At 40.4% G+C, this 127,684-nt stretch overlaps 5 protein-coding genes and 1 long non-coding RNA gene across 10 annotated transcripts; all 6 read left to right on the plus strand.

The window, feature by feature from the left end:
* Nucleotides 1–14,061: 14,061 nt before the first annotated feature.
* LOC109983733 (uncharacterized) lies at nucleotides 14,062–15,462 on the plus strand. The gene is made up of 3 exons (XR_010666790.1): nucleotides 14,062–14,171; nucleotides 14,265–14,323; nucleotides 14,461–15,462. It is a non-coding gene; the product is annotated as an uncharacterized lncRNA (long non-coding RNA).
* A 9,823-nt stretch (nucleotides 15,463–25,285) lies between these two features.
* On the plus strand, nucleotides 25,286–40,280 carry csf3r (colony stimulating factor 3 receptor). Of its 4 annotated transcripts, none has more exons than XM_065958166.1 (18): nucleotides 25,286–25,438; nucleotides 26,161–26,254; nucleotides 29,716–29,816; nucleotides 30,493–30,567; nucleotides 30,771–31,067; nucleotides 31,705–31,837; nucleotides 31,976–32,142; nucleotides 33,007–33,167; nucleotides 33,318–33,468; nucleotides 34,679–34,761; nucleotides 34,874–35,081; nucleotides 36,131–36,319; nucleotides 36,513–36,614; nucleotides 36,997–37,143; nucleotides 37,226–37,366; nucleotides 37,484–37,578; nucleotides 37,658–37,739; nucleotides 39,070–39,208. In XM_065958166.1, exons 4-17 carry the CDS (start codon nucleotides 30,504–30,506, stop codon nucleotides 37,700–37,702), a joined length of 1,983 nt encoding a protein of 660 aa, XP_065814238.1. In that variant the 5' UTR covers nucleotides 25,286–25,438; nucleotides 26,161–26,254; nucleotides 29,716–29,816; nucleotides 30,493–30,503; the 3' UTR covers nucleotides 37,703–37,739; nucleotides 39,070–39,208. The 4 variants fall into 4 exon arrangements, with proteins under 4 accessions (XP_065814238.1, XP_020489152.1, XP_065814236.1 ...); XM_020633496.3 differs by having other exon boundaries at nucleotides 25,287–25,438; nucleotides 37,484–37,580; nucleotides 37,661–37,739; nucleotides 39,070–40,280; XM_065958164.1 differs by having other exon boundaries at nucleotides 25,287–25,438; nucleotides 30,774–31,067; nucleotides 37,484–37,580; nucleotides 37,661–37,739; nucleotides 39,070–40,280.
* A 104-nt stretch (nucleotides 40,281–40,384) lies between these two features.
* mrps15 (mitochondrial ribosomal protein S15) lies at nucleotides 40,385–46,176 on the plus strand. The gene is made up of 8 exons (XM_020633551.3): nucleotides 40,385–40,622; nucleotides 43,212–43,280; nucleotides 43,506–43,581; nucleotides 44,171–44,219; nucleotides 44,345–44,429; nucleotides 44,530–44,588; nucleotides 45,526–45,717; nucleotides 45,920–46,176. The coding sequence occupies exons 1-8, from the start codon at nucleotides 40,502–40,504 to the stop codon at nucleotides 46,022–46,024; spliced, it is 756 nt and encodes a 251-aa protein (XP_020489207.1). The 5' UTR covers nucleotides 40,385–40,501; the 3' UTR covers nucleotides 46,025–46,176.
* A 5,030-nt stretch (nucleotides 46,177–51,206) lies between these two features.
* On the plus strand, nucleotides 51,207–57,445 carry oscp1b (organic solute carrier partner 1b). The gene is made up of 10 exons (XM_020633543.3): nucleotides 51,207–51,434; nucleotides 52,606–52,760; nucleotides 53,143–53,310; nucleotides 54,112–54,192; nucleotides 54,322–54,425; nucleotides 55,261–55,389; nucleotides 55,569–55,638; nucleotides 55,863–56,002; nucleotides 56,128–56,191; nucleotides 56,908–57,445. Exons 1-10 carry the CDS (start codon nucleotides 51,323–51,325, stop codon nucleotides 57,025–57,027), a joined length of 1,143 nt encoding a protein of 380 aa, XP_020489199.1. The 5' UTR covers nucleotides 51,207–51,322; the 3' UTR covers nucleotides 57,028–57,445.
* Nucleotides 57,446–59,921: 2,476 nt separating this feature from the next.
* stk40 (serine/threonine kinase 40) lies at nucleotides 59,922–77,370 on the plus strand. Of its 2 annotated transcripts, none has more exons than XM_020633548.3 (11): nucleotides 59,922–60,136; nucleotides 63,522–63,648; nucleotides 64,173–64,258; nucleotides 64,893–65,036; nucleotides 66,121–66,345; nucleotides 67,182–67,234; nucleotides 71,129–71,244; nucleotides 72,669–72,813; nucleotides 73,141–73,260; nucleotides 73,513–73,597; nucleotides 73,797–77,370. In XM_020633548.3, exons 2-11 carry the CDS (start codon nucleotides 63,531–63,533, stop codon nucleotides 74,013–74,015), a joined length of 1,311 nt encoding a protein of 436 aa, XP_020489204.1. In that variant the 5' UTR covers nucleotides 59,922–60,136; nucleotides 63,522–63,530; the 3' UTR covers nucleotides 74,016–77,370. The 2 variants fall into 2 exon arrangements, with proteins under 2 accessions (XP_020489204.1, XP_020489206.1); XM_020633550.3 differs by lacking the exon at nucleotides 59,922–60,136 and adding an exon at nucleotides 61,385–61,524.
* A 33,176-nt stretch (nucleotides 77,371–110,546) lies between these two features.
* eva1ba (eva-1 homolog Ba (C. elegans)) lies at nucleotides 110,547–125,018 on the plus strand. Its single transcript, XM_020633545.3, has 4 exons — nucleotides 110,547–110,859; nucleotides 121,468–121,595; nucleotides 123,172–123,263; nucleotides 123,539–125,018. The coding sequence occupies exons 3-4, from the start codon at nucleotides 123,197–123,199 to the stop codon at nucleotides 123,964–123,966; spliced, it is 495 nt and encodes a 164-aa protein (XP_020489201.1). The 5' UTR covers nucleotides 110,547–110,859; nucleotides 121,468–121,595; nucleotides 123,172–123,196; the 3' UTR covers nucleotides 123,967–125,018.
* Nucleotides 125,019–127,684: the final 2,666 nt, after the last annotated feature.

Genomic DNA, 127,684 nt, shown 5'->3' on the forward strand with positions numbered 1-127,684 from the left:
ATTACTAGTTGTTCGGGATTTTATTTCTATAAAAACTGGTAAAAACTAAAAAAGTATACAACTACAAAAATATCTTGTAAAATCAACTGTTAATAAAAAAACATTTTTAAAGCAAACACTCAATATTTAAACTGGTGTTTTACTCATTTTAATCAAGTCTGTCATATTGGAGCAGTTCAGTCACAATTGTCTTGAGCTGGACTTCCTCCTCTGACTTGCTTGCTCTAAATTAAAGCTGAAAAATCTATTGAAACAGTCTTTAAACAAATTCATTTAAAAAATAATTCAAATTGAATAAAAGCGTGTAGTCTGCGTTCTGTTGTAATATCTGTGATGAAACTGTTTTCTCTGAATACTGCATAAAGTGCTGATGCATCAGCTGCCATCTCTATTCACTCTGATCTGTTGTGAGTTCATTAACACAGCATAGCATTAATTACTCCTGATTCCTTTTCATTCACAGAACAACTCGTTTCCTTTCTGATGCTTACTGCTTTGGCTTCAAATCAACATTTTCCTTTGCATTCAGCCGTTTGAAGGAGTTGCTGTTCCTGTGAGCAGAAGGCAAAGTGTAGCAGGTGACTATGAGCTGCATCAATAAATCACAGTTTTGTTCCTCCTTGAGTCCACTATAAAGGTTTTTACTGTCAGTGGACACATCTAAACCCCAACACATAGCGACACAGAGTTTATCATTTAATACTGCGTACACCCGGCTCCACATTATAGTCTTTTTCCAATTTGATTTCAAATGCATGAAACAACTGGATCCCATATATCTCTGAGTTTAATCTCATCAGGTAAGAAATTGCAAATGAGATTCTGGAAAAAATATAGAGGGACAAAATGGGGCTTTCTAACATAAATAAAATACCTTTAAAAAAACAAATAAGACTGTGTTTTTTTCTCCATTGGAGACGCTATGCAGGTCCTTCATTTGCAGCACAGTCTGGAATCACTGAGCAGATGAAAATGTGAGCAGATGAAGTGGTGTGTGTGTTGCTGTTTCCCGAACAAATGAGGTTCAACATCAGCATCTGGATAAGAAGCAGCCCCTGCAGATGTGTAATGGTCATTTAATTCTATCAGACAATATGTATGAGAGTTATTGGGCCTTTAAGTGAGCAGGACCTTATGAATATTTATGCTGTGTGGCATGTTAACTACATTGCAGGTCACATAACATTTGCATATTATTGCTGTTAATGGAGGTTTTAAACCTGCAGATGAGTGGAGTTTACTGAGTCAGAGCAGTCCTTTATTGTCCCTGTATTGTCCGTGAGCATAGAATCATTTGTTTTCAAATGCTGCCACGGCATTGTGAGAGGTAAGTTACTGTTTAGTGTGCAGGCCAGACTCTTCTAGGCTTCTGTCAATTAGGAATGAAATTATATAAAATGTGTCTGTCTTTTTGTTCATTGGATGGAAGCGAGTCTCGATACAATCAGTAAAAACCAGATCTTCAGTTAATCCTGAAGAACATTATGCGACATTAGCGTGACATAAGAACCTGCAGGTGAAGTCATTTGATGTGTACAGACACAATCTTGTTTGCATATTTCATACAAACATGGAACCCAAAGTACTTCACAGAGGAACAGAAATTGTCAACAATAAATACGATTTTAAAGAATTCAGATTACAGCGGTAAAAAAACTTCAAATGTTAGAAATCACTGCATGAAAATTTATATTTTTTAAGTGTATGTAAGACAAATTTTTTTTACATGTGTTATGCCACTTTTAAAACAATTATGACTCTATAATAATTTTGACGCTATACATGAAACTTTCCTTAAAATTGCTCCACATTAAAATCCTGATAGAACCCCTAAAAATAGGTCTTAAAAAATTCACAGTGAGAGCTTTTAGCTTTGATACTGAAAGTCAGTGATTTCCATTTTTTGGGGGGGGGGGCATTTCAACAGAAGGTTTTCATCGCTTCTTATAATGTGCATATTGCCAGTTCAAGGCCCTGATTCCGCCTTGTGAGCTAAACAAGGTTCCATCTAAGAAAACTAGACCTCAGTAAAGGTCATCTTATTGAGACACCTGTTTGATCAGCGGGGTCACCAAGAGAAAAAGGCCACAGCCAATGAAAAATTCAACACGATTTCAGTCAGGGACAGGGGAAGCCCTTTGATAAGCGGATCTACGGTATAGAAAACCAGACTGACAGATGAATTGATGAATAAAACACTAACAGACTTTATAAGTGAGATTGATTCCATTTCAGATCAATGCTACTCATGCTTACCTTGATGTGAGGGAGCAGGTAGAACCATTCTGAATCAGAGCACATCCTCACCAATCTCCAGGGAGCTGCCGCACACTTCAGTGTAAAAAGACTGACTGGAATATTCAACATTAAGTCCACTTGAAGCTAATGTCACCGCTCCTCCATTCTGCAGCTGGCTTAAAACACGCACAAAAACACACACACCAACTCTCCTGGGTTTGAATGCTAATGTCTGTGAGCCACACCTTCTCATCATCTGGTGAAATCTCAAGATGCACATATCCACACTTTTTTTAATTGTTTGTTTGGAGTTTATTTACTTGTTAATGAAACACAAATGCACACTGCATCTTAAAGTGTATCGTGTTTATATGCTTTAAAGTTTAAACTCACTGCCTTATTGATACATTTAATCAACTGTTAACACCTACAGGCCTGGAGCACCTTCATTATAATGTCTGAATTTGCAGCTTTTTTCCGCTTGTGTTTTCCATGTTTTCATTTTTAATTTTATGAATTTGCTGCATGTTTGCTGTAACTCTTTTGTTTTTTGCTTTTTGCTGCAAGTTCTTATTTACACACATTTCTATTGTTGCCTTAACTTTTGACTTTTGGATGTGTTTTTGGATGTACAAAGTCTGAATTTGCTGAATCATTGAACTCTTCAGGGCAGCACTTTTACACCGATGTGTCACCACAATAAATAATCTTGAAAGAAAAACGTGCATTAAAAACCTGCACAGTGGAGAATCCTGCTTAAGTATCTTGAAAGGATATTTGTTTTTAAGCCTCTGTAGCAGTCTGGCTTGGAGGATGTTGGCTGATCATTTGGTTGGTCCCATTCTTTGGTCCAGACTGAAATATCTCCACAGCTTTTGGTCGGATTGCTGTGAGATTTACACTGACCTTTCCTTTAGGCCAGCATGAGCTTGACATTTGTGGTATTAGGTGAAATGTCTCAACAAATACTGGATGGATAAGTTTGACATATTGTGCATACTTTTTTTTAACTCTTCATCTAGCATCATCATAAGGTCCAAAATGTCCAAAACTTGCTTTGTTATCTGCAAAGCTAATGATGTCCTCATCATCCATAAGTTGTTGTGTACTATTACAAACTGGTAAGCGTTACAAACCAAAGAAGTGGCCCAAAATGTGCATTTTTTTTTGCAACAACAAAACACAACCTCCCTAAGGGGGCACAATCTGACAGCACTCACTGTCTTTGCCCTGCTAAAACCAAAGTTTGTCAATGAAAGTCAGCAAAGAAAAATGAAGAGGAATTATCTACCTACAGGAGAGAAAAAGGAAAGAGGGGGGGAAAAAAAGGAAGAGGAGTAACTGTCAGGAAACTGGCAGACGTGATGGTGATGAACGCTGTATGGAGGACCCCTAATTGACTTTTACCTCGGGCCCCAACAGCCTCTAGAATCACCACTGCCCGGTAATATATTTCAACTTTGGTTTGAAGATGTTTTTCTTTCTTAATAACGAATAAGGATGTGGGTACTTTTGTTGAACAGGGTTAGCATTAGGCTTTTATGTGCTAAATTGTGAGCATGTTGCAGGCTGACATTTGCATTACACTTACAGTAACCCACAGCAATACCTGACTGTGCATCTTATGGCCATAGATCTATTTTTTTTTTACATCCAGGGTCTCTTTTTCAGTAGTTGCTGTTTCTATTTATGGTGGTGGGGGGGGGGTTGGGTTGAAATGCCTTATCAGACAGTGACTGCAAAAGTGGCATCTGCGATTAGATTCCACTTTAAGGCTTCATACATAAGGTGTTCACTCTGCAATCAATGTCTGCTCTCTGTCTTTGTCTTCTTTTCCTATGCTAGCTCGTCTCTTTTGTTTGTTTCTAAAATCACAAGCTTGTGCTGAACAGGTTGCCGTGTTGAAGTGTTGATTTGAAATGCTCTTTTTCTGTCAGAGGGTTTTGTGTTTAGTTTTTTTTTAGGATAAAGCAATTTAACACAACAAACACCTGATTACAAACGAGAGGGGCATGTGGGAGCGTAGTAGTAGAGTAACTTGTTTCGGCCATTTAGATTTTAATTGATGTCATTATGTTGTTTTTTTTTTTCCACAGTTGGAGAATTGGAGGACTGTTGACGTGCACATTTCGCATCTGTTGCCTTTGGAATAAGAAGCATGACTGCATGTTTTAGTGCTGTGTTTCTCTCTCTGATATCTATAGCAATGCATCTTTTGCATAAATAATAACATAAGTTAAAAAAAATAAAACAAGTTCAACCAGTATGATGTTTGTGTAATTTCTGCATGCATGTTTTATCAGGGTGAAACCCAAAAAGGCCAGAAAAAGTAAAGTGTATTAAAAAAATTGAGCATCATACCATTAATAGAAAAAGTATTCAAAGACAAGAGGTTAAAGACCAACCACAGGATATGTGTCAGTCTGTTATGATTTACTATACTACAAATACTCAGCATATCTACGGTATAAGTTCACAAGGATGAAAACTAAAGACACGTCTCCAACATTTTATTTTAGTTAGTGAAATTTTCAAGACTATCTTGTTTTGTTATTTTGTTTGTTTTCTATTAACAATATTAACCTTTGAAATATGGTTTTATAATAATGAAAGCTGTATATTTGAATACAGTATGAATGTAAAAGGCCCAAACAAGAGTTGAAAAAGGAAAAGCAATCCACATTTTCAACAGATCAGTGTCATTCTCTGTATTGGAACTAAATAGATGTATCCTATTTATCCTATATAGCATAGGGATGTTATCATATAAGATAAATTCACATCTAGAAATGTCTATTTATTGTCCTGTCCTCTCTCATGGTTACAATACTGTGGCTTCTGTCACAGTACATCCACTGTGGTGGCATCAGGAAGTTAAATTCAGTGTACATGACCTTGTCAGGCTATGCCTCACATGTTTTATTGACCTTAGACCTGCAGCCTTACCCAGAGGGAATCTCCTCGTTCCTCAGCGGGTAGCATCTACCAAGGAGGGGGGTGGACGTGAACTCTGGCATACTGCATGTCAGAAGGTCAAATGTATAATTGTTCATGAACATGAAGTCTATCCTTTTCCACAGCATCGTCCTCTTTGACCTGTTAAACTGACCCAGACATTCACATGGACCCACAGCGTAGATTTATTTACAGACAAACTCCTTTCTGCAAACACTATCATAGTAAGTAGCAGATGTACATTTCTTGATTTGTTGTCAGTATTGTTCATCCTGTTCTTATTGATGTCAGTCCATCAGGGTAACTTTAAGTGCAGCATTGACTTTCCCTGTTAGAACAAATGACACATGGCTCCGTGAAGTCGTGCTTTTGTTCTCCGAGGAGATTTTTCCGCTGTATTCGCATTACTGTCTCCTTTCACTGCAAGCAAGCTGGCCAATTAAAAGCTCAAAAATCTGTGTTATTCAGCAAAACCAAATGACTGTTTACTGCTGTGCTGAAGCTTACAGTGTTAGAGGACTGAACTTCCTCGGAAAAGTTTAGGGGTGAGCTTCCAGATGGTCGACAGAACTGTTTACTGCACCATAGGGGAGGATGTGACTTCTGCAGCAGCACAATTAAGCTAGTCGCATATGACACTTAAAAAAAACATTACTATGCAGCTACTTGCCACGAAAACTTAACTAACTAGGTCATACTCTTTGCAAAACATGATAAAGAGTGGTTTATGTTTTACATAGTTTTTGAATGTATTTTTATTTGCTGAAACTACCCTTGTTTTTGTGTGGCCAAGTTTGTATCATTTTTCCATTTAATACACAAGGTAGCATGAGCACTGTAGGTTATACAGACATAATTACAATATACAAACAAAGGAGTAAATATTCTAAGAACACATTCACACTGCAAGCCTTCATGCTCATTCTGATTTATTGCTCAGATGCTCAGATGAAGACATCACAAACAACAAGTTGTCTGTGCATGCGACTGGGATTAGGAAGTTTTCTCTCAATAACAATCGGGTAAAATACAGTTTATCTGATTTATAATCAGCTGAGAGGAAGCTAGTGAACCTTCTTGTTTCAGAGTCGGTAACATGGTTGCCAGGTGACCTGGGTTCCCTCTCCGGAGTGTCTGGCTCTTATTCTTCTGCATCATCAGAGCTACAGTAACAAGTAGCTCTAGCGGCTGACAGTTACGATTTATCACCCAAATTATGGTTCTGCTCATCCAAAATCGATAAGGTGATATGACCACGACTGCTTGTTGGTTTGAGTCCTTAGCTTCTTTAAACCTGGTTTTAAGGATTTAACTTTTTGTTGACACTGCATGCCACACTCTTCTGTGGCCATGTTCAGCCTTTTCTTTCCATGTGCTTTCAAACAAACGTCGGATGTGGTAGGGCCCCTTCTCTTGCACAGAAGAGTCTCCCCAAATACTTATAACAACTCAATGTCCCTCCACTCAAGAGTGACGTCAAGGTCACATGCATTCCGACCTGGCTGTTCAGACTGACAGATGTCTCATTGCACAAGATTTGACCTGTATCTAATTTAGGAACACATATGCAGGTGGCCTCAATCTGATTTGAAAATAACAGATTTCATTTCTGTGAAAGATTTGACTTCTCAGTTCAAACTGTCATAAAAAAAATATCTGATCTGAGTCACTTTTGGAAAATCAAAAGTGGGTCACTTTTGCCTGCAGTGTTAATGTAGCCTATGACTGGTGTTAGAATGGTGAAGATTAAAGAGGGAACACCCCAATTTTACACATAGACCTCTATAAGGCTTGGGAAGCACTGCAAAATATTATATAAAGGTTGACAAAGCCTTTTTTTTTTTACTACTGATGGAGCAGGGTTGTCTGATGTATTGCCTCAAGTGATGTCACATGAGGCAGTTTCAGTTGGACAAAGTATGTCCTTGTGAGTTAAGGTGGTGTAAGAAAAAAGTCACATTACCAAACCCCCTTAGCCTGCTCTTTATTTTTTTTTTTAGGTAGCATTAGTAATGGAATCTTGGACCGAATTCTTAAGGTATGTGCATTATGGGTAATGTAGGCAGCAGGACTTTGACAAGGCAGATGAACAGATGGAAGAAAAAGACAAGATCTTTGTTCTGCTATATCACTGAAGTATTTTTTTTCCAACTGTTCATTATAATTTGCTAGTACAACAATGTCGCAAAATGCTAAATCTGTGAGGTGTTCTGTAAAGAATTTTTGAATTCAAAGTAAATATATAGTCAACTTACACATCACTTCTACATTATAACATCCTCTTTTTTTTTTTTTTTCAAATTCTGTTGCTAAAGTTCATTTCCCTTCATGGTGTCAAAGCAGTGCGGTTGCCAGGTCTGGAAGCAGAAGGGCAGGTTGGTGCCGACAGAGACGGCTGCACAGACACCATGAACAGAGGGACGGAGCCAAGACCTGCCAAGCATACGCAGACACCAGCAAGCCCCCCAAACGACACAACATATGGAGTACAGCTGAGAAATCTCTCCACCCTCCCACAACCCTGCCATCATCTTTTCCTGCCACACAGCAGCTCTGTGAAGAACAGGCACTGAAGCTGTGATAGCAAGAGGAGAATTTGAATATCTATTTCTGTAACAAAGGAAACTGTGTTAGGCATTCTCAGAAGACATGCTAAACCATATCCTGATTCATGCTGAGAGTCCCTCTGTTGAAAACATCTGATTCTGTATAATAAGTGAATCAGTGAAGCTTGTTGGGGAAAAAAAACATTTCCCCTGCAGTATCAAAGACAGCAAGGTGAAATCTGAATAATGCCTCATTGGAAAGACAGATGATTTATAGAATCAGAAATGTGTGCCGTTATAATTATGAATTCTTTCTGTATGTTTCCCTCTACAACTGCACTCCCCATGTGCGGAAGCTGTAGTCCATGGGCTATATTAGTATACTCCTTTCCTAGCATATCCATGATTCTCAAACGTAAAATTTGACAAGGAGTGGCTAAATGCTAACCCCCAATTCACACATACTCCGTGCACGCCGCATTCCGTCAGCGCCGTGCATTATGTTGTACTTAGCTGCCACTCTAGTCAGTCATTGTGTTCACACAGGGCGCGCTGCGGTCCGTCTCCGGTGCGTGCACTACGTCTCTGCTCCGTTTCAGATACGCAGCGAGTCTATTTTTTCACCGGAGTGTGCTGCAGGCACGCATCAAGCTGGACAGAATATGACAGCCCAGACAGGAAGTCAGACAAGGACACGCACAGAGCATCCGGGCCAATTTCAAAATAAAACACAATATACGGACTCACGATTGTAATTTTTTATCACTTTATCAACATTACGTCAAAACAGGCACCGAATGAACAACAATGCATCCTCAGGAAGACAAAGCAACATGTTGTTTGCATGTTTTTCTCTTTATTCCCGCGGGAATTTGTAGGGTTTTCAGTGAGTTGAGACAATGAAGGGGTTAAACAACATAGGGCTATAATCTCCAGATATCTCTGTCTGTTTTATTTTTCTCTCTTCCTTTCCTGGACCTATCTTTCCATTCGAGCTCTTCTTGCCACAAGGAGCTCCATTGTAAAAGAATCGAGAAATTGACCAAAAACCACACCAGCAGCATGGCTATATCTGCAGGGCATGTCCAGATGTGCAGTGGAGCAGGTCAGTGATACCAGCAGGCCCTACACCCACCGACAGTTTGCCAATTCACAAACAGATAATAATGAACATACTTCCAGCTTCCCAGATTTTTGGCATTCAAAGGTTATTAAATATCAGAGAAACATCAAACCCGTTGTACAAATGATGCACTTCTCCTCTGCAAAATCAAATGGTAATCTTCCCACTTGGACATACATTCTTAGATAAAGATTCATGCAGAAATATATAAATAATTAACTGGATAATGGAAAATACAGTAGCTCATGAAGATAAGTAGTTAAAATGAAAACACAAATGTGAAATGGTATTAAAAGTCAAACAAAAAGAGAACGGAGTAATGAAAAGACCTTGCTGCTGCTACTTCTGCTGCCTTATTTGTTATAATTGTTCTTATCATCATTAATATTGTTGTGAAAATAATGAGGGAGCTGTTATATATTTATGAAACAACACCCGGCTCAGACAGCAGCTGGCTTAGTTGAATTCTGCCTTCAAGGAAAAGCAATTAGAGCCTCCTGATGAAAACCGTACACAGAATGTGTGGTAGCGAACGAGGAAACGGAAAAACAAGCAGTTTGTACAGGTAATAAGGCATGGGAAACAAAACTAATGATTTAAACTGAAGAAAGTACACAGAGAAGACTTTGTAAAAAGTAATCAACTTGCAGAATGTACTTAAACAATACCGTAGATTTGCATGGTAGATTTGACGTGCATTCATTATCTCTTCAAATCAGCTGGTAAGATTCTGCTGCTGAGCATCATGGGACTTATAAGGAGGTGATTTTTGCTTGCATAGCAAAAACACCATGATGACATTTTTTTTTATTAATTATTTCTCTTAACCCGAGTGGCTTGCTTGGGTTTCTCGACCTCTGTAGATTCAGACATCGCTAATTAATCTCCAACACTGAGTCAAGCACAGGGAGATGGATCGGGGGCCGGGGCATCACCATGCAGAAAAAAATGGAACGCAGCCCCATCCAAATGAGGCCTGACAGGTGAATGTGTCCCCTATATGCAAGCTTCTACATGCATGCTGCAACCATCCACACGGGGTATTTGTTGGGGGTATCACAAAAGCAGTATTTGCTGATGGCTACTTTTCCTAATTGGAGTTGAATTTAAAGGAACCATCCCGGTGGTGTCATTGCTAATTATACTTCACACCTTACAGCAGCTTGTTGTCGCTTTTTTCTCTTGTTATAAGAAGCCTGCAGAGAAGGCCAGATCTGGAGCTACAGTTAGTTAAGATATGTGAAGGTGGGCTCTGAAAGTGCCTAAATTAATCGTCTCAGATCGCAGACTCAGCACGCCTGGTGAAGACAAGACTCTATAATAAACGTGTGGTGTTATGATGAGATGAACTGGAGGGCTTTGGAATTTGAAACCATAGAAACAAGTGGTTTGCTACCTCTTGCGCAAAACTAATTCTCTGTCATATTTTACAGGGCTCTCACTCAATGTGTGTTTTTGACCATTTGTTTCTCTCAGAAACGGTTGCACTTTGTATGCATACGTGTATATGTGTATGTGTCTCTGTTCCTCCTCTCCTCTCCCTCGCTCCCTCTGCTGATTGCTATTCTAGCTTTGGAAGCAGCCTGAGCCCTAGAGCTCAAAGAGTTCAGTATCTGTTGTCTACGGTGGTGAGAGGGACGAGTGAGGAAGCAGCAGAAGCAACAGTAAAAAAAAAAAAAAAAAAATGTGAAGGAAGAGAAGCCTGAAATTCACTACAGTCGCTACTAAATGCCAGTGTATTCATCTAATTATCCATCATTTCAACGGGGAGGGGGGAAAGGTTGACAGGATGCTGTGCCCTTTTCTGCCTGAAAGATGAGGCTGATGGAGGAAACAGGAGGGAAGAAATACAAAGACAACGCTTTTTTTGAATGTGCCATTGTCCATGCAAATCTCTTAATAATGTGCAAACCAACCATAGGATTTTTCTCATAAGATATACATAACTGAATCTGTCACTCATGTCACCTTAAATCATGTGCTTCGTCTCTTTATCAGATGTACATCTACAAATGTACATCTTAGCAAAAAACCTGAATTCAGACATTTTTGTAAATATTACTTTTTAGAGACTTTAATTATCCTGGTTCTTTCACTTCTTGTAATTAGACATGACATAAACTATTTAGTGTATGCACTTTGCCTTTGGCGTTTTTCCTCAACAAAAAACAAATATTCTGAGGTTTCGAATAGGAAAATCAAATGTCTGTCATTGTAATTCTCTTCACATCTGCAACAAGGAGTCCTGGAGATAAAGTTCTATTAAAAAACAAATGCAACAAAACATATTAAAGATTGCAAAGCATGTTTGCTCACTCTTTTTCTCACACATAAATAGACTCACATAAATAATCACACTTACACACACACACGCACGCACACACACACACACACACACACACACACACACACACACACACGCCCACACACAACCACTGGAAAAGACACTCCGGCAAATATTGTTTACTGATATGCGGATTGGGTTTAAGACCGGAACGCTGAGCATTTCAATCTAAACAGTAAACACTCTTAATTGGATTGTGTGCTTATGTGCTTTGATGTGAATCCTCTAAGGACTGTATATTATTAGGCCTAATTGATTCTGATACATATTTACACGAGCAGGGAAAATTAGTCCAAAGCAAATGAGAGTGGTTTCATCGTGGATCTAATAGCGTTGCATTACAAGCCACCTTTTTTTTGGTTGCAGCAGCCATTACTGGAACATTGGGTCATTGCTGTGTCAGAGTTCACTGGTCATTTGGCAGCCCGGTGAGACCGCTCCGTCTGTGTCAACATCTTGTGGAAATGACACAGTAGACCCCTCCCCCTCCCGCTCAACACAAATGAGGCCCAGAGGGGCTGATGGGAGCTGAGCGAGTGGGCTCGTCGTCACACTGAGGTTGAGAGGTGGAGCGCTGATCCTCTGTAGCTGACCTCGTATACCTTAACCTGCCTCCAGAGGTGTGTGTGTGTGTGTGTGTGTGTGTGTGTGTGTGTGTCAAACGATTCAACCTCGTCCACATGGGATGCAGGTCTGCTTTGGAGTCCCTGGAAATGTCAGCCAGCACAAAGCAGAGTACAGTCACTTTGCTGACAGACATGCCACCGCCACCAGTGGTGGGTATTGAACAGTTTGAATGTCTCAACTTGTGTGTTTATAAGGAATGTGCAGTGTATAGAAACCAACAAGTTAAATAGCAAGGATCAAGACATTTTGATCCTGCATTCCCAAAGAATGCTACAATTATTTGAGAATAAGATAAAGTGTTATCTATTTTTCTATTTCATTAACAGAAAAAATCAAAGATAATCCATCCACATAGTTGTATAATCTAAAATTATAACTTTCAATTCATTTATTGTTAATAACCTCTTGTAGACCACATGCAGTACCTTATCGGTCCACAGGAGGGCCTCTTTCTGGAATCACTTCCCTAGTCCATTGACTAAATAATACTGACTATTTAAAACTAAACTTTAAGGAAAATCAACAGCTGGAAATAATTAAGCATGATAAGAACTAAAAATAATGACTAATTACTACTTTGATTTAATAGTGTGACCTAAGTCCCATCTGTTTACATAGAGAAGGCAGGTGTAAAACTATCCACAGTCACCAGGGGGCAATCAAGTCATTGAGGCCATGATTTTTGGGTCGCTTTCATGTACTCCATCATCACACTCATTCCCTACTCCCTACATTAGGACCTCTCTGTATTGGACTATGTAGTGCACTCAATGGCTAAATTAAATAACAGTTTTGGACACAGCTTGATGCCTTGCCCACCAGTGATAATGACGTCACTGTTGTCGCACAACTAAAACGCGCAGCAAAGCCAGCCAGAGCTCAGTGATAAATAACGGCGGAATTAAAATGACAGCTAATATTACACTGAGCGTATTAAAAACAATTAAATGCAATGAATAAATGTGTAGTTCTGTGTTTTTTTTTAAGAAAATAAGGGAACTTCACACCACAACTGTCAGTTGATTTATCTGTCAGTCATCATCGTTAGGAAAAACCAACATTATTCTCTCTTAGAATCTTTACACTTTATTCACGCTGTTCACACTCCTCTCGTCCATCTGTCATATGAGAGCAGTCAAATGTCCATGTCTGCTCGTTTACAGCTTAGCTCCGTAATGCATGATAGTAGATTGCTGTGTTTGTGACCATTGGTTGAAGTCTACTTTTCACAATTGCTCAGAATATGGACAGCACTACAAAATGCTGTATTCCCTTTAAAGTGCACTATAGTAAGTAGTGTGTGATTTCAGAGAGAGCCTATGATCCAGACTATCCGTAATAACAGACAGATTGTGTTGGGAGCAGAGGATAAGGTCTGTAGGTTGGTGCCACTTTTTGGCTCCACTCTCCCTTGGGGCGACACCGTGGCAGGAAAATAACACGAGTTCCTCGGCCGAGCAGACATTCACATCTTTGGTCGCACATCACCTGCAATTTAAATTCCATTACTTGCCGTGCCACACTTCAAATAAAGCTGGGGCCTATTAATTACGAAAGTGTGGGTTCAGGGTAAAAGGTGAACGTGCAATTACAGAATTAAATCAAGCCCTCGTTTTAGCGCGTCAGTCCTGACAGAAATAATTTGAGTGAATTATTAAATGCTTCCCATGCTCTCAGCTGCTACATTGTTGGCTCAGACAGACCCAGCAGCATACCCAGAAACCAAGCTCTGCTGCTTTTGCCTTGCGAGTGAATCGTTGTCTCTTCTCCAGGTAGTCTGGAACTGAACATGTTTGTGATCAAAGACAAATTACCTACCATACGTAGGCATCTACAATTTTCTTGTGTTCTTTGAATTATATCTAAAAAGTAAAGAAATGATTTTTAGGTTAGGAAATGTGAAACGATTCTGCTTACACATGTATTTTTTTCCACTGGCTGCATAAACCATTCTTTTCCAAAACATAAATGAATAACACAGTTTTCACCCCTGCTGCCCGCACCCCCAGCTTTAAATACGCTTCATTTCACTGGAATTAAAAATGATAACAAAAATACATTTTTTGGGGTAATTCTCTGCTGCTATAGCAAGCAGTTTAACTAATTGCCTGTAATGAACTAATTTGCCAGTGGCTGACTGGATACAGTGGTTGAGTTTTGGTCTCTATGACAGCCAGCTGTCTGTAATTAGTAAATCAGAGCCAGCTATAGGGTGAGGTTTGGGGCAGTCAGAATGGCTGCAAAGGAAGTCAAGAGAGGCGAGTGCTTTCTGTAATAGTATTGCCATTTGTGCTGATATAGCTGCAGGGATGAGTGTACCTCTGCTGGTTTGTCTTAGGTATTGTAAATCTGTTTCCTGGGGTTAAAAAAACACAATCATGGCTGCTCAGTGCAGTGCTGTTTGGCTTACAGTGTTTGCTGTCTTTTGCAGCGCTGTCGTGCTTCAGTGTGTGTCAGCTGGAGGTGTGTATTGTGCTAAAACAGCGAGAGGTATGTGGTGCACTTTGATTTATGTCAGTACTTTGTTTTGATTACCAATCAGTGGATTATTTTACACTAATGAAATGGCACACCGAGAATAAATACAGCTTTTATTTTCATTACTTCTGCTTTTGTGTATGCTGTAGCCCGTGCAGCCGCCTTGGGATTGGATTATCCTGGAGTCCATGGGGCCCCTGGTCTCTATGTACCAGCTTATGAAGAGATGCAACCTCGCACAATGACTCAAACTTCCAAAAATAATGGACATGAAGTGGCTGAAACTGGGCCTAACATGGCCTCCTTTGTACAATATCAACCAGGAGTGAGATCCCTCGATGACAGTTTACAGAAAAAAGCTCCCCCCAGGAGTCTTGAATCTACATTTCTACTGAGCCATGGCATTTATGATCCAGAATACCCCAAACTCCAAGGGCTTACCTTCCCCAGAGGACGGTCAGCTATTAACCACAGGCCCAATTTTGAGCAGGTCAAGCATGTTGCCCCTGAAGCCCCAAGCCGGCCTGACCTTTTAAATTTGAATTCTCAAGGTCGCAGCGAGCCACCCTCATTTGTCAACAATGGGTATGACCTTGTTGTTGATGAGTCCGTCCCAAATAGACGTGGCATGTATCTGAGTGGGCCACCCCTGCCTCGAAGCAAGGGTCGTGCCACTTACCAGAGGGGTGATGGCCCTGGAGGAGAACTCCCTGTCCTTGGGTCAGCCGGATTTCCCAACAAAAAGCCTGTCAGAGTGAAAACTATCCAAAGTCCTGCTGTGGGTAAACAGAAGGGGAAGAGGTTTCCTGTCCGTTTTGTTCAACCTCTGCACAGAAGCATTAATTTCAAAATGTTAAATCAAGGTATACCAATTCTTAGACGCTCATTAAAACCGAAATCAAGTTATTCAATAAAAAGTAATTGAGTTAAAGGGTCTGACACAGAGCAAGGCTGCCTTGTCAGATATGGTCTATTTGAGGGGTTCTTTTAGTTAACGGGCAACCAGTTTGTGCACAGTGTTCATCATCTATTTGTCTGTCTTTCTTTTACCTTTACCAAAAGAAGAATTGTCCAACTGATCCGTGTACGAGCTCCTGGATGTCTCAACAAAGTTATATTATACAATAAACATAAAACTAAATTCCTTCTAACTCTCAGTGCCTCTCCTTCTTTACTCCCCTCTTATCAGAGTGTCTCTCTGAGGTCTGGATGTTACCAGAGTGCCATCTGTTGGTACTTGTGGGTATATCTCTTTTGGCTCACATTGTTGTACACAGGTGCTGCTTAACGGAAGGTCAGCCTTTTAACAAATCCTATAATCTGTTAACAATCTGCCGTGTGCGAGTAGTACCAGTAGATATGCTAATTTCTGCACATAACCTTGGTCTTTTAGTAATGGCATGTTTCACTGGTGGTCTGGCATTTCTGAAAGAGAAAATGAGGTGTTAAAATGCAGCCTATGAAAAGAAATTTGGGCTATCGTTTGCAAATATTCAATATTGACACCCACATTTTTTTGTAAGAGCAGAAACTTCAAGCACAGGGTTTTTTGTCGACGAGCTCAATTAAAAGAAAATGATTCCCTTACTTTGATTGTTCACTGAGACATTTAAGTCAGTGTAATGGTAGGTGTGTAAGGTGGTCCTGTGATTGACCCATAAATCAATCAATAAGGAGCCAGTTATGAGCGTTTGTCCAGAATACGAATAAGGAAATGACCAACAGAACAAAGTGAAGCAATCAACTGTTTATGGGCAGCGGGAGGGGAGGGAGGGGAAGCAGTGAAGAGCGGCAGTACATCATACTGGAAATCAGGTTGGGTCAAAAAAGGACGTTGTATATCAGCAGGAGCCAATTGGGAGCCCACATACTTGGTCATGTTATAGGCTTAATTTAAAACCTAGAAGTTTAATTATCTTGATCCGAGAGTATCACATGAAAAAGACAACAGGAAAAATGTTAACCCTTTTAGCACACGCATGTTCAGCCAGTTGTTACGGTTACTTTTGCTTTAAACGGTCTTTGTGTCCAGAAAAAAAAAAAATTAAATGTGCATGTGTCACAAATCCCTTTCCATCCAATATTGCTATATTCATAAAATCTAAAGCTCTGTTTCCACCAAGCGGCCCTGTTAAGTTTGGTTTGGTACAGCACGCATTTACTGGCATTTTCACTGTCAAAAATAACTGCAATGTCCTACTTTCTGGCTGCCCTTCTGTTTGGGTGCCAAGCATACCAACCAGACCCTAAAGGGTGGAGCTAGACACACTGCAGTCCATTGATTGGTCGAAAAAAAAAAACAGTAATAAAGAAGCTCCACAAAATGTGCCATGTTACATCCCGCCATTTACATTTACAAGTAAAGGAATGATTGGCCTGCTGAAATTTATTGCATCTTCAGTACCGTCATTCATTAAAAAAAGTTACATTCCTTGTGCGGTCTTGGTACTTGGCATGTGAGATGTGATTCTGCTGCAACACCCCACAGTTGTTTTTGCCTCCTTACCCTCAATCAATAACTTAATGACCCCATGTACAGTTGGAAGACGGAGGGCAAAAGTCAGTACAGGTCACAGAATCAACAACATGTGGGCTGTAGCTACCTTTATGGAACAAGGATTATCTGTCAAGCCAAGACAGGAGTGAATCGATTGACAGCTCGAACATGTTAGTATTATATTCGGATGAAGAAAAAAAACGTAGAGGCAGCAATCTGAAGTGATTTCACAGAACGAAATGAATGCCAATAAAATATAATGCACTTGAACCTCTAGTGTTGCTATGACGTTAAAAGGATGACATTGATCTGCATTAGTTTTACCTCATGGTCATTTTAAGGCTGCTGTTTTTGTTTTTATATTTTCTGTTACTAATTATAAATCACCACCACAAACTGTTGAGTCCGCTGGTAGGACAAGAAAATAAAATTGTTTTACTTCAATGAGCTTTGAATGCCCAAAGACTTAAATCAACAGTAGCTTGACAATTTACAAAAACATACAGGTTTTGTGTTGTTAAAATACTGTTTTGAATCAATTAACATATTTAGTATTGTGAACTTTCTTATTATGGCCTCATTTAATAAATGTACTTGTACTCCAGGCCATGATCTGTTGTAGCTGCCTGCAAACCATAGCTTTGGAAGTATGAGAGTAAGAAAACATCTATGCCTTTCAAGATAACCCTGAATGTTGGCACATTTTTCTGCATTCAAAAAAAAAAAAGTCAAATGAAATAGTGAACGACTTTGGCTATTTTAGCAGCCTTACAGAGGACATTAAGATATGTGCCGCTGACAGAAACTTATTCTGCAGAGAATATAACTACTGGACAACATGCAATCATAAATCTGTACATTTCGGGGAGGGGGGGGTTCAACAAGGTCCAAGCAGCATTTAATTATGTATGTCCATCATATCACTGTCCACATACAGACACACAGTTAAAGTTTATAGAGCCTACAGACAAAGTCCTTCCTCTCAACCTGGTAGTCAGTGCAGCTTCTATCATTGATGATGTTTGCTTGAGGGCTGCAAAGTTCATCTTCTGTTTGGTTGTTTTTCTTAAACAACAGTCTTTATTAAAGGACCATATGAACATTATGAAGTTCATCCATGAGCAAATTGTACATTCTTTATGGAAAATACAACAAGTTATTTTAAACTGTTTTTTTTATATATATATATATATATATATATATATATATATATATATAGTCAACATATATATGTTGTAGTGGTGCTTTTGGGTATATATTTAAAGTACCTTTTTATCATGCCATGATGAGAAGAAAGATTACCAAACCTGAGTTTGCACAGCAGGAACCTTACAAAGGACTAGGGACTCATGTACCTGGTTCCTGTGTAACAGAGTTAGAATGAACCTCTTTTGAATTTCTACAAAATTAATGTGTCTGTCATATTTATGTTACTTTGTTGCCGCCTGGTGGTCTAATAGCGCAACTGTAGGGCTCCTAGCTGGCCACCGTACATACCTCAGCAAGGGAATCTCTCCTGAGCTGAAGGTGGGTGTGTTTAGTGCTGCGACCAACATATCTCTGTTTACTGTTTTAAAACTGTTCCAAAAACTTTAGGTAACATGTATTTTGTCCATGAACCCGTTTAGAATGTACTGTTAGAGTTTCGGACATTTGTGTGTAGAAATGTTTATTTAATTTTACGAGTTTCAGTTTGTTTACATGCCGAGCTAGTTACCTTACCAGTTAGCTGCTTGCTCTTGTGTGCGTGTTTTTTGTGTTATACAGATGTGAGTCCTTGCAGTTGCATATCAATGCTGATTGTGTGCTTTTGTATTATACACCAGGTGGGCATGGTGAATTAGTTTTACATAAAAAGTGAACTGTAAATTCATGTTGTTTGTGTTAATTGTGAAAAGCTATAAAATGCACTTCATTGATGGTTACGTGTTAAAATGATTTTGGTATGTTTATATACAGATACAAATTGAAAATGCTCTTATTTGGTACTCAAAGACAAAGTAAAATTCCACTATACGATCACTTGTGCTAAAAATGTATTTAATTGATATGATTTCATGATGTTATGTAAAAATACTCTTGAAAAGAAAAAGGAATCTCTCCTGAGCTGAAGATGTGAGTCCTTGCATTTGCATATCAATGCTGATTGCGTGCTTTTTTATTAAATAAAAGGGTAATAAAAATAAAAAGGAAAGAGATCCAGAGTGAGAGCAGCTCCGGCTGTTGTGGCGTTCTTCCTGCACCATAAACATCTGAGACAGACACACACCCTCCATAGTCCAGCAGAGAAACACAACCGGTTACACCTGGCACCACTGCAAGAACCAGGATCTCTATAAAAGCCCAGAGGTTGTTATTTTACCCTAAAAGTCCCCACAGAGTGGGTAGTACTTTTACAGGACTCTGGGGTACAGGACCTTGGTGATAGCACTGATAACAATGTCTTTGGGAAACCTTTAAAGCCCCTGAAAAAGTAGCTTCTTAAGACCTAAATGTTGAAAAAACTAAAATTCCTGGGCAATTTTGGTAGAGAACGAGCTAAATAATTCACATTTTTTAAGGACAACACAATAAAGTCTATATTGTTTTTCTAAATGTAAAAATTCCTTGAAATAAACATGTAAGCGTCCAGGAGAGATTACTTCATAATACCAGCAATTCACAATGGCCCGATCCAAATCCCCACCCTAAAGCCTATAGGCACTGAACCTCAGAGACTTTAATGGTGTCAGGTCTGGAGTGCGTGAGTCCCTGAGGGCTTGAGATGGTACAAAACATTTTAATTAATATGGCACACCAATTGCCGAGTGGTTAGTCGAGCACCCCATGTATAGATGCTGTAATCCTCAAAGCGGGCAGCCTGGGGTCAAATCCAACCTGCTTATTGTTTACTTTCAAAAATCATAATATAACACACTATCATGACATAACCTGTTGCCCTTCATGAATATTTTGTAACTGAAAAAACACAAACGACATCTTCAAATGTGCTTTAAATCACCAGCAAGGTAATAAACTATGCTACAAATTGTCTCACAGGAGAGTCCGAAGATATGACTCACGGAAAGTGTGTAATCCGCGGTTGAGAAGTCTTCATCAGAGCCCTCATGCACTTGATGATTGATGGTTGGAAAGCACTAAGAACTCAAACACTTACTGGGAATGAGCCTCAAAGTCTGTGAGTGTGAAGTTTGGGATTTAGCCAATATACACCTCTGTAAAAATAAATATCTTGTGAATTATAACCTGCCAACCTGCAAGAACATGTCTGTTTTATCAGCAAGTACATGTCAGCACTGAACACAAATGTTGTCCTTTTAGGTGTGGCTGTTATGTACGACTGAATCTGTAGTTGACCATTTTTTTTCTTCAAGTATAACCACCTGAGCCTCGAAATAGCTCTTTGCCAGCTTGTCCCTTTGGGTTCAAGCCCACAGCGACCCTTTGTAGCATGTTGTAGGAGGTAGTAAAGTGCTTTCGTCATTTAAAAATCTATACAAGACACTTTGACGAATATCAAGAGGAATTTTCACACACTGCTGATGTCAAAGTATATCAGTGTCTGTGTTAAAAGGAAACTAAGCTCCCACAGTGTGGTTAAGCCTCCTCCTTTATGTTTTATGACTTTAAAAAAAACATCCCCAAAAAACTTCCCCGCAAGCAACAAAGAAGAGGCTTAATAAAAAATTAACAAAATTGCTTAGTTTGCTGTCTTCTATTTTAGTGGCTCCCGCCTGGGGGTTTCGACCCTCCTAGGGGTCTAGAAATAAATTGAATTAAAATATTTGTGCTGTTGGTTCATTTCTCTTACATTTTTGTTATCTAATTGTTGCTTGCTTGTTTAAATCACTGCACTTTTTCAGGCCACTGAAAATCATTCAAATGAATCCTTCTAAGAAAGTAAAACACTGCCAAATTCACCACAGTCTCAATTTTATTTTATGAAAGGTCATTTTAACGAATACCGCTTCATTTTCAAGAGTCACGTGTGCCCAAATAATTTTGAATCACTGCTTTATTTCAGTGCAACAAAATCTAGTCCTGCAAATCTGGTATACTTTACAACATTGCATATTCTTTTTAAACTTTTTTTTCTACCTCGACAAACAAATCCCATCACAGTATTATCAGAGCTCCGCCAGGCCCTGAGTGTGTGCACATGTTGCACACCGTTTCTCACGCAACCTATGCTATCTTCTTTTACACAATCCTAGAGAATGGTGGTTAAAAGGAGTGTGTATCTGTGCTGGTGTGTTTGTGTGTGTGTTTCCTCGTCGTGTTCCTCTCTCCTCTCCTCTTGTTGTCCCACATGGAGGCTCTCAGTGAACCCACTCTCGCCTGCCAGCACAGCTGACCTGTGGTAAGGGGGAAATCAATAGTCAATTCCATTTTGCAGCCAGAGTGTGACAGGTACTAGATAGGAGTGGATTGGGTCCATGTAAGGAGCAGGAGCGTGAGTCCAAACTTCTCTTTCTCTCTCTCTCTCTTTCTCAATTCTGTCTCGCTCGACCAAGCCTCGTAGTGGAAACAGCATAGAAGTTCAGGAGGCTACACTTCTTGGTGTACCAACAAGTCAGGGATATACAATCACATTACGCATAATCTAATTTGACTTCTCGATGTAACATAAAATGTTGCTAATAACTGAATGAGGCTAAAACATATACAACAGTACAAGGAGTGTAAAAGTAATCTGACTAAATGATTGATGTAAACATGCTAGAAAACAGGCAACACATTAGCGCGTCTTAAATGCAAAGGGCAGGACAGTTTTTTTTTTCATATGCAAACAGCATCTTTGCATGTGCAGTGATTATAGCAGTGATGATAGGAAAAGAAAGAAAAGCACATGCACCTTCCACATTGCCACTTTTCAGGACATATGGTCCCTCCATCTGGAAGTTCTGATAATGTGGGCAGCTAGTGCAGCGCATATCCGAACTGTCACTGCAGATTAAGTTCCAGTTTCAACATTCTGAATAAAATCTGTCAGTAAGTCGTTCAGCTACTCTGGTCTACACTGATATAGCTCAACAACTATTGAATAGATTGCTATATTTATACACTGCATTTCTGCTCTTGCTTAACATCTTATTTGGAAAATACATTAACAATTGGTGCCGACTGAAACAGCTTCTGGACACAGCTGGACTCTCAAATGAGAATTAAGATCTATTACCCTGTAGGTGTATTTTTACACGAGGACCACAGTAGAAAAGCTCAGTCTGCTTTATGCTCGAATAACTGACATTGTTCAAGAGATGGGATGTCAAGTAAGGCTTCACACTTTCGACCATCTATGAATAGGCAAGAATGTACTAAATGTTAGTATTAAAAGATTAAGAACTATGCAACCAATGGATGATGTCATTTTGTTATACTCAATTTTCAAGACCAAGGAAATAGAGGGGAAAAAACATGGAAGAAAAAATCAGAATACCTTGTAAAAAGAAACATTTTGAAATATGATCCCTTACTACCCTTGCTCACCAACATGCCAGTTCCCATTGAGGCAAAATGTTTAATTTGTTTGTGTAATCTGGTCTGAAAATTTCCATTGTAATTCTTTAAAAACAAATATGGCACAAGAAAAACATCCTCTACAGTTACCACAAATAAGTTAGTGAGATTTAATATAATTAACAGACATTTGGAAAGACAGGGTTCAGAAGCAACACTTACTATTTGTGTCATTTCAAGCTGTCTTTCTGTTTGTCTTATACTGACTTGACAACAGGGATGGGATTTTTAACAGATCCTGGTACCTTTGTTACAATTTTAACAATTTCTAATTCCAGAATAAGCGAACAGGTGCAATGCTTTGGTGTACTGCTACCACAATGGATTCACTTTCATAATCAATTTTGAGTTGATTCAGAAAATATAGTAATTGTTCATTCATGCATATACTTTGACTCCATCTGCCATTTTTTAATTGGCTTGTACAACACACCTTCAATGATGATTTTAACTTTGTCAAACTGGATTGATTAATGATACAAATTAACCACATGAAGTGTATAATTTGCCTTCCTGTTTAAGCCTGTGTAAAATATGTTGATTTTGTTTTATATGATTGAGTGAATTTGTTATAATTCTATCAACAAATTGCACTTGGCCTTAAATATGTTTGATTTAAATGTAAGAATCCATGATTAGCAGAAGATAAGATTACAACACTTTTGATTGCACTTAACTACAGTAATTCTATGTATTGTATTAGATAGATATGAGAGGACATTTCCAGCAGAGACTAATTTGTGGTTGGCCACATCTCTAATGTGAATAAGGATCTAACTAGGAGACGGCATTCTATTAAATACAGTACAAGAACTGTAATCAAACCTAGCAAAGCTTCATCAGTTCGACTTAGCTTCAGGGCCCTCAGCTAATTTCACTGCTCACTGAAACGTAGCATGTAATACCCAGTGGATGGAGAACACTTGGTTCATTACTGCTGATTAGGAAAAAAAGGATCAAGCTAAATATGTCAACGCATGATAACCAGTTAATGTATTTTTAATTAGTGCCTGCTTTTCTTTTCTCCTGTTGATTCCTATTCAAAACCGCAGCACTGCATGCGTTTAATTCCTCCTCCAGCGGCCTCTTGATTAGCCGTTAGCTTCCATTATGTTTTTGAGGGCGGCAGAGTGACCGAGCAGGGGTACAGCTGTTAGATTAAAAGTTGAGTGGGTGAGCTCAGTGGCTCGCCTTGTGCATGATTTGAAATGAGGCCCGAGCCACAGAATCATTTTACAATTTAATAAGCTAATAAACCTGATATGGCAAGTAGTTTCAAGTGCCCTTGGGGGGTCAAGGCACAGTTTACAATCCCATTTAAAAGCTTGTTCTATTACTGTGCTGACAAAGGCTTGAATGGGCTCAGAGAGGGAGATGACTGCGTCTTTTTTGCGGCAGCCTCGGCGATACAGCAGAGATCTGCTGCTTCAAAGGGCACACTCGACACAAAGGGGTCAGTCTGAAGCAGACTTATTGCATTTCTCCCCCTGGAGTCATGTTGTTGGGGGTTTTACAGCTAACATTTTGGTGTAAAAAATACCATCAAATAAATATGATATATCTTCTGTATTCTCCTGTAAAGACAGGTGAGACAACTCACTCGTTTACGTTTATATTAACTAGTATTCTGATCCTGCTGTTGTTCACATCACTTGCTAGCATGCATGGTGTCTCCATCATCGAGTGTGGGGTCCGGAAACTTTTCATCATTAGCTTACAATTTTGTTGTTCTTCATTTGTCCTTTTCCTACTTTGACATATTTGGTTTTTCAGCAACACAAGAGTTTAAAAAAAAAACGTTGGAAGGGATAAATGGAAAACTTTGCAGAAGTTCTTTCGGAGTTTCTTATTCAACAGCTTCAGATTAAAGGGGTAGTTTTGATTTTTGGAAGCTGGCTTGTATGAGGTATTTATCAAGAGTGAAAGTATTAAAAGTATATTGCTACAGGTGTATGCTTTGTTCAACATTTACAGTGCTACACTTGCCGTCTTATAACCCTTTCCTTTGGTACCATGATTTTACAAACCAAGTATTCCCACATTCACAGAACATTTAGTAACCTCTTCTATTCAGGTCAGCAGGTCAAATAAACCAATATCACAGTTTTTCTCTAAAGTAGAGTACCCCAAAGGAATTACTTTGGCCGAGTTGTTTGGTAAATTGTTTTATGAAATTAGACTTACAACATCTTTTCAGACGTTTGGGGTTAAACAGTATTTACATGGTCCTCGTTAAAAATTAAAATGTCTCTGTAAACACAAATGTCAGTTAGCGTGGCCCTCGTCACGTATCAGTTTAAAAAGGACAGACATACTCCAGACTAGTTCGTCTGGTTGTGTCAAAGTGTGGGGGCATAGCTCACCGATGTCGGGTGTTTGTGTATTTCAAAAAAGAGTGTTCTTTCAACATATACATTTCAAGGACGTATTTCAAGACAGAACAAGGAAGGGGGGGGCTGAAGGAAGTAGGAGGTGTGTCAGAGGAGATCATTGTTTTGATCTGAAAAACTGCTCTGAAAGGAGGTTGAAGATCAGTTGAAGATTCATATGTGTACGGCCTCTCAGATTCTCCAGCATGATCTGTAAAAAAACCTTTAAGAAATTTGAACCTCATTAGGAGTGACGGGGATCACGCTGCTGCTTGTGCTGAATTCAGAGATGGAATGTTACAATGTTACAATTCACTTAGCAGACGCTTTTATCCAAAGCGACGTACATCATAGAGTAGGTACAACACTAATCCATTCATACACCACCATAGAGTGAAGTAAATAAAATCCTGGGCTATAAAATGTAGTTTAACAGTATTCAATTCTTTATTTCTTTCTTGAACAGCTCTGGATTATAACACCCAACTTTTCAGCCCTTAAAGGGGCCCCATGCATCAGTCATGTGTTTCTTCCTGGAAAATTGTGAAGTTTCAGTGCTTCAAAACAAGGATGTTGCTGCTGCTGCTGCTGCTGCTGCTTGGTTAACACACATATCATCATCACGTCACATCACATATGTCCTCTAATCTGAGTGGCTGTGAGACACACTGTTTCATCTGGGTGATATCAGGGCTGATGAGAGCTTCTCGTCTGTTCTGAGTCTGCAGCAGCTTCCGTGCGGTGAGTGAAAAAGCCTCTCTGATGGCTTTCCTTTATCTTCACATCAAGCGATTTGTTGGTCCTTTCATTTTGATACTTGTGCCAGATTGAAAAAAGGAAAACTTCACGGAAACTTGCGTCTGGATGACACAGGTTCAGGCTGGAGATTTGCATCCTGATCCAAGTCACGGACAGCTCTGTTTAATTCCCTTTTATGCTGTTCTGTATTGTACGTGTGCCATTTATCATCCTTTGTAGATTTCTCTGCAAATAAGGCCAATTTTTTTTTTAAAAACCCAACATGAAATATTCCAGATGTAGAAGATTGAAGGTGTTGGATCTTCAAATATTTCAGGATTTAAAGAGTTATTTTAAGATAAGATAATCCTTTTAAAGTAAAAACAGCCACTTTTTTTTTTTTTTGCTCTATGTGTGTGCAGAATTCAAACTTGTTAATAAATGTTGAGAAAGAAAACATCAAGTTTTATAATTTACGTTCAGAATCAGAATCTCATAATTGTCCCAAATTTGATTAGGAGCATACACATGACACAAAGGAAAACATAAACCTGTTAAATATATGTGACCAATAATCCAAATAGTAACAGTGTCACTATGGAAGTAACTTAGTAACAAAAATAAGGCAAGTCTGCAAACATAGTAACAGCTATGGCAAACATGTTTATGTTCTTTTCATCCTTGAAAAATGAGGATGTGAAACAGATTGCTTTTCTGCTTTTTAGCTTTTTGGACTTTTACAAGTGCTGACACAGAAGGTCACTGTGTCCGAGCTAGAAGTCGACTCAACGCAGAGTGAAGGATCTACAGACACGACAAGTAAGTTTCTTTAAGACCTTTTTTAAAAAGTACTTCTCTGTGTTGTGTGAGAAATAAGACAAGAAAAGGGGAAACAGTGACAGGTTGGTCGTTGCACTCTCTGTCGAGGATATTGCCAAATCCCGAGCGTGGGCATTTTGTAACCCCCTCCAACAGCAACAGGAAAGGAAACACACGGCAGCTGTGGCAAAATGTTCCTCTCTATACGCTGAAACATGACTCACTGAGGCACCCAGCTCCATCCATATAACAAATGTGCATCAATCCATTAAGAACAAAATTGTCTGGAACGCTTAAAATAGCCAGTTTTATTTTACTTAAGCATATCAAATTGTCTGTTGTCAAAATACACTCCAGATTTTCTCTCTCCCCGTCCGACTCTCTCGGCTGCCTTTTGTCTGAGCCACAAGCAATTACGTTTCAGTAGTAAGCACGGAAAGCGAGGGAAAATGAAGGCCTTTATGCATGCAGCCGATAAGGAACGGGGAGAAATTCCATTTCCCTCACGTCGCTTTTAACGCAGACTTCAACAAACAGTCGGTTACTGTGGTCTAAGGGCAGCAAGCTCAAGTAACAAATTCAACTAAGTAGTAACTCCACATTGTGTGAAATTCAGAGATGCTAAGAAGCAGGGAAGATGTATGACATCGTAATGTATCTGAATTTGTTTCTTGGGCTTGTAAATAGTAAGCTGAAGCATGCTGACATCAAAATATAGATGTCTCAAACAGACAGGGCTCCAGATTTTTCCATTCCTCACCAGAATCAGTCATCGAGACTAAAAACATCAGGTGTCACACGACCACAGGAAGTGTCTCAATGATGTGGTTTCAGCTACTGGCTCAGGCTACATGCGTTTGGGAAACCAGCCTATAGGGAAACCAGCCGTAGCATTAAAGTGACCCTCTCCTTCCTCGCTCCAAAAGATGAGCCACAAACAAAAGAATTTGCAGTCCACGCTATGATATTTGTTAACAATTAACACAAAATAAATCAACTTCAGGGAGAGCACAAAATAATGAACACAACATCCAAGTCAAAACCCAAACCACTTTACCTCAAATAAAATAAAGAAAAGAAAATATCATGCCTCACTCCCTAACAGGAAAACAGGAGAAAAAGTTTAATCAAATGAAAACGCTTCTCTTCCCTACAACATAACCAGGACTGCATAACGTAATTAAAATTCTCACAATTTTAACAAAAACACACAATTTTAAAAGACAAAACACCCAATTTCTGGGTGAAACAAGTCTCTCTTTGGAGGTGATGAAGAAGACGGGAAGCGTTCCAGCTTTTTAAAACTGGCACCCCCAGGTATATGGCACACGCACGCAGCACCAGCTTCCTTCGAATCAGTGGTCGGTGCACACCATTAGTATTTTCCTAATCGAGGGATTAGGCAGACAGACGGACAGACGCACAAACAAGAAAGGAGAACAAAGCCACACAAAGAAAGATCTAATAATAACAAAACACTTGATGTATGAAGGCTGTCGTCCTCAAGGCGGGCAGCCCGGGTTCAGATCCGACCTGTGTCCTTTCCCACTCTCTCTCCCTGATTTCTGACTCTATCCATTGTCCTATCTCTACAATAAAGGCACAAAACGCCCAAAAATGAATCTAAAAAATATATATATATATACACACAAAGTCATAACAAACACGTAATAAAGAAGTGCAAATTTAAATTAAACATTAAATTAACAGGTTCAAAATAAAATTCCTATTTCCCTTATTGCATCTCATTTAATACATGAACTAGCACTTAAAGGGATACTTCACCCGTTGAAACATGAATCTGTATTGACATTGGGTCATATATGTAGTAGAAATGTGAAATATATTTTGAAGTTGGTGCCTCCTTGGCCGAGAAAAGGCAGAAAGTGTCTTTTTGGCTCATCTGGATCAAATCCCAGAATGCACAGCACCGCAGGCCACTCCCACTAAAGTCCTTTATTTCAGAATCAGAAATACTTTATTAATCCCAGAGGGAAATTTGATCGATACAGTTTCTCCAAAATATACAGTATAGCAGTAGAAATATAGTAATAAAAACATTTACAGACATATTTACTTCAACACATAAGGCCGTTTCCTCAACTGATTCTGAGATTTCTAACAGAATTGATCTTGGAAATTCCTTGCAGAAAACCGACTCTATGTCTGTGTCCATAGGCAAACAGTGAGAGCACCGACACTACCAGTCCGCCCCAGCTTGAGCCGGCCCGGACTCCTCGTCCTCACCGCCGCTGACGGGCAGGCCTTATGCCTCGGCTGCTGAGCTGGCAGCGGCCAGTAATATAGCAATATAGCCGCGAGACGGTTTCTGCCGACAGGCCAGTCTGGTGTCGTGGCTGCCCAGGCGGCTAGCTGTGGCTGCAGCAGACAAAACACAAGACAAAACAAAAGCTTTCTCCATAGAGCCTGTTAGCATAGCTTCCAAGCAATATGGCGGACGTTAAGTTTCGATTCTGGGAGTGAGTTCCCACCCACTGATCTGTGATTGGTCTGTAGCTTCAGTGGTCAAAAATATGAGGAACTAGCATTGTAGTTTCACCCCGCTAACCGCAACAGCTTCCAGTGATGCAAAAATCCTCATTCTGCGTCACTGGAAGCTCCTTTTCAGACTTAGAAATACAAAGATTTACCATCTCAGGGGAAAATGAGGACGGGATGCACGACCATTCAAAAATACTACCAGGTTTCTAATGATACAAAGCTTAATGCAAATGGATGAAGTATCCCTTTAATATGTTATTGTACTTCTAACATATTTTTAATTACAGCAACTTTTTTTCAATGTTCGAAATAAAGAAATCAATAAATTAATTTTTTTATCATTAATAGAATTTCCACAGTCAAATATTGTGATGATTATTTCTTATTAACCTTTTGTCTGTAAAAAGAAAAAAGTATTGAAGTTGTCCAGGGCATAAATAAGTGGCATCAATGATGTCCACCTTTAGCTTGCTGTTCATCATGATATCCACATGGGTGTCTGTCAGATGTGCTTGATAATCAAAAATAAGTCTGCAAAGTTCAGAAGCTGGAACAAGATATAGTGATTATTTTGTTTTTGCTTGATGAATCACTGAAATAAATCTTACAAAACGTCTTGTTTTCATAAGTGAAATATATTGAGAAATAAATTGTGAAATAACTAAAAGAAAAAACATGTCTGGTTTGTGAAATGCTGTTTCATAATTGAAAAAAGAAACACACACATGCATGCACTTGTGAATATATGAACTCCACAAGACTTACTGTTTCACTCTTTGGTTTGGGATGTTTTTTTCATAAGAAATACTTGATAATGACCTTTGTCTATATGTTAGTTTTTCAAATGGATGTCACTTTAGATGTTACATATAGGATACTTTTTGAAGTCCTTCATTGGCTGACATTATTTTTTGTTATTTAACCCATTAATGACTGTTTTTGATGTTTCACTTTTACAGCTGAGAGAGCCACAGAGATGCTGTGAAGGCATGTCTGTGCCTTGTTGGAGTTTCATTGTGAGTTGGCATTCACAGTCCACAGAGACCCTGGTCGTGTAATGGTGAGTACAAATCCCCAAAACTCACACGATAACACCTGTGCTTGTTATGTGAGGTCCATGAACAAATACAGAATGCATGCCTATCAGGACTGGTTACCTTCTAACACTAGAAATAACAAGCTTCCTGTCTTATTTAAGACAGTACCTCCTGGTAACAGATTGAGGTACAGTAGCCTATACACTGTCAGCATACACTTATTCCATCTGCAGGACAAATTCAATTTCATGCCAGCGTCTAGAGCTTTAAATGTCACATCCTTTGTGTAATCATGTTGTGTAAATGTGGATCCTAGCTGTCACGAATGTTGAATTTTATATTCTCAAGTGTGTCATGTGTCTGTGTTTGGGTTTGTTCTGAGAATGCTCTGCAAACACTTTGCCCACGCTGCAGATTGCCTTATTGTAATGTGAACAGCGGGTGCATTCTCGAGCCGTCTGCTTATGTTGAAACATTATGCATTATGGAGATCACACCCACCGCTCACATCAGACACTCGAAAACACCGTGCTGATGATGTCTTTTTTGAAGCGACTCACGTTATCGCATTCAATACCTCACCTCGCACATCGCGTCATGCCGCTCGGAAGCGATGGCAATTCAAATATATAGTTTTGATATAGGGCATGAAAAATTGTAATTTAAGGAAAATGCATTTCATTTTGGCTTCCCTAACAGGTTTTATCATCATGATATCCACATGGGTGTCAGTGATTGTCATGCTGTTGGCTTTGGTGAATGGAGCGAGAAATGGTGAGTGTTGCATTTAGAATGAAATTGCAAATCTAAATGGAAATACCTAACGGGTAGTTGCAAAGATTGTTATGAAGCCTTTCTTCTCTTTTCCTCAGAGATCATATCCATACCAAATAAAAGGCTTTACTTTTTATCACAATTTTCTCTACTTAGGATTATTTTAATGCAAAGTTAAAAAAAACTACATTTCCCTTTCTTAGAAGATGACGTAGAGCCGTGTGCAACGGTTCAATCGTCCAGCTCCGTGGTGCCTTTGGGGTCCAATGTCACAGCCACCTGTGTCATCAGAGAAGACTGCCCTCTGGCCATTGGACAAGCTGTTCACATAGAGTGGCACCTCGGCAGTCGCTTTTTACCCAGCAGCCCCGGGGCCAATGATAGCAGCAGAGTGTCTCAGGTTGTTGTACCGAGTTTCAATCACACCAGGGCGTTCCTAACCTGCTCTGTCCGAGGCTCTCCGGCTCAAGTGGTGGGAGGAGTGCAGATCCGAGCTGGATGTGAGAAGGATTTTTTTATTCTTGTGCGTGTTTGTGCATCACTGATCAAATAAGATTGTCTATATGCTGCTAGTTCAAGACACATCAGAGCAAGATTTATCAGGAAATATGGAAATGTTTGGCAAACCAAGGAACTGTTGACGTAAAGCGATAAAATGTCCCACCATGTCCACAGCGTGGTGCCAAAATTAACAAATCCTGAGAGTTATTCACAAGAGCTTGAAGTTTTATCACATATGTCATAAAGGGATTTTTACAACTAGATTAATGAAGGGATACTTTTTCAACAGTTTCATTCTTAACTTTCCATCTGCACTATAGCCATTACTGCTATGAATACGATTAATGAAAATTCAAAGAAAATGTAAAATACTAAATCTGTGAAAATATCTTTATACAATTATATCATGTACCCTACCCTATATATACTCAATCTCATTGTTTTCAATATAACTCATAGATTATGGTTAAACATAACTTCCTTGTATACATGTTCACCTCCTGTCCCACAAGTCCTCATGCAGTCAGATCATAAGAACATTCCTGCTTTAAAAATGTGGGAGCAAACAGTGAATACTGAGTCCTCATCAATTCCATGAATAAAAAAACTCCAGTTCTCTTGTAATTATATCTAAAGATCCACCAGAAGCACCACAAAGCCTCACCTGTCAGACCAACCTCACCAAACCAAACACCCTGACCTGTAGCTGGGACCCGGGGCAGCTGGAGACCCACCTGCTCACAAAGTATACCCTCCACACAGAGGTTTGGTAAGTTTCTGTAATAATGGTCTACTCTGAAACAGTTACCAGAAAGCGAACATCATGTCGGTGTCAGGAATGCCGTTTACAAAATCGGTCTGTGAGATTGCTCAATGTGTTTTTCAAAAGATCATTTCCTCTTTTCAGGGATTTAAATCAGAACTACACATATGAGATACTACCAGGGGTCCACCAATACACCATCCCTCGCTCTGACTTTGTCCTGTTCTCAGACATGGAAGTTTATGTGAAGGCCCGTAATGACCTCGGGGAAGCAACCACTGAACACATCATTTTAGAGCCAGTCAGTGCAGGTGAGAAATACAGGAAGTATTCTTCTGTTGAATGATTGAATTGATTGATTGTATTTTAAGTATTAAAGTGTAATTTTTCAAAATTATATTTACCTGAACAGTTCCTAGAGGGAGCTTTGAAAAATATGTTAAATATCCTCATGTGATGTCACTTGCTGGCAGTGTGGATAATGAAGGCTCCATGCTTTGACAGGCATAAAGAATGAACGGATACAAAACACAATATTCGACAATTAATAGGCATTGTAATCTGAATGCATTCTTGATTGGTTAATTGCTCTTTAAATTAAACTCTACCTTGTCTACTTAAAAAGAGAACCTTTCTGAGGGCACCATAGATAGCCTATCGGTTATGTTGCGCACCCCATGTACAGAGGCTATAGTCCTCGTCGGAGCGGCCATGTGTTCAAATCCAACCTCAGACCTTTGCTGCATGTCACACCCCCACTCTCTCCTCCCAACATTTCCTCTTTCTCTTCAGCTGTCCTATCCAATAAAGGCAAACATGCCCCCAAAATATATGTCTTTAAAAGAGAACCTTTCAGCTGTTCACAAGGCATTGACTATATAATAGTAATCATAGACGATACAAATGTTACATAAACTGTATCACAAAAGAGGTTTGTAACTCGTTCCAAGAGTTGTTACATCAGTTTTCTCCTAAATAAAATACTGACAATACTGACACAAAACAAACAGCAAAAGAGAACCAAAAACATTTTATGTTTTTGTTTCCAGAGTGATGTTACTACATGACTGACACTAACTTGTTCTAATTTGATATTTTCTTCAAATATTAAAAACAATAGATACATCTGAAAAAAATAAAGAATGACATTTTAATGACATCCTGTCTTATTTCAGCTAAATTTGATCCACCAATAATTCTGCAAGCTGTGTCTACAAAATATGGCTGCTTAAAGCTGAGCTGGAGATTATCTCATCACCAGGACTGGATGTTGGAAGCCCTGAACCTAGAAGTGCGACTTAAGACTGCTGACAGCAGCCAATGGACTGAACAACCAGTGAGTGGAATTCACACTCGTGACAAGTAAAACTATTTCAGTCACTTTTGTATTCATCAGCAACAAGCAACCACAGTGATGTTGTATTGTGTGTGTGTGTCTATAGTCATATCTGTTTTCTGTGTTTTTGTGATCTTGGCCACATGATAGATCCCAGTGGGTCGGTTCAGAACATCCAGACCTGTGAGCCTGTGTCGTCTCCTCCATGGGACTCGGTATGCCGCCCAGATTCGGGTCCGATACAAGCAGAGCCCCTGGAGTGACTGGAGCAGCAGCCACTCTGGTGTCACCTTGGAGAGCGGTGAGACTGCGATCAATTCAGAGTGACACAATCAGTCATTCTTATTTCCAATCTTTTGCCTTCTCTTCCATTTCCTGCTCCTTTCAATATATGCTAATGTAATGTTCTACATCTCCCATTGCTCTGCTTTAAAGCACTAGCTCGATGGAAGTATTGAGCTCTGCCGCCCACTCTGGCAGTGAATCCATACATGTCCTGTGTTTCACACACAAAGGTGATACCTGGGCGGGCCAAATATGTTTCCCGAGCCTTTAAATAAAATAATTCATCCATAAAATCAGAGCCAAAAAATGGACACACACGAGAGCGAGATGGAGAGGAAAAGAGAAAGTGAGGAGTCAGCGGAGAATTCTCCCTTCTGTAAATGCACCGATTGAGGAACTACGTCTCATATGAAAACTCTAGCTTCCTGCAGTAGTTTTAATATTTCTCTGCAGCTGCAGTGATGGGTCATCATGAAGAATAATAATAATAATAATAATACTTCATTAATCTCGGTTTTACACTCTGTCTAATGAACATGCTACACAAACATAGGCCAAAATACACACACACGCACAAACAGGACATTAATGGAGAGGTCTCAGAGTGAGGGGCCTATCCACAGCGAGCACTCCAGAGCAGTTTTGGGGTTCGGTGCCTTGCTCAAGGGCGCCTCTGCAGTGCTCAGGAAGTGGACTGGCACCTCTCCAGCTACCAGACCAATTTCCGTACTGGGGTCGTGCCGGGACTTGAACCAGCGACCCTCCGATTCCCAACCCAAGTCCCTACAGACTGAGATACTGCTGCCGTTATAATAAGTGATAAGTGCAGATCCCCTGATTTGATAAAGGAATATCAAGTGAAACAGTTTTAAAAACACGAGTAATGTAATTGAACCGCTCTATACCATGAGTTTTGTAAATAACCCACAATAAACAAAGCTACAAAATAAAGGAAGGAGGGGACTTTCCGAACGCTGTGTGTAAGACAGGTAGGAGGAAGGATAGAAGAGAGGAGCATGAGTGCTTGGGAGATAAGCAGATTAGATAATTAAGCACATTTAATATAGCCTGCACACATAAACGTTATAAAAATCTAACCTTCCCCCCCCCCCCATGGGAAGCACTGATATCACTTATAAGGAAAAGTTTAGTTTTTTGAAAGACAGAGATGAGAAGTGCAGACCTTTGAAGAGACGCTTAAATGACCGCCATCTTTTTCTTTTCAGCTCCCACTGGACGCTTAGATTCATGGACGAAGGTATCAGGGAATCACATGAACGAAACGCTCAACATACACCTGTTTTGGAAGGTAGGTACACACATCTTACGACTAGCTTGACAGCTGTCACAAACGAGATGTATTTTTCTGTTGTATGTGTGAGGTCTGCTTATAAAATAACTTCTCACTTTTTTTTCCTCAGCCATCGAAACAATTCCATGCCAACAGCCAAAACGTGTCATACACTGTGTCGGTGCAAAGGCTGCCAGGTGAAAGGGGAAAGGTGTGCTCTACTACCAGGAATCACTGTACTTTTCGGATTCCCAGGAAAGTAAGGAAGGTGTTTCTGAGGGCTGTTAATGCAGTGGGGAAATCTCCACCTACGGAAGTTCGGATTTACTTACCTAAAGGTAAAACTGAATTCTAATTGACATTGGCTTTTATACATTAATAGTGAATCTATTTAAAGCTCCTGTGAGGATTTATTTTATCTGGGTACGAAACAGACTGAAATGAATACTGATGCTTCATTATGTCCTACAGACAGGAAAATCAGAAAGAAGATATATCATTTCTATATGCTGTTTTTGTAACCATAACAGCAGAGTAGGTGTCAGTTGTAGTGAGTAACTGCACATCACAAAAAACATACTTACACATTGACTGTTATTTGAAGGCAGGATTTCGGTTTTCATCAGAAATCACAACATGTACAGGACAAAATCAGCGAAGAGATAAGGGGTTCTTCTTTGTTCACATGGGGTGACAAAATCGGCACGAACCGAAAGTTCATCACAGGAGCTTTAATGTTGTCAGGTGGTACAAACAAAGAGAGATCTTATGTCAAATCCAACATCCATGTATATCTGAAATGTTCTCACGACTTAAGATTTCCCATTTTAAAGCAAACAGAATATATTTTGAGTGTTCACAAGAGCCTTTGACCTTAGTCCTGTGAAGAAAAGCGCTCATGTATGATTACCATAAAACTTCAAAGGCCCATCCCAATTTAAGGCTGAGTCTCTTTCACTAGCCTGGTGTTGCTGCGTGTTTTGACGAATATAAACAGGTCCCAATAAGAGGCCCCGATGCATTAAGTGTTGAAATAATAACTTCAACATCTGTCCAAGAAAGGTGTGAAAATGCTAGAATGCGCACCAGCCTTGCTCTCTTAGACAGCAAGATAAAACTACAGTTTCATTATTACATTGGTTTTATGGATATCCTACATTTTTAACACAATTAAACATTATTTTTGGTGTAAATCTACAATGTATAGTCTTCTCTATCTTTGCTGTGCACAAGTTTCGTATAAAAAATAATTAACAGCAGGTCCATCGACGCCTGTCCTATTTAAAGGCAGGGTCATTTTATAGATCGACGTATATAAAAGCCTGGGCTGTTAATGGAAGTTTTTACGGTATACACATTGTGTGTATAATGTGTAATTTGTTTGTAGCTGTTGCAGGGATATCAGATGCTACAGTCGTTCCTCGTGATGATAGATCCTTCCTAGTCCAGTGGAGAAGCCTGGTTTCTTTTGGCCTCACTGGTTTCGTGGTGGAATGGAGACCTCTGTTAAAATCAGACCTCTCCCTCACCCAGTTTGAAATGACTGACAGAAACCAGACAAGCCTTGTTATAACAGGTATGGTGTTTGTACTGCAGCTTTTATGATCCATGTCCTCTTTATTTCACCTTTTGTTTAGTTTCGTAATCTGTTTTTCATCCTTTACCACAAGGTGCACACATCTTTTTTTCCCCGTGCACTTCCAGCCTTCAAACACACTTTTCAGCTTATGGGTTCTGATTCACTCCAACCTCTTCACTCTCATCAATAGGCAGCTTTGAGCCCTACAAGCCCTATGGGATCTCTGTGTATCCAAGGTTTAAGGATGGGATAGGCCTTCCTCAGACTGTTAATGCCTACTCGAGGCAAAAGGGTAAGTCACCAAAGACACATAGAGGATCACACAAAGAGCAGGCGGAGGTGTGAGAGTCGGGGTTTCTTTAACTTTGAAGAAGTGAGAAAAGAGTTTGCCAATCGAGTTTTACAAATATATGTTGAGCAATAATTCAGGAACAGCTGATACATGATGGACTAATGCCCTCTTGTGGATGGAGATGAATTCTTGTTTTCTCACTGGCCTGAAGGTTTCAAATTAGTCAGGTCAGTTTTGTTTATAAAGCTCTTATCATAAATATGCCTCACAGAGCTGTACAGTCAGGACAGCATGGAAAACCCTCTGTCCATAGACCTTCTTTTCTGACTCTTCAGCTCACCATAGTTACAATATTCACCCATGATGATGTTTCTTTTTAAAGCTCCATCAATGGTTCCAAAAATAACAATCAAAAAGACCTGGCAGTCACAAATCGAGCTGATCTGGGATGAAATACCGTTAGACCAAAGGAACGGCATAATCAAGAACTACAAAGTCTTCTTCTGGAATGCAAAAGGACCCATAAATGGTGGGTTAAAGACTTTAATGTGACTGTTTTAAAAACATTGTTGGGTTGTTGGTCGCTATCTGATGACGGACTTTTCTTTCAGTTGCACATGCGGACCCAACCGAAAGGAGGGTGGTCCTGACAGACCTCGACTCCGTGTCTCTGTATGAGGCTTTCATGATGGTTAGCACGTTTGGTGGAAGCCGTAACGGGTCGACAATTAATTTTGAAACTGAGCCACTGGGTTGGTATTATCAATTGGCAAATTGGCAAATCCTGGAAACATGACAGAAAATCAAGAGAGTTTGTTTCCCACAGCAGATATTTCATTCAGAGTATGTGTATGTTTTTCTCCTCCCAGATTCACTTTCTATTCTGATCATCGTAATTGGCTCACTGGTTGGACTGTTACTTTTTATTTTTGTCATACTCATGACATGTTTCTCCTACCAAAAAAGGTGAGATCATCGCTACTTCTTCTTAAGCTGTGGAGCTATTGTCTAATTTCTTCTAATTACACTTTTCTTCCTTTTTTAAGGCTGAAGGGACATTTCTGGCCAGCGGTTCCCGATCCGGCTAACAGCAGCATCAAGAGATGGACATCAGAATCAACACAGGTGTGAAAAGATGAACTAGTTCAAGATTAAATGCTTAATCCTTAACCCACTTTATGGTTTAGCCAAGCAAAAACCTCTGGGGCAGAAAAGTTAAGCATACTGGAAAGTGACAAAAACTGTAGTACCACAAATTGCCACATGAGGCTGGCTCCAAAAGCGAGTCAATCCTCATTAGGCCCTTTTTAAAACTCACCACATGTATACAGTCTGGTATAAAAACAGACTCCTAAGCTATATTTCTATTCATGAGAACTCTACAACCGTTACTTTTTTTATACAACTCAGTTACTTGAAATAAATTAAGTTGTGAATAATGGCGGCCATTGCTGCTTTGAGTGACCAGAGTGTGCCACTGGCTTTCCCACAAAGTGTCAAATTAGCTAACATGCTACAACATAAGGTCCAGTCCCCAAACTGGCATAAATGTTGATGTTCAAAACCAGTGGGTTACTTTTCAATTCAATTCAATTCAATTCAATTTATTTTGTATAGCGTCAACTCATAACAAGTGTTATCTCGAGACACAAAAAGCAGGTAAAATACCTTACTCATTGTTATGTTACAAAAAGCAGGTAAAAGACTTTACTTATTGCTATATTACAAAGACCCGGCCTATCCATCATGAGCACTTTAGCAAAGCAGCAAAAGTTACAATGGTAAGAAAAAACTGCCTTATTAAAAGGCAGAAATCTTCGGCTGGATCCCCAGCTCATGACGAAACAGCCTTCACAGGCCTAGACTGTGCCTAGGGTTGGAAAGGGATAGGGGGAGAGATGGGATAAGATGCAGGAAGAGGGATAGGGAGCAAGGGGGTGGGGGGAGGCAGACCGTCCATCAACAATCCGGTGGGGGGGGGTTGTTGTTCTGGCAGGCCATACTTTTCACCATATTGTCCACAGGTTTGCATGATTAAAACTGTATCAATCAATACTGTCACATAAAGTCACAGCCACAGATAATTACCTTCAACTCTGCAATCAACCTCTACTCCTTCCCCTTTTTTTTTGCATCTCTCTGCTCATTGTTTAGGTTTTTCTGAACTGAACATTTAGACTTATGGTACAGATTCAGAGTTCTCCTTGAACTAATTTCCAGCTACAGAAGGGCTATGATTGATCCAACGTATATGCCCAGAGCCCAACAGCAGAGAGTTAGCAGCTAGCTTGTGAACATCGTGGAGTATTCAGAAGCATAAGAGCCAGATATTAACCTTCAGAGTTTTAGTGGAATAAAGGACTTAAATAAATATCTGGCTAACACGTGTGTCAGCTGTATACTTTGTCATTTACCAATTTAAGAAAATAATGTCTTGTTTATTTTCCTCGTGCAGGATAGCTATCTTACATCTGACAATGAGGAGCCCAATCTGGTGTACCTGTCCCACCTCAGCTTCCTGGACCTCCCTGCCAAAATAAGTAAAGAGGACCATGATGACCTGTGGTTGAACAGTTCAGAGGACACCAGTGACCTGGGAGAATCCATTTGTGGATCACCATTCATCCCCGGCTACTCCGGTTCAAACAGCGACTCTGTCCCTTACGCTACAGTGATCTTTTCCGGTCCATGCAGCAGCCCCACTCTTGAAGGGCCTCCTGTTTACCTGCGCTCAGAGTCCACGCAGCCCCTCCTGGAGAGTGAAGAAACCTTCAGTCCAAAGTGTTACCAGAACATGGCGACTGATCAGAGGCCAACAGAGCAATGTTTTTTTGGACCAGACCTTGATTGTGTAACAAACAAAGGGAAAGAATTAGAAACTATGTGGGATGATTTTCCTTTTCTACGAGCATTAGCGATGACCGAGACTGAAATTGACTAAAAGTACATTTCTGATTATAAACGTAAAGTTTTTGCAAGATGTTAATGAAGATCTGAGTTTGTATTTTGAGCCATTACAAGATGATTCAACATGACACACAGCTGAAAATCCATGAAAACAAATTTGATTTTCAATGATTATGTTATGTGTGCTTTATCTGCAGACTTCTTAGACTTTCAATGTTGGTGTTTTTGCTAATGAAAATATATACTGTACGGTGTTGTATGTTAACCACCTGTGTACTTGTAAGCCAAGGGGACACAATTAAAACAGAATGTCTGAGGGAACAAAAGCTTTAAAGACATGTGTTCCCCCTGACTGATCATTTACAACTATACCTCTAAATTTGGTATGTACTTATCAAGCTTGCTGAGAGAGGTGTTCTTATAACTAGTGGATGTGATTTAAAAGGAAAGCTGAGTAGTTTATAATTTTTCAGTGTGATCTGAAAGCTAAGGCTCATTAAAAATCAAAGTTTAAAGCAGCCTGGGATTTCAGGTAAAGCCAAACTGTTATTGGGAAATTATTTTTACACCCAACAAAAACGGCACGTTTGATTTTTGCTATGGAAATGTATCTCAACGTAAACTTTTGTGATCAATTTTGATGTGTAAATGTCTCTGATTTGTATAAAAATAATTGTATTTTTTTATTGATTAAAACACCATTTGTAAAAAAAAAAAAATAAAAAAAAAAAATAAAAAAAATCGGTTTTATTTAATCTATTTTTCATTAAACCGTTTTTTTTTCTCGTGTCTCATCGATGTGGTCTGGGATTGTTTGCACAGCCTGAAGAAAAAAAAAAAAAATCCCTCCATCGTCACTCAATTAGTGTGGTCTAGTCAAAATGGCGGACCTCATGTAGGGGTCGAGTGTGATTACCTTAGCTAATTCTACCACTATTAACCACTGTTAATTTCCTCAGTAGTAAACTATCTTTACAGCCATGTTGGCAAACATAGCTCTGCGAAGTGCTTTAAGGTCGAGCGGCGCTCTGTGCTCCGCTCGTTCACTGAAACCCTGGACATGCAGCTCGGCGCTGCTGTCAGGACCCAGAGTCAGCTGTGGTAAGTGTACAAAAAAGACATGATAACCTTTAAGATAACTGACCGTCTGTGTTCAGGGAAAAGCTGTCAAGACCATTTCATTTTGCAGGATAACATGCCGAACTGCCTTGTGTCAAAGTGAAGCTCCAGCATGTTGTTATCCTCTGCGAACAGCAGGGGGCAGTGTTGACAAGAGTGCTGCAACTTCAAAGAGCAGATTAACGCAATTATTTACAACTGTTTATTAAAGTACATAAATATGTTTTGGATTTTCAAGGTTTTTTTTCCCCGTCATAATGTCAAGTTTAGTCTCCTTTAATGTAATTTAAAAAAAAAAACACCTCCATAGATTTAAAAAAGAACGTGAATAGCATTTGGACATCCTTATGCAGATAATATTAAAATATATATTAAATCATCCACTGTGTTACTGTAGTCTACAAAATGGTATAAATGTTATGTTTGTGTTTGGAAGGATTTTTAAATTACTTAGAACGGCTGAAAAACTTTCACTAAAAATGTTTGCGCTCCTGCCCAAAGTATTTAAAAAATCTAGACTTCCTTAGATATATATTCCTTATATCAAATATATGTATGTTACCTACTGTGCAAATCAACCACAAATTCAAAAACATTGTTACAGACGAAGCGTTCAGATAAGACTTAACAAAACAGACAATAAAGCAAAGTTTGAAAACACACAACAGAACTGCAATAACAAAGTAATTAAAAAAAGATTAAAAAACCAGGGCACACTTCCTTTTTTTGGGGGTGGGGGGGGGGGGGGTGCATTACCATATTGACTATTTCTCAACTGAAGTTGCTAAAATCAGAAACAACATTCTGAGTAAGAACCCACCTGCCTTTCTTCAGGGTGTCACACACACCCTGAGCTGTTTGCACCTCGATTCCTTCAGCTTTTTGAATTTCAGTATTCCTCACCAAATGGCACCTTCACAACACTTTGCTTGAACGTCACAGCACTGAGTCCAGACCATTTGTTACAGACAAATAAGCGTGCACTTTAAGTAGAGGCTGGAGAAGAGGAGTGAGGGTTTTGGATTAAGAATCTGGAGAGCCTTCGACTTTCATATAAGACTTTTAATGAAATGGTAGAAAATAGACTCCATGCAAGTAAAAAAAAAAAAAAAAAAAGCTAATCGAATGTAGAGAAAGTAAGAGTTTAAGTAGGGAGGATAGGAAAAAATCAACACGTGTTAGGTGCTCAAAAGCTAAAAGAAAAAGAGTCAAATGTTCACATGTCATTCAGCCTAATTATTAACTTCAGTGTAGACCAGTGGTACTCAGCCTTGTTAGACTTAAGAGCCACATTGAGCAAAAAATATTTCTGCAAGAGCCACAATTCAAAAAAACCTCTTTCTTTCCTAAAATATGTGTGGGAAACACAGTGGCATGACTTGCAAAGAATAATTTCTGCTGACAATGTTTCCCTTTATAAATAATTACTTAGGCTTTTTTTTTTTCCTCCAAGGAGGAACTTAAAGAGCCACAACTAGTCCCAAATGAGCCACATGTGGCTCGAGAGCCGCGGGTTGAGTAACACATGTGTAGACTGTAGTTTGATCCAGCTACTATGACGGCTGACTATTTAGCAGTAAACTGACGACTGAGAGTTATATAATTAGTTATAGTAGTTGTATAATTTACAAATATATATGTACATCCTAGAAATATGACTGCAGTGTTTAAAGGGAACTTGGTTGGAAGAGGCTTTTTAATGCTTGCTTTTCACAGATATGTGACTTTCTTCTTTTCAAGGTCACGTCTGTCTTTGATGCTCTATCTCTTTTTATTAGAACCGTATCAAGTTCATCTCCAAAAACTCAGAATCAAGCCTTTATCAACAGGCCCGTCTCGGGTTTGGTTGGCTTCTTCTCGGAACAGACCACTACACTCCTCAGTTTTTGGAAAATAGCTTCTTCACAAACAGAAGTGTATTACAAAAATGGAATAACTTGTAATATTTACGCTTTGAATAAACTGCCTCGTAAATGAGTGTTTGTGGTACTTTGGATGATAAGGAACACAAAGAAAAGCAAAACCTTTTCGTCTAAAATGTCATCAGACACTACAGACGTGTCTATGTCTTGATTTGTGAAGGAGGTGTGAAGCAGCAGTGTTAAAAGGAAGTTACCACACTTGGGTGTTTTAGAGATACTGCTATTAAAGACCACTATCATCTCACCATCTTTTAATGTGCGTAGTCGTTTTTAATCTGAGGTTTGAGGACAGTTTGTTCACACAGATAATCTCACTGATGCCGTTCAAATCGAGCAGCTTAATCTTGTGGATCAGTTTCTACTTCATTTTATGACTTTCCTTATCACTTCACGGAATAGAAATGTTTCACATGGAGCCATGCATTGCAGACAGAATCCCTGTTGAGCTGAATGTCATGTTATTAATAATAGTACAGTTCTGCAGTTGGGTCCAGATGTATAACATGCAGAAGAAGTGACCAAATCAAAAGTGAAGAGAAGTCTCTGCTCAAATAAAGCTGGCCTGAACAACATCAGGCCTATTGTCCGCTTCACATCCATGAAAGGCTAGTACACATGTTTTTGATATTCTTATATTTTTCCTTCTCAGTTGTAGGAAGCTTTGCTGCTCAACCTCCAGCGAGACATTACGCTCGGGCTCCCAAGAAAAAGAAGACAGGTACGTTTTATTGTTGTGCTTGGCCCATCTATGGACGGGCATTGCAAATGATCTTAGGCTGTACATGGTGTTGTTTGTGGCAGCAGGTTACTGGCTCCAAACTTTGCCTCTATAAAAATAGATATGAAAAATAAATATATAAAACCGGTTTGTTATGGAAGCAAGTTTTGACATTGTCTCAGTTATGCTCTTGTTTCATTAAAAACATGTATTTTTCCTTTTCAGTCTCTGTGAGCCAGCTCAGTGATCTTCCTCCTACAATGCTGAAGATGGACTACACAGCTGTACCCCTCGCTCAAACGTAAACATTCATAAATACTTTATGTTACATACACTGAGTAAAAAAATAAAACACACAGTATTTAAATTCCACCACCAGGGAGCTCTAAATTGAATCAATAGCAAAAGGTTACGTCGAGACAGTAGGGCAGGGAATCAGGGCAGTGATTCTCTCAGCTATTGTGTCTGTCTTTGAAAATGGTTGGTAATATTTCAGGTAATCTAAGTATTTATACAAAAAGTTACGCACATCCAGGAAAGTTTTAAGTGCTGGGTGCTGGACAAAAAAACATTCAAATGTAGAAAAAGTAGTCCGCATACCAAAAGCTGCTCCAATTAGGGCGAGGGCCCGAAACGTTACATGTGATATTCCATATAGTTCTGTTTAATTGGAGCAGCTTCTGGTGTGCTGACTCAGTACTTTTTCTAGGTAATCTAAGAATCCCACAGAAATAATATATAACATGTTTATTCCATTTGTATTTAATTGAGATATTTTACTGTAAAATTCTACACATTTTACCTTTAACTTTAAAGTCACAACTTGTGTTCAAGGCTCCACAGACTGTTAGTCATCTTCTCTGCTAACACTTTTTTTTTCTTTCTCACAGGACCGATGATCTCGTCAAAAGACTACTTTCATTGGAGTTAGCGAGTCACGTAAGTTCCCCGCGTTCCCACAGATCCCCTTTCTTTCTTTTTTTAAAATTCCTTGAACTTCTTGTTCTCTGAAGTTTTGAATGATTATGATTGCTTTTCTGACCATCGGTAATTTGTGTTTTCAGAGTGAAAAGCTCAAAATAAAAAAGGAACAGCTGATTGCAAAAGTCCAGAGGGATGAGAATGACCGTAGCTCAGTGGAAGTTAAGGGTGAGTCCACTTCTTTTTTTTCAAGTTGAAATCGTGTGACCTCATGAGTACAAATATTAGATACACAGTATTGTAACCTTATCATTTGTTTTTCTTTCAGTGGCTGTTTTGACCGCAAGAATCCGTAACTATCAGGAGCACTTGCTGAAACATCACAATGTGAGTGAAGCAGCAGAGACTGGAATACTTTAGCGTTCCCTTTCTCTCTTTGAAGTCACGCAGGACGTCCATTCTTTGAACAGAGCTCGTAAAAACCTTCGATGACTTTTCATATCAAAGCACAGTCGACTACGACTCTCAAGTGTCGTCACATTTCCTCTCTGCTTTCCTCTGGCTTGAGGCAAACATTGCCACAGGATATCCTGTTTAGCCCCCCCACCCCGCTACATTGAAATAGAACATACGTAGCACAATCATGGTTGGAAATTTCCATGTTACATCATACATAGAACATTGTGGTCAAAATTGACACGGATACAGAGTATATGTTGTACCAATAAGTGTTGAGCTGTTTTTCTGTGACATAAGCTTATTAAGCGAGAGAAAAAAAGAAAAGAAAAAAAAGCCTTAATTTGAGCTGCTTTCACACATGCACTCCTGACAAAATCTTGCTCAGTTGGGTATTCAAACATGTCTCTCACAGCCGGTAGTTTTCCTTATCTGACAGCAGAGGGGCGGGTCTCCGGAGACGAGACATGGTATAAAAAAGACACTGCGTGAATCCAAGATGGCAGACAAAGTGACAAGAGTTTAACACAGTTATTTATTGAGACGGTCAAGCACTGTGCAAAGGATGAAGGGGGGCGCATGGGAAGATGGTCTGCTCTGCTCCACTGCGGCTGTCACAGGCCCATGACGGTATCAAGACGCATTTGATCTTACGATATCGTGAAGTTGACGTTACCGTTACATCTCTAATACGTGCAACTGGTAGTCACGGTCAAATTTGGCTGTTTGCATTCACACATGCAGATGTTTTCAGGAGTTTTGTGCATGTGTGAAAACAGCTTTGATGTCCTCATTTGTACCTTTGTTTTTAAAAAGCCTGTTTCTCATCCCCTTTGTTTTCCTTCTTTCATGTTTAATTTCACTGCAGGACAAAGCTAACAAAAGGCGGATGTTAATGGCCATTGACCAAAGGAAGAAGATGTTGAAAAACCTTCGATTGGTACACTATGATTCCTTTGAGAAAGTGTGCCAGCAGCTGGGCATCACATACACGTTCCCTCCCGATTACTACAGACGGGCCACTCGCCGCTGGATAGCCAAGAAGGCCTTCTGCATTAAGGTAGCAACAAATGACCCCCATTAGTCTACTCAAGATCACTTATTTAAAGACCTTTGAAGACTTTTATAACTTACTAGTCAGACAATAGTTACATTATGTCTCAGAGCGTTACTCAAGCTGTCTCTGTAGGTTGATACACACTAATTTAAGTGACTGACAAGGTCAAGCCTCCGCTCACTTTCCGTCCCCTCTCTGTTCTCAGGTCTTCAAAGAAGTACAGAAGCAGAAAGCAGAGCTGAAGATGAAGCCAAGTGCAGCATCAACAGACGCAACGACAACAAACACAAGAGCTGCTGAGTCCCAATAAAAGACATTACACTGTATATTACAATAACTGATCCTCACTTTTACAAACTCATTTGACCTCGTTCATGTGTTCCCATCTTTAAAATATTGTTTTGCTTTCACTTTCTGGTCCATGTCAGAATTAAGTGGAAATAAAATGTCACAGAAAGTTGATTGTGATGCTGTCGTTGTGATTGTTCTGCACCATACTTGCAGACTAGTTGTACTTCCAGACTGTTTAAATCAGAAGAGCTTTGGAAATGTATTTCTACAGATAATACAACAGAATCAACCATTAAGCCCTCTCATGCCAGGTATTAACTGAAGCAGATAATACAAAAGATTATGCAATCATGAAATATTAGACTGTTCTGATATCCAAAAGGCAAAAATCCTGTTATTTGATCAGTTAGCTGTCTGATAAAACACTGTAGGATATTTTTCTGGGAAGTAGCAGCAGGTTAAACATGGAGCTCTTGAACGATTAGTTCTTCTCATTGTTTACACACACTGTGTCGCCATCTTTGAGCCTCCTCAGTATGATTTATCTTTTCTGATCTCGGTTTGATTGACTTGAAATGTTTGTCGGCAGTGCAGTGGTTTGAATCCCCATCACACAGGGCCTCTCTGTGTGGAGTCTGCATGTTCTCCATGTTCACTCTGGCCTGGTTGTTTGGTTGTCTATCTCTATATGTCAGACCTGTGATTAACATGGCGACCAGTCCCCACAACCCCAAACGGAAAAAGTGGTATAGATAATGGATGGCTGGACGGAAAATGTTTGTCATAAAGGGCTTTGAAATAGCTTAAATCAGAAGTTAGAGGCATAACATGAAAGTCTGTTCATAATGATGGATTTATACTAAACTGTTGAAAACATGTTCAATTTTATAGAAGCTAGAAATGTTTACATTTTAGTTTACAGCCAGATAAGTAGTTATTTTTATTTTGTAGCTGTACAGTTAAGGATTCTGACGCTCAATCTGAGGACTTAGGTTGGGAAACAAGGGATGTTGGTTCAAGTCCTGGTACCGAGCGAGAATGCAAATTGGGACCTCTAGCTGGAAAGGTGCTCTTGAGCAAGGCACCCAACTGCTTGGGGCACCAGTGTCTGTGCAGCCTCCTCACTCTGATGTCTCTCCATTAATGTGCATATCTCACAAACAAAAAACAGGGAAGTGTCATATGAAACCACATATGAACAAAGTGTATGATGTTAAAAAAAAAAAAATGCTTCTCATTTTGTCCAGACAATAATTAGATTTTACTTTAAATTGAACCGGTCCTACTTTGGCCCCCATTAATTGACCACATGGTCACTTTATGATCTTTGTCTTTTGTATCAGAAAACAACACGTTTCAGACAGGAGGATGCATTGAATGTGTAGCCTCAATAACCTTGCTACTTCCTGTTAATCTTCCACTGTTTCAAGTCTTGGATAGTAACAAATAAAGTTCAATGTGCATCCAAGAGGTTACATTTTGATTTCCTCTGGGGTGTTACACAATAAGTAGAAAAGTTCTTGCAGCTGCTTTTATCTATATATACATATATCAGATATTGAGTAAATCTATCCCCTTTAAATGTTAACTGCATTGACGACATAGTAAATATATGATCAAATCTAACACAAAAAGGATGTAATCCACTGATAACAGTAAATTCTGTGAACTGCTGATCTAATGTGAGATTGAAGAGCATGTTAACCTCATTACAGATACACAGGTAAGTGAGCTGTAGCAGTTTATGATTTTGCCCGCTATCAGCCTCTAAGCATTATGAGAAGTTCTCGATAATGGTCTAGAGTTTGTCGGTGAATGACCCACAGATCTTTGTCATCTCCAGAAGCAACAGTTTGTTGCTAAAGCAGCGTTTCACAGCTTCAGCTCGTCACAGCTTCCTGTGTGGTGGTGTGCAGTTTTGTCAGTTAGATCAGGAGGAGAGCACACTGACAGACTCTTCTGGTAAGTGACACCTTTTCTTCCTCTCACAGTAGATTCACTAAAGAATGTAACTTTTTAGCAGTTAAGTTGTCGTGTTTTGCATGTTAAAAGTTGTGCATTCACATGAAGTGAGTGAAAGAGAGACACAGTTGGCTCAAAGTTTGATTATGAAACTTTTCTTCAGTGGCGTTCATCATTTTACTGTGTGACTATAACTTTTGTAAACCAGTTTTAACGCTTCCTGTACTTATCACTAATAGATAATTAACACAGATGATAGCCTTCTTTACACATGTATAAAAAAAAGAATACTAGTTTGTGCACATTCAAGCAAAATGCATACAGGAGGTGCAGGACAAAAAAAAAGAGGAAATGTCCACACACTGTTCAGCTCCCAATGAGCAACCTTATTCCAACAGGGCAACTCAGGCGAACGTGGCAGGAGACAAACAATCTTTTCTGAAGGGAGGCAATCTGCAAAAAAATCATTATCACCTAAAAAATAAACAGGGACAATAAATATGATGGTGAGGGTGATCTTTTCCTCTTAGGACTTTGTTTTCTCCTTTTTGCTGCAGACTCATTTTTTTACATTGTGTGTAGCATTCTAAACGTATTGCTCTATTTTCTCTATTAGCTAGTCGATAGTCCTGTCTCACTAAAACTCTGCTAGGTCAAACATCCTTTCAAAATATGTTTTTGCCTGAACCCTCACCCTCTTGTGTTTTGTTATATTTATTGTCCCTGTTGTTGTTGTTTTTGTTCAACTGGTGTTTTATATTGATGATGACGATGATGTTTAGGATGGTTTTGATGCTGATTAGAACTCAGCTGTTGAAGTTGCTGTTGATGACGATAATGAACTTAAGAAAATAAAGTAGTGCCCAGTCTCTGTGCACTGCCTGTCATCACCTGTGTGTCCCATCGGACTTAAAGCTGTTCATCTGGACTGTTTCCTCCTCTCTAGACTTCTGCTTGTGTTGTACTTACTCTCTGATGTTCATCACTTTGGATAAAAGTGTCTTCTTAATGAATTGTAGAATTGTAGGTGATAATATTTTTTTTTGCTGATTGCCTCACTTCAGTAAAGACTGTTTGTCTCCTGCCACATTTGCCTGAGGAGGATCGAAACATTTCCCTGTTTAAAATGGGAACTGAACAGTGTGCAGACCTTTGTCTTTCTCTACAACTTTTATGTTATGTCTCTCAAGTTTGATTCACTAGTATTTGGCTGAACAATGAATTTTATGAGCTATTTTAAACTAAATAAGTATTGTGTGAACAATTATCAATTTATTAGTTTTTTAATTTTTTAAAAAGCACACCACCGATTAGTGTGAAATTTCTTTCATGCATCACATTCTTTGCAAGAATATTTGTGAATCCTGACTAAGCTGTGTGACTGATAGATCAAGTGTAATTCTCAAATGGATCGCCCTTAACTATTTGTATTTCTCAGTGGAAATCTTAACTGTGACATTTAATGAATATAAATTAGCCGCCTGAAAGGTGTAAACACAATTGCAGAACATGGAGAGATTGGTTTAAAACATTTTCCCTTAAAGCTTTTCCACTCTAGCAAACCATGCTTCTGTTCTGTCCACATAAACAGCTTGTGTTTTGTTTGTTTGTTTTTAAACCAGGAGGCTAATTAAAAACCAGCTCCAAAACCAAATCCAGTCATCAATCATGTCAAACCCAGTGGTCACCCATCAACCAGGCAGTGGTGGCTATGGAACAAATGTGCAAACAGGAGAGTGGAGCACAGGCCTGTGCTCCTGCTGCAGTGACCTCTTAGTCTGTGAGTACTATTCATGAAGCCGTAATTAACATTATTCTTTTTATTATAATTTTTGTGCATACACGGTACAGACACACTTTTAATTACCTTTATTAAATATTCAAAATGAAAAACCACTCCACTGTGCAGGTGCTCTTGGTTGCTTCTGTCCAATTGCATTGAGCTGCTTCACTGCTAGTAAGTATGGAGAAAACTGCTGCTTGGGCTGCGTGCCAGGAGGCTTAACTGCCATGAGGACACATATGAGACTGACCTATGGTATACAGGTATGTTCATGTTACTATATACTCTTCAACATACCTTTGTTCATCTTGTGGGTTTTACTGCAAGTCTCAAACAGGAAGACAGCCCCTGCTTTCAACAAATTGGCTCTTATGAAAGACAGAGATTTCATGAGCATAGGAAACATTGGGTGTTCCCATGCGATTATGAAATCTGAACTATACAACATTTCCTTCTGAAGTTTGGTTTTCCATGTTGTGATTGTGTTGCAACTTTCCAATGACAGGGAACCGTACTCAATGACGCCCTGATGACCTTTTTCTGCGGACACTGTGAGACCTGCAGGATGGCGAGAGAAATCCGCATCAGGAGTGGAGAAGTTTCACTGTAAAAATGCATTAAGTTCTGACCCTATGTCCGACTATACAGTGTTTTCTGTGTGTGTCCATGGTTTGTGGAAGTGACTTTTTTTTTTTTTTTTACTCCTGTCAGAAGACTAGCTTTCATGCAGACCACAAAGAATGAGCAGCTAGCAAATCATGCAATGACCTGTGACAAATTGCTAACACCATTAATATCATTTTTCCATCACTTTAAATAAAATGCACTTTTAAATCACTCGAAGACTGATAATGTGTAATCATGAATCATTTTGAGCAACATTGTCAATAAAAAACATGTTTACATACATTTGTTGTTATTTCATTAAACGTTCATGGTAGGAAATGAGAGCCACGTGGTGCTCTCACAATGAAAAGGTGAGAATAAACCCTTTCCTGTGTTAGTTGTTCAGAAACCATTTAGGCTTGTGATTCTTATTAACCTGCATCTTCATATCGCCTTCATTCCTCTTTTCCTTTACTAAGACCCTTTGGTCCCTTAAACAAAAAAAGATGGTAAAAAAAGCACAATACAGCCAACTAAGTAGTCGTATGCTGCCTTCTTTGCAGTAATCTTTTTTTTAAACAAATGTCCATACATTAAAATATATATTTTTTTATAACTTGCTAGAAACTTGTGACTTTAATGTGTTATCCAGTTCAATAATCCTTATTGTCCAAATCCGTCTGCCTTTCTCAAAGGTCATGCAATTGCGATTCCTGTGATGAACTAAACTCGCTACTTACGTACTTGCTCGTTATGATTTTACAGAGTCACATCCGCCGAACACCTCCGCTTCCCTTTACGTCATAAAGCACAGCGCTCTGATTGGCTGTTCGCTTCGTGGCCTGGCAACCAGAAGAAGCTTTACCAAACAGACCCCCCCCCCTTATCAAAAATTAGCATTTCGAGCTAGGTGCAACCACTGTCTGCCTACCTTTTCTGGAGATATTCGTCTGCTCAGATACCACCATGTCGTCAAGTACTCTGCCTCTGCTGTTCATCAACCTCGGCGGAGAAATGCTTTATATCCTGGACCAGCGGCTTCGAGCGCAGAATATCCCTGCTGACAAGGCTAAGAAAGGTAGCTAGCTAGCTTAGCAGCTATCCAGATAACAACACAAATGTCACCCTGCAGCTGCACGTTCATTTTACATTGTGTTAAAAGGGCATTTAGTTGGGTGGGTTGGTCTGTTTACAGGTTTGTTAACTCTTTTTTTTAATATTAGAGAGTTAACATCACTGAGTCAACAGGCTGTCTTTTAATCCACATTATTGTTTTTAAATCATAAATAACACAAGAAAGTTTGTTCTGAACAGGACTTATGATTAGGAGTACTTATCTGCACCCCCTAATTCACACTTGCATACATTAAGAGTCTTTACAATTTCTGTATCCATTCAAAATCAAGTCTGGAAATGTCAGTCATTGATCTGGTTTTCAGAAAACTATTTCATTCATCCGTCTGCTTTTAATTCATAAAGTTTCCACAATAGCTGGCTGGATAGAGGAGGACAGAAGGAGAGGTATTATCACAGAATTGCATCGCATTAGGCTCTTTGGCTCTTTTGCTGTGCTTTGGCCTAGACTAAAGCAACCTGCTAATTAAACAAGTTGGCGTGATAAATATGCACCAGGTGAGATCTTGCATTGAAAGTTCCCCTCGCCAAAGATGAGCCGGCGCTGTCTCTGAATCCAAGCAGGACCTCGTGCAACTTCTAAGACACCGTACGGTATTCAACACGAAGCTCATATAGGGTCGTCTGTCTGTCTCTGCTCTGACAGCTGTTTTACTTTCTACACTGCCCCTCACATTTTCAGTGGAACTTGTGCTTTCTTATGTGTAAGTTGCAGAAAGTACTTCTTCAGTTATAGGCGAGATGAATTGCCTCACAACTGAGCCGATGGAGAGCTTGTTAAAAAAGAAGTTAACTGATACTAAAAACCACAATTGTTATTTATTCTGTCATTTACAACAGGGCTCGATATATATATTCGTACTAAATTCTGATGGGAGTTCAAAAACAGAGACTTTTACCTGGCGATTGCAATGCTGGAGAGTAGGACATGCTGGTGGCTTTCATTGTTACATTGCTGCTTTTTTTTTTTTTAAAGGCTTTTGGGATAGGCTTCAAAGAACAGGTTTTGTTATACACATACTGCCGTATAGAATGCTCATCTGCTTTTGTCTGAGTAGAAAGTACTGTTGTATAACCTCTATTAACATATTTGTTTGAACTGTTTGCCTGACTAGTTATGAATGACATCATCACCACCATGTTCAACAAAAAGTTCCTTGAAGAGCTTTTCAAGCCACAGGAGCTGTACTCCAAAAAGGCCCTGAGGACTGTGTTCGACAGGCTGGCCCACGCCTCCATAATGAGACTCAATCAAGCTAGCATGGACAAGGTAAGTCATCATGTGTCCCTCCTGTACCTCTGTATACTGAGTTGTATAGATATATCCACCACTCATCCACTGCACAGTAATGGCAGTTTATCTTAACAGTCTCTTAAGTATACAGAGTAGTGTGACGTTTAAGAATCAAGAATGCGTCACATCTACATATGATCGGTGTAAACATTAATGAATGCTTTATGTTGCTTGCTATGCAGGTGTGTAAAACTTGGTTGAAACATATCATTTGAATCCTTGAATAACAGTAGAGCGATTCACAGCTTATTCACGTTATACAGTTGAATGTGGCTCCCTCTGCTGTTTATTAAACAACCGTAAGAATCTTTCTATATTGATGGCTAAGCTGGTAACTTTGTGCATTTGTCCTCTGCAGCTTTATGACTTGATGACCATGGCTTTCAAGTACCAAGTGCTTCTCTGTCCCCGGCCAAAGGACATCCTCCTCGTCTCCTTTAACCACATGGACGCGATCAAAGACTTTGTGAAAGATACTCCAAGCATCCTCAGCCAGGTTGATGAAACATACCAGCAGCTCATAGAGGTATGACAGGTCTCTTCACACTTGGTATCGACTATGAATGTGGCTTGTGGAGGGTTTTCTTCAGCGAGGTGCAAGACCTTTTTGTAGTGAACCAGGTCTAATTGAATGCAGGTAGGATGTAAAGAGATATCCACAACATGACTAGTCATTCCAAAAGGAAAGGGAAACATCTTCATATGAAGCTTGTTTTTCTGTTGAGTGGTAGATGGTCAGCTGTGGAGTATAGAAATGACTTAACACTCTACAGCTTTACTGGTGATACATTGCAAGACATTACTCTTCTCAAGAGGATCTTTAAATCTGTCATGTAACACAATTTCTGAATCAGAATCAGCTTTATTGGCCAGGTATGCTTAAACACACAAGGAATTTTACTTTGGTAAACTGTGCTCTTTGTACTCTCTTTGTACAAAGGTATAATTAAATATCAACAGTAAACACAAAAATAATCACAAAAATAAATACAAAAATAAATATGGCCAAATAGAGCATGGAATGAACGTCCATGTGTCAGAAAGAGAGAAGCCCATCCTATTCATCTACACATTGACCCCAGTTGAAGCAACTGAATCCGCTTTTTTTTTTACCACTCTGACAAAAAGTAACCCTTCAGGTCAATATCCAGCTGTTAATACTTGATGTATAACATGTTTCAATTTGTCAATTGTATTAAAATCATGTACACTGTGCTATGGGACAATGCAAAACAACAATGTAGGATAAGACACTTTTGTTATTTACTGTATACAATAAGGTTAACTAGTCAATAAATAACCTGTTGTGAACTCTCTTGTTGGTTAGATGTATACACCCTTGTCTAGTGGGGAATTCCAGCTGATCAGACAAACTCTCCTCATCTTCTTTCAAGATATGCACATAAGAGTAAGTCCATCATTTTTCCAGATGTGTGTAATGTGAACACAATTGACTGGATAATATTACTTTCTCCTTGTGTTTTGTCTTATTGTCCTCACATGCACCTCTCCTCTTTCTTCTCTTTCTTCTTGCCAGGTGTCTATTTTCCTCAAGGACAAAGTGCAGAACTCTAACGGTCGCTTTGTGCTCCCCACCAGTGGTCCTGTGCCGTATGGAACACAGGTCCCTGGTTTGATCAGGTACCACCACTATGTATGACGGTTTCCTCTTAAATCCAGATCATCTTTACTCTTCAGAATATCAACTATGACAGATAACTGAGGCTAATATTAAAAAAAGTGGCTTGGATAGTAAACTGTACCTTTTTACCTTTTGGTCTTTTGATGACTCTTGAGGTGTGCCTTTGTGCCTCTCATATGTTAGTTGATCTTACCTAGACACTGTAATCTCATGTTAAGTAGGCCTATCTGCAGCTAATTGCATTACAGAGGTTACTTTGCACAGGTATTCACAGTCTAATTTTAGATGGGTTGTGTGTGGCTGTGAATTTATCTATCTTGTTTGTGCACACAGAAACATGTAATACATCAAGAATACAGAAGCACACATAGAGAACACCTGAGCCTCAACCCTGTAAAGCCCCGTTTCCACCAAGCTGTCCGGTTCAGTTCTGTTCGATACACCCATTTATCAGCGTTTCCAACGTCAAAAGTTGGGAATGGTACCAACATAAGGTATCCGTACCATCCTCCTTTTTTGGTACCCTTCTGATGGGGTGCCAAGGGTACCGATCCAACCATAAAGGGTCCCTTTGTTTACTGTGTCCCTGTTCTTCTTGAACGTTTAACTCACTAAACCAAATTGTACCAAATTGTACTGAAACAAACCGGACTGCTTGGTGGAAACGGGGCCTAAGAGTGATCAAAAGTAGAATGTTTTTAAGGTTGCCACTTAGAGGACTACTTTTCCAACACACAAAATGAATTAAAAAAATATATTTCTGTACATAGAAAATGTTTGTAAAGCATGCTGAACAAAGTTTAAATTTTGCCTTTTTGCGTCTGGTTATTATAGGGTGTTTAGCTGTGCTGGTGAAGAGGTGAGCAGGCTGCAGTTCACAAACGGAGGGAACTATACGGCTGCTCTTCGGGAGGGGTCTTTTGAGATCTTTGGAGACAGGGTCACCAAACTAGGCACTAACATGTAAGACTCTGAAAGTTCAATAAATCCCCTTGAACATGACGACTTGGTCATACTGTATGTATGGAGTCATGATATTGTGCCACATTATTATTATTTTTTATATTAAACAGTTGTACTGTCATTTTCAGATTCTGTCTTATGGTCATAACTCATTCTGTCTTTTTCATCTCTTCATTTAGGTATAGTGTCAGCCGGCCCGTGGAAACCCACATGTCAGGAACTTCTAAAAATTCTGCTCAGCACACTAAGGTAAAAGAGCTTCACTGTCAGCACTGTTGGCATTTTGGTGACTGGTTTGACATCAGTTAAACTCCTTACATTGTCCACATTGCATAAATAGTTAATTAAGTCACCCTGGTCCAGATCTGCAATCTACATCTGTTGGGAGAATCCGCGTCAGAATTAGCAACATTTGAACAAAAGATACTGTCTGCACAAATATACTAACACAAACATATATTATGTGTCAACAGGTCAACACTGCTCCCAACCCTCTGGCCAAAGAGGAGCTGAATCTGTTGGCAAAGTTAATGGGAGGGTTAGAAGTTCAGAAAACGGGGAATGCAGACAGCGGCTTCAGAGTCAACCTCTTTGCCACAGATGAGGAAGAACAGTGAGTGTGCTCGTTTTGACTGTTAATGTGTTTAACAGATGAAACTGCTGCTTTGCCCTGTGTAAAGAAAATAATCTATTTTAACTTGTTGTGATTACTAATTGTGTTGCTCTCTTTTATCACAGAGAGGCATTAATATCGAGACCAGACGAGCTTTCATATGGAGTCATAAATATCCAAGCCACCAAGGTAAACACAAAGTTAGCTGTCCTCAAAATTTTTAACCTTAACTTTAACCACATTGCTATCATCGAAGGACACGCGTGGACAACAGGAGAAGTGTATTCACTATGACATGATGTCTCTAGTTGAATAAGCAATGATCTTAAAGAAAACATTCAAGAAGTCTCTCATGAGAGATGACATTTATCCAGCCTAACTTGTGTTGTCTCCAGTTAAACCACAGAGCACTAGTTCTTACTGGTAGCCTTCTCTTCAACAATGATGTTTGTTTTTATTTTGGACTCTCTGTTTTCAGAGCATCCTGTTGGCTATTATCTCATGTCATACTCATTTTAAACTACAAAGAATATATGGTTTATAGCAAGGCTGATAATTCTTAATTTGACACTGATGTGTCATATAGAATGGATAACTCAATAGCAGAACCCATCTCAGACCCATTTGACCTAAGAAGCCTTCATTCCGGTACAGGTTTTATCTGTAATCCGAGAAAATACTGTAGTGTGTTTCATCCCAATCTGAAAGTCTCATCACTTGAAGGATGTTCATACCCCCAATGATTGGACCAAATTTGACCTACCTCAATGAAAGGTTTAAGGTTTCAGTCAATGATCTGCGATGGGAGACTTTGCCAGTCTAACAGGATTTACTGTAATGAGGTGTCAATCCAGGTGATGACCACTTTCTGGCACTGACAGTTGGTGGCTAACATTTTCTTTCAGGACCAACAGGCCAATGCAGAACTTGCCAAGATCATGGGAGAGTTCACCGAGTCCGGAGATCAATCACCCTGTTCAAGCAGCAAAGGAGACGACCTCCTCGCCATGATGGACGGCCTGTGACCGTGTCACCATGACAGAAATTCCTCGAGGGGGGAAACTGAGCACACTGCATCGTCTGTTCTACTGTAGACGAGTCTGCTTTCTGTACCTGCAAATACACTGCAGCAACCTCACATACAGAAAACTCTTCTTTTGGGTGCTTTCAAATGCATCTGTGAGGAGGTGTTTTATTTGGTTGTCAAACAACCAACTACATACTGCAAATGATAATAGATAACTACAAAGAAAGTTGTTGTTAAGCTGCAGTATAGTGTAGTAGAATGTAGACTGTAAGCTGACTGTCAGTGCATCAGAACATACTGTAGGCCTTCATCGGTGTGTTGAACATGTCTGTACGGCTATGGTAAAAACATCAGTTTGGATTCAAGGTGTTCTGTATTTAAAATCTGAATCAAACTGCATTGCTTTAAACAAAATACACACTGATTTAATTTCAAACCTCAACACATCTTACAGTTTTAGGTTGATTTTCTGTCTTTATTGAACAGTATGAAACGGCCTGTAGGTCTGTTAACTTCCTTTTTGGATAATGGACTGACAGTCAAATTATTTGTGTGGAATTTAGAGGAAAACCAAGTGCTCTTTCTAATGTGACTCAACTTCTCACTAATCTTAATTTTGGCAAGGAAAGAGTTTATCTTAATCTCTTGCATTGCGCTGCACTACCTTGAAACAGAACGGGGAGAAGGATGTTGGACATTTGTACTACCCTGTGATGTCTCTGAATGTTGAGTGATGGCCCCCAAAATGTGCTCATTTGAGAATATTTTTATTATAATATCAAATACTTTAGCAATATGAAAGATGTCTAACATGAATATGTTTAATGCACACTTTATTTAAATGCATCTGTTTACCTCTTCTATCTAATTTATGTGTAGATAAGTATTTTGCTTCAGTTGTTACATCGTCCAATGTGCAATATAGGATTTTTTTTAAATAAATAGCCGAAGGAAAGATGTATTTTTTTTTATTTATTTATTTTTGCACATTATTGTTTAAAATGCATCACTGGCTTGTGTACTGATGCAATAATGTGATAATAATGGCATGAACCCTGAAACAGGTTGCTTGTTTTTGCGAATATGTAACAGCAGGGGGAGCTGTCGGTCCTTTCTAACCGTTGTGTATGCGGTCCCACCAGACTACCACACATTGCTACAGTGCATGTTATAATACTTTAGAAAAAATGTACCAAAAGGTGATCGAGGTATCCGGGTGACATTTTTGTAACTTATTCACTTGGCTTAGTTAAATTTGATGAATTGCAATTGTTTATGGATTTTAATAATATATACTCCGCTTCCTACTTACCCCCACACCAGCGCATTAAAGGCAAATGTCTTTAATTAAATCCCCCGTTAGACCTCTGGGATCTGAAAAAAGATCAGTCAGAAGTGCTATAGAAACAGCTGTTTGTACCCAATACGTGTGTGCAGTCTGCTGGCAAAACAAGTCAAAGTGAGATAATCTGCACAACCTACCGCACTTTCTCGCACACACACACACGCACACGTTCACACACAGATGCATACCATACATGCAAAGCATGCTGAGACATTACTCTGAATTTGTCTAGGGGAGGAGGATTTTGGTGAAGTCTTCCAAATAATCTTGGCAACGGAGAGACAAGAAAGACAATGTGCCCTGAGGAGACAGCCATACCTGCAAAACAAATAGAAACCAGAGCTCATCCATGACTGTTCACTGCAGTCAACCTGCCTCAATTAAAAAACAATAGTCAACTGAACATTTAGACAGTGGACTGTGTATTTCATCATCAGGATAATTCAATTTCAGTGACATATTCCAAACCATATTTAAATTCAATTAAGTATGATGTTTTCCTTCCAAATTTTAAAAGTGATATCAAGTCAAGACTTAAACTTGGTGTTCATTTCGGACATGTAATATAACCACATTTGTTTAAATACTTATTCAAAATAATAAGTCCAGAGATGGGCTTTATCCCCACAGTATATGACAAAAGAGACCCTAAACATATTTCTCTCACAGTCCTCTGAATCAAGTTATGATTCAGTTTCCTCTTTATAAATTGTGGTCAGAGACTGTAAAAAACCACAGGCTGCCAAATGTTTCATGTGGCCGGGGGCATATGCTCTGCTGAGTCAAGGAAGGAAGACTGGTGCAACTCATATAGTACACTGCCATTTAGTTTGCCCTCTCTGTCTATCACACCTGCCCACTGGTTTGAAACTAGTAGCTGTGGGTGGAATTTAAGATTAACTGGGGCTCTAAATTAGGAACAAAAGTGGGCTTGCTGAGCAAATGAGTATGACTTTTGACTTTTAAGTGAGCTAAACTGGTGGTTGTGTGTCAGCAATGAAACCCTTACCGATTGTTTGAATGAAATACTGGTGTCTAAAATTAAAAATCTAATACTTTTTAATTGTAGGCTATCTTCCATGAGGTAATGTTTCAGCCACAAATCAAAATTCCCTTTCTATGCTGTTTTCCATGTGATATTATGGGACTGGTTATTTAGTTTGTTTCATGTTTACTGCGCTTTCTAGTCAAACTAAACAAAGAGCTTAATCGATGATTGTATGCTCTCAGACATTTCGTCACTTTAATTAAGCTATATTATTAATGCCAATTTGAAGCCTTTACATGATAACAAATAAACTGTAATATTTGTGAGACATTTGCATGTTGTTATATCACGTTAACTGTAAAATTCACTTTTCCCTTAAAGGCAACTATGATGTAATGTGTTTGATTTGGCAACTTTTATCACGCAAAGACTTTCTTCATCGATGCGAAACCGTGCGAAACCCATTCACTAGGGGAAAAAAAAAAATGAGAGCGGTGCCCGCATTGGTCGAGCGCAGCTGTCAATCAAATTAGTTATGTGCGTCATTTCCGTTGTCAGGTGGCGCTGTCGCTGTGGAAAGATGCGATCAGCGGAGAGCGGAGGCTTTTCCTTAATTGCTCATTTCGGTAACAGAGGCTAAACAACCCGAAACCAGCCCTCTGTGGTCTCTGCCGTTTAAGCGACAAGCTCCGCGCATCCACCACAGCTTTTACCCGAGAGATGACCTCGTTGTAAGCGGACGACGCAGACTTTACCCGGCGGTTTTGGCTCGAGGTAAGCGAGTGGCGACTACAGTGCTATCCAGGCTAGCCAGCTGTAATGTTACCTAACGATACTTTGTTTAAATGGCCTCCCGGCTGCTCTGTAGCCCCCGGCTTAGCGTAAGCTAACGTCGCTCGCCGGCAGTCATTATATTAACTCTCCTGCACGCTTTAATGAATACAGAAATAGCCGTAGCATGTCTTAGAGGAAGCCTGCTCTGTATACTTTGCACAGAAAGCCTAACTCCGGTTTGTGTCCCCTTTGTGTGGCCGGCGTGCTTGAAACTATGGTAGCGCCTTTAGCCGAGGAATTTAGTCAGCTTTGTTGTCTTAATTAGTGTGTAAGTGGACTGTAGCATTTTTTTCCCCCAATATCATACTTCAATATACACTGTATGATAATGTAAACGTTTGCGTACATTTTAAATAGCCTCCTCAGTCAGACGTGCAGTTCGTGTTTTAGACGTCTACCTGTGACTAAATTGCAATGGTTGTCGGTAAAAACACAGAAGCACCTTGTACCATAAGTTATTAACTGTTCCTGCAGTGGTTTAAGCAAAAGTTGTAAGGCATAACGTCAGCTTTTTTTTTTTTTTTTTTTTACTCTACTACTCGGGTGGTTTACACTGTATACGCTGCCAGTACTGACTGTTGTGTCCAGACCCCTGTGGTCGCAAAATGGCACCAAACAACGTGTGACAGACCGGGGTGCATACCAAATATTGTTCGTCTTGTGGTTTTATAATGTGACCTTGTGTACACAGAGCTGTTGTTGCAGTTGCTGTTGTGGCAGTGCAATCATCAACTGTGCGTTTGAAAGCCTTGCATGTGACCTAACATGATTGATTGACGTTTCGTTCAGGCAGCAGGATTGACGTGTGTGTGACCTTCCAGTTGCTTCACCTCTTTGTCGTGGCTTTTGTGTTTTGTCAATGGGTGCATGTCCGTTGGTTGATCTGGATCATAGTTTCTCGCTTGCCTCTCTGTATCTGTCTTTCTGGCTTTATCGTCCCTTCAGGTTTTCTTACACACGTGTGTTTACTACCTGCTCTACTGTGCTTATGTTTTCTTTGTCCATTCTGATACTTGATAATGCAATCAAGCTGTTCTTGCAGAGCCAGACAAGTGGCGTTGAGTCTGGGTGGGTGGATCTTGAGACACCTACGTGGTTGTTTTGTTCTGATTCTATTTCAGGAACCCACATTTCTCGTGGGCAACCGGCAGCGTGTCTCTCCTCCTTTTTTGTGTGATATGATTCAGAGGCTGTATCTGTTCTTGTCCTCCCTCTGGTACAGTCAGAGGCAGAGGCAGTCTTGCTTGCCAGATCGCTGGCTGTGCAGAGAGGCACAGCCGTGTCAGGAAAGGATAGCTGTGTGCTGTCATCGCGCTGATGTCATTTAGGTCAGTGTGCATTAGTTGGTTGCATTGACCTTTGCTTTCTAGATGTGTCAGGGGCTGGCTCGACAGCACTACAGCTTGTGTTTAGTAGGTAGACAAATAGCCTTTGGTGCAATTTCAGTGTGTTGTGAAGCAGTCTGTTTGAATGAGTCACTTTAGTGTTAGAAGTCCAAAGTGCATGGATTTGTAGTTTTTTTTATTTTTATTATTCCAATTATGCAGCTACAGGGATTGAAAGGTGCAATCAAAGATGACCTTATGATATTGTGCAAAATGACCACTGATGAAATGCTTTTTAATTATGGCATATTTTTCCTCAATCTACCAGCCCCTGTAGTACGCAATTTGAAATGTATTTATCTGGCGGTACTTGAAGCCGCACACTGTTAATTCTGCAAACCACTTTGGCCACTGGATTATCCATTGCTTTGCCATGCGTGCTTTAGAGTAAGATGTTCTCTCACTATTGGCAGCGTGACTTGGTGTCACTCTGGCTTGTGCCATAAATGCTGTCAGAAAACCTCAGCTCATCAGACTCAGTGGGTGATGACTAGCGGAGATGGAGACAGATGGGCGAGAGACATGATGATGACACTGTCTGCTGTCTGGGATCACAAAAAGCCTCATGGAAGTGAGAATTCATACCAGCCCATACTGACTGCCAACTGTCCTGGCTCCTCGCTGCCCAAAAACGCCAACTGGCGAGTGGCTCACGACTCGCTTTGGGAAAGGAAGAGCCTAATTCATTAAAAGATATGAAGGTTCTTTGCTCTTTCCTCTTGCAGGATTAGTCAATTATTCTGAAGTTTCATGTGTGTCAGCTCCCAACTCAAGGTTTAGTGTACGTAGTGCTTTAGATTTTATTTGAATGAATCACCTCTCTTGTGTAGCTAACTGGAATAACGACAGTACGCCATAAGTGTAGGGCCCCTTTACCCCAGTTTATCTGACTTCAATGATCAGATTTTTGTTTCTCACTTGAAAATGCTGCACATGCAAGAAGCTTGAGGGTAGATCATACACTCTTATTGGTGTCATCACCTAGACATTCAGCATTTCTGTCCAATGGAATCTGGGGACGACAGCAGGGTGAATCATTCCTTTCGGTTCAAGGCACTACTTCCCTGTTACAGGAAACAGATGGGGTTTCATCACATTGGAACTCAGTATCCGTAAACAAAGCATACCTCTTGCTCTCTGAGTTCTACGAGGTAGATCTGCTGCGGCAGTTAAGGCGGTTTGTGTAATGACGATGTGTCACTGGTTCTTCTGACATGTGAATCTAGTTCCTTATCATAGTGTAAGGGCTTGGCTGTTTTTTGTTTGTTTGTTTCAGTCCTGTTCCAACACGCATGTCCTCTCAGAGGAAGGTCTATGCAGATAAGCCGGCTCTACAGATTTTGAGATAAAACGCACAGATTAAGGGCGGAAGGATTTTCTAAGCCCATGTCCGCTGCAGCAGGAAGAGCTAAAGATGGATACATGGTTCAGTCAGGGCTGAGACACAAGTGAAAAAAGGCCTATTCTCTTTAAAGAATGTTATGCCAATGCAATGCATTTAACATGAGAGCATTTGCCATTTGAATTGCAGATTGTGGCACATTGCCTGTTGGGGAGATTCAATCTGAGGTGTCACCCTTGACGCCAGCAGCCATCATTCTGAATGGACCAGTAATGGCCTCAAATTCACACTGAGGTGTTGGTAAATGTGTGGGAGGGATATTTAAAATAGGCTGGGAGGAGCTGCCCTGAAATGTACCTCTTTTACTTCTGTTCACTAATCCCTCTACTGCAACCGGCCTGTTGGACCACTGCTTTAGCTTTTGGTATAATTCTAATGTGCATACATTTAATTTAAGTATTCTAATGCATGAAAAACAGTTTGTCTTTATGATAGTGGTTCTCTTTAGTCAGTTGTGTTCTCGTAGTCACGTGTATGCACATACTCTTTAACTTGCCTATCTTTATCCTGTGTACTAATCTGATCAATTCCCCCACAGAGCTCCACTATGTCGAAGCGGCGCTCGTCGGAGAGGGGAGCTGGAGAGACATCAGGCAGGGCCAGCAAGCTGCAATGTCCAGGGATATCTGGCAGTAACGCCAAGAGAGCCGGGCCCTTCATCCTTGGTAAGGAAGCTGCTTGAGCTTGCACAAGCTCCAAAAAGAATCGACAGACTTCTCAAAAAAAAACAACTTGCGACTTCAATTTCTGTACTGATGATAATGTACTGTTTTTCTGATGATGTGTAGTGCAGTGCAGTGCAGGGAATTGGTTAAGGAATATGTGTTTGTGTGTAAATATGGGAGACGTGGGGTGTCTGTGTGTCAACGCACGCCTGAGACAAGAATGTGAAGAATTTGCTGATCCCCATGACATTGGCCAGAAAGGTCTTTGCCTGTGTTGGAGCAAGGTTATTTCCTCCTGCTGGAAAATGTGTTTCTTTCTGCCAAAATGTCAAACTTCTATGTTTTCTAAAGCACAACTCCTTCACTATTTGCTATTCAGAGTGCCAAAGAAAACACTACACTAAGGGGTGTTAATGGGTGGGTGCGTGCACATGGAGCCCTTAATGAGTTGCAGTGCGAGCACACACTCCAGCATGTAGCGTGCCTTTTGGTCATGCAGCTGTTCCTTCTTCTTATCCTTGCAGGGCCTCGTCTGGGCAACTCACCAGTGCCCAGCATAGTGCAGTGTCTGGCCAGAAAAGATGGCACAGATGACTTCTACCAGCTCAAAGTAAGTCTGAAGGGGATTTCTTTTTTTTTTTCTACTGGGTTTTCTACATGGCTCAATGATATATTAAACATGCCATTTAGTAGAGCTATGGTGTCCAGAAGTCAGCTGAACCTTTGACCCTTCTCCGTTGTTGTTCATTTTATTGCCCCCCGTTCAGTCTGGTGCAAACAACAAATCCTCAGCCGGGCAATCTGTTTATTGGGGCTATCCAGTGTCTGTTACACAAGAGGTCGAGGATACAGAAGGGGTTAAAGCAAAGGGAGGAAGGTAGCGCCCCACCTGGAATGTCTGGTTTTAACCCTCATGACCATGTAGTGAGTCACTGCAGGACCCTTCCCTCATACCCGTGACTCCAGCACTCAGTGTGTGCTGCACGGCAAGTTTACATTGCTTTAGTATATTGGACTGAGCTGCAGCCCTGTTATTCCACCTCAAGAGAACATTTAAACTTCCTGTTAAATGCCAAGCAGATGTAAGTGAATGTCATGTCTTCCTGTCTTTTAAAGGTGTAGTGTCGGGACTGAAGATTAGCTTTATACTAAATAGATAAAGCTCTATTTCTGCCGTCTGATCCTGTACGAGCTCTTGTCTTGTGACCTCTAATGTTTGCTCTACTCTCGTGTGGTTACGGCAGATCCTGACGCTAGAGGAGCGAGTGGACTCTGCAGGGGAGACTCAGGAGGAGAGGCAGGGGAAGATGCTGCTGCACACAGAGTACTCCCTCCTGTCTCTGCTGCACAACCAGGATGGTGTGGTCCACCATCACGGCCTATTCCAGGTAATCAAACACCTGCAATAAATTACATTTCTGTTCACAGATACGTCGTACGTAAACAGTTAAGAATGTGCACTGGTGGTAGAGAGGGAGAGTCTCCTGTACTTTTCATGTATTATGTAACTCTGCACTGTGTGGGCGAAGAATTCAACATGATAAATGCGTCATTATTACCACAGAGAAGTTTCTCTTTCTTTCTATTCATCTCAAATTATAGCATCACCACACTAGTACAGGTAACAACATGCTCTAATATCAGCTCAGCAGTAGCAGATGTGAGTTAGCAGTAGTCCAGCCAGCGGCTTGCACTTTCTTTAAGAGGCTTGTTTCGTTAAAGTGGAACTACCATAAAGAGACATATTTATCTGCAGTGATTTCTATTCACATCCCCACTCATTCACAATGAGCAACCCCCCACCCTCACCTGTTTTCCCGTCTGCCTCCTCCTCTAACTTTGTTATTGTTCCATCTGCCTATTCTCTCTCTCTCTTTCTCTCTCTCTGCATTTTTCTCCTTTGTCTCTCTTTCACATCCTGTCTCCTCCATTCTGCTGGTGTTCTCAGAATAGCAACATTGAGCGATGCACTCTGATTCATTTAGGCCTGCAATATTGATTGGATTATTATAGTGCATCTCCACTGTGAGAGGACCAGTTAATAATGTACGCTTTCAGAGGTGCTGACTGCATCTAAAGAAAAACCTCTGACAACCTGATACAGAAATCAATGAGAAGCGGTGACTCTGCTTCTACTGCAGTTGGTAGACGAAGAATGACCTTTGTTATTCGTCCTCCACCACCCAGAGTGGAGGGGTGGATGTTTCATATTCATGGCTACTTGCAGGGATTGATGGCCTCTTCCCAGTTTGAATTTTTGTCTTTTTCAGCTGAATGAATCAGCTTGTTGAGCCACTATAGCAAAGGAATCAATTCAGTTTGATGCATTCATAGATGCCTGGAGTTATATTGATTGGATGCTGTTGGAAAGTGCCCTAAAGATATATCAACAGCTTAATCCACTCACAAGGTGAGCACCATCCTAAGGGAAGCTGCTCACACTTCTTTTTGATGTCATTTTTTTTTTTCCAGGATCGAGCCTATGAAATAGTGGAGGACGTGGAGGCAAATAAAGTACGCAAGATGAAAAAGCGGATCTGCCTCGTGTTGGACTGCCTGTGTGCTCACGACTTCAGTGATAAGACGGCAGACCTAATAAACCTCCAGCATTACGTCATAAAGGAGAAGAGGCTGAGCGAGCGCGAGGCCATCGTCATCTTCTATGATGTGGTGCGTGTGGTGGAGGCCCTTCACAAGGTGAGTCCAAGATGGAACAGTGTGGATGAATAAAGCAGATTAGTTCTCCATCATATTCTACTCTCCCAAAAATATTGGTAAAGTGTTGAGGAACTTGCAGTATGTTTCACAGATGATTTAATTTTAATAGCAAGCTATCCAGGAATTAGCTTGAAATAGGTCACAATGAATAAAGAAACAGCTTTAACTTAAAAGCTATAAATATTCTCACAACATTGAAGACGAAAAGTCTGTGCCAGTATGTTTTGTTGCCATTTACGGGCATACTTGCGTCCCCCGCTCTCTGTGTTTGTGTTGTGGAGCCAAGTTCCTCCTCAATGTACACACAGTCATGTTGTATTCAACACAACTTGCTACATTTAGATCAGAGAATTATCCAGACTTCTATAAGTCACGAGAACAAAGCCTGAAATGGATTTTTTTATTATGCTTTTATTCTTCAACTGCATATTTTACTATCTCATATTAAAATGATGTTTTTTATTCAAGTGATATTTTTTTAACCGGCGGATAAATGGTCACTATTTATGATGATGGAATGTGCTTAAATAGAAAAACACTTAATCAAAAAATGAATAATGGTAATCTGGAAAAAAATAACACAGCGCTGTAAACAAGTTCCCGTGTTCATCATGGAAGAGTGCTTGGATACTAGAGTGTTTTTGTCAACTGTACAAAAAATCGCATTGTTATTGTTATCCTGTTGCACATCCTCTCTGGTTACTCATCTCCCATACTTGTGTGCCACTCTCAAAAACAAACGGATTGTTTTGATACCAGTGATTCACAATGTACAAGTTAACTCAAAACTTTTTTTCCCCCTTTCCTGCATGCAGAAAAACATCGTACACAGAGACCTCAAGCTGGGAAACATGGTGCTGAACAAACGGTAAGAACGGCTTCCACTCATTCAGCCTTGTCAATCAGTGAGCCGGCCAGTAACCTCTCCTGTTATACCGGGTCAGTTCAGTCAGTCATTTTAGCCTTCCATTAAGTCATTCTGTCCCAGCTCACGTGTGTGAGAGGCCTCATCCGGCCCCAGCAGCCTGTATCCCATGTTCATTTGGCTTTAAACCCGAGCAGGGGTCACATTCTCAGACTAAGCGAGAGATCAGTTTTAAGAACCTAAAGCCTTTCCCCCCTTGTGCCTGCCTTTGAGACTGTGTCTGTGTGTTGAGTAAAAGCTGATGATTCAGTCCCCATGGTTGGATTGTTTTTTTTTTTTTTTGAAGTGGAGGGTGAACTAGACTCTGGTGCAAAAATATTCAATTGCTTTGTTCTTGGTGTGAAAGTTTTTAGGGTGGGTGTACCAAAGTAAGGTTTTAGAGCCTGCAGTGTGCCGGTAAGATCTCCTAAGGTCAGAAAGTACTTGACTGTAAAGCCCTCTCCAAGCACAATACCTACAGAGTATGTAAGAGGGATTGTGTGAGTGTATCCAGTGGGTGAAAGCCACTCTCTCACAGCATGAACGCTGCTATATCAGCTTCCTACCTTTCTTTTTAATATGAAGTTTTCTAAGATGAGTCAGCCAGGTCTTCTATTTAACCTATAGAAGGTTAACTCTGCACGCACATTCTTGGAGACTGATAATCATCCCACAAAGCCTGTCTTCTCATTTAGTGTGGCATGACTAACACCCACACACACACTAATTCAGTTCCTACACTTGCTTACACACACACACACACACACACACACACACACTCACTCTTGTATCGTAACATCGAGCTTGCATCATGCAAAAATGGGTGTATTCATAGGCTTATCTCACACTGTTCTTGGTCACTTCTCATGCATGAGATACGTGTCTGAGTATGAGCATTGAGCTGTCACGAGTCAGGCTCTTATCTTTTCAACACATACACAATTCAGGCATCAAAGCCTGTTGCCCGCTGCAGCTGCAGCAGCAGCAGCAGCAGCAGCAGCAGCAGTAGTAGACCAGTGTTGATGATGAAACAGGAGTGTTTTGGCCAGAGGAGAACGGTAGCCGGGCGAAGAGCAGACTAGTGGAACACTCCGTCCCAGCTGGAGACAAAGGAGAAGCCTGCCAAGGGCCCCATAGCTCAGAGCTGACTCACAACACACACACACACACACACACACACACACATGCACTCACATAGTCATCATCTTTTTCACCCTGTACTCTGCTTTTTGTTGGTGTTCTCTTACAACACAATCCCTTTCCTGCTTCAGTCGTCTTATTGTTCTATCCCTTTTGTCACGTCCTTTCTCTGAATTTCACTTTTCCTGTGTACTTTATGCATCATTCTTTTGCATGCTTGCATATTTCCTCTCTCACTCCACCCTGGATGTGTGTGTGACTGTGCAAGTCAGTATGTGAAGGGTACCGTCAATTTAGATGCAGAACGGTCCCAAAATCCCCTCTCCTCCCCTGCTCCTTGGCGTCACTGTGGGAAATGCACAGAAGGCATCACAAAGCTCAGCAGTTTATGCAAGAATGATGCGATTTCCTCTTACAGAGCCAGCTGTTATGAAAGCAGGATGTCGTAAATCAATCTGTGGGGTCGCTGACTTCCGAAACTTCAGCTGTACTCTTGAGGGGACATTAATAGACATAGGCCACCAAGGCAAGGTGTTCAGTGTATTTTTGTCTTGATTTGTTCTTATTTTCTTTCCACAGAATTTCTGTCATTCACAAAACTTGGATTATTTGACACGTTATGTCTGAATTACAAGTTTTGGGAATGTTTTTGGGACCATTACGCACAAAAAAAAATCACACTGGAATCATCCCTGAAATTACATTGTTTTCCTAAACAATAATATTAAACAAGTTAAAGTCATAATCCAGTCACACTTTAATTAGCACAAAAACATTGACTACAGGAAAGATTAACTCCTAGTAAAACCATGGAACTCTTTAGTTCTGAGTTCTGAGAAGTTGAATTTGCTGTCCTCTGTAGAAGCTGCCCTGTGTTTAACCTCATTTCTCGTCAGCTTGGTGTATTCTCAGCAAAATGTTGCAGGCAGTGCGGAGAAGTCATGGGGGCCGTTTGGGTTTCTGGTTTCCTGATTTACCCGGGGGTCATGTGACCAGGAAGCAGAGACGGTGCGGTCTCTTTTCAGTCCTCAGGGACCCTTGCCTCACGAGGCAAACATGCAATTTCATTTACCCAATCTCCGGTGCAAGAATAGAAGCCTGGGTCGTGATGCACACAGACAAAAGAACAGTCTCCTCTATGAAGGAAGCTTTTATGTTGAGGGTCCTTGAAGCATTGCACTCTGTTCCTGTGGCGTACCCTTGTGCAGATCACAAGGCCACTGTATGCTTATAAAGGCTTCGATCACAAAAAGGGGTGGAAGGGTTGGATCACAGAAGAAGCAGGAAATGATGTGAACTGAATGTTCTTAAGGAAGACTGAGACTGGAGTGTTTGGTTGGAAATTGAGTGTTGGACAGAAATTGGCTCCAGACTCTATAATGGGAGCGGCGAGTGTTTGTGTATGTGATGGAGCAGGGTGTGAAAGTGAGACAGAATAGGGGAAGCTGTTGACCTCAGGCTCTTCAGAAAGCGGATGTGGGTGAGAAGCGTGATCTGGAGCAGACCCAGGCTCTAGACTGTCGTGATGTGCTTCTGTATGTGCGTGCCTTCCCATGGGACTGAGTGCATGGGTGCAATTGAAGTTGCCTGTTTTGTGCATATTTGAAATGAGCTCTATATATTTGTTTGCCAGCCCATCACATTGCAGGCTTAGTCATCGAGACAATTATCCCAAACCACAGGTTGAGTCATATGTTTGTCAAAGTGCTTTCTTTTTTTCATTTTCTCAATGAGAACAAACTGATATAGAACAGTCCATAGTCCTTTCAGCCTTTATTCATTTGGTTTCACCACATTACAAGCGAACTAAGTTTACCTTGATGACTCAGAGAAAATCTTATTGTGCCACATTGTTTCCACAGAAACCAAATTAATCAAACGTCTCTGTTAATCATAGTAGGTCTCCTCAGACTTTGAAGCCAGTGGATTAGTCCTGTTCTCCAAAATGTTCTGAGCCACATATATAAAGACAGCCATCATCTTAAGCAGGAATTTTGATGATAATGTACTTACTTTATTCCATAAAGCATTTTCAGGAAGAGGAGGAAAAAAAACACTTTCTCATTAAAAAGAGTTATCTTCATAAACCTCTAATGCAGCGTACTGGAGTATGCTGTTCCTGCAGATAAAACTAATGCACTATTAGAAGGGCTCTGTGCAGATGACCAGTAGCATAAGGAGTCTAGAATATAGCATGCTGGAAGGATGTGATGTATCCTATGGTACTATAGTAGCTATTCCACACGCATTATCTAGGACACTGGAAAACTTTGATTCAACACATTTCATTTATTTCCCTGAACTCAAACATGCATGTTGAATATGACAATATCAAAGAGGGATAGTTTTAAATGAACATGAGATGAAAGACCTTGGAAGGGATGTGGTGAAGATTGGTATATCTTTACTGCAAGTCTAACTTCAGAAGATTGGAGCCTTCCTTCCACTAAGACGTGGGTGTACACTGTGTTTTGTAACTGGCAGTCTTGTGATATTGATGTTTTTTAAGGCTCAGTGAACCGCGATATTATTAAAACAACAAGGCATGCTAGCGAGTTCTCCCTGTCTCTGTCAGTCTGTGTTTACTTCATGATTTGAGTTTACATTCGTTATGATGACTGCTATGTGTTCGTATCAAGTTATAGAACAGAGCACTGACTCAAAATCTGAAGTATAATAAGGCATTTATTGTTTGCTCGCATTTGTGTTTGCTTTTAGAACTCACAGAATCACCATCACCAACTTCTGCCTGGGAAAGCACCTGGTGAGCGAGGACGACCTGCTCAAAGACCAGCGAGGAAGTCCTGCTTACATCAGCCCTGATGTACTAAGTGGTGAGTGAAAAACGGATGAATTGGCTGCATGTCTTTGATTTAAAAGGACAATATTTACATCAAAGAAAGTGTGTTCAGACAATTGCTGAAGAGTTGCTTTCTGATTCTGACATGCAGTCACAGAGGGTCAGCATCATACAGCTTTTGTCACTTTCAAAACCGTTAATACAACAGTCACACCTGGTTTTCTTCTGTGAATGACCTGCACACCGGACAGGTGTGAAAATCTTCTGTACTGCCCTAGATTTGCCATCATCCTCTTGAAGATGTGAAAAAAATTATGCATAGTGTGTTCCCTGCATATTACACTCAACCTTTTGTGATGTCAGACAAGAGATTCCTAGTTAGAAGACTGATCTGGGTCTAAGTGATACCCGGGAAGAGAATTGCATGACGGTAATCAGTAAGTCCGGTTATTAGTCAAAAAGAAATAAAGTATGTTGCAATCTTGGACTGCCCAACACCAGGAATAGCTTCTTTTTTTGTCTTTTATGTAATCACGGTGATTTTGCATTTTCTAAGGGTATGGTCTGCAGAGGAAGTTACTTTTGACTTCGCATGAAACGCTTTTATTTGCCTCTAAAAAAAAAAAAAAAAAAAAAAGCAGAAACACATTTTTATTGTTGAGCTTCTCGATTCTCAGAATCAGAGTAAATGTTCCCCACACACCATTTGAGGTTATACTTTAACATGCATTTCCATTGTAGACCCATCTCTGTCGACTCGAAGATTGATTTTCAAAGCATTGCCCTGCAAAATGTACACAACTAAACCGAATAATTAGGAACAGCAATGTTCCCTTCCAAACGATCGCGCTGTAAATAAAACCCGGGCGTGTATATCAGCATAACGTGACAGGCACACAATTAAACAGAGCTTCAGTGACTCATACACTGATGACTCACTGTAGGGAAACTACTCCCATCAACCCCCATCCCCTTCCCTCCCCTCTGTGTGTGTGTGTGTCACAAGCTTGAACATAATTGCCTGCTGCTGTTACTACCGCCTGCCTGGCTGTAATAACACTGCCTATGGTCATGCACAGCCATGACGCTCCACACACAGCAGCTCCAGTTTATTCATCAAAGATCCACGGTCACATTAGCAACTCGGGGACCAGTGTGCTGGTCATTTTTTGGAAATATAATGGATGTGGAGTCATCTCTTGTTTGTTTTTTTTGCTCATTTTTTTAATCGCAAGACCCTGTTAAGTGACATGAGTTGAGCTTGTTATAGAGTTGATAGAAGAAGTCATACTGTAATAAACTGCAACATTTGAACGAGCAAATGTTGATTGCAAACTCTAGTACCTACCCTTATTGTGGAGAGACAGAGATTTAAAAGCATACTGTTGCAAACATAGCAAGTTCCTTATTCATTGATATCAAACACTGACCCCTATCCCTTCCCCTACATGTCTCCAGGTCGGCCATATCGGGGTAAACCCAGTGATATGTGGGCTCTTGGTGTGGTCCTGTTCACCATGCTGTATGGCCAGTTTCCCTTTTATGACAGCATACCTCAAGAGCTCTTTCGGAAGATCAAGGCCGCAGAGTACTCCATCCCAGAGTGAGTACTTGTCCTGTGCATGTGACATTTTGTGTTGATATGTGTAATTGGATTGCAGGATAGTAACGGCTTATGAAAAGAAAAAAATGTGCTCTGTGTTTTCTCTATTAGTTGTTTCTTAACTCCGCAATGCATCATAAAATTAACTTCAACTGCAGTTCTTCTGTAGCAGTGTGCTGCACCCCCCCCCCCCCCCCCCCCCAAGTCATTCCTTACATGTTTTTGCAAATAACTTACTGCATTATGAGATGCTTTTATGAAAAAAAAAAACCTGCTGAAATTTGTTATATTTGCAAATAAAAAGTGTTCCCCTCCTCCTCCTCACAGGGATGGTCGTGTGTCGGAGAACACAGTGTGCCTGATCCGAAAGCTGTTGGTGTTGGACCCTCAGCAGAGGCTCACTGCGGGAGAGGTGCTGGAGTCTCTCAGTGGCATCATTGCCTCATGGTAATTGCTCCCCCTGCTGGATGTGTGGACAGTTGCATTTTAGGTTGATTCTCAAGATGACTTTTATCATGCAAAGACTAAAAAAAACCTGTTAAAATATGGTTAAATGGCTGTTACTGGCTGCCATGACATTTCCACTGATTGACATTTATATTTATATTTGGTTTTGCCATCACCACCCTATACAGAGCATTTCAACTTGCAATGCTCACTGTTGTTAAAACTATCCTTGTTGTGTTTTCTTCTTCACAGGCAGTCTGTTTCATCGTTGAGTGGTCCTCTACAGGTGGTGCCGGATATTGATGATCAGGTCAATCATCCAGAACATCTGCAAGAGGTAAATAACTGGAGGCACATGACATTCCAGTTCTAGCCTGAGTATCATAAAAATAACCGCTTAAGAGAAAGTGAAACCATAAAAATAGTTTTCTAGCCAATGACTGCTACAATGATTGACTTCTTAAATATTCTCTAAGAGGATGTTTAATTCTCAGTTGTTGCAGCACATTAAACAGAATACATTTTCCCCTCTTCAGGCCAAGGTGATAGAAGAGTCTTCACAGTACGAGTTTGAGAACTACATGCGCCAGCAGCTGCTGCTGGCTGAGGAGAAGAACACTATCCATGAGACAAAGAGCTTTCTAACCAAGCGCCAGTTTGGCAGCATTCCACCTGTTAGACGCCTGGGCCATGACGCCCAGCCTGTCAGCCCGCTAGACGCTGCCATCTTGGCACAACGTTTCCTCCGGAAGTAGTCCACAACAACCCATCTCAGCTCCTCTGACGTCCCGAGGGAGTCACTGTGGAGCCCAGGGAGGACTGAGGAGCATCGGCCCCAAAACTGAACTCAGATGCAGGAGGCCCGGCCTGAAACCAGGGTACATACAGGCCCCATTTGTGGGTGGGGCTATGGGACAGCTAGGTGGAGCCAGCATGAGGAGGGTACCGGAATAAACTGCAGATTTAGAACTTCACTCCTCATGTCCGGATCCTCCGTTCAAACACGGAAAGTTCTGGAAGAAGATCTGAACCAAAGGTTTCCTCACCCTCAGTCAGATCTCACTGTACAACTGACCTGATGGCACGGTCCCACACGGGGCTAACACAAGGCCACGCCCGGTTTCATTGAAGAGACGACTTACCCCCTTACTCCTCCTTATTTTGGGATGTCCCCATTACACTTTCCCCTGGAAAATCTGGATACCCTGAGCAATACAGGGCCAGACTCATGTAGCAACCCCTTCTCTTCCCAGTGGTTAATGGTATTGCCTCGAGTCAGATCACTTGATTACAGATGTCACTTCTCTATACCTCCATATCCACCCTCCTCTTCCTCTCTTCTGCTCTCCTGTATCAACAATGATCCAGACTGGTCCTTTCTGTAACTCTGACTTCAAATCAATCTACCTCTCGGTCTCTCTTCTCTGTTGGTAAACCATGCTCACTGTTCTGAGACGAGGGATTGTAACAATGGAGTCTCGATGCCACCAGTGACATAAAGCATTAATGTTTTCTGTCAGAGTGATAATGCTTTGAAACCTTTTTTCAAGGGTTTCAAAAATCTGAATAAGCTTTTTTTATCATATTGACCTTAATAAGTAGCATTTTATCCCTACCTTTTGGATTGAAGATTCTGAATATCAAAGTGTGTTTTCAAGCGTCCTTTGATATCTGCAGAATGCATCGTCTCCTGCTTTCTCTCATCCCTGTGGAAACTATTTTTAGCATCTAGGCAGCTAGTGTGAGGTACCTGGAAGTCACAATGCCAAGAACTGAATGGGAGACACTGTTGGATCCTCCCTGCCAAGGCATATTGATGGTAACGCTTCCTCAGTGCCATTATAGTGAAGATCAGGCACTGTCATGTTTCTATTGCCAAAAATAATGTCTTAGATTTACTCTTAGCCAAGGAAAACCGGTACCCACGGCCTCATTCAGAATCAAATGGCTTCCAGGTATTCCAACTTCCCTGTTTCTCTTTATCAACACAGATCATGGGACAAGTGTTTTTCAGTATGAATGTGAACTGTCATCCTACGCTTTGATAAGTCTGCAGTATCCATAAGTGTGTCCGTGTGTGTGTGTGCGCGCGCGTGTGTGTTTCTGGCCAGGCAAACATAAGAGTCTGCAAAGCTGTCAAAGCTGTTCACCTCTGACAGTAACAGACTTTTTTTTTTTTTTAAGCTATCCTCCAATCATTGTGTTCTGTTATCTGGCCCGCCTCGGTGCAGACACTGTGAAAACCTGAACAGGCTTTGCTAAGACGGGACTTGACTGAATGTTTTAGTGATTTTCACGAGTGCTTTCTAAGATAAGAAAATATTACATATCTATTGCCGTTCTCAAGCCCATCTCTAGCTCAGCTTGTACATGCTTGTGTTCTCTCACCATGTAGCCTCTCTATGCAGAGACATACTGGTGGCTGGTAATCGATACTGTAATATTCCATAGACAAATGAAAAGACGGACTCAGCGGTGTAGTTGCTCGGTCTTTTAGGCTGTGGATGCATTCTTCTCTTGTATCAAAGGGTTTCTTTAAACCATGGCAAAGCTACTAACCAGTGACTGTTAGGCATCTGTACACTGCTACCTGCCTTTGCATATTGGTACCTGCTTTAGACTATCTACACTTCTTCCTATTTATATTCAAACTGATTGCATGAACATTTGCTCTGGATTTTATTTCAAATTTCCTTTTTTCCTTTGTAATTTCATGTTGATTTATTTATTCACTCGTGTAGCTCCCCCACCACCCAGAATCCCCAAACCACTGGGGCGTGTATCACAGACATTAAGGGCAAAATGAAAAATGTCCTTTGGGCGTGAAATGTTGACAAGGCGCCATAAAAGCCAGTGACACAGGCCCCAGATCTCCGCTCTCTCAGCTTTAAGACGTGTTGTCACCTCAGACAGTGGTTCTCCTCCTTTTAAAGCCACATCCTTGAAAGAGTAGCATCTCTATTCTTGTGTTTTTTTTTTCTTATTTTTGGATTCTTTGATCATTTTCTTGCCATTTTGTCACAAACTCCGTGGTCAACTTAAGCTACACTAATAAACAAGACTGACTTTTGCATAGTTATATTTTTTACACAACAAAATTATACGCAGACATTATCTTGATTTCAAGGAGGGTTTTTTTTTTTTTTTTGTTGTTGTTTTTTTTTCTCCTGCCATTAAAGCCCCCCACCCTAAATCCCCACACAAGGCTGCACTCTCTGGTCAGTATGTAAATATGTACCGTCATTACTGCGCCAGTCGTAATGTATTTAGTTCACCCAGTTAGATACCAACTCTGTTTCAACACATGCTGATTGACGTGCATTATGGGCCACGTTGGCCATCCACCACAACATCCAGAGGCTAAAATAATAAGTAAAGAGAGCCGTCTGCTTTCTCCCACCTCAATGTGAATTTCATGGGTAAACACCAGTATTGTAGTAGTCTAGATTTTTCATCTAAAGAGGGTGTTACATGAACACCGTAGCTATCACAGAGTGCTAAGTGATCGTCAGTGGAAAGTGTCCTTGGCCATCCACCATGACGCCTGACTACAGATTAGCAACTACAGGTTCAATGGACTCTTGTTGTAAATGTTATATTCTGCGCCCCCCCCCCCCCCCCCCCCCCCCCCCCCTTATCAAGAAGTGTTTCACCTTAGCTAGTGGATTGTACCACATTCACAGTTTGTTTTACACAGTTGTATAGAACTGCAATGTGGACTGAAAAGCATGAAAGTAGTGTGAGGTTAAACTCGGTGTAAAAGATGTGATTGTTGCATGATTTTAAACTTGCAAGCTGTGCCAACTAAAAGACAATTTGAAGATCATTAGTTTTTTTCCCCCCCCCAGCTTCTAAAAAGCTGAGTCTCCAGTATGAAACCAACATATTGTTGACTTTTTTTCATTTGGAAACTTGGTGTAGGAGATGATATGTGGTGTAGTTCAGACACAATGGGATAATGTGTTGTAAGCTGCTTGGTAGAAATGGGCGTCTAGATACAGAAAACTGCGTAATTGTACAGATGAGAACACGTTTGTATAAAAAACATATTTTTCTACTTCATCAGATCTCTACATGCATGTCAGCAATAAACTTTGATATGGAAACATTCTACTTTGTCGTGTTTTTGTACCCTGATGCTTCCTGTTTTTTTGCCAGTAGGGGGAGCACTTTCTTTACAAATGAAACCCAAGTCATCCGTAGGAGCAGAGTGTTAACGTCGGCTCCCGTGAACAAAAAAAAAAAAAAGTCTGAATGTTCTTCTGTGTTTTCGTCCACATATTGCTCTGCCAGATGTGGATCATGCATTTTACAGAAAATGTTCAGTAGTGCAGCGCCAGCCATCTGTACGTGCTTTTAAATGATGTGGTCTCAGGTTCTGAGGGAGAGACCTGGATGAAAAGAATATAGAATAATTGAGTCTCTGTGCGTCCGTCTTACTCTTGCGGTGGATCTGTTTTTTTTTTAAACAGACCTAGGTAGACGTGCTCAAACAGGGAGCCTCCTGATTCTGACAGAACCACAGCACCCTGTGGGCTCTTCTACTGATCCTCCACTTCACCTCATGTTTCTGAACGCACAGCCTCCTGAGCAGGGCATCAATTCCACTATAAAACATCTCATGCCTGCCAGAGTATTCACCCAGATGCACATGGAAACCTCATCATGCACAGGCCTGACAGGCATATTGGATTAAATCTTTGATAATGGCAGCACTCACCATAAAACCATTTTTATGTCCTGTTGAAACAAACCTACATCTTTACTGTGGCTCCATATTCTCCCAGGAGGATTTAAGAGCTCCAAATTAGCACCCACTAATAAGGAAAGCATTGTCATCAAAGAACAAATTAGGGGATCAGACGTGTGACCTCTCTCATCATATTATTCCTTTCAGTCAATATGTGGCTACCAAAGGCGAAAATGCTGCACTAACTCACTCAAAAGAAGAATAACAGCATTCTGGGTAACCTTTCCCAACCTTGTAAGACCCCCAAAACTGAGTTTATCTCCACTGGGTCCCTCCCTTGGATCATTAGCCCCTCTCACGACATGTTGAGCTGGGCGGAGAGGTCTCGAGGGTCAAAGTTGCTTGGTCCTCGTAAACTACAACCACCTGGACCCAAGGAGGTCCATCCTGGATTCTCATGTCTAAAAAAAAAAAAAAAAAAAAACTATATGAGTCATTATGTCAGAAAACAGCAATGCTCTTGCATGATTACCTTGGAGAGCATTACATAGTCAGTATGACAGTAGAAAGAGCAGGCTAAATCCAGCTGGACAGGGTTGACAAAGGATCAACAAGGATCCACATTTCCAGATGTGTGTTTGCAGCAGTATTGTCAAAGCGTTGTTACTAGTAGCTGTGTATTTAATGGTTTAAAAAAACTGTATTAGAAATAATTGATTTCAATGCACAGCTGTATCTGCTTTGTGGTTATTACTGTGTGTGTTTATGCCTGTCAGAGTGTGTGACTGTGTCTCCAGCTGCGTCCAGCATGTTCATGCTTCACGGCCTCCCCTGACAAGACACGCCAGCGAACACATAAAACCAAATGTATGTTCAATTTGAGCAAAAACAACAGAAACCTGACTGTTTACAACATGGAGCAACAGATGTAAAGTTCTCTCAGCTGTTAAAAGAGGCCACATGCAATCAGATGATGTCATTTTCAAAGGGTTGAACATCAAATTTCATGCTAATGATCGGTTTTAGTGGCCATTGGGGGATTCCAGCTCTGGAGAGAGATGTTCCTTCACTGTGCAGGGATCCTTCAGTTTCTAGCCTTACAATCTCTACAATGAAGTCTGTATAAACTGCCTCAATCAGGAAAATAAGCACGAGTAATGCAGTAATTTGTAAAGGCTTGCAGTGGTTCAACTGATCATTACACCCTCCAAATTAAAGTGATAATGTTCTTGCCTTAGATACTACTTTACAGAGCACATTTTTTAAAGACCATATCACAACAATAGTTCAATTATGAAACATCTAATATTATAAATTGATTAAATGACACGAGAATATACTAACAGAGAGAAATTGGCTTTGAAGGGGTTCGACATAAAAGGGGTATAAATGTCCTAAAAAGCCCTCTATCCTGAAGAATTTGATATATCTTCGACAGGACTTCAAATTTCTTGCCAATGAAGATGCTACAGCGAACACGATCATCCTGTGGGGGCAATAAAAACAGCGCCAGGGGTTGTCAGATTTATTGCTTGTGTGGGGCAGATTGAACAAACCTGGCACCAATTATCCTTAGCATCAAATACTGGTGGAAAATAAAAACATATTATGTAAAACCAAGATGAAGCACAGCTTGCCTGTCTTTGAGGAAGCAGAACTTGGACCCCTTTTTTTTTTTTTTTTTACCATTTGATTATTGTGGATTTCTTAAGGCTTGTAAAAAAAGAGAGGAGAAGATGAGATTAGCAGTAGTGTGATATGAACTCACAGACCTGCTCCACTAAGATCATTTGTGTTGGCAGGCTCTCGTGGCCACTACGCAGACCTCGGTGCATACGGACCCCATATGAGCATCAAGGAGGGAAAACATCTGCTAAAAGTCTTTATTCCCCTTTTTTTTCCATATAATTTGTCTGCATTTTGTGCTCCTCATATGTGTGTGCGCGTTGTTAAAACGGTTCATAAAAAAGATTTCAAAGTGCAATTGACAATTAAAGTACCATCCCTTAAAAACAGATGACTTGCCTGAAGTGTCCTAATATCCTTGTTTTAATATGTTTTATTCACTTTGCACTTCAGTCCCATCCTGCCATGTTCTCTTCAAATGACACCCTGAAATGTGTTTCCATTCTATAAGTTAAAGGTCTGTTAACATGACACCGACATTTAAGACGATAAAAAACACAAGGTAACAAACCACTAGTCCCCCATACTCTTCCCACATTAAAGAGTCGAGTCTGGTTCCGTAACAGACGGGGACTTTAAATGTGGTTGTTAAACTGGTGCCAGCAGAAGTAAAAGACTTTGTTGTGGCACATGTCACATCACATGCCCCTAAGTGAACCGCGTAGTGCACTGACTAAATGTGACACAGATAACGATTGTTTTCTTTCCTGTCATGGACTCTGCTCTATCTTATAGAATTAGGTCAGTAAATGTGTCATGGTAGAACAAATCACATGTTATAGGCCTTGGTAAACTGTTACTTTTGTTTTACCTTAATATGAAAACTATTAAGTTGGAACTAGGAGGCTAAACTTAGCTAGCATGAAAATGCTAAGGGACGCTAAGGGAAGGAGATAAAGAAAGTCTAGAATACAAAGTGCAGTTTCAGACTTGATTATAGCCTGCGCTTCCAACTGGCACCCTCTCTACCCTCTCTGACCCCTCTGCCCCCCTCGAGGGTGGAGAGGGCAGAGACCCACACCCTCCCTTAAATCACCGTACTCATGTTTTTTTTCTTTCTTTCTGCTGGTTCTTCTACGCTTTTTTATTGATATTATGAATGTGTTGAACTACACATTCGATAGAAAGACTCTGTTGCTCCGCCCCGCCACTTCAGGTCGTTCTTTTTACGTCATGTCTTCCCCCTTAAGATACCCCCTCCTACCTTCTATCCGACAGGGATAGCCTTCCACCGTGAGGTGCTTCTCAGGAAGATTTTAGGGGCAGTCAACCTGTAATTTTTTAGAAATGTTCATGTTATAGCATATTTGAAACAGCTTCTAAATACCACGCTAATGACCTGACTTGCAATGCATTCCAATTTAGCTCTTTTTATTCTGTAGTGCATTTTGGTAATTCAAAAGATTAGTCCAGACCCCAAATCATTCCTGCCTCACATGGAAAGCCCCCATGTGGGGTTCGAACCCCAGACCGTCTTTCTCTCTTAACCCTTAACCACTGTCCCGCCTGAATGTGTTGTCTGTAAAGATTCATTTAATTTCCAGTTCATTATGGAAATTGGAAACCATGGTCCAGACCCCAGTGGGAGAGAAACAAGGACATCCCAGCTATACAGGGAAATGTCCCTGCCAGGATTTCAATCCTCTGCCATTTTCCTGTGATGCATCAGTGCTTACCACTAAACTAACGTGCACCTCACAGGGCTTGCTTGTTAGAGCTTATCAGTATTCAAGTACAGAGTGGAAGTTCAAAAGTATGCTACACACCCCAATGGGAGGTAGCCAGGACATTCCAGCAGACAGGTTTGGGTTTCAGCCCTGTGCCAGCTTGCCGTGAGCCATCAGTGCTAACCATACTAACTAGTGTGTCATTGTTATGGTTTATGTGGTGTCCCATACATAATGGCAATCAAAAACATGGTTCAAACTCAAGTGGAAGGAGGTCAACCCATTTAAGCCAGTCACTTTCTCTTGTTTAATGGCAGTTCAAAGGCACAATCCAGACTTATTTGGAGAAAGCCAGAACATTCAAGATTTAACACTGAACCTCTTCCTTTGAAATGCCAGAACTTACCACACTACTGTGCCACCTCACAGTGCTACTTCGTTAGGGTTTATCCACTTACCTGTACATTGTGATAGTTCAACTATATGGCCACAACTCCAGTGGGAGTTAACCAGAACATTACATCTCCAAATTGGAAGGCACTTGATGAGATTCAAACCTGACGGTAGCTTGCTGTGAGGTGTCAGTGTTAACTCCTACACCACTGTCATGCCTTGTTTAGGTTTTTCTTCTTTTTAAATATTTATTTTTGGACTTTTAATGGACAGATAGGACAGTGGACGGAGTCAGAAATCAGGGAGAGAGAGTGGGGAATGAAATGCGGGAAGGAGGCCACAGGCGGGAGGTGAACCCGGGCCGCCTGCTTGAGACGACAGCCTCCATACATACGCACTAACCACTGCGCCACCAGTGCCCCGCCTTGTTTAGGTTTAATCAATTTCCAGTTACCAATGGAAATCTAAAAGCATAATCCAGAAGTCATTGAAAGAACGTCATGACATTCAAACTACACAGGGAAAGGCCCCACCCGGGATTCAAAAATCTGATCCATCTTGCCGTGAGGCGGCAGTCCTAAAATGTCTTTTCTTGAAGTCCTCTCTTGTTATGTTTTATGTACTTTCCCATCCATAATGTACACTCAAAAGTGTGGTCCAGACCCCAGTGGGCAGAAGGCAGATCTCCACAAGGGAATACCCCCAGCAGGGATTCAAACCCAGACTCTCTTGCTGTGTGGTGACAGTGCCAACAACTACATTATTGTGCCGACTTGCAAGGCTTGATTGTTCAGGTTTAAACAACTGATGATGCAGAGTATCATAGCTGAATAAATGTCGCTGTGTTTCTTGATATGACATCTAGACTGCTGACGTTACTGTTATTCAAACGCAGGTATTGATGTTCCTATCTTACTCTTGGAGTGAAAACCATCGGGTGTTTTTCCCAAAAATGTGTTGTACTTTTTGTCACTGTATCCTATGGCAGTCTGATTTGATGTGGGTGTGAATCTTTCAAAAAAAGGCATCATGCAAACCTGGGGAATGACCCCTCTAACTCATTCATCTGAAACTCATCAGTGTGCCGCAGGAGATTGTTTACAGCTGCTCTGTGTCGCTCTGTGACCTTGTCCTGTTTCTGAGAGAGAATCAAACGCCTCTGTTTCTTTTCTCACGGATGACATCCTGGGATGGATATTCTTACTTTGGATCAGTCTTGTGTGACGCTTTCTGATGAAGTGCTGCAGAAATGGCCCATCCAGTGCTCGTATGTTTTACCATGCAGGTTCTACGCTGCTTTATTTGGAGTTGAGAAATCTTAAGAAGAAGACACGGAGGATACCCAGGCCAGCCGATGGTGAAGTATAAGGGAGTAAGTAAACTACTCCTAATTCTTCTTCCTACAATACATATTTAAATCCGCCTTCCCTAATTCCTCATCATCTCATCGGGTCTGTGAGGGAAGCAGAGGGAAACCCAAAATGTTTCAAACTGCCCGCTAACTCTGAACATCTGGTCCTGCAGGGAGGAGGGTGACCGTGTCAATGGCGGCCCTTGTCCCACCCCCCCCCCCCCCCCCCGTCAACACCATGAGAACAGCCCGCCACACGGTGAACAAGGAGGCATGTGTGTGTTTTAAACTTGTGTGTGTGTGTGTGTGTGTGTGTGTGTGTGTGTGTGTGTGTGTGTGTGTGTGTGTGTGTGTGTGTGTGTGTGTGTGTGTGGACTGACAGTGTTCATACTGGAATGATATTTAACAGACTTCTTTGAATCTCACAAAGTTTAGGAAGGGGCAACTGTGATATGAATGTTTTATTTATTAAGTTGACTCTAAAGGAAAGTATCGATGAAGTGCATTTAGCTGGACAATATCCCTCTTATTGAAAAACTCTTCCGTTTGCTTGGATAGCATTTATCAGAATATGTATGGAAAGAATGCTAATACTTCTTTTTAAGGTGTAAGTAAATGGTGCTGGGAAAAACCAGCTTAAAATAATTGCATATTGTTTCAGTACTTGCAGCTTTTCTGCACGTTTAATGTCTGACCACACATGAAAAAGTAACAACCATTGCACAAAATCAATTTATCAACGAGGCACCTCGGTTGCATATTTAACAAGATAATGGGAGAATGTACAAATGATCCTTCCTGATGGAGTTGGTTTTCACTGCACCTGATGCATCTTGTTGACTAATTGATTCAGAGCCCATTAATTGCTGCCACCTGTGTGGAAATAATGAATGTTATAAATCTGCCCTGCAACATATAGCTGAGTGTTTAAAGCTCCCTGATGAAATCCCTGAGCGGAAACATGACGTTTTCTTGAAAGTGGAATCTACAAATTAAAAAGCAAATTATGTTGCTGAATTTAACATTTGCAGATCCTAACAACTGGTTTTGTTACATGAGCACTTGAACTGCTTAAGAAATATTGCATTTAATACCATCACACGTTGAATTAAATGTTATTTGTAAGGCTCAACTGCAGCATCACACATTGGGTTCTTACAGGCACACAGAGCAGTCAGAAGTTCGTTCAAATATTAAAGCCTTCATCATCCAAAAATAGCGTCCAGCATCATTTGAAGATAAACTGTGTGCCTCACACTTCATTTCCTCTTCTTGTGACTCTTAGACGTGAAGTCCCCAAGACAATATTTTCTTTGGCAGACCCGCTGCTTTTACAATGATTAAAAATCTTGAATACATCACTCCCTCTGCTGCCGCACAGTTTCCTGCCAGAGAGTGAAGTTGTGATTGTCTGATTAGCTAAACTCCGTGTCTCTTATGTGAAATGGGACACTAGTCCTATCTCGACTGGTGAGATAACGTATTCTTTAACACTGGAAAAACACGACTCCATTCATTTAAAATCCAGAGAGAATAATGCATTAAGTTTGACTTTGACTATTTGATGAAGCTGTTCGGTTTCTATCCAAACTCAAAATGACAGAATCAGGTCCTCGCGCCTACAACTTCAAAAACGTTTTCATGTGATCGATTTACTGCACCCCCTTCCGAGTTAAAAAAAAGAATACATTAGATTAACACACACTATGCACATGTTATGGGGTGGAGGGAGAGGACGCTTTGGAAAAAAGATCTCCCGTCCATCGATGGCGATTAAAACATTAACAGCTGTCCGCTCTCAGCGCAGTCAGCGGAGACATTACTGCAGAAACTCTCCACTAATCTACACTGTGGAAAAACTCAGCTGTCTGTCTTCACCTCTCTGTTTCTAATGATGTTAGAGCTCACATCACTTTCACCTTAGACACATAGACGTAAGCAGTGAAGACATATACATGATTAAATCAGATTCTGTACTACTCTGATGGTGGCTGAAGGTCCAGAAAAGTGAGGGAGAGATGTTTTAAGGGCCTTGAGGAGACATGAGGACTATATAAGGAAAGGAAATGGTCCATACAAGAGCACATGTAATCCCTAACTCCCATCCAAGAATAACTTTTTAAAGTATTGAAATCACTTTCTATTCCCTCTAATGTAAACTTATGTCAGCTGATAAGTTACTTTTCCACCAGACCACCAGACCTCCAGACCACCAGACCTCCAGACCACCAGACCTCCAGACCACGCCCCCTCAGTTGGACTGAGTGTCAAAACATTCTGAGACACGGCTGCTTCAGTCCACACTGTCCAACCTTGACATTTGGCCAATTCCTGGTCGTCCCGACTTTTTATATGTACTTGATGTCAAAGGCAGGGAAGTACCCAACGTGAAAAATGAAGGCAGACATAAGCCCAGTTTGATCAGTGATGGCTGTGAAACTGAATAAAACGTCAGGATCCAGATTTCAACACAAATGAAAAACACGCAAAGAGAATAGTATCAAGAGTAGCATACATTACTTTGATAACACATCACTTGCACCTACATTGTCAATCATGAAAAAATGAAGCTCCCCCGGCCTGCACCGACCTCCACCTCACTTGGACTACAGGAATGTGAGGAGTATAAAGGAGAACTCCTTCCTGCATATTATCCCATATGCTCTTTTGTAAAACGTCTCGAGATACTTGCGATGAATTGGCGCTATACAAATAATGATTGATTGATTGATTAACATAAAGCATGAGCGCTGGTAGTAATCTACATAATGCATCATGGTGGTGGAAGATGGGCCACTGTTGGGACAGACGAGTGGCACATTACCCCCCCCCCCCCCCCCCCCCCCCCCCCCCCAGTGACATGCCATCGACTTAAGAATAGGCCATGAGCAACACCTAAGGTGGCATGATGCCACATTGCCAAATTCTCGTCATCTATCACGCCATCATATTTTCTCTGTTTTGGTTGTTTGGGTTTCACTCACACTATGAAATACAAACTGTTTCTGAAGCTCTCACTGAGATCTTCAAGCAGTATAAGAGCTCCAGACAGGGATGTAGTGTAACTAATACAAAATATGTTTTTCTTAGAGATTCCACTTCATGCTGCAGGGAGAAAAATTAGACTGTTTTCTGTGTTTTTTTTTAAATTGAAGAAGCTCTGACCCCTTACATGTTTCACCTGAAACAAACCAGGAAACAGGATGTTATTCTGCCTCACTCAGAAGAGATACGCACACTGACAGACACACAAGACGCAGACAAAAACCAGCGCGACTTCCACTGAGAGAAGACAGGTGGAGGAGGGAAGAGACGACGATAAGGAGACTATTAATCCCTGAGTGGAAATTGAATGAATACTGGGAGTTCTTGTTGAGCTGGGATACTCGGAATAAGACCACTTCAACCTGATACTGAGTTTAAAAGAAAAAGAATCCGAGTGAAAGTAATTTTCTGGGCTGGGTAGAGACTTCCTGTTTTTCTGCTGCGTCTTTAGCTTCACTCTGAGATAAAATGGTGTCCAAGTTAGAGGAAGATCTGTGCTGCTCGGTCTGCCTTGACACCTTTAAAGATCCGGTCATCCTGTCCTGCAGCCACAGCTTCTGTAGAGAGTGTGTGAAGGGCTGCTGGAAGGAGAAGGTGAACCAGGAGTGCCCAGTTTGTAAGACAATCCATTTAAAGGAGCTCCTACCTCCTAACTTTGCTTTAAAGAATCTGTGTGAGAGTTTTCTGCAGGATAGAGATCAGAGAGCTTCAGAGGATCTCTGCAGTCTGCACTTTGAGAAACTCAAACTCTTCTGTCTGGACCATCAGGAGTCAGTGTGTCTTGTTTGCAGAGATTCAGAAAAACAGTCCGATCATAGATTCAGACCCACTGAAGAAAACTTTAGGAAACCCTGGAGCCTGCAACGGAGAAGTTAAAGGTTTTTAGAGAAGCTAAAGTGATGTTTGAACAAACAGCAGAACACATTCAGGTCCAGACCCGGCACACAGAGAGGCAGATTAAGGAGCAGTTTAAGATGCTTCACCAGTTTCTGGAGGAAGAAGAGGAGGCTGAGTGCACTGAGGGAGGAAGAGAAGCAGAAGAGTCAGAGGATGAATGAGGAGATGGAGGCCCTTAGCACAGAGATAGCAGCTCTTTCACACACAATCAGAGCCACAGAAGACGGGCTGACAGCTGAGAACGTCTCATTCCTGAAAAACTACAAGGCTGCAGTTGAAAGAGTTCAGCAGCACCCCCTGCTGGAGGTTCCACAGCTGCCTTCAGGAGCTCTGATAGACCAGGCCAAACACCTGGGCAACCTTGAGCTTCAACATATGGATGAAAATGAAGGCCGAGGTCTCCTACACTCCTGTCATTCTGGACCCAAACACATCTCATCCAAACTGTATCCTGTCTGATGATCTGAGCTGTGTGAGAGGAGGAGAAGGAAAGCTTCCTGATAATCCAGAGCGATTTAACCACTCCCTCTATGCTGTCCTGGGCTCTGAGGGCTTTAGCTCAGGAGCTCACAGCTGGGACGTCAAGGTTGGAGACAACCGTTGTTGGGGACTGGGTGTGATGGCAGAGTCACAGAGGAAGGGAGTCATACAGTCTGCAACATGGACAGTATGGTTCCATGATGGCGTACACAAAGCATTCTCCCCATCATATCCACAGACTGTTCTTTCAGTGAAGGAGAAGCCACAGAGGATCAGAGTCAATCTGGACTATGACAGAGGACAGATGTCCTTCTCTGACCCTGATAATAACACACACATACACACCCACACACATGCTTTCACCGGGGGTGATGTTTCCAATGAGTTTAACCGTGGATCAACTCCCCATGAAGATTGAACCAGAGAAGATCTCTGTGACTGTGGAACAAGACTAAAACATGATGATGATGATGATGATGATGATGATGATGATGATATGAGGATAATGATGAGGATGATTATTAACATCAGTCAGTGTATTTTAAGTGAATTTGATTTTAATTTCAGACTGTGAGGAATGTGCTGGTCTGAGGAGGCCTTTCCTGCTAACAATAAAAGTTCAAAACCAGCTGACTGTTATTGTGCCATATTATGACACAGACAGCTGTTGACCAGAGCACACTAAAGGTTTTATTCTTGAAAAAAGATGTAGGCCTGCTTTTGCTTTTAGGTTTATTTTAGAATTTGACTTTTGTCCTCTGTCTGCAGCACTCTTAAAAAAAAAAGCATCAAACAGCTCTTTTCACTCGAACATCACAAGGTTTAGTCAGCTGAACACATTCATGGGGTGCCGAGTTTTGGCATCAGTTGTGTGGGCGTTCAACAAGTGAATCATTTACAGAAATCAAGTGATTTGACTTGACATATGAGAATGTGGAGGAAAACAAAGCCCACTAGCACTTTATCGAGAAACCACATGGCTTTGTGCTCGTCATAATGCCAGTAAAGGTACCAGATTTACCGAAAAAGGATAAATAAATTGTGACTCTCACATCCTCTCCCACTCTTTCATCCTGTATCTGTTTGTGGCAAACAGCCCACGGATTTCCTCTCGATGCCCCTTCAGATGGGAGCGTGGCTGTGGGCGGTTACATGCCTCTTTTTGTGTGAGTTGTAAATAATTTCTTCAATCAAAGAGTCTTACTTCGGAGCTTTGTCTCATCTCGAGGACTCACATCAAAGTACAGGATGAAGCAGATGGGTTCAGAGAGCGAGGCAGTAAGTGCATGTCTCTTTAAATTAGAGTAGTGATTTTTGTCAAACAAGGGCTCGTAATTATAACAGTATATTTCTACTATTTATATTCAAACTATTATGGGTTTTAAACCATATTGCATAACACCTTTCTGCATGGACATAAGGACTTTAAGTTGGATTGCAGGGAAACAGGGAAACAAGGAAAGCTGAATTGCTATGCAATAAATCATATATAAACACACTTTTATTTTCACCACCAAATCACTACTCCTGGCAGGTCATAGGGTCTCTTAATTATGATGTCTCTAACCTTTATATACCACATCGACCACAGTTGCCTTTGTTCAGCAAAAGTTAAGAAAGTCATTGTCTTAAACTCTAGATACGTGTCCTTATAGTGTGCCAATAAAGTTTGATTTGAATCATGTTGCCGTATTTCAGTTGATGAGGATAACAGTTTTCTATATCTTTGATTTACAACAAGTCTCAGGATATAACAAAATCAATAAATCAACAGAAAACGCGTTATAGATAATGGATGGATGGATGATCCTACTTACTATTTCTTTACATGTATCCCTAATGCGATTATACTTCAAAAACAAGGGGCTATGGTAACTTAAAATTCAAATGTTAGTGCAAATGTTGTGATAACTCAATAATTTATTTACTTTGTCATCACTAATGTAAATCCTTCCAACTATCAAAAAATATTAAAATGAATGGATTCAAAAGAAGGGAAGGCACATTTATTTATATAGCATTTTTCAACAACACTGCAATTCAAAGTGCTTCACACTAGACATCAAAAGCAAGGTACCGTATACGTTGACCCAAATATAAATAGAATTGAAATACAATATGAAGTAGCTATAGGAGTGGTTACCACTGTCACCATGCACCTGTAGGTCTATGGTTTGCATCCCAGTTTGGCCATCAATGAAAAGTTTGTGTTTTTGTCGACAACACAACTAAAATAAAAGTTGGGTAAACTAAAGTTTTACAAGTACTTTTGTATTTTTGTTTTAAATAAATATAAATGTATCTCAACTTGACACCTTCTTTTATCAGTTCAAACAACTTTTTTTACAATGTTTTTCTTCAGACTTCCATTGTTGTTCAAGAGTTTTAGTAAAACAACAGTGAACTAAATCAGCGCTTGCTGAAAAACTCCTTCGATGTGATTAATGTGGCTGCACAAAAAGTTTAGTGGATGTAACATGCTGCCGATACACTGAAATACTCACTGGATCACCAAATGTAAAATCGTACCTGAAAGTGATTCCAGTAAATACATCATTCAGTCATTTTGATTTATTTGTTGGTTCAAACAACAGTGACCCCAAAATAAATTATTCATAAAATAAAACATATTTCTAACCTGTGAGTCGGTCAGTAGGGAGTTATGGGCTCGAGGCTGAGTGCCACACACATGGTAGATCGTGGAAAATCAAAAGGTATTTCAGAGACCTGTTAACATGTTATTCCTTATATTTGTTGCCAATCAAAATAAAGGATCTTGGCGTATTTTTTAATTATCCTGATGTTTCCAGCATGAAGCCTCCTCAGAGTATGAACATCAATAAGCAGTGCAGAAAATCATTCAGAACTCTTAAGCAGGCCTACTCTAACACAAAACATTGTTCACCAAAATAAATACACTCTTCAATTAATTACATGCAAAATGTAGGAGTCTGCCCATTGATTGCCATACAGAATAAGTGGATGAAAAAACTAAATTAAACTACCAAAACAATATGCAGCATTTAAAACTACATTTTTTTTTATTGAATTCACAAGAGAATACAATTTTGGTATAATCCTTTAATTCAATGTGTCACAAAATGATTTATGTGTGTTTGTACGTTTATTTTCAGCTTTTAGATTATATACTACAGTACGTTTGGCGATATGCCCTGAAAACCGCATCACACATTCTTTAACTTTGTGGTATGTGAGAGAAAAGAAGTGAAATACAAGAACAGAAAAAGAAATCTAGAAAATCACCTCCAACAGTCAGGGAGGTTTTTCCCTTTTCTTTTTTTCTTTTTCAGCCACAGTTTCTGTTTTCTGTCTGAGCCATCACTCTTCACACAGAAAGCCAAATAGATTTTGAAGGTTATCATTATGGGCTTCTCAGGGTAATGCTTGACTGACAGCTCAGGTCTATTCTCGCTCGGTCAGGGTGCAGCGGGTGCACGTTGGTTCTTAAAGACGCCACTGGGTGACAAACATTCATATAGGGTGTAATTCTTGCGGTTGTGTCCTCAACCCCAATGAGGCACGGGTGGAGTGCCACTCTCTTAAACCAAACAAGGATTTCCCAAGTGGTGCCAGGCACCCATGGAGAAGAAACAAGTCTGGACCAAACTGTGGCTTCATGCTGGCCTAGATGTGAATTCCTCTGGGGTTTGGTTTAGGATCAGTACCATCCGGGCTGCTGGTGGTAAAACTGTAAGATGAAGGGAATGTGACTGAAGTCTCCAGAGGTCTGGAGGCAGCAAAGATTATGTCTATGTTTTTTTTCAGGTGTTCTTTGTCTGCTACCTTACTCAGCACACTGTTTGGGGTTTTGGTCATTTTGTGGTTGATGTCAATCTTTTCTGGAGGTTTATATAGCTAAAGACCAGTCTGTCCAGCGGTGGAAGAAGAAGATCATTTAGCCTATTGAGTAAGATACTTTTTACAATTTAGAAATGCTATGAAAAAGTACAAATGCTATGTCAAAACATGGTAGAAGACATTCATCACGGCTAAACTGTTAATTCTCTCGTTTTCATCTACATGTGATAAAATATGGGTTCTGTCAAACACTGTTTACATCCAGGTCATGTTAACACTTCATTTGCATGAATCACGACGTGTTACATGTATCAGTCATAAGAAGCACACACTTCTTCCAATGTTTGAAAACCACTTCACATTTTGAAAGAAATAGATTACAGCTTTCACAGCGCACACAGGGTGTGTACTTTGGCTCAGTTTGGATTTAGAAAATGAAGACCTGCTCTCTTCATGCCTTTTTTAAAAACTGGTTCTGCCTTTTGTACACTCTCTTTTTAAATGCAGCGGTGGCTGAGAGTCCTGACAGGCTATCATTTCCTCTCAGAAAATGAATGTACTTGAAAGATGTGGCCGCGACGCCATATCATTTAATTTTTTTTTGGGGAAGTGACGCACTGTTCTTTGTGAAGAGTGCTGTAATAACATGGATAAAGGAGCTGTTTCAGAAGCCTGAATATTACACAGATAACATCTCTTCCTGTGTTAATTACATTCAAGTCCTAACAGAGTCTTTTCAACTCTCTGGAAACCGTTTCATCTCTGGTGTGTTGTTTTTTTTTTGGTAGTTTTATTTTGACCTGAATGTGTTCATGCAAAATTATTTATTTGATAGCAACAAGCTTCTATAGTCCCTTAAAATTACTGAGAAGTGCATTGAAAAAAATCACAGACTGCAAGCCCAAAATGTCCTCCAGTAATATATATAGTAGTATATAACAGAAATAACGGTTCATGGAACAAAGACCTCCACCTCACTGGCTTCCAAGTCAGTAATCTGGGTGTAGTCATGGAGTCAGAGCTAAACCTCCACATTAAGACAATTACAAAATTGTCTAACTATCATCTCAAGAATGCATCAAGAATTAAAGGTCTTAAGTCTCAACAGCATGCAGCTCTCTAAAAAGCTGCACATACAGATTTTTTTACAGAATACTTAAAAGAAATATGAAGGTGAATGAAGTCTGTCAATTTTTACTTTGTGTGAAATCATTTATTTTACTGTCTTTAAGCACTAATTTTTTTTATTTTTTTTATTTCAGGTCTGCTCTCCCATTATGAACTGTACATATTTCTCAGGTCGTTGTTCCCTTAGTGTACATACAGTCATATAAAGAGTAGAAAACTAGAAAGTTTGCTATACATCAAACATCTGGCACAAATCAGCTAAAAAATGTATGGTCAGCTGCTGTAACACTCAATGCTTACAGTGTTCTTTCTGTTTGCACTGTAATAAAATCTGTTAAACTCAATTTCACTCTATTATAATCCTATTCATACTCCCGTGCCTCTTTAAGTTAGGTGTCTTTAAATTGCTGCCTTGATGCCTTTTAAGGTCTTAAAGCTACTGTGAGGGGTTTGTAGCTGGTTTTAAAACAGACTGAAATTAAAAGTGATGGCTCTTTATGACAAAATTGATCATTTCTATTTTTTGTTTTTTTAATGCCTAAAACGGCTGCAGCAGGGTTCTAACATTTTCCACAGAAAATGAAGACAAAGAGTGATACATGTGACTGTTAAAAGAAAACCTGATGATTTTATTAAAAAAACACTACGTACAAATGTACAGCAGAAAATCAGCAAAGATATAACAGTACTGCTTCTTTGTCCATAGGAGACTCTATAAATTGATCCCAAAAGTCCCTTAAAGGAGCTTTAACTAATGTTGGCATGCACTGTATGATTTCAGGCCAATTATGATGATGACTTGACGGCTGATCACGGACTGATCAGCTGCACCCGACCGGTCGGAGGATTTTCTGGCATATTTTATTTTTTGTTCATACAACTACACACACTCACCCAGTTAGAGCAGAGCAAGAGCCAATTTCCCCAACTTCAGGACTTTTTATCCTGCTTGTGCCTGTACAAACTGACAGACAAACATCCAAAATCACCATGGGAACAGCAGGCATGTCTGTTTAATCCGTTTTCCCCCTCCGATCATGGAAGAAACATCAGCAGGAAATATCTGCGGACCTCCAGCTTACAGGGAATCTTTGTTATGATTTAGCTGCTTGTAAATTTGTTTTTTATGCTGAGTGTGTATATGAAAGAAAGCGATATATGCATTTTTTGCCACTGTGTGTTTTTGAGACAACTGAAATATATACATAGATCTGACTTCAACCTCTGTCTGTGTGATTTTTCTATTGACAATTGGGAATGCTCCATCCCAATTTAACTCGTACAGTGTGCACTCTCAGGTCATGCCCAACAATCTGGTCTGACAGTGTGAGCACATAAATCGTAAGCTTTGGTCATGCGTCGTAAAAGATTTAGTTTTACAGTGAGAGTTGACACTCCACCACAGCTTTTCTACAACTCCACAGTGTAAGCCGGGCTTAAAGTACTCTGAACGTGTTTTTTTTTTTTTAAAGGGTACTATTCGAACAAAACTTCCCTTACTTTGCGTAAGAGTACCTGATCTGTCTGAAATCTCTCAACATAGTCATAATAAAACTTGGCCTCCCATTCGACCAAAACATCAGTTCTCACATCTGTAAAAATACTTTGCACCGAAGCCAATATAACATTTTTGCAGCAGTGATCGTGTTGTAAATGATCCCACATTCTGTTAAAAAAAGGGCTTTAAAAGAGCCTGACTGTTATTTATTAGGCTTTTTGCGATCCATTCCTCAATCATCGACACACTCCACTGCCACCTCAGCAGCAGGTTAAGAGGATTTTATTCCAAACACCTGGACCATCAGGAGGAGCAGCAACGGGGCTTCAGACAGCAGGAGAGATTAATCAGAGAGAGGCGTTGGTTCGGTTACAAATGGGAAAAAGGTACTTAAAACCTTTTCCTTATCTGTACAATGAATAGATTCTGCTCTGGTTTAGGTGTAAATATTTGCAAGATAAGATTGTATTTTATCCTCTTACTGGTGCCTCCCTCAATCAACATGTTACTATCGCACAACAAATGGCATGCTGGCAAATGTTCCTCTTTTTTTTCCAATCCTTACAAGGTGTCAGCTGTGTTTATGCTCCAATATGTATTAAAACTGGCATAACAGCCTGTTGTTTAGGGTTCAAGACTTCAAGCTGTGTTTATTGTTCCCGCTTCACACTTGCATGCATCATCTCCCTTTCAAACGCTCACACACACACACGCACGCACACACACACACACACGCACACACACACACACGCACGCACGCACCCACACACACACACACACACACACACACACACACACACGCACACACACATGCACACACACAGGCACACACACACACACACACACTGGCCATTTGCTTCGGGTTAATACTTTGTGATCCAATAATAGTTTATTTTTCTCCACTCTTGTGTCTCGGGGTGAACTGAGCAGTCAAGCTCGGCAAAATTGCATGTCGGGCCTTTCTGCTCCTGCAGGCCAAACATCACCCGAGCTATACTGTACAGTCCAACCAAACAGAGACTGGGATTCTATTTCTGGATGCTGAAAATTACGCAGCGATGACTCAACATGAGCTAAGAATATAAGGAACATGCACAAAGGTGTTGACCAAGAAAATGTCATCGATTTTAGTATGTACTATGAATCATAATAAGCCTGTAAGTAGAATTTGTACGCTGAAATGAATCATGTCTACAGGGCCGCCATTTTCTCTGACCTATGCTAAGGGTGGGAAGCGCAAAATGTGTACCAATGTTGTACTGCTTTTAAGTGGTACAAAAGTAGAACAAATTGCTTTCGTTTCTTCCTGATTGATTAGCTACAAGTGAAAGGAAAAGGGATAGTGAAAATCCAAAGGGCAATGTTTCAATATGTTTGATAATTGAGAAGCTAAAGTTAGCCAGCAGCTAACATTAACCTCAAACCACTATCTAACCAACATTATAGCCTGACTGGGTTACAGGATAGAATAAGTAATGTCGCAATTATTCGTTAACAGTCATGTTAGCTAGCTTAATTAGTGTTTGCTAAGAATTGTTTAAATGCTAAGGTTAGCTCTGGTTAGCTGTTCAAACTTTGTTTTAGCTGAGGGACATTATTTGTTCATCTTGCTTCTGAGGCAGAAGAAATCTATGGTACAACACTATCTAATCAGGTAGTTCAAAGCTAACTGTTTTAGCTGCTGTCTAAGGGTCGCTAAGGAAATATTATTAAAATCAGGCCTAAATAGATTTTACACTTCTTCTCCTGTCCAGTTTCTGAACAGATTTAAGCTGTTAAATGAAGACAGTTTGTTTTACTTGTCTATAGTCAGCTTATACTCTGGTATTCAGCAGTATCGCATTATAGTGTACAGTATACGAGAACATGGTGCCCCAGGTAAATATGCTGACGGGCAAAATACTGGCAGCAATTCTATATATAACATATTAAATAAACCGTCTTTTTTTATCTAATTAACATTAGGGTCAGAAATCTAATCAGAAACTGTGTGGTTGGTTTCCATATAGAGGAATGTTAAAGTCATTTATCTTGGACGTCAAAGGTAAATTTCATTCCAACCATTTAATTTCCCGTTAATGCACTCTCTTTATCCTCATGTTACAGCTCGTGATGCAGCTCCTCAGATTGGATCCAGGACAAATCTGGTTTGATGGCAAGTGGAGCAGACTTCCTGCTGCGCGAGAGGAGAACCATGTGAGCGAGGAGGGGGGGGGGCACGCAGATTTGCTTGCTTTGTAGTTGGACGCCACACAGCTGCAGCACTGGAATGTCATATACTCGCACAGGAGATTATACGTTTCAATAAAAATATAACAAAAAAAATTGAATTCTTGGAGAGAGTGTGGATGGGGTGAAATTTAGGATGGCAATCCAGCACTTTTCATGAATCCATTACTATCAGTCAACTTAAAGATAACATACATGTACGTATATTTTCATTTGTCAAGGCTTGTCTGCGTATTTCAAACATCAGGGGACACATCAGCACTTATAACACCCAGTAAACTGAGCAGCTCTGCATGTGGGCAATGCATTTTCTCTGCTCCCCAGGCCTGCAGGTCACTTACTTCATCAGTGATAAGCATCGCACTATGCTGTTGCAGCATAAACTCAGGGGGCTTGAACAGGAAACTGATTTATGAAGCTTTTCCCGTTTGTTTGCTTTCAAGCATGCAGCCTGAGTGTAAACACCCTGACACTGCACACGCTGATTACAAGTGAGGCAGATGGTTTCCACACCGAGGGAGTCGTGTTTTTGCATTCCCCGTGTCATGGGAGAGCTGAAAAATGCAATGCAATACGCTAGCACTACATTCACAAGGAAGCACACACACACACACACACACACACACATCAGACTCACACTTTTATACAGACAGGGTTCACTCAGTGCACTCCCTCAGCTTTTGGTTGGTGATGCATTCAGTGTGCATTTGTAGGGCTTCTATCAAAAAAATAATGGCTGTAAAAAGTCTTCAGCAAAGACTTCACAGGGTGTCTTTTTTCCTTCATCCTGGATTGCTGCATCTGCAAACATTTGAATCCCTTAAGCTTTACCATGAGCATATTGCAGATTTCACAAATCACTGAGGTTAAAATGAAGGATTTAAATATTAGTCTAGACATTGGAAATCCCCATAAATCAAATGTTAATATGACCTTTCAGCGCTGTAGACATGCTATCTTGCGAAGAAAAAACGGTTCATGAACTCTGTTGCTCGACTTTTGGAATGACTTTAATATATTCCCAGCGCCTGGAGGAAGTGATAACTTAAAGTAAGAGGGTGCTTTGATATGGCTTGACGGTGCACAAAAAGATGAGATCTGTCCTGTACATGTCAGCTCTTGCTCCAGCTCCTCACAGGGAGGAGTAAATCATTAAGCACTTTTGCTGCCAACTCTCAGAAGGTGCGAATGCATGCTCTGAGGATCAAGATTTGACGCTGACATGTGAGATGTTTTCAGAGCTTTTTCACCGTGACGCCCAGTCAGTGGTTTGCAACCAAACAAAGTTCCTGCTGGGTTTTTTTCTGTGTCCGAGAAAAAAAGGAAGGTCAGACTTTTCTGCAGGCTTACAAAGTCTTCTGAGAACACATTATGAATCGGGTTTTGAAAACAGAGCTAGTGACAAACTTGTTCTGGCACAATTACAAGCTGCTCAGTCCCTTTTCGACACCCTCTGGTCCCTCTGACTGTGCAGCAGTGTCAAAGTGCTTGTTTTCCGATAAAGAGCAGCTCAGCTTGTTATCACAAGTGTCAGTGTGTGTTGACTCTGACTGCAGGGGTTTGTTCCGGTTAAGAGGTAAATGACCAGCAGGCCACAGCGGTGACCGCAGTCCAGATGGATGCCTCCGACCCAGAGCTGTTGATTTAGTCAACCATGAGTCAACAGTTCCCTGCAGAGGGGGACGGCAGAGTGGAGGGACAGAGGACAGGAAGTGCTGTGGTGTTGAACGATTACATGGAGCTTAAGCTTCTGGGTGGGGGGCAAACAGGAAGCGGATGCTTGAGTGATTTGGAGACAAAAAAAAGTACAAATGTAAGTGTTTTTTTTAACACATGGTGTGGATCTGGACTGCTGTTATTGTGTGTGTGTGTGTGTGTGTGTGTGTGTGTATGTGCATGCACGCATGCATGCACATACACGTGTGTTTGTGAGTTTGTGTGTATATTTTTGTGTCCAAGATTGTAATGTTGGTGTTCATGAGCATGTGCATGTGGCTGCACCTTCTCACTTACTTTTCTTGTTTTTGTACCGCAAGAACTGGGAACATTTAACTAAAACCGGAAGGATGGGCCATCGTCATTAGTCAAGTCTAAATTTTTACCTCTACTTTCCAGATATGTAGATTTAATGTCACAATGTACACACAATATACACACTCAGTTCCTATTGGTCAAATGCAAACGGAAAAAAGATGTGATGGGAGTGACATTTTCTGTGTGCAAGACTGTCAACTTACTTAAATTATTTTCCTAAAAGAGGAAGATGTCACCAGAATGTATTTTCAAACTTTAAAGTTGACTTTTGCTTTGGCTCAGGAATCCCCGTCAGCTCCAGCTGCTCTCATCAGAGAAGCAGAAAGCTAAATGTAAAATGTAAACGCTGAGAGTTTGAGTATTTATTTTATGCAGAGTAATCAATTTTCTATGCATGAAAAGCAATTTTTTTCAAGGGCACCAACTCATCCACTGTTCACATCTGCTCTCTCTCACTCTCCTGACGCCCGGCCTGTCGGGTCCTGTCCTCAGAATGTGCTGTCAGGTGTTGACTTTCAACCTGGCTCAGCTCTGCACTCTCCATCAGCAGCTGTGTGTGCAAGCGTGTTATTATCTCGATTACACTCCTCCAGCAGCACACTCCTCCGGGGCTCCACCTTAATGAGAGGGAGGGAAAGGAGAGACAGCATCTAATGACTCTGGCCTGCATCATTGGACACATACTGTTCACAAAAACAGTATTCACTTCCATGTGCAGTGAAAACGCCTCGAGTTTACACCGCTGAGAAACTCTTCAAATTGCTTTTTTTAAAAGCCCATTTCCAATTGTTTCCAAGCACATATGCACCATACAGCCCAATGTGTGTGGTATCAAGCTGCCCTGTCATTCGCAGGCCCTTAAATTGTGGGAAAACACATGAATGAAAACAGATTGTTTGTTGACATGTTGTTAATGTCAGTTTCTATATCATTATGTTCAGGCTTTGGAAAGTGATGCACTCCCAAGGCTGAACAATTGCTTGTGGTTTAAGGCAAGAAAAGAAGAAGAAAAAAAAAGAAAAGAAAATTGGCTTATACCCCACATTTCTGCTCGATGTTTCACTTCAACGTGTTCTCAGCAGTCACAATCAAAAGTGAAGGCTTTTATTTTTAGCTCGAGTCTGTGGGATAGTTGAATTTCACTTATAAAAAGTGTATCAATCAGTGTGTACCTCTGTGTGTGTGCACAGTGCATGCAAATGGCTGATTTCATAAAGGAGTTGATTGTGTTGGCTTGTGTTTCCAGGATGTATATTTGGAAATTGAGACTTATGGGAAAAGACTTTGTGGATTTATTTGGCACCTTATTTTGTAGGATGGGTCCCAGGAAGCTGACTATAGTAGGGGACTGGCAGGTTGAATAAAGGCAGAGGTACTACGGTTCACTGCCATCTTTTTTTTTACTGTGATAGCTTACTGTCAAATAAACTTATTGACCTCCTCGCGCACATAGCTCTCAAAAACGCCCTTCTCTCTCTGCATGAGAAAAAAAAACCAAATCAGTCATCAGAAGTCTGTTTGTGCCATTAGCACTGCATCATCATGAGACCTTCACGGCTAAAGAGATGTTTGCCAGAGTGAATTGATGATATGCTCCAGGGCCCGGAGGAGAGTCATTCCCCTTTAACAAGGGACTCTTTAATTGTGAAGGGAAACAAGTTCAGTTGTTTCTCTTCCATTTTTAAGACAACTTGCTGGTTGTGCTCCATATATTACGAAAAATCCTTTGATGCTAATGTCAGATATGAAGGCTGTTTCACACATGATGACAGTACAAGGTCTCCTGTTGCTAACCAATGAGCAGACAAACAGCACTGCAGACAATGTAAGAACTGTGCTTAATCCATCTGTTATAATGAGCCCATAAAATCAAGATGAAGAGCTGCAGGCACAGAAGATATGAGAAACAGTGCGGCACTAACTGATATTGTAGTGCAGTATTAACTGGCCTGATTTATCTTAATTACCTATCTAACCAAATGAGACCACACACATGGATTATTTCTAAATAGTTCATTTTAATGTCTGAAGCCACTGCAGCAGGATAGGTTTCAGATGACGAGGTTTGTTTACATTTTACACACCAAAGACTCACAGTGACTGGTAAGTTTGACTGTTGAATGGGATTTAAAAAAAACACTTTTTTTTACACATTTGTAGGACAAGATCTTGAAAGAGATAACTTTTACTGCTTTGTCCACAGGGGGCGTGAAAATCGACATAAACTGAAAGTTCGTCACAGGACCTTTAAAGTGTCAAATAAGTCCTTAAGCTAACTGGTAGCTAACTGGTAGCATCCCATGAAGACTTAAAAATGGGAAGACAATGCAATTGATTTGAATTTACGAAGACACGTTTATTGTATTTAAAGTGTGAGGTTTGATGAGACTTTTAGCATAATGTCAGGTGCAATCCATTAAATACGATCATTAAGTCTAAAAACGGATAACACCCTCTGTGTTATTTTGATAAGATGCTTTAATTTGAAACAGATGTGTTACAAAATGCATTTGTCAACAATTATTTTCTTCGTTTTAGTCTGAAGTGCTCCACGCTCCACTGCTGACCTGAAACAGTTAAGTACTTGAAACAGGCTGCAATTGCAGGCCAAATTGTTTATGTGTAAACCAAATTGGTACCTCTAAAAAAGCCCTCAGGCACCAACACTGCTTTGTAGACCCTCCACTCGCAACCTGTGTGGTGTTTCGGCTCTATCCTGTGTGTGCACATCAGCAGGGACAGGAGGGTGTTGACTCTCCTGTCCCTGCTGAGTGAAGATGTAATGTTTTATTTAGAATACCCAATATTTTTAAATTTCTCTCATGTCGAGATTTTTCCATGTTTGAGAGTTGAGATCATTTACACCTCCTGACCCGAGGAGCCAGTCATCAGTGTGGACATTTTTTTAATGTTTTGGGTTTCAGACTAATGATGTAATCCCTGTGTTATCTGATGTTACTTAAGAGTTTGTTAATGTATGACTCCAAATGTCAAAAGGCAAGCTCTTGTCTGAGCTTTTGTCCATTTTTCTTTTTGTTTTCTGTTTTTCTTGCTTGGTCAGTTGCTACACTTTCCTAAGAATGTGTTCATTAAGTGCTTGGAGATTTTCTGTTTTGTATTTCTGGAACTAAAAAGGAGGCATGAGGCCAGGTCAGGGGTGGTGACTGAGAGATGTTAAACTGGGGCTAAAGATGCAGAATTTTCTGAATGTAATGGCCAGACAACAACGCTGTCATTTTGACAGGCAGCAGCTGCTCTCTCTCTCTCTCTCTCTCTCTTTCTCTCTCTCTCTCTCTCTCTGAGTTCCTGTTTGTCTGTGTCTGTGTCTGTGTCTATGTGTGTTTATATGTGCCGGAAAGACAAGCGAACTGGCTCCGGCTTGCTCTGGGACCGATGCCTCTATCAAACCATAATTACTACTCTTGCTGTTTTTAGTGTCAGCCTCAAATTTGATACTGTGTCAGTGTTAGTGGCCGTGGTTATGCCCCATAATATTCTCCGCTGTTTTGCTAAAAACAGCTGTAATCTTCTGAACATGCTGGCTGCAATTTCCCTGCCTTGCCAGCTTAGCTTTTCATTCAGTGACGTCTGGTGGAGCTGCTTCAAACCCATTTTTGTTATATTCTTTAAAAGTCAATAAATAATGTGCTCTGACAAAGGACCGAAAAAGAGAAATCGTCTCTAGCTGCTGTAATCCTGTAAAAATTCTGACCTGTCACTGCTATGAGGTCAGAATGGAAGGTACCAATCAAATGCCTCCTGTCAATGGCCACAGTTATTTATAACAGCGCGTTGTGCTTTGGGCGGCAGTAGCTATTGTCTGTGGGGACTTGGGTTGGAAACCTGAGTGTTGCCGGTTCAAGTCCTGGTGTGGCCTAAAATATAGAAGTTGGTCTGGTAGCTGGAGAGTTGCCAGGTGTCACTTACTGTGTACTGTCGATGTGCCCTTGAGCCAGGCACCAAACCCCCAACAGCTTCCTTTGCGCTCCCTGTTTAGCAGTGTGTAGCAGCCCCACTCTGACATCTCTCCACTAATGTATGTCCATACGTCCTGTTTGTGCATGTGTGAGAAGCATGTCTCTTAATTACAGAGTGTAAAACAGACTTTCCCTCAGAGACTATTAAAGTAGGCCTATGTAAAAAAAATAATAAACAGAAGTAGAGAAGGCTGCAACACGAAAGCGTTTTAGATAAAGCAAGAAGACAAACCAGGATTGTTTTTACATTGCCTCCAGTTTTCTTTCCAAGCATAAGTAAGGGGAAAATATGAGATAAAACCTTGTAGCTCCTGCATCTCCTTTCAAAATAATGGTACACTGTCAAAGTCTTAAGAAAATGTGTCATATTCCTGTTTTTTATGGCTGACAACTAACAGAAACTTTAGAAAAGAAACAGACACAAATCATCACACAAACTGAATTTAGCAACTTGATGAAGGGAGCAATATACACAGTCCCTCATTGTTCATGTTTATTTCAGGGTATATACTTAGCATATTTACAGTTCCCTGTAAAGACAGCCCATCATTATGCCTCTTGTGTAAACAGAGAGGGATTTTTTTGGTGTTGCTAGGAGCGGTGCTGCTTGCAAATGTGGCCAGAGTTGGAAATAATTATTCACTATCTCGGACTACCCCTGGCCATTTTTTCTCGGCTGGATGTGATTCACTTTCTTCTCCAGGCAGGCCGACAGTGAATTGATGTGACTGCTGTTAATAAACCTGCTGTTCGAGACCTAATCCAAGCTTCTAGAGGAATCCACTGCAGGCTTTTTCCACTTTATCTAACACTTCAAGGCTGTCGGGGGAAAGCTGGTCAGTCACATAGTTTCCACATAGTACTTACTTTCATGCATACAAAGAGCTTTTCTTTCAAATGCCAAGGAAGACGGGTTTGTAAAAGAGTCGTTTCAGCTGTGGCCTCCTGCACGGTCTTTGTAAAGCAATACAAACATTGTATTAGTGGAATGCCAGTCCTTCTTTGAATCAACTTGTGCACTTGTGTAATACGTTCAAGTTGAATTAATGTTTCAATCCAGGAACTCCAGTTTGAGTGACAGATTATTGATATTAAAGGCATATCAGAAGTCAAAACCCTGCACAGTGTTAGCCCAGGAAGGATCTGCACAATCATGGATTACTTTTTAGTTTTCTCCATGACGATTGCAAGATAATTGGTTGAAAGAAATGCTTTCTGTTACAAAGTAATCTATCAGGAATGTGTACTGGCAAGTACGCGTCCAACAAAGCATCTATCCGAACGATGTTGCATTGTGTTGCAGCAAATAAAGCCTGGTTCAACTTTTTTGCTGGAAGACTTTGTATTTTCCAAAGATCCCTACACTGACACTTTTACTTCTACTACTATGTGAAAGTCTTCAAGTTCATAAATATGCACAGATATTGTCATTAAAATAGAGTCTGTTATAATAATTAATTGTATTCCTGTTATATGAGAAATTCACATTTTTTTATAATTTTAGCCTATTTTTCACTATCATACCAAATGTTAGACCTGCATTTTAGCCTATTAGCCTGTTTACATTAGTCAACATTCAAAACAGTAAACTCAATATGTAGTCTGAATAGGATCATCATACATTTTGAATGTATTTTTTTATGCATCAAATAATTACACCTTCAAAATGATGACCCAAAAGTGGGTTTTATATTGAGCCAAAGTCAGGGATTTTGAAAGTTAAGAAAGAGCATGCATTTATGCACTATAGACTGTGAAGTATGGATGTAGACTCAGATGTTATCCATTGGTGTCTGAAGAGGCGTTATGAAGCCCAGCGATGGCAGTCGCCTTATTGGAAAAGCTAACTCAACGCAAAGGCAAGCCTTAAGCATTTAAAACGTGTCCCACTGTCAGTCAACTCAAAAAAAGGAATGGGTTTTTAATAAAAATGTATCCATACTGTATACAGTGTGTACTAATACATTGATACCAAATTGGGTCTTTGAACCAGGTTGTTAACGTGTTTGTTTCCGATGTAAAAATGTACATTTTAATATTGGCTCTATTGGGGATTCATTGGCTTTTGCAGTAAGCCTCAGGTGGACACTCAAAGAACTACAGCTTTGGAGGTATACCCAACTGGTATGCACCATATTGCTTTGTAGCTCTCCTGGCTCTATTAGTGGTGCTAGATGAAAGATCCTTGGGTCACAAAAGTGAAAAGGAGCCATCAGTTGGAAACCATCAATAGCTTCTTAAAATTGTTTTTACGAGATATTTCAGACTGGAACAAAGTTCGATTCCCCCATTTTCAGTGCCAGGAGTGTAAAAGTAGGACCTAAGAGCACAACACTGCAGACTTTCAGAAAATATTCATCTTCAGCAGCACTGCAACATTCCTTCATGACAATGAAAGCCTAACACTGTCTCTTGGCATGTTAACGATTTTAAGTAGGCTAATAAAACTCTTTCAATGTATTCAATAGCACCTCACTTGACAACAGGATCATCAGCATGAGAAACTGAGCGGAAGGAATGCGAGAAGTTCAGTTAAAGTACTTGGATGTGAATCGCTTTTGGCAACTCACTGCCGTGAAATGAGTTGAAACAGTTGGAAGGTTTAAGAGAAGTTAGAGAGAGAGAGAGAGATAAAGTACATGACTGAGGCAATAGAGTGCAATGCTGAGCTACCAAAGTAATGAGATGTTTATGTAATATTTCTACTAACTACTCCATACCGCTGCAATCTCTTCAATCCTCCCCCATACGCTCAGTCTCTGTCAACCCCCGTGTGTCGGACACTGGGGCCTAATCCTTAACCTTTTGGTTTCTGGACCTCTACATTCTCTAAAGATGGATCGCCTCTGAGAAACCCAGGACCATTTCCTGTCACAGGCCTTCCCCCAGATACAAAACAAAATTTCCCTCAATCTCCTTTCTTTTCAGCACACCAGCTACAAGGGGTGTGCCGAAAGTGACATCACACACTTTTCCTTGATATTTGTCCAAAAGCTTAGATATTGGACAATACACTGTAATGTCACAATATTAAGCAAATAATGGCTACCAACTGTTAGTGCCTAATCTATCTTTATTTAGCGCCATCTATGAACTGCTTTAACGGCTCCACAGAAAATGAGTATAGTTTCCAAACATGAGAGGCGTACCGACTGAACTCAATGTCCTGTTGGCAACCATGCTAGCAAATTTAAGCAGCTAGCAAGCTCTAGCTCATGAAGATTTTCCCTTCTATAAAATTCTTTGTTGAATTAAATCATTCAAAAAGCCAAGAACAAATGTTAAGGGGGAGGGGGGTTAAACAAAAACGCAAAATACGGATGATTAGAAAGTAGCATGAGGAGTATTCATTGACTAGAGCTGGCTTGTTACAGCTTGGTAGCAATCAAACATTTAGCTTTACCTCAGCAGTGACCTTGGGACCAGTGACTATGGGAGTGAAGTGAGCTGGCACCTCTTCAGCAACCAGACCAACTTCCATATTTTGGTCTGCACAGGGACTCGAACCAGCGACCCTCCGGTTCCCAACCCGAGTCCCTACAGGCTGAGATACTGCCGCACCAAATGTGATGTAAAGTTGTTTTGCTCTGAACTAGTTTATGAATACATGTAGGCCTACATATTGATACTCTTTTACATGCATTTAGTGTCTTCTTTGATATGCCTGTTGTATGTTATGTTTGTTGTATTTTATGTATGTATTATGTATGTGTGTGTTTGTTGTATGACAGACCCCAAGAAGAGTAGCTGCTGCATTGGTGAAAGCTAATATGGATCTGATTAAAGGAAAGTTAGGGATCACTCTAGTCCCTTTGCTACCAAAGTTCAAATAAATCTTATTTGAAAAAAGCCAGAGAAAATAAAACATTCTGCACTGTTACCAAGTGACCATTTGAGCTTGTAATCAAGGAGGATAGCTGTAACATATATGCTACTGCAAGTTCACAGGCAGTCGGTATAAGGGCTTCAATATGTGTGTGCTAGTGTGTTTTATGTGCCTACATATGTGCATTTGATTTAATATTTATGCATGCAGAGGGAGTGGAAAATCACAGCAGGAAGTAGATCAGACTTATGATCACAAAACAAGCACAGTGCACAGGAGCTCCCTGCTCGGGGATCCCATCTGTCCCATAAAGAAGCTACTGCTGGCAGATGCCTCCGATGTGCTGCTTTTATGGGGGGCACCAAGGGCCAAAGACACAGACATGTGTTTTCATGCACTGGAAAAAAGGGTGTGGAGAGTATACCTGAAGGTAAAGACCTCGTCTAGACTCATCTACAAGTTTTCCGAGGAAGTTTTAATGAGCAGAATGTGAAAGCCAAAGTCTTCGTACCTTGACAGGCTTGGTGATAACCTACATTAAGAAATGACAGGAAAACGTGTTCATTCTTCTCTCCTTTGTCTTCACAACAACATTGTCACTTGATGTGAACTTAAGTCCTTAGCAACATGTGTTTTCTGTTTGATGTCTCAGCATGTTTTTGATTTATGAAAGAACAATGCTAATTCTCTCAGGGTGTCCTCCCAGGATACATTTCACCGTACAGATGAGTCATGTATGGGTGGTGTTTTCTTTCACAGTGGCTGTATGTAGGAAGATAATACTTTGATTATAATGCTTTCTTTTTTTCTTAATTCTTAATAGAGTATTGGCTTTCTTGGAGAGAAAAAACACAACTGTTTTTTTAGATGAGTGTTAGGTTTGCACTTAATGCTGAGGTGCTTCAGAGTTCAAACAACATAAGTGTTTCTTTCCATAATTTTCTTTGCGATCTGCCCTTGCCAGCCTTACAAGAGGAGAGGTTTCCATGCACCCTTTATTCACACAGCCTCCCTACAGAGCAGCTCTCCAACAAAGGCTCTGTGTGGCAACCTTTGGAAAATGAGTGGGTGAGGCAGCTCTCTCATGAGACACACTGCAAATATTAATCTAGGCAAAAGACCATAGTTAGCTGGAGTGCAAAGCCTCAGTTCAACCTGGCAGTGAGCTTTAAGAACGAGTGCTATCTTGTTGGAATCTCCCCATCCTCCCCCTTCATCTCCAAACACACATACACCTTCACTGCTTGTTTTATCCTTACCACCTGCAGATAGACCCTCCCCCATCATCCGCCATCCTACATATCACTCCCTTGTTCCGCCTATGCTTATCATGATAAACTATGTAGGCCTGTTTATATTTACACCAAACTGATTCCTTCAGAAATTTTAAAGGAAAAGTCTGCCTTGAAGCCCTTCGCCATATTAACACAACCATTTTCCATGCTAAGGTTAGGAAACTGAAATGCTGATATAATGTCTTACAAATAAATGGCTGTCCTGATTACAAAGTTCATTGTGAAGAAAGGCAGTCTAAACTGAAAGTCCGAGGCACTCTGATGCAATATAAAAAAGTAAGTGCAAACATCTACATATAACACTACATTAGAAAATTCCAAAACGTGTCAAACAACCTGCTGGCAACCTTGTGTGATTTAATGTATTATTGTGTTCCAGTTTGTAAGGCGTAAAAATGTGTGTCTGATAATACTTTTTTAATTTTGCAGCTCCTCAATTAATGAAACATTCTTAAGAGACAATTAATAGTTCAAATCTGGCAGGACAAACAGCATATTTCATGTCAAAACAAAAGATTTAACAATAGCATCCAATATCCAACAGCTAATGCTATTCAACCACTTTCTAGCTATGATGTTAGCTTACAAGTACGTTAGCTAGTTGTCTACCCTAAAACATTACGTTAGCTAAAAATGTACCCCTACCTTTTTTTTTTAAATCATGTAACATTTCCAAACCATAATGCTATCTTTCAGCAACTTCATAGCTTTTGGTCATATTACTTAGAAAGTAGCTAGACGCCAACATAAGCTGTTGTCCCAAGGGTTATCAGTTACGTTGTTTCAGTCTAAAATATGGACTGATTTCCCTCTCGATTTTCACAGTTCAATTTCTCTTCAGTTGCTCCTCATTCTGGAAGTGGTAAGATTATAAAGTTATTATTATTATTATTTATTTCTCCATTTACTTACCACTAGCTTATCCACCCTCATCAGACCAGCCCAGTTCTGGGGTATAAATCAGCCCCAGGAACAGGTGGACATCTGCCATCCATGAGGATCTCCAGGCAGGAATGTGATCGCTGATGCAGCTGAGAACAACATTTAAATCTTGGCACTCAGGGGAATCAGCTTTTCCCAAAAACTCCTCTTCGTTGATTTAGTAGGCAGGGAGGAATATTGGAGGGATGCCTTTAGCTTTTATTTTCTTTTTGTTTTGTTTGCATCCAGATTTTTTTCTTTTAGGAGTAGATAGGGAAAAACAGAAATTTGAGAAAGGAGAGTGGGAGGATGTTTGATTTGAATTGATGAGCCATAAAAACCTAACGGGCGCAAAATGCAATGCAATTTCAACTGAAGTGAGTCCATCATAAGAGTGTGTGGCTGCTCAGGTTAGCCAGCTGGTTAATGAGTGAAATATGTGGGATAGATGTTCTTTCATGCACCAGCAGGGTGTAGCGCAATAACAGCTCTGCTCTCAGGTTGACCCTTTAGAAGAGAAGAATTAACTCTTTTTTTATACCACTCCTCAACTTATCTATTCCTATTTTCCCATATAAAGTACGCCTAACACTAATGTAAAATGCCACTAGGATCTCCAAAGCATATGGCTTTAATAAAATGCGGTCAAGATGGAGCTTGTTGGCTGAGAAGATTTACAGCTGAATCCACTGAGATGGTATATGGCTTTCACAGTTAAAAAAATGTTGGTAGTAAAACTGTTTGCAAAATATGACGAGCGTGAGGTCCAAGTGTGTGTCGTGATCTCAAGTGACATATAAAACTGTATTATTGTCATATTTGCCTCAGTTGTGTTGTGCATCATTGATGCAACCTACCAGAGGAGGGATTTTTTTGCAGATGTTTGCAATTAGTGTGTCAACTCCTCCAACATGGGAGTTGACATATTATTGTGATTACATGTTTACCATGTTCTGTGTGAGGCAGCGTTCACCAAGGCTATATAGCCTGCTCATTATAGCTATGCTCTGCAGTTCTCATTGGAACGTGACTTCTGTAATAAGTACCAAATGCTCTTAACGTTTTTTGAATTGACATTCAAAATATAAAGTCCAACTTAAACTATTCTTCATGATATTGTTAGCATTATTCTACTAAAAGACCTCCATGCCACATTTAACTGTATTTTATTTTTCAAGACACATTTTGGGGAAGCTTTTATGACACTAACTATCAGCACATTGTTACTTTTATGGACTAGGCTACCCTTAGACTGATGCTGAAAATCGACGAGACATTATAAATCATATCACCCTGCTAAAAAGTGTTCTTTATGTACACCCAATTGAATTAAAGTGAGTGTACTTCTGAAGTATGAGTCATTAAATGCTAATTCTTTTACAATAGTTTGATATGTTACAATATGATATGATACAAAATAATTACTGTACAATACGGTATGTTGCGATAAGATGCATTATGATGGTATACGACACGATGCGATAAATCTGTTACAATACAAAAGTATGCAATACGATACAGGTTATGGTATAGTACGATAAGATACGATCACAATACGATACAATATATTTTATTGTCCCCTAGGAATCACATTTAGCTCTCTATACACTAGCATCAGTAAATAAAAAAAATGAAAAGAAAACACTACAGTGCCCATGTAAAAAGAGAAGTACATACTAAGGTAAACCACATGTGACATACTTAATTTGTATGCAAAGTATGCTTAATTTGCCAAGAGTGGCAAGTTAGCCTAACTTAGAATAAATAATTAATGATATTAATAATATTTAATCCTTAACCTCTCGAAGTGAGGCTAACTAGCTGCTGGTGCTAGCTTCATGTTTAGCATACTAAATTGAGACAAGTATTGATCTTCTCATCAAACTTTGTGCAAGACAGCGAATGAGCATTTTTTTTAATGAGGAGCTACACCTTTAAGACCAAGCCAAATACACAACTATACACACATTTAGATTAAGACATACACATTATAATTTCTTTGTTGTTGTTTTTCATATTGGGCCGTGCATGGAAAAACTTTTTTCCTAGAGTTGCTTTTTGCCTCCTTAACAACATAGGGCAATCCCCCCTTCACCACACACACGCACGCACACACACACACACACACACACACACACACACACACACACACACACACACACACACACACACACACAAACACACACACACATACACACACTCACACACACACAGAGAGACAGAGAGAGAGAGAGAGAGAGAGAGAGCGATCAGAACCACACACACTTCTCCCTCCCCTCTTCCCTGGGCTTGCCCTTTTTAGGCTGTTCCTCTTTTTTTTCCGTCTGAAAAGAGGGGTAGTATGACAGCTTTTCCTGCTCCTAGTGGATTGGAGCCGGGAGAGAGAAAACTCTGTTACTCACTCCGTCTCCAACTTTGAGAGGAAGTTACCACCTCTTCCCCAGACTCTGTACACACACACACACACACACACACACACACACACACACAGGCAGACACACACGCTCTTCAGGACTTGACCGCAGGCAGCAGCAACAGGGAATCAACTGAAACAGCCAGGACTGCTTGTTGTGTTTTATTGAAAATTTAGAGTTTTGCAGTTTGCTTGAAGCTTTCTGTGTGGACTGAAGAGTTTCAGGGGGACGATTCTGTTCATCACACCGGTAAGTTTGACAGTTCATTTCAGTGTGTGTGGGTGTGTGTTGTGTGTGTGTGTGTGTGTGTGTGTGTGTGTGTGTGTGTGTGTGTGTGTGTGTGTGTGTGTGTGTGTGTGTGTGTGTGTGTTTGTGTACTTTATAATGGAACAACTGTGAACCACAACTTTCCTGTCCCTGTACTTTTACAATGAGTTAACTTTTTCTGTAAAAGATTGTCTACAATACTCTGCAGCCCATGTGAGCTCAAATGTTAGCCTGCTTGTTTGGAGGTGAGTGTGTTTGGGAAAAGGTCCATGAGCTATAAAGTTTAAAATCTGGTTTCTATTACAGCAGCTCTAAAAGGTTTTTAACGTCACATGAAATTAGTTCCTTGTGAGATTGATTGTATTTTATTGAGGGGTCGGTTAAAACGGCCAGAAAAGTGAATGAGTTTTGGTACCAGCTACCTAAACACTTGACCATAACACATGACTTTTATTGCTTTTTGCTGTTTAACCATATCTCTTACATGATATTACACTGTTACTGTCCTTATTTAAGCTCATTATCCACAGTAGTCCACGTAATGTCTTTGCATCATTGTGAAACCCCCCCCTCAATGTGTGTTTATTCTATGAAGTGCTGCCAAAGAGGAGCTGACGCAGCGCTTATAGTTGAGAGTAGAGCCAGGGTGCAGCTTTCCTGTGCAGCTGCACGTTACTCTCTAACCTTGAGGTCGTTAATTAGTTGTCACCAATCGAAGAAAAACATCCTGTTGCTTTTTTGTATTATTATTTTTAGCCTGTTGAGATAGAGAAGATGTCATACAATTAAAAAGAAACAAGGCAATAGACTTAGTAGGGGTTTCAATTGAGGTATGGAAAGTGTACACATGGTACATATGGCTCGTTTTGTATTTCAGCTGTTCCCCTTCTCTATGCATGAGCTCAACATTCATGCAGGACAGCAGTTAACCATATGCTTCAGCTCTGAAACCTCTCTGGATGTTAAGGGTCAGCACCTCTTATCGAGTTGATAGAGGCGGGGAGGTGATGGGTGGAGGTTGGATAAGGCTGGGCTGCTCTCAAGGGTCCCCTTTAATTTACACTATCTGAGTGAGCTGGCTAGCACTTTAGCTGTGCCTCCCTCCGGTCAATCAGATAACCTTCAATAGGATGAGTGTGAATGCTTAGTTAAGTAACCCCTTCAAGGCTGGATCAGGAGAGTTGACTTCTGTGTGACCTCTCCAAGCTGTTTCATGCCTGGAGACTTTCCTTTTCCCCAAACCCCACTGACTCACTTATCATTTCGGCCTGTCTTATTTGTCCTGACGATGGTTGTTAACGCACTATATTTACCCGCGGGTCAGAGGTCAGACTCTGCCTTGAGTTGCCTGTCTAAACTCCCAGGGTACCAATCTGTTTTAAAGGGGAGATACAGAACGTTTCAGAGTGCACAGAGCTGAGATAAGTCGAGAGAACAGAACCCCACGTTGACATATTTACACAGTGACAAGAAGTAAACACAGCCCCTTGCACAGGAGGGGGTCAAAATGTGCTGCTTAAGATTAGAACAAGGATTTAGAGCAAGAAATATCAACTTCATCACAGAAAACAGAGTGTGTGATGATGACATAATTTGGAAAACCTGGAGATACATCACAGATGATGCATCTGGTTGTTTTAGCTGGCTTAAAGTTCGCTTTATTTTAAAGAAGAGTTGTCTTTACTTCAACAGAATTCATCATAACTGAAGGTAGTCCTGTAGTTTTAATCTTTTGTGTTTTCTAGTCTAAGTGTATACCGTAGAATAAAATGAAAAAAGGCCACTGTCATATCATCTTCAACTTCAACAGCAACAAAAGTTCCACAGTTTGCAAACTAAATGTAAAGTTCAGCGATCAGATCTTTATTTCTTTACATAATAAAGAAAGAAAATGAGTCTTAAATGGGTTCCATGTACAAAGCTGTCACTTTAAATCCCAAACAGATCAATATAATGGTCATAAATGCTGCATAGGCTATTTGTAATGAATACGGACATTTAAATGTTGATTTTTTTTGGTTGTCATTTTGAGACATTGTGAATTGTGCCTCAAATGCCCAAGACCTACTTGGACATGCTAGAACATTCTGCATCAGACTCTACAAGGCTAACTTAACCCAGTTGAGCCTAACCAATTCCATGTAGCTCAACAGTGACTCATATTGCAACCTCGTCTTAGTCAGAAAATAAATAGTTCCATTTTTACCTCAACTGGTTTATAATTGTAACCGTCCTCTTCCCATGACCAAGGACTGCAATATGTTCACAATAGAGATGATTTATCAAGCTGAAAGAAAGAACGTCAGTCACAAGCTAACTAGGAGAAAAACAGTAAAATACTGTTTAAATAAATTTCATGGTGAATGCTTAAGCAGTGACATGCAGCAATTACTGTCACTAACATCGGCTGATCTCCTTGAGGCCCCCCTCCCATAAGAGATTCGTCCAAGCAAACACTTGGCTCTTTATATTTCATTCCTTCTTGAACCCTCATGAACATAAAGTGTCAAATTCAATATAAATGGTGACATTCATGTTTAAAATGAAGATAAGACTAAAAAAATGATCTTTCCAAGGCGAAAACGAATATATATAACGTAAACATGATGTCATTTTGTGATAAAGAACAGAGAGGTTGATTTATGATGTGTCTCAGATACCATGTTTAGCAGAGCTCCCATCACCCACTGATGTCTTACAGGTCTCAGGGCTTATGTCTCTTTAGCAGGAGCTTCACTTGGTCGAGACATTCCCTGTGTTTCATCCCCTGGCTCAGATGTTTGAAATGCTTAACCCAGCAGGTTTGCCTCAGTTTACACTCCTATCTGTGATACACACACATAAAAGTAGCTACATACACATCAGAAGGATTATACAGAAACACAAAAAAACACACTTCAACTTAAACAGAAGTGATGGCCTTTTGATTAATCTCCACATGAATACTTTGAGTGAAACATGAGAAACCCCATGTTTTGTTCACGTGTTAGAAATAGGGTTGAGCCAACACAAGTTAGTCACAATTAAAAACATTTATAGAATCATTTGCAATCTTTGAACAGACATTACCCAACCTATAAATGCCATGGCCAACTTTGATATCCCAAATAAATATTGTGGAGCCACCTCATACTTCACACAACCCTGATAAACTCCAGGCACTAAGAAGAAGTTGTATATGAAATGCAATATGCAGATAACCCATGCACATGCAGGCAAAACTATGTAAATAAACAATTTCAACAAATCATAAATCGTAGAATTTAAAACATTGAGAAGACTCTCACATCTCAAGCACAGTTCCCTTATGTGCCACATGGGGCCTCATCCCACACTTTGGGAAATCACTGTCATTTGAGATGAAAACTTTTAACAACACAGCATAGAGATCTGTTTCTAGACTGTTTGTTTCTACAATCTATCAGCACCACATGTAATAAGTGTCTCATTACATTCCATACCTTAGCGATGAAAATTACAAAAGGATTGTGGGGCTTTTGCGCCCAAAAACACATGCAACAGGCTAAATTTACCCCTAATTGCGCTGCAGAGCAAATTGTATCTCTGTGTGTTTTTGCACTTTGCGCGTATTTAAATGAGCCATTATGCAGTCACTAGTGGAAGAAATTGGCCCCTTTCTATGAAAATTACCCTCAATGTCAAAAGCATCTCATTCATGGACACCGGCTCTAATGGCCATGAAAGTGAGAAAGGAGCAATAACTCTCTCCGTTGAGAGTTGGTTGTAACTTGCGCCACAATATTTAAGAGATGCCACATTCAAACTTTCCAATTGCAGACTGTATGTAGCTGTTACGCAGGATGAGGATGCCCTAACTCCCCCAATTCTTGCTCCATCCAGCGAGGAAGCTTTGTTTAAAACACTGAAATTTATTACATTTTTTCTCAAATCTGGCATCAGAAAAAACTTTAGAAGTTTCCCCTCCCCTCAAAGTTGATCATATATGTGAACAAAATTGTGCTACATCAGTATCTATCATATATCATCTTTTGATGCGATAAGGAATTTCCCTGTTAACTTTTTATCTATCCACCCTGAGGGCCGTCTCTACTTTGAAAAAAGAATGAGTGTGAAGACAGATGAGAACACGTTTGATGACTTAGAAATAAATGCTTGCTATAGTAGGTTATCTGAAGGCTTCTGTAGCCCTTTGAATAGCTGTAACAGCACTACACCTTTACTTTTTCAACACAAACATATCTGTCACAACAACATTTGGGTACCTCTTCAATTTCATGCAACATGTTCCTAAGCAGTATAGAATAAATTCTACGGACCCAAACACAAAAAAAGCCAAACACGTGTTTTGTGTCACTGTGTAATCCGTGTAGAGTCCATGTAATTGATACAGGGTGTTGTGTTGGCGTGCTGCTGGACGGTGGCCCAGATCGATGCAAAAGGGTGAGCTCATGGCTCTATTTTGGGATCAAAAGCCTGCTACAGTTTAGCCAATCATGGAGGAATGTTCATATAAATCAATCTCAACATACAGAAACAAACACAGAAAAGCAGTCGACACAGAAAAGCTGCCAACACAGAGACACGCACTGTACACACACAAATAAACGCTGTCAGCAAACACACACACAGCTGTGGTTTCAAGATGGCTTCCGACTGCCATAAGCACTAGTTGATTTGCTTGATAAAGTCAGTATAGATGGCTCATGGGAAATCTCTTCTGGACTTGCGTCACAAAGCATTCTGACTTTACCGCACATCAGGAACACATCTGGGTGCTATTAACCACTTGCCCTCACCCCCAGCTCAGTCCCATATCTCCTTTAACCTCCTATTACCTGCCATTGCCCACAAAATATGCTCTGCACTGTGGTTCACTTTTTACGATATGAGGATACACAGGGATTTATCAGGGCAGAGGTGGCAATTTCTCTTAGCCAGGCTGGCGTCGCATTGGCGTACAAAGCCAAAGTGAGGCTACAATCACCGCCTTGTTGGAAAGCATGGCGTTGTCAGTCAAAACAGCAACTCACTAACAATGTGCAACTGGTTTCAATAAGTAGCCTGTACTAATGAAAAGGTTTTTGTCCTTGAAAGCGAAGCTGTTGTTAATTTCGTCTATGTTAAATAAAGTTCTTGCCCAAAGCTGAATACATCAGTGCCTGAAAAAACAAAGCTTTCTTTTAGCTCTTTGTCAAACACTCAACCATATTCAAGAAGTGCGGATAACATCTCAACAGCTCCCTAATGGAAGAAAAGAGTGAATAGTGCACAAACAATACAGGCTTAGATCTGAATTTATTTCCAGTGAAGACTCATTCAGGAGGAAACTTAATAAAAGTTGGGCGAGTTCTAACCTTGCATTCATTGAGGATGTTTGTTTTTGCTGCTGGCAGCGCTCCTTATTTCACAATATAAGGTCAAAACTGATATGTAGTGTAGTTTCCATCAGAAAGGCTGTTGTGAATTGTTAGGTTAGTTTTTGGACCGTCAAGAGGTGATGACAAGTTTCTCTAGGCATTGAAGATATCAGGTTGAGTCGCACAATTGATCTAGATTTTTTGGACAGCATCACTCGGTCTTTTGTAGGTTTCTCAGTCCTCATGAAACTGTCGATGGTCAAGCTTGTAATGATTTATAGTATCTCAAGGCCTTTGTGCCCTTGTGATGTGTCACACTTAAGCCTAACAGTTCAATACTGACCTTTATAACGACAGGACAGCTTGCTGATGAAAACAATGTGATCTGGTTGAAAGCTCCAGAACATGTGAGCGGACCATGGTTGAAGATTGATTCATCAGCTGCTTTTGAGGTCAGGAAGAACTGCAATAAACTTCTTTTGGCATTTGAACCCACAGGGTTTTTTAACGCCCAATTCTTTGCAAGTTAGAGTGCATCAAGCACAAGATAAAGTCCATATATGCCAGACATTTTCTCTGGGTTACACGTTTCAGACCCCTTATTCATATTATAGAACTTTTTTTCCTCTGAATTTGTCTCTCAAAAGATAGGGAGTGATTAAGAATCAGACAGAAATTGAAGAGACAGAAGCTAATATGACATAACACTAAGATGTCCAGCAGGAATCAGACTGGGATATTGCTGTATCCATCAAGACATCCTGAACAAATGCTACGACTTTGAGAAAGAAGTCTTCGAACCATTTAAGTCAAACTAACATGGCATGCAAAATGTCTGTTTTAGTCAGATTAAACAATAAATCGACTTTTTCTAACTGCATTTAACCGTGCTGACTGTTTTGCATGGAGGGGGCATTGGACCTTTTTCTGGTGTACTTTCAAAAACCCTCAAGTGTTTAAAAAAATAGTTCAGCCAATCATATTCTCACTGAGATTCTATGCCTTATTGATAGCACACTAACAGAGTAAAACCAACTTTTGAAGTACTTGCAAATAGACTGTGACCTGGGTCAACCTCACCTGGTGTTGCATGACTCTATCTTGATGGCAACCACATGCCTATCCTGTTTCCAAATGCAACACTTTTCCTTTCAGTCTGAGGGAGAAGCAGAACTAGAAAGTTGCACGGCTTGATACCAAAGATCTGTCAGAGGAAATGGGAAGAAATGCACTTTTGTGTTCTCCAGATATGTCCTTTGCAACCTCGTTGGATGCAAAGAAAGCTCACTGTGGTTTCCATTAGAAATTACCGACGCCCCGAGGATTTTCTTGAATGCTTTAACAGACACGTTGAACACAGATCTCAGTTTGGACAATGTTTCTGTTCACCAATGGGAAAGCAATTTAATTCACCTCTGCTATGGGGGAGAGCTTGAAGTACCATCATATTTAACTTGGAGATCATTTTTTTGGCTTCCAGAGAGGGACATCCAGCGGACACTTTTGTGATACAGTTTCAGATACTTTGGCAGTTTGGAGCTTTCTGCAGCTACTGAAGGATTTCTCCATGAGTTAGTGTGTAATCCAAGCCAAGACAAAATTTTTGATTCAGTATATTTATTCAAGAGAAACACGCAAAGATTCAGAATGTGCTGAGAATAGTGAATAAATCACCTAGATTGGTTTATTTGATGCTGTGCACCATTAAGTCCAGTCCAGTGACAGCCACAGAATCAAAGCAGGAACGTTTTAATGAACACAATCAAGGGCTAAGACATTATGAAAAATGCTTTCAATTCTAAATGGCACCCTCTTTGATGTCCCTCAATTGAGACAGCCTGTGTATAGACTTAAATCAAAAAAACAATTAAATCTGATCAAATTCTGATTCGGCTGTTTTCATTCTCTGAAGTTTCATCCCAAAGCAAAGAAAGACCCACCGATGTGCCAGGATTTTTTTGTGGCTCACAGAAATTCAAAGTATTAAAAATATTTCTCTCCCCTATGCAGTTCAGCGTGCGTCCTGACAATGGTGGAAATAACATTGACTCGCTCCCTTGTGTAATCAGACCTTTTCATCCTCTGTGGATCAATCAAATGAGGCTCGACTCCCTGCATAAAGTCCACTGGAGGGTTATGACTTTGATTTCCTCATTGTGGGAGAGGAGTTTTGTGGTTGGAGGGTTTTAGGAAACAAGCACTGGTTAAGTATCTGGGGAAAAGTGCTTCTATTCTGAGACATGGTTTCATTTCGGAGGTCTAAATCACTCACTCAGTTGACAGTACAGTAGGAAGCGCTGTCATTCTGGTTTTTTTCGGAGACAATGGATGTGATGCTAAAGGAAGGCAACCTGGATGTTGTCCCTGCGGAAATTGGACAAACCTTGTGGGAAACAAGTTCCATTGTGGTTATCTCCAAGTGGATGTCAACAAAAATAACTCTACATGATGGTTTGGAGTCTTTCTACGACTCAGCCCCTTCGACAAAAACCAAAGTAAACAAAACTTAGGCAGAAATAGTGTTTGACCTCTGCTCAGGCCATGACCCAACACCAAAACATGTTTATGCTGGCATCAGTCTGAGCACATTTTTTGCAGTGAGCTTACACAAATAAGTCATCGCTGATCGACAGATTGTTGGAAGAAAGAGAGTTCCAACCTTCATCATCTCCTTATTGGATTAAAGTTTGTTTTGATTTGAAACGAGATAAAGACATTTAGACAGATACAGAGTTAAAGATACATAAAGATGGATTAAATCATGATTAAGTAGTCAGCAGTGTGCAAAGGACTGAGGAAGGGGATACCTCAGTGTTCGACCTCAGGATGTGAGGCCGGGACGGAGCGAGTGATAAGCTACAGGGATGATAAATAGCACTAAATATTAATGTCATAGCTGCTAAAATGTGACACAAAAACAGATGCTGCAACAAGATTCAGTGTAGATGCCCCTTTACTGGACTTTTATGCATTTAAAATCCAATACATAATAAATTATTGTGACAAAAAGGCAGGAAAAGCTTTGTAATTATTTTGTAAAACTGTGATTTTCTGAGGTTTTTTGCACAAAATAACACCATATGGTGTCCTGATTCTGCAGCTGCTCTCACTTCAGTGGCTGAGAGGAGTTGGTGTGAATGCTCTCACCAGTTAACACTTCCCAAAATTGGCAGTGTAGAGTGTGAGAAGTATAAAGCTTTGTTTGTTTGTTTGTTTGTTTGTTTGATTCTTTACAAAAGTGCATGGCTGTCTTGATCCTATCCAACATTATGAAATCACTAAGTATGGTTGGGAGAGTGGTTTGTTCTGCAAAACGAAGCTGTCACTCTAAGTATGATTATTAGATTACGCTGGGAGCCATGATTGAAGGACGGTTTATACATCAAATAACTTAAGCATGACTCCTCCGGTATGATGGAGGTCTTCTTTCCAAGGCTGCACAGGGAAGGGCAACATCTGCACTAGAAAAGCAAATTGGGTCACTTGAAGAAAATGACTGAAAGTTGAGTCATGGGATATGACCTAGCTTGGGAGGAGAGGGTCTGTTAATAATTTCCTTCTTGAGGTAAAACAAAAACACAACAAAACAACAGGGCGGGATAATGAGTGTTTACATAAGCTTTAAACAGGTCTCCAGTCGCCATTAACCCACCGTAACACATGCCTGAGTCCTGATGAAGCTCAGGTTTGCTGCATTCCAGTAATAAAAAGAGGCCCGTTACTGTTACTGTAGGTGTCCGATCATTGCCTTTGACCTTGGCTTGAAGAAAGACTGTAGTCATTCGAGCCTCTCGCTTTATTACCCTTGAGATACAAACAAAATATCTCATTGAAAGCCCATGTTCCTTGACTCTGCTTGGATAATGATGACTAGATTCCATTAGCAGAGAAGGATTAGGCTCAGCGGGAGGGACGAGATGAGCTTGCTCATAATTGAAAAGAAAGGAAGGAAGCTCGGCAGGAAGACAGCGCGAAGGTCCATCCCTGCGGCGCTCTGCAGAAACAAAAGGCCTGTCGTCTGTCTCGTAGGGAACCAAGGGGGTGGCCTGGAAAGCACGTTGCCATAGTGACCGCTCTGTCACTTGGCCCCTGAGCGCCGTCTCAGTCAGGCGCTCTGTAGTGTACATAGGCTCTGCCAAGAGTCAGCAAGATCCAAATCTGCCCTACAAAGCGTGGAAGCTCTGCTAAACCAACTGCAGCTGGCAGGGGAGCTTTTCTCCCAAAACACAGCAACAAGTTAGAGAACTTCACAGCTCAGCATTTTTCACAGTTTATACCCCACATGGCCATGAAAGGACCAAGCCCCAGTATGTTACAGACCCCGTATTGTGTAAGGGGAAGTGATATCTTGTTTTAGGATTTTTAGAAAGATAATTGTAGTTTGAGAGATTTCTCTTTTTTTTTTTGTGTGTCCCATTAAATGTGGTGAACACGTTGATGTTTTGTTTCCCCCTTATTCCGACTTTCTTGAGCTGGAGACCCTCCGGTTCCCAACCCAAGTCCTTATGCAGACAGAGCTACTGTCCCCCCAAATAAGAGACCTATTAGGAACAAACAGTAAAATGAGGATAATAAGAGGAAACAGGCATTGCTCACTACTTTCCTCAGTTTCAGCCTTTGCTGTACTTGTCTCTTAAAAAACTTGAACTCTGTCAGTTTTTTTTATTTTATTTCAGATGGTAATGTGTTCCAGAGGTGTGTTCCTCTTACTGAAAAGGATGACTGACCAAATATAGTTCTGCAGATGAAGTGAAGGCTAACAGTGTTGTTCCCACTGCCAGCTACCTGCCTTTGTTTCTGCATACATTAAAGTGAAACATCAAACTATAGTTCCTGCTCTTACAGACATAGAATCAATATAACAAACTTAGTGAGTTAAAACCTCTGGCATATATTACAGTTTAAAAAAAGTATTCTTTCTGGTAATTTAGTTGCCAAAACTCTAAACATCATAGAGGTTCTTCAGTATGATTTTAATTTGATAACTTTCCATACTGCATATAGCCTTGACATTCCTGTGCTTTTGCAGTCTCTGTGCAACAGTAGAGCCACTGAAAACTGAACCGCCTGCCTGTAGTCTCTTGCTCGACCGTGTATCCTGCAATAGGCCTGTCGTTGTTTGCATTGCAGACGCCTCACTGAGTTTGGATCTAATGTAGCTTGACATCTGTGTGTGTGTGTGTGTGTGTGTGTGTGTGTGTGTGTGTGTGTGTGTGTGTGTGCCTGTGTGTGTTTGCTCTTGTCTGTTTAGCCTGTGGACCAAAGATCACAGCGACGGAGAGACAGACAGAGGAGCCCCGATCATTTTGCATCCAATCTCCAACAGCTGATTACACCATGAGCTGGGACTGAGGACACGCTTCTGAGTTTCATTTTGTGGTAAGTTTAGACTCTATATATGTGTTTTGCTTTCAGTTTACTTCTACTTTTACAAGGAGATGTTTGACTGTGTTTCAAGTTTATTAGGAGGCCAATTTTCATATGGTGCACATATGTGTGGTTTAATGCTTGAATTTGGTTGAATGTGGTTAAAGCAAATGCTTACATAAGGCATCAAGGTTTTCGAATCATGCTAAAAAGAAGGCACTAAGGTTATCAGTGGGCGCAATTTAGAGGTGAATTCCAACCTAAACATGTGGTTTGTGCAGATTGAAGACATCCATATGATTCATGTGGAGGCACGGGGACATGTGGTTTGACTTAGAGAGCTGTGCATACAGGTTAGAGCGGGGCGGCTTCAGAGTTTATCATCATTTTACATGATCAGAGTGATTTTCCACAGCCAGCCACAACACAAAGCGCATGTAATCAGGTAACATCGCTTACATAAAGATTAAAAGACTCCTCCTTTTTTTTTTTTTTGTGTGTGTGACCTGGTCCCGCCTCTGTTGCCATCAAACACTTGTGTGCACAACACGGTGCAACAACATGATGTCACCAAGCCAGGGAGGTGGAAATTGTTCACAAACTGGCAAAGTGGAGAAGAAAAGCCAGAGTCAGCAGGAAAGGGCAGCAGCGGTGGAGAGGAAGGGGAGGAAATACAGAAAGACCCAGGGGCACTACACAAACCTGGTTCACTTTTCCAAGCAGGCAAATCCAATTGACGAATTTCTTAGATGAAAAACAGGCTTGTTTTTCCTGAAGACAGCAGGGGAGCTAGCAGCGAGGTAAAACAGAGGACTGGATATGGATAATTTCTGAAAATAAGAAACAGATGGGAAAGGAGACTTTTGACAGGTTCTACTTAAGAAAGACTTCCTTAAGGAGTCATGACTGCATGCACGTACAGTTAAAAACACAATAGAGCTCCTCAGACAGACAGGAAACACAGAGGACAGATATCTTGAATGTCAGCGACACAATATCCTGACAAAAAATAAGTCAACAATCCTTTCTTTTTCCTTTGTGCTACCGACATGATCTGGGAGTCCAATCAGGCAGGAAGGAGTCCTCTGTGGCTCCTTGGAAAATTGACTTTTGACCTCCTTTATAGAGGGCTGTCATGGTTCAGACAGAACGGTAGAGGCAGAGTGCCATGTGCCAAACGCATAATGATGATCCCAGATGAAACCGGTACTTATGGAGGACACAGAGGGGGCTTTGTTTGACACTCGGAGGCCTCATCCCACCCACTCCAGTGCACATGAAGAAGTTCCGTGGTCAGTGGGTTTGACATTCAAGCGCTGCACAGAGAGTAACACTGGAGAGAATGTACTTTGGAGAAATATTAAAGACTTTTAAGAACAGGCATGACAGGACTCATCTCCAGCCTTATAGGCCTCGTACTGAATAAAGGCAGTTGTAGTTTTTTTTGAGGGAATGTTTTGTTTTTGTAGGTGTCACAGACTTTTGTATAGGAAGAATGAAATGTTTTGGCTAAAACCTGTCCTCTTATTCTGACATCCTCCTACAGCAAAATGTTATAAATTACGGTGGCTCATGTTTTTGTTATCAGATAAAGAAAGAGGTGAAGAGCAATCATGGATGTGAAGAAAAAAGAAATGGACCTCCTGAGCAACAGCATAGCTGCATATGCACACATCAAAGGTAAGTGACAACCACACACAACACCTACATTGACATCTAACTTTTAATTATTTTTATTTTTTTTATTTTTTTTATTTTACTTTTAACATTAAACAACATTAATATCTGGACAGATATTAAACATTAAAACAAACAACAGAACAAACAAATACAAGTGTCTCAAATAACACTCTCGTATTTCAATGAGTTCCCTATAAAGGGTTAAATGTAGACATTTTGACCTCTAACTTAAAAAAAACTGACATTAATGTTGTTCATTTCTCATTTGTCTTTAGCTAACCCAGAGAGCTTTGGCCTGTACTTTGTGCTCGGAGTGTGTTTCGGCCTGGTGCTCACGCTCTGCCTCCTGGTCATCCGCATCTCCTGCAAGCCGCGGACAAACATCGCCCCTTCCACGCCTGAGAAAAAAAAGTTAAAGGACATCAGTCAGGAGGACGAGGAGAGTGACGATGATGACGACGATGACATTCGGGACGATGTCGAGGTTCCTTTAACCTTGCCCAGCACAGAAATCCCGGTTGGTAATCATACCAGCCAAATAGACGGGTCGCTGAGTGTGAACGTATTTACCTCAGCTGAGGAGCTGGAGCGGGCACAGCGACTGGAGGAGAGGGAACGAATCATACGTGAGATCTGGAGGAACGGCCAGCCTGACATACTAGGGACGGGGACAGGGACTATTGGAAGAGTGCATTACTACTAAGACAAACAAGGCATCATGGGAAAGAATGTGAGCCCTGTGGAGGTCAAACATAAACCTTAGCTCGGTTGGGCTCGATACACCTGAAGCCTGAGAGACCCATGAGCTTGTGTCATGAAGCAGGACCAAAGTGATAAGACACAAAGACATTCTTATATTTAGCTCTGATTGAGCTATATGATATTGCACTTCCTATGTAGCAATGTTATTTTTAAACTAACTAGCCTACATGAAATTAAACCAAAGGTGTCTTAAAAACTGAGTAACCCAAATGGAAAAGATGCAGAATGAATGTTGAAGCTGAAGGACACTCAGCCTTTTAAGATGTGTGGTGCTTTAAGACGAAAATGCACACAACGTATCTGTTTGTTTAGTTTGCAAGTGAAAATGGAAGCATTATGTAAGGATGATGTACGTATTATGTACTGTATGTTGCAATGAAGATTATCTGTCTGTTCTGAAGAAAATTTTCCTTAGACTTTTTGTGAAAAAACAAACCCAAAAACCTTGAATCTCCTCCCAAAAAAAACACCCTCAGGATTGCTGTATAAGGAAATTCCATAAGAACATCAATTTTAGGGGATCAGTCTACATGTAGCCTAGAGTAAAATGTAAAGACAATTAAAATTTGAGTCTATAATTCACCAGTGGGCTACATTAAATCTTTCTTTTTCTGTGTTTCAGGGATAATTCCACCAAAGGAAATGACAGAATTAAAGTATTAAGAGGAAATAATGTAGCCTACTGTTGTTTCTCCTCATAATGCTCTATATAGGATGAATCTACGGTCTGCATGAGCTCATTTTCTGTGTTGTCGGGCCATGGATTCATAGTCAAGATAAAGAGAGAGAAAGATGATTAATGAAAAGGCCTTTCTTTATCATGTGTTACTTCAGTGTCTCTCATTTACCCCTTAAAGGTTATAATAGGCCTTCAGATTTGTAATAAAATGGCCGGGGGCTCCAAAACAGTGTAACATCATGTTTTCCAATGGCTGTGGAGTCAGATGGGCTAACATCGACGTTGTTTTGACAATAAAGAAGATTGGATGGCCACTTGTAAGAAATACAGTTCATTTAGAGGAGTAAATAAACCATTAAAGTGAAGGGAGTTTGATGGGTATTCAGGTAGACATGTCGGTACTGTTTGTAACACAAATCAAACGCACCCTCTCTCTGCACGCGCGGTGCACTTAACCTGTCAACACCTGCTGGCCCGTTTGTTCATTTTATAGCTACTCCTGTGGAAAAAGTAGTAAGACTATTTCCTCGAGAAAATTTAGAGACGAAGAGTCCAAATAAGTGGCGGTCGTTTGTCTTTATAACTTTGTATCCGTGTTGCTCGTCATATCAGCTGTCCCAACACACACACACCTGGAAGCTTGAAGTTTCCCTTCAAGCTAAGTGCTAAAAATACCAACAGTTATGTTGTGAATGATAGCCTATTTGATTGTTGCTCTCCCTATACTCTTTTATAATTTAGCCACACCAGCAGACAGGCTACACATTGGGACAGTCCACCACTTGTATTTAGACTAAAAAATTACAACTATTAGGCCTATAATAGAATTACAACTATTTAATGCCTATTTACATTAATGTTTAGCCTTCATACATTCTTGCTTCCCTAAAGCTCTGAAGCAGTTTTTCTAGAATTCATCAAGATTTAACACAATGACAGAATGTGTCTATATTTTGTTTTTTTTCTTTCCACTTTTCTGCCTTATTAAGGCTACATGTCTTTGAGTTTTCTGCCTGCTAATGTCTGCTTATAGGCAATGCTGCATGTGGAATATGTGTTATTTTCTCCTAAATGCTTTCCATGTTCTTGCTTTGCTCTTACACTGTTGCTCACTATTTTTACTGGTGACTGTGAATGACTAAGAACTCCCCATTGCGGCTGAGTTAATTTCCCTCTTGGTTTTGTGGCATGTGCATTATGATGCTTTGATGCTTTTTATAGTGGCCTAATTTTTTCTGTGGCATCTATCCTTCAAGTTTGTTCAGTTTTTCCGGGAGGACTTCTGGCTTGTAACAGTGTCTTGCATGTTGCATAACTGTTTTAAATCTCTCTACATAATTTTTCACTCCAATCTTGGCTTCATAAGAAACACAGCATGATATTGATCACAAACAAGACTGACAGTGATTTTCACGTTTCATGACACTTGTATTTTGTTAGATTACAGACATTTTTCATCTCTGTTTACTTGACCGTCTGCCGTACTTTTGCTTGCATATTGTTCGTCCTTAATTTTCACAATTTGCACGCTCATTCTAGCCTACTGGTGGTCACAACTATCATTTCATAATTATAGTTATCTAAGTTTGTTTGATTATATGCTTTTTGACTAGGAACTCTGTGCAGCAATGGCCACACAGAGACTGCACACACTTGATAGTGCAGTATATTTCTGTTATTTGGAAATGACCCACACGTATACATTTTACATTACAGCCATCATCCGACTCTATCTAATGTAGTTTTAGAGGAATATCACTCATCTGACTCTGGTTAATGTTTCTCGGGAGTGACAAAGTCAGAGAAAGATGGCCAAATCTAATGAATTCAGTTCCATGTGAGTAGACTCACATAGACTGGACATATTGTTTGGCTGCTGGTAAGGACTGAAAGAACATTGATGAATCACCCACACTGAGTGAATGTTTGTACTGGACATTAACACATGCCAAGCTTTGGTAGTTTGGTGATTTACAAGATGTATGAATTCTTGGCATGCCATAAAGCATAAAGCAAAGAAAGGAAAAATGCAAAATACTAATTAGTAAATGGCACATGCCCAAACTCTTTCTGGGTGCCAACCTAGACCCAACTTACATCCTCAAGGTTGGTGTAGCATTACTTGGTGGTTTTTAAGATGGAGACAAGCCAAGAACCTCCACCATAGAGTCGTCCTAAAAAGCCCAAACTCCGCTGGAGGATGAGAGACAGGATTGCTTTGGGGCCTCTTCTGTTTCTAGATGGAGCCCAAAATTGAAGTCTCCTCTGTTGGGGTCTTGGAAAAGCTTCTGATGTGGTCAGGGGGTTTTAGAATTCAGAGGCGTTGATGGTATGGACGCTTTGAAGTAGCTGTGTAATTATGTTTGTATAAACCTAGAGTGAATGGAGTCAACTTCCAAATATAGGATCCAAAATGTGTTTTACAAGACCCACTTTACAATATTTTGAATAGTCTCTTTGGATTTCAGAGGATGTAATTAAGATGTATAAGAAGCGACATATTTTGGCCTCTGGCTGCACAGTTATGGAACAATGTAGCAATAAAACATTGTGAATATCAACATAAGGGAGATCCAGCTAGGGAATGCCATAAAACTGAACCACAACACAGCGGGTGAAAGATCGCTTCATACAGAGTTGACTGTCTTTTGTGGTCATTTGGCCAAACCCAGAAACCAGACTTGACAGCACATAACATCTATACAGTCAGGTTTAGCAACCACTGTTTTTAATAGTTAGGTTAATCCCATTCCATCATGGACTGATAACAAACAAAATAGTTTGAAGGTTATTAATAGAACTCTGGATCTGCCCTATGATCCATCTCAGTCCATTTAAAATATTCTGCAGATTTATTACCATTTCCCATGAGGTCATGCATATTTTTTCTCTGCGACGGCCAAGCTCTCCCCTTCGACAGAAGCGAACTGTTCTTTTTTTTTCGGTTCAGCTCCTTTTTCTCCATTTCTAAATTTAACTC

Source organism: Labrus bergylta, chromosome 8, assembly GCF_963930695.1.
Source record: "Labrus bergylta chromosome 8, fLabBer1.1, whole genome shotgun sequence".
NCBI lineage: Eukaryota > Metazoa > Chordata > Actinopteri > Labriformes > Labridae > Labrus > Labrus bergylta.

What these genes read in the sequence shown, in the direction of transcription:
- csf3r (XM_020633496.3), top strand. Translation starts at nt 30,504, where the DNA reads ATGATATCCACATGGGTGTCAGTGATTGTCATGCTGTTGGCTTTGGTG. An exon ending in TTTAGAGCCAGTCAGTGCAG is followed by an intron (nt 32,143 to 33,006) that starts GTGAGAAATACA and finishes GTCTTATTTCAG; the next exon opens with CTAAATTTGATCCACCAATA. An exon ending in TGGTGTCACCTTGGAGAGCG is followed by an intron (nt 33,469 to 34,678) that starts GTGAGACTGCGA and finishes TTTTCTTTTCAG; the next exon opens with CTCCCACTGGACGCTTAGAT.
- mrps15 (XM_020633551.3), top strand. Translation starts at nt 40,502, where the DNA reads ATGTTGGCAAACATAGCTCTGCGAAGTGCTTTAAGGTCGAGCGGCGCT. An exon ending in GCTGTACCCCTCGCTCAAAC is followed by an intron (nt 43,582 to 44,170) that starts GTAAACATTCAT and finishes TCTTTCTCACAG; the next exon opens with GACCGATGATCTCGTCAAAA. An exon ending in ACTTGCTGAAACATCACAAT is followed by an intron (nt 44,589 to 45,525) that starts GTGAGTGAAGCA and finishes ATTTCACTGCAG; the next exon opens with GACAAAGCTAACAAAAGGCG.
- oscp1b (XM_020633543.3), top strand. Translation starts at nt 51,323, where the DNA reads ATGTCGTCAAGTACTCTGCCTCTGCTGTTCATCAACCTCGGCGGAGAA. An exon ending in ATCAAGCTAGCATGGACAAG is followed by an intron (nt 52,761 to 53,142) that starts GTAAGTCATCAT and finishes TGTCCTCTGCAG; the next exon opens with CTTTATGACTTGATGACCAT. An exon ending in ACCAAACTAGGCACTAACAT is followed by an intron (nt 55,390 to 55,568) that starts GTAAGACTCTGA and finishes CTCTTCATTTAG; the next exon opens with GTATAGTGTCAGCCGGCCCG.
- stk40 (XM_020633548.3), top strand. Translation starts at nt 63,531, where the DNA reads ATGTCGAAGCGGCGCTCGTCGGAGAGGGGAGCTGGAGAGACATCAGGC. An exon ending in TGGTGGAGGCCCTTCACAAG is followed by an intron (nt 66,346 to 67,181) that starts GTGAGTCCAAGA and finishes TCCTGCATGCAG; the next exon opens with AAAAACATCGTACACAGAGA. An exon ending in CAGCCCTGATGTACTAAGTG is followed by an intron (nt 71,245 to 72,668) that starts GTGAGTGAAAAA and finishes ACATGTCTCCAG; the next exon opens with GTCGGCCATATCGGGGTAAA.
- eva1ba (XM_020633545.3), top strand. Translation starts at nt 123,197, where the DNA reads ATGGATGTGAAGAAAAAAGAAATGGACCTCCTGAGCAACAGCATAGCT. An exon ending in TGCATATGCACACATCAAAG is followed by an intron (nt 123,264 to 123,538) that starts GTAAGTGACAAC and finishes ATTTGTCTTTAG; the next exon opens with CTAACCCAGAGAGCTTTGGC.